Source organism: Culex quinquefasciatus, chromosome 2 (genome assembly GCF_015732765.1).
Source record: "Culex quinquefasciatus strain JHB chromosome 2, VPISU_Cqui_1.0_pri_paternal, whole genome shotgun sequence".
NCBI lineage: Eukaryota > Metazoa > Arthropoda > Insecta > Diptera > Culicidae > Culex > Culex quinquefasciatus.
In genome coordinates this window covers 78,172,280-78,294,175 of record NC_051862.1, presented here as the reverse complement: position 1 = coordinate 78,294,175, position 121,896 = coordinate 78,172,280, and the positions used below count along the sequence as shown (strand labels likewise).

At 40.3% G+C, this 121,896-nt stretch overlaps 12 protein-coding genes and 1 long non-coding RNA gene across 16 annotated transcripts in view; 5 read left to right on the top strand and 8 right to left on the bottom strand.

Annotated features, from left to right (window-relative positions):
• The first annotated feature begins 9,348 nt into the window (after positions 1 to 9,348).
• LOC6040081 (anoctamin-4) lies at positions 9,349 to 20,096 on the top strand. Of its 2 annotated transcripts, none has more exons than XM_038255907.1 (14): positions 9,349 to 10,709; positions 15,560 to 16,086; positions 16,210 to 16,519; positions 16,573 to 16,878; positions 16,932 to 17,500; positions 17,589 to 17,973; positions 18,026 to 18,190; positions 18,253 to 18,409; positions 18,473 to 18,629; positions 18,803 to 18,942; positions 19,002 to 19,207; positions 19,264 to 19,369; positions 19,448 to 19,816; positions 19,873 to 20,096. In XM_038255907.1, the coding sequence occupies exons 1-14, from the start codon at positions 10,302 to 10,304 to the stop codon at positions 19,989 to 19,991; spliced, it is 3,924 nt and encodes a 1,307-aa protein (XP_038111835.1). In that variant the 5' UTR covers positions 9,349 to 10,301; the 3' UTR covers positions 19,992 to 20,096. The 2 variants fall into 2 exon arrangements, with proteins under 2 accessions (XP_038111835.1, XP_038111834.1); XM_038255906.1 differs by having other exon boundaries at positions 16,195 to 16,519.
• LOC6040080 (tubulin polyglutamylase complex subunit 2) lies at positions 20,041 to 21,203 on the bottom strand. The gene is made up of 4 exons (XM_001849497.2): positions 21,077 to 21,203; positions 20,980 to 21,012; positions 20,769 to 20,913; positions 20,041 to 20,709 (listed from the first exon to the last, which is right to left on the bottom strand). Exons 1-4 carry the CDS (start codon positions 21,146 to 21,148, stop codon positions 20,114 to 20,116), a joined length of 846 nt encoding a protein of 281 aa, XP_001849549.1. The 5' UTR covers positions 21,149 to 21,203; the 3' UTR covers positions 20,041 to 20,113.
• A 3,519-nt stretch (positions 21,204 to 24,722) lies between these two features.
• Positions 24,723 to 30,873, top strand: LOC6040079 (alpha-endosulfine). Of its 2 annotated transcripts, none has more exons than XM_001849496.2 (3): positions 24,723 to 24,915; positions 29,557 to 29,670; positions 29,733 to 30,873. In XM_001849496.2, exons 2-3 carry the CDS (start codon positions 29,605 to 29,607, stop codon positions 30,042 to 30,044), a joined length of 378 nt encoding a protein of 125 aa, XP_001849548.2. In that variant the 5' UTR covers positions 24,723 to 24,915; positions 29,557 to 29,604; the 3' UTR covers positions 30,045 to 30,873. The 2 variants fall into 2 exon arrangements, with proteins under 2 accessions (XP_001849548.2, XP_038111751.1); XM_038255823.1 differs by lacking the exon at positions 24,723 to 24,915 and adding an exon at positions 25,221 to 25,371.
• Positions 30,874 to 35,032: 4,159 nt separating this feature from the next.
• On the bottom strand, positions 35,033 to 36,112 carry LOC6040078 (viral IAP-associated factor homolog). The gene is made up of 2 exons (XM_001849495.2): positions 35,903 to 36,112; positions 35,033 to 35,810 (listed from the first exon to the last, which is right to left on the bottom strand). The coding sequence occupies exons 1-2, from the start codon at positions 35,906 to 35,908 to the stop codon at positions 35,115 to 35,117; spliced, it is 702 nt and encodes a 233-aa protein (XP_001849547.2). The 5' UTR covers positions 35,909 to 36,112; the 3' UTR covers positions 35,033 to 35,114.
• Positions 36,113 to 37,415: 1,303 nt separating this feature from the next.
• Positions 37,416 to 38,950, top strand: LOC119767605 (zinc finger protein GLIS1-like). The gene is made up of 6 exons (XM_038256533.1): positions 37,416 to 37,425; positions 37,579 to 37,885; positions 37,962 to 38,137; positions 38,198 to 38,362; positions 38,429 to 38,653; positions 38,720 to 38,950. The coding sequence occupies exons 3-6, from the start codon at positions 38,102 to 38,104 to the stop codon at positions 38,924 to 38,926; spliced, it is 633 nt and encodes a 210-aa protein (XP_038112461.1). The 5' UTR covers positions 37,416 to 37,425; positions 37,579 to 37,885; positions 37,962 to 38,101; the 3' UTR covers positions 38,927 to 38,950.
• An 8,688-nt stretch (positions 38,951 to 47,638) lies between these two features.
• Positions 47,639 to 60,338, top strand: LOC6040077 (tuberin). 2 transcript variants are annotated; one of them, XM_038251702.1, is made up of 6 exons: positions 47,639 to 48,084; positions 48,145 to 49,046; positions 49,101 to 51,523; positions 55,900 to 58,063; positions 59,661 to 59,828; positions 59,900 to 60,338. In XM_038251702.1, the coding sequence occupies exons 1-6, from the start codon at positions 48,009 to 48,011 to the stop codon at positions 60,146 to 60,148; spliced, it is 5,982 nt and encodes a 1,993-aa protein (XP_038107630.1). In that variant the 5' UTR covers positions 47,639 to 48,008; the 3' UTR covers positions 60,149 to 60,338. The 2 variants fall into 2 exon arrangements, with proteins under 2 accessions (XP_038107630.1, XP_038107629.1); XM_038251701.1 differs by having other exon boundaries at positions 49,101 to 51,553.
• A 7-nt stretch (positions 60,339 to 60,345) lies between these two features.
• Positions 60,346 to 61,354, bottom strand: LOC119766641. Its single transcript, XR_005277028.1, has 2 exons — positions 61,066 to 61,354; positions 60,346 to 60,478 (listed from the first exon to the last, which is right to left on the bottom strand). It is a non-coding gene; the product is annotated as an uncharacterized LOC119766641 (long non-coding RNA).
• A 9,634-nt stretch (positions 61,355 to 70,988) lies between these two features.
• On the bottom strand, positions 70,989 to 76,924 carry LOC6040076 (probable chitinase 10). The gene is made up of 3 exons (XM_038250445.1): positions 75,535 to 76,924; positions 71,394 to 71,495; positions 70,989 to 71,330 (listed from the first exon to the last, which is right to left on the bottom strand). The coding sequence occupies exons 1-3, from the start codon at positions 76,843 to 76,845 to the stop codon at positions 71,076 to 71,078; spliced, it is 1,668 nt and encodes a 555-aa protein (XP_038106373.1). The 5' UTR covers positions 76,846 to 76,924; the 3' UTR covers positions 70,989 to 71,075.
• Positions 76,925 to 79,491: 2,567 nt separating this feature from the next.
• LOC119767865 (salivary glue protein Sgs-3-like) lies at positions 79,492 to 80,700 on the bottom strand. The gene is made up of 2 exons (XM_038257592.1): positions 80,015 to 80,700; positions 79,492 to 79,955 (listed from the first exon to the last, which is right to left on the bottom strand). Exons 1-2 carry the CDS (start codon positions 80,628 to 80,630, stop codon positions 79,552 to 79,554), a joined length of 1,020 nt encoding a protein of 339 aa, XP_038113520.1. The 5' UTR covers positions 80,631 to 80,700; the 3' UTR covers positions 79,492 to 79,551.
• A 9,963-nt stretch (positions 80,701 to 90,663) lies between these two features.
• On the top strand, positions 90,664 to 92,378 carry LOC6040073 (chondroitin proteoglycan 2). Its single transcript, XM_038257591.1, has one exon. The coding sequence runs from the start codon at positions 90,673 to 90,675 to the stop codon at positions 92,116 to 92,118; it is 1,446 nt and encodes a 481-aa protein (XP_038113519.1). The 5' UTR covers positions 90,664 to 90,672; the 3' UTR covers positions 92,119 to 92,378.
• Positions 92,379 to 96,866: 4,488 nt separating this feature from the next.
• Positions 96,867 to 99,097, bottom strand: LOC6040071 (serine/threonine-protein kinase pakG). Its single transcript, XM_038257590.1, has 2 exons — positions 97,930 to 99,097; positions 96,867 to 97,867 (listed from the first exon to the last, which is right to left on the bottom strand). The coding sequence occupies exons 1-2, from the start codon at positions 99,046 to 99,048 to the stop codon at positions 96,938 to 96,940; spliced, it is 2,049 nt and encodes a 682-aa protein (XP_038113518.1). The 5' UTR covers positions 99,049 to 99,097; the 3' UTR covers positions 96,867 to 96,937.
• A 1,057-nt stretch (positions 99,098 to 100,154) lies between these two features.
• On the bottom strand, positions 100,155 to 117,684 carry LOC6040067. The gene is made up of 7 exons (XM_038250444.1): positions 116,612 to 117,684; positions 110,009 to 111,109; positions 106,446 to 107,462; positions 104,106 to 104,382; positions 103,312 to 104,018; positions 101,118 to 102,095; positions 100,155 to 101,022 (listed from the first exon to the last, which is right to left on the bottom strand). Exons 1-7 carry the CDS (start codon positions 117,572 to 117,574, stop codon positions 100,231 to 100,233), a joined length of 5,835 nt encoding a protein of 1,944 aa, XP_038106372.1. The 5' UTR covers positions 117,575 to 117,684; the 3' UTR covers positions 100,155 to 100,230.
• Positions 117,685 to 119,272: 1,588 nt separating this feature from the next.
• Positions 119,273 to 121,896, bottom strand: part of LOC6040063 (mucin-2) — a 4,273-nt gene continuing 1,649 nt past the window's right edge. Inside the window, exons 2-3 of the mRNA XM_038257593.1 lie at positions 121,767 to 121,896; positions 119,273 to 120,045 (exon numbers count right to left, since the gene is read on the bottom strand). The exon at positions 121,767 to 121,896 is cut by the window's right edge and continues 363 nt beyond it. Coding sequence (XP_038113521.1) covers positions 119,336 to 120,045; positions 121,767 to 121,896 — 840 coding nt within the window. The 3' untranslated portion in view covers positions 119,273 to 119,335. The remainder of the gene's footprint in view (positions 120,046 to 121,766) is intronic.

Sequence of the window (121,896 nt, the reverse complement as noted above, 5' to 3'; positions counted from 1 at the left end):
TAAACTTTTTGCATGAGTTGAAAGCTTAAACATTCATCTATGTTTGGCTTATGAGGGTATTTCATCAGATTAACTCTTCGAATCATGCCAAGCGTTTTAAAAAAATATTTTAAACGGGCATTTTAAAAATGTTAGGGGTAACATGATCCCCCTTTCAACATTCTGAAGAAATCTTAAGCAAAATGTTTCTTATTCACCCAAACTTTTAATTCTCTATAAGTTACAGCAATTTCACATAAAACCTGTACGTTTGTGTTCAAAATATAAAAAGTTTAGTATGTTAAATATTTAAAAACTTAAAATATTATTTTTTTCGACCAAAATTAAGCATGTTAACAAAAGCTGGAAATTTTTGTTTAAAAATTTTTTGAAAAAAGGTACAAACTGCAGTAAGTTATGTACAACTATACTAAAGGAAACCATGTATGAAAACCCAGCCCAATTATTTAATCTTGAGGCAGATTCAAGTGACTGTAAAAATGCAGGGATCAAGTCTCCCTAAACTCACTTTTTCAAACAATTGATTGTAAAAATAGTATGACGATAAATTTAACATCAAATGCGTAAGGGTTTTGGAGTTGATAAGTTTATCAAACAATTCATGTATGAAAAATATTTTTTTGAATAATTTTTGAGTGTTTACTATACATATCAAAACAAAGAAAAAAAGATCTCTTGGAAGTTTTTTGCAGCTCGTTTCAGAAAAATGTGTGTAACTCAATCTAAACATTTTTTAATTTTTTTCTGTGTTTTCTACAATCAGTTATAGTTAATTTCGCACAACTTTCTAGAACAAAGCTAATTGTTTTACCCACATGCTGACGAGATACAGGCTTGGGATCAAGTGTCCCCGGGGATCAAGTCTCCCCACTCTCCCCTATAGATGACGGCCGTATGCTGAGTACTTTTCTAAATAACTTATCTATTTTACTTTACTTAACATTTCTAAGCTAAGTGATTGTAGATAGACCATAAAGATTTATGATGACATTTTTCAGTTTAAATCAAAAAAAATTAGTTAAATTTACTTTTTGAAAGAAATAATCATTTTCTGAAATGTGTTATTATTATTATAATTATTATTATAATACACTAATTTTCTTTTTTTATAATGCGGATTTTCCAGCAATAAGCTTAAAACAAAGAAGAAGAAATATTTTCAGTGGAAACGTATAAATTGGCTCACGTTTTCAATGTTCAAATATTTCAAGGTAATTTGAAAAAAATATGGACAGTTAGGATAACAACCCTCTTGCCAACCATCAGTGAAAGGCCAGCCCACACGATACGCTTATGTGCATTAGAATTTTGATAGCTTTAATTCCGTTGTTTATCTGGTGTAAGCAGACTCTCAAGCCTAATTATTGTGAACAAAAAAAATATTAGTCACACTAGCGGATGTCAAAACCTTTTTTATAAAAATAAATCGTATATAACTGTACTTGACAAAGCAATAACTATACATTAGAACGAGAATGGTAACCCTTCGCTCGAGGGATTTTAGCAGAACCAACCAGAAGCAGTAGATAATTCAAAAAGATTCCTTATTTTTTTGTAAAACGGAGAATGTGTAAACTCCATCGGAGGTACTTTCATGGGATTAAATTGTACGAAGAAAACGAAACAAAACTGTTAGCCTAAGAAATGTAACTATGAAATGCAAATACTGTACATAATTTGTTCTACTACGAGTAAGACGTGAAAGAAACAGAACGGCTCTAATTATTAGTATTTATAAACGAAAGGGAATTTAAACGAGAACACATTATATTAAAGAGAGGAAAATATATTGTTGTACGATCAACTTGCTACTTAACTTTTGCATTTGGAAGAGAAAAAAACGAAAAAAAAAATCTGCACCAAAACTGTGGGCAATGTGTTCTGAGCGATAATGTTTGAAATGAATCCATTAGGGACTAGACCAAGGTCCAAATCATTGTTGGAACCTTTTGAAACAAGACTTTTTGAAAGCCCACACATTCGTTAATTGTTTAAACTAAGGTAAAGTTACCCAGTACAGCCAAAGAAATTTTAACCTGCACTTGCTACAAATGCAGCAACACTAGCCCACACGATTTACATTTCGTACGGATGTTTTTGGAAGTTGTTTCACAAATTTTGAATAAATAGAAACATTTTTTGTTATTATTCAATCCAAGTCAGATTATTTATTTCTAAATTTGTTAATGTTTTATTAATTTTTGAAATAAATTTTTGTTCAAGATTTGATAAAAAACACTCAAAAGCACAGTTCATGTTCCATTTAAAGCTGCAATTGTACATACAAATCACTCGCAACGCCTCTATAATACTAATCCAACAGAGAAAAGAAAGTTAAAACTAAAACCGTAAGTCAGAGAAAAACTATTCAAAACGTAATGGACCTAAACTGTTTTACAGCGAATCAAACATAGAACACAATAAAGAAAAGAAAAAAAAACAAAATTGAAACGTTACAAAAAATACGATCGAAGCGCTTTGAGATATATTTACAAAAAACTAACAAAAGTAAAGCAAACAAAAGAAGAGAAACATTTTAAACGGCTGCATTTGAAAAATTGGTGAACCAAAATCAGATTCGAAAAGTTTTTACGCTAAATTTCTTCTTCCAGATAGATATCATATCGCTAATTAACGAAACATTAGTCGGCTAGCAACTAATATTTGAGTAATTACGAGTAACGAAGGAAAGACAAAAACGAATCAAAGGATTTTAAATGTAAAAAGCTCAACAAGCCTAACAAATAAAGAAATGTCAACAAAAAAGCTACAAACTTGAGGTAAACAACCAACAAAATTTGGAACTCATTGTCATTGGAAACTGGAAAAAATGAATAAAAACTTAAACATTTTGACTCATCACAAAAATCTGTTTTAATTTTATCGTGAAGATTCACTGAATCGTTTGCTTTCGATGACGGTATTTTACGAGTCTGTAATTATGAGCCTGCGTCACGCCGGGGAAAAGTGGATCAAATGTAATCATCAATCATACAAACTGTACCGGGCTAATAAATATTTCCACCTGTTCTCAATTACCGTTGAAGGAACCTCGAATCAGTCGACGATATTAAATTCTCTACTGGAACGACCCATATCGGACACAAACCTCTGCTTGTTCATCGGAAAAAATAAACTCTATAGTTCACGTGATTGTGGTTAGCAACAACATGGCACGAAACTGGGATAGACGGTGATAATTGCCCCATCTAGAACATCATACGTCATCAATTTTACGGCGATGTCTTTTATTGGACTAGAAAGTGTAACTGACATGTGATGATATCGAAGTTCCAGTTATTTTTACTCGAGAATTATTTTTAGATTTGGGAAGTTCATCTTTATTTTAGCTTTAACTACAAGCATTGTGAGGTTTGATTCACTTAACGGTGCGCATCAACCAGTGCTTTTTAGTCAAACTCATACACTCCAAAAACAGCTGTCCCTATTCAGCCTGTAGTCCCTATCCCGAAAATTCGAGTCTCCTACGTTTGGCGAAGACTCGAAAGGTGAAATCACAAAAGGCGAAAATTCATTAGGCGAAATATTTCAAAAGGCGAAAATCACATAAGGCAAAAATTATATAAATCATTTACTCAAATATTTGCGTTCTTTTTTTTAATGCAGTTATTTTAAACAAATCTTTCAATTCACTTTATCATGATTTTTTGTGTATCACACTTTTAATACAAATCACTTCTTGTTAAACACATTTCCGTAGTAACAGTTCAATAGGGCATATCTGCGATTGTAAACAAGCAGTCCATCTTTTTTGCTCAAGTGACAGTTCGCGTCAAGTAAGAGGGGGATAGACGGCTTGATTACAATCGCAGATACGCCCTATTGAACTGTTACTACGGATTTTATAGTAAAAATTTCCTTTAAAGAGCAAAGTGATCATTCGAAATCCTGATCGTAGGGGTTTTGGCTAGCAGCGTACACTCAAACCCCGATGGTTTGACATCAACTGTTGTCAAACGAACGGGGTCACGTTTTAGTTTGACACCCCTTTTACACGGAGTTCACACACACTACCAAACTTTTGTTTTGAAAGTGTGCGTGAGCGCCGTGTAAAAAGTGACAGTTCGTCACTTTTTAGTTTGACTTTGACCAACCAACGGGGTACAAACTAAAAAACTGTCAAACGAAAAAGTGACTAACCACCGGGGGTTGAGTGTACTGCACTTCCAATTCTGATGTCGTGTGTTCGAGACCCTTACATGTATGATAAAGATTCAGAATTAAAATGGCTAACGTCACATTTTATTCTAGATCAACTTAACCATTTAAAAGGGCCAAATATAATGAGTAAACAAACAATCCATCCTGTTAATATAACGTACAAGCAGGATGGATTGTATGTTTACACTTCATACTCCATTGTCTTAAAGAAGGGAAGTATCCTTATCAAATAATACTTTTTCGCCAATTCGACGGTAACATTTCAAAAGACATCATGTACATTTTGACACTTTCTGGGTTATTGAATATTCTGAAAGTACTCCTAATAAGCTACCTCTCCACCAAAAATGAGCAAAAGTTACTTCAGTAAAGTCTGTTTAATCATGATTTTGAATAAAGTAACATAAACAAAATCTCTGCCATCAGCAGTCTTTGTTTATATAGCCCTGTCAACCTGTCAAACAAAAGACTACATGAACCTCGTGACGGAAAAAAAGCAACATGAACAAAGCGCCATGTACATTCGGCGAAGAAAACCGAATCATAACAAAGCGTCCCCCTCAATGCCAGCAGGGTGATATAAACGTTGGTGATTTCAAAAGCAGTTATGTTTGTTTTTCTCAAATAAAATTACGGAAATAATGTTTTATTGAATTTGGATGATCAAGTATCAATAAAAGCAACGTTTTTCATCGTTTGTTATCATTAGAACATCTTATTTTGCTTTTATATTAAAATGGGAATTGAAAATGGATGCTCAACATTCAAATGCGTTTTTCTCAAAACGCATGGTTTGTACATGATGCTTTTTGAAATGTTGGCGTCGAATTGAGCTATTTCGCCTAAAGGCCTATCTACAATCACTTAGCTTAGAAAATTTCACTTAGCTTAGGAATGTGAATCAATGGAAATGAATCTGAGTTTCTACAATGGAAAAGTAATCAAATTAGAAACTGACGTTTGGTTTGGAAAATTTCAAAATCTACGGTAAGTTGACGTTTCCAAATCAAAGGTAAACAAACAACTGCATAGCAACGTATATCAGCCCAGCAAGTTTTCTAAGTTGATTGTGGATGACGAACGTAAGTTGCAGACTTTCCTAAGTAACTACTTTACTTAGATGTTCTAAGCTAAGTGATTGTAGATAGGCCATAACGTGGTGGTCTACTTTTTCGCCTTTTGAATTTTCGCCTTTCGAAATCTCGCCTATTGAGTTATCGCCTTTTGAGGCTATCCCAAAATTTCTGCCTTCTCAAAAAGCAGATAAATAAAAATTGTTATTCACAGATTCCAAATAAACGCTACAAAGGTACACTTCTGTTAAAGGGTTATATACATCGGCAAAAAAGGTCGATATGAGCACACACTTCAACTTTTTTTTTTTTGAATCTGTTTTGAAGAAATTAAAATATACATTTTCATCTATTACCAAAACAACTTTGAAGACATTTGGTTGTATCATTGCCGAGATATAACTATTTGAAATTAGCAGTTTCAAAAAACGGGTGCCACGATATCTCAACATTGCCTTGACCGTGACTCGTTAAACCAGTTCCGAGTGCATGACGTAGGCTGATTTTGAAAAGGTTTATTTCTAGATTTTTTTTTATAGGTCCAATAAACCAAATTTTCAGTTTTTGCTTTTTGGGTGTTTTTTTATACCCCTGACTCAAGGTGGTTTCAAAAACACCCAAAAAGCAAAAACTGGAAATTTGGTTTATTGGTCATTTTGAAAAAAAACTCCAGATTGGAAAAAAATAAAAATATTTTTGTGTTTTTCATATTAAAAACCTTCAGTGTTTGATTTATGTATTTTTCTAAAAAGCAAACTTTTAAAATCGGGCTTCGTCATGCATGCGGGATATGTCTTGAGAATCATTACCCCAAATTTCAGCCAATCTCGAGATATCGTGGCACCCGTAAATCAACTCGGTGTTTAGAGAAAAACGAGCAAAAAGTTTGACAGTTCGCTTTGCGCAAGGCAAAATTTTGAATTTAAATCGTTTCTAACTCAGTTTAATCATGAAATATAATCATGAAACTTTTAGGAGTGATTCAAAATCACCTTTTCAGTGGAATTAATAAATTTTCTGTATTATGAAATTTTGTGATTTTCTACATGTATGTAACCCCTTAATAGGTCAAACATATTTGCTTTAAATTTTTTGAGTAGTTTAAACCTAACGAGAGCAGCATGAGATTACTAAAAAGGAATTTAAAATTTCATTTCGCTTGAGACGCATGATGCCTTGATTCCGATTGATGTAGTGATAAACAAGCTTGTTTTTAATTCATATTCATCAAATCATGTGCTCTTTCGAAAAAGCTAAAAATATTCAGTATTTTATTCTGGAATACCGAAAATCATTTTTTTAAACATAACACGTAGCCTTACAATTTCTTGCGGCGGTGTTAAATAGTGGACGAATCTTTTCGCACTCTCCGCCAAATTTGTTCCCTGGAACACGGACTACGGACTCATGAGGCTTTTGAAAAATGCAAAAATTGTCAAGGGGCTCAAAACTGGCATAAACCAAAACGCACCGATTTTACGTGTAAAATCCCATTTAAAATTCAAAGTCAAAGCGCCAGGTTCTGTTGCAACCAATCAAGCTCATATTTCGGACTCAGTACATCTAGAGGATCATGCCCTGAAATGCCCGCAAAATTGACCCGTTTTGTAACATCCTATTACGTATCCAACGATAGGTCGCCTGAATAATCCGTACATCGTTTCTTCCATCGAAATATCTGAGATCCGGCTTCAAAAAAGTGTATAAACAACATTTAAGTGCTAATAACTTTTGATAGGGTGGTCGAATATTCGATGTTTTAGGCTCATTGGAAAGGTCTTCCAAATACCTTTCTAAAAATAAATAACAAGACGGGATTTCTTACAAAAACCACTCTTTTTACAATCTTCCGAGGTTCAGCCAAAATTGTTTTCGTAACTTTTGAAATACTTTTCTAAACTACATAATATTAACTAGGGTCTTGTGGGAACCCATTACCGATCGAATGAGACCAAAACGGTTCAAGTCGGTTCAGACAGTCCTTAGATAATCGTGTGCATTTTTTAGGTGCATGAACTTATAGACATACACACGCACAGACATTTGTTCAGAATTTGATGTCTGCGATTAGCAGAGCAGCGAGTCAGACGTGCGTCCCTCCATCACCAAATAAGTGCTAAAAATGCAAAAAAAATGTCTCACGGCAAGAAAAAGAGGCGGTCTTCACCAGCAGGATCGGCAGATTTGAAGAAGCTAAAGAATGCCGAAGCGCTAACTGCAAAGCCAGGCAGTTTGAGCAAGGACGCTCAAAATTCGTCTGGAAACCAGTTCGCTACCCTCCCTGTGGACGTGAGCGAGAAGGAAGAATTTGAACGACAGGAAAATTTGCCACCCATTTTTGTGAAAACATCGTCATCGGATTCGGTGCGAAAGTGGCTGACCGGATTTATCAAATCTGGTGCTTTACGAGCTTCCATTCGCTTGTGTGCTGATGGACTCAAAATTCTGCTACCTACCAGAAAAAAAAGAAGCGTGAGCACAAAACTCAAGCTTGCGAAACAATCAACGAGAACATCGAAGCCAAATGCTTCTATTGCGGTGGTGACCATTCGACCAAGAATCGAAGCTGCCCAAAACGTGCTGAGTTTGTGAAAATTCGGCAGCAAGTGACGACGAGGCACCAACCAAATCGTCGCAAAACACCACCAGCATTCACTGAAGTGGATTTTCCTGCTTTGTCGTCAACAGGAGCGGGATCTGTTCGAGTAGTTCCAAATCTGCAGCTATTGCTGTTGAATCAGCGACAAAAAGTTGCAGAGATTTCAACACCTCCAGGCTTCAGTCAGCAACCGAGGGAAAACCAACCAGCATCAACGGGTGAAGGCAGTAGTGACCTGTTTTCACCACAAGAACTTCTGAACATTTTTATCGAGATGACAACAACACTGCGTGGTTGCAAAACTCGCCAGGAACAAGTAAGAACGCTTGGAGGATTTATCTTAAAATACAGTTCTAATGATTTTGAATAATTCAAAGAATTTTTATTTTAGTTTTAAGTTAGGATTAGTTGTTAAAGTGATTTTTTCTTTTTTTTTTTTTGTTTTTATGTTCAAGCCCAATGTTGAAACAGAGGCCGGAGATACCGTCGCCTTGTCGCAGTCCCTTGCGCGATTCGATCGGGTCGGACATCGCTCCCGAAATCTTCACGCTGCACCGCGCCCCGGTCATCGTCGATTTCACCAGTCTGATCAGCTTCCCGGGAAAGCCGTTCTCGTACATGATCTTCCATAGCTTTTCGCGATCGACCGAGTCGTACGCGGCTTTGAAATCGATGAACAGGTGGTGCGTCGGGATCTGGTACTCGCGACATTTTTGGAGAATGTAAATGAAATGTAATTATTATAAGAGAGTTCAATAAAGACATATTTAGTTTCAAAAAAACCTTTAAAATGGTGTTATATCCACTGTTTATTTAGTAATTCTATGGAAATATAATGACACTTAGTTGTATTTAAAGTTTTCAACAGTCTCATGCGGCGTCGTCAGGTATAGAACGAAAAACTCCATGTCTGATGAGTCTGTAAATTCAAGTATTGGACTAGCATTCCTACCTTTGTCGAACCACAGGCTTCTTTAGATGGCGCCGGTTTTGACTTATATAAAAGGGATCATCAGTGGTTAAACATTAAACGGTTGATTGGCTACGACTGATCATTTTTAATTCATTGTTTAACTTCAGTTGATCTGTCAATAACGGAGTAGCAACTCACATACTTACGAGGCATACATTTAAAAAGATTAGCTGCTCAATCCGAATGTAACCCTCATTGACGGTTGCCAATATTTCATGAAAATCCAAAATATTCATAAAACAGTCAACTCATTCAGTTTAGTTTGGCATCCTTGACATTTAAGTACAGTTTATCAGACAATATTCTTAATTACAACTTCGCTTGTCGTCGTAATGGGTCAATCGAAAATACATACAGCACAAACTGAGCAACGATTCCTACATAGTTACAATACCTCCAAATACCCGTACTTCCATTACATTCACACACAGGAAGCAAGTCACCTCAGCGCTTGAGCATTCCCGATGGCAAGCCGAACTTTTGGACTAGGACTAGACCGAGGTCCACACGAGGTTCGTACTTGACGCCGAGCAGCACGCGCGAACGGACCGCACGTTGACAATCAAATTCGAGCGCTTGCAGTGCACCTGATTGCAAGGAAGAAACCCGTTACAGGATTACCAGTGCAGGAAAAATTAGGATTTTTGAAGCGTTTTTTTTATTACGGGTAGTGATTAACGATATTTTGTGAGTTAGTTAGAAATAATAAAGAAGCGTGACTTTGCTCAACGGAAAATTTCCAGCGTTTTTGAACCTCCGCAACTACGTAACGCCAGTACGTACGTGTAGCAGGAAATCACTCCATCACTTATTCATGATCGAATAAAATCGATAAAATGTCGTACGTAAATGCACGGTCAGTGCGGTGGCGGTACATGAAACTCGTCGAGGCTTGAACGAGTCGTGTCCATCCTCGCGTGTGACATTTAGCGTCATCAAGCAGGACATCACAGACAGAGGATATCACTAGGCCTCCGGTGTCAGTCAAGAAATACACGTGTGTATGTGCTACAGTTGGGAACAAAGGGTAGTGTTCAATGAAGTCCTTGGCCCATATATTGGTTCAGTTGGGAAAGTGATGTCGTATGAACGGTGTGAGTTGGGTTCAGGGCTCTGAGTACGCGGTCTACACAGATGGTATTCGACCGTTGCGAATTGTTGGCAAATGGTACCACGTGTTGGGTTACGCCAAGTGTAAAGTGGACAACTCGTAGCTGTACCGCGGCACCTTCACCGTGGGAATCGATCGATACGAATGAAATTTAGATGCGTTAGCTGTGCAATCGGAAGTGTGCAATCTCCAGCTGCTGGTCCTCTATCATTGTGCCATCCACTTCAACCACCCATGTATACCTACTTGCAAGGCGTTCAGCGGAAACCGGTGCCTCGAGTGATAATGAAGCAATTTGAATATTGAAGTGCAGAACGAGGCTTGCCCGCCCAGGTGTAACATCCAGTAGCAGTAGCTGGTAGGATGAGTGACGCCGACCAGGCCGGAAGCAACAGTAGTAGTGCTAGTAAATCCATGCCGAGCGATAGCGTAGTCGTAGTGAAAGTTAGCCCCGCCAAGGAACCCGGAGGCGGAGAAAGTGCACAAACCACCAGCACCACCGTATCGCCCGAAGGACCTCCCGGTGACCCGGATCCAACAACCAACCCGACCCAACCCCGCAACGGAAGTCTGCCGGAAGCGTTGCTGTACCAGAGTTCGCTGAACGTGATACTGCCAAACTTTATCGAGCAGGAGCAACGGTTCAGCGGGAGGCAGCAGTATCTGACGCCACCGAGGGCGATTCAGTCGAGTCCGCTGACCAAGATCCGACGGTATAGTCAGGATTCGTACGCGCTGCCGGGGCGTTTTCTGAATCGGAGCAATGAGGAGGTAAGAGTTGGTCGGGTGGTAAGATTTACTGAAGTGGACCAATTCACCACATCGTTGCCCATTTTTGAAATTTGGCATGTGATGTGTTATTGGTAACGATAGCGATAGCTTGTTAGTATAAACTGTGCACCAGGTCAAGGATTTAACGACGAAACGAAAATGTATGTATTCTCTGTATTCTTTGTTGAATTTAAACCCAAAACGAAAAGTCTTCAAATTATTGTATGCCTTCAGATGAAGTATTCTTAAACCTCTTCAATGAAAAATTTGGGCAGTTTAACTGAATTATTAAAACTTTATTAAAAGTTAAGGCCGTTGCAAATATTTTTCAAAGTTCATGTCGCCCCCCCTTCAAAATTGGTCCGAAAAATCAGAGGGCAAAAAAATATTTTTTCAAAAAAATATCAAAATTTCAATGGAAAGGTGTATGAGGGTAATTCTCCGCCAACTCACACAGCAGTTGCCCCGGGGGTAACTTTTGTCCCTGATCACGAATCCGAGGTCCGTTTTTTTATATCTCGTGACGGAGGGGCAGTACGACCCCTTCCATTTTTGAACATGCGATAAAAGAGGTGTTTTTCAATAATTTGCAGCCTGAAACGGTGATGAGATAGAAATTTGGTGTCAAAGGGACTTTTATGTAAAATTAGACGCCCGATTTGATGACGTACTCAGAATTCCGAAAAAACGTATTTTTCATCGAAAAAAACACTAAAAAAGTTTTAAAAATTCTCCCATTTTCCGTTACTCGACTGTAAAAAAAATTGGAACATGTCATTTTATGGGAAATTTAATGTACTTTCCGAATCTACATTGACCCAGAAGGGTCATTTTTTCATTTAGAACAAAAATTTTCATTTTAAAATTTCGTGTAAGGGGGTTGCTTACAAACATCACGAGTTATCGCGATTTTACGAAAAAAAAGTTTTGAAAAAGTTGGTCGTCATCGATCATGGCCGTTCATGGTCACCTGCGACAGACACGGACGACGAAACAAAGAGAAACGCAAAAAGTAACTTTTTCAAAACTTTTTTTCGTAAAATCGCGATAACTCATGATGTTTATAAGCAAACCCCTTATGTTTATATATCAATTTTTTGTAATTGTCTGCTCTACAACTTTGTAGAACATTCTTACACTCTAAAAAATAACCCTGCAAAGTTAGAAAAAACACAAAATTTTTAAAAAAAAATTTTTGTTCTAAATGAAAAAATGACCCTTCTGGGTTAATGTTCCATTTTTTTTTACAGTCGAGTAGCGGAAAATGGGAGAATTTTTAATACTTTTTTAGTGTTTTTTTTTCGATGAAAAATACGTTTTTTTCGGAATTATGAGTACGCCAACAAATCGGGTGTCTAATTTTACATAAAAGTCCTATTGACACCAAATTTCTATCTCATCACCGTTTCAGGCTGCAAATTATTGAAAACACCTCTATTCCGCATGTTCAAAAATGGAAGGGGTCGTACCGCCCCTCCGTCACGAGATATCAAAAAACGGACCTCGGATTCATGATCAGGGACAAAAGTTACCCCTAAGGACAAAGTTTCACGCAAATCGAAGAGGGGTCGGGGCAACTTTTCCCGAGTTCGTGTGAGTTGGTAGAGAATTACCCATGATGCATTTTAAAACACTTTTTTCGTTCAAATGTTGACACCGTGGCCTGCAATTTCAATTTTTAGCTTTTTTTTTATTGTCCGTAAGCCCTTGTACGGAAACATGAGCCGCTGTAAAAATACCCAAACTTTTAATAAAGTCTCAACTTTTATGTATAAATCGATCGCATCAAAGTTTCAAACATTTCACATTTAAAACAACTATTTGTTATAAAATTGTTATTTTATGTAAAAACATTTTTTTCACACTTTTCAACAAAAACTCTCTAAAAAATTTAGTTTAGGGAAATATTTCTTCAAAAAAAATCGTATAGGGTTTTCAACAAAAACCTTCTAAAAAATGATGTTTAGCTAGAAAAGTATTGATTTTCGTAGAATGTCTCATTGCTCCGTCCCGCCCGTGTGGATCAATTGGACCGCGCACTGAACTCACAATCCAGAGGTCGCCGGTTCGAATCCCGCGGCGGGCGCTCTTAAAATTTGTAAATATGGGTATCCGGCGCCGTTGCTCCGTGCCGTACTAAAACACTTAGGAGCCCAGGGCAGCGAAGTCCTTGTAGTTATAAGCAGACGTGCATCCACTCTATCTCCTCTTTTAGAAGAACTTGTTTGGCATTTGGCGTTTGGCGTTGATTCCCAGCATGTTGTGCCAGTGTTTAGAGTACACTTATTACGCTAATCTTTAAGGCTCCCGAAAATAAACCAAGTGAGATATAGGGTAAGAACTGTTAAGTGCACTCAAAGAGCTTTTAAGACGTACTTCTTAAGAGCTTATGAGACTGAAATGAAAATAATACCTGAAGTCGGTTTTTCCAAGGAACCAATGTTTTCTTAACATCATTCATGCTAAAAACAAGACGTTTTTAACTGGCAACAAACATAACATTACTTCAAACTTAAATGCCAACCAGAACAAGTTGAGTGCCGTTAAGAAGAGCTCTTAGTGCCGATGCATGTCTGGTTATAAGGAAGACACTAGTGGTTGGTACTAGCAATGGTGGCCGACAGCTATAAAGTCAACTTTGATTTTTTTCGTCTCATTGTTCCTGCCAAGTGCGTCTAGAGACAGTTGAACAGACATGCATTGGCACGCTCTGCACTGGCACTTCAGATTAGCACTTACCTCAAGTTCTACGCACACTGCGCATTGCACAGTGCTAGTGCTATTTTTTAGCACTTCTTTATAGCACGCCTAAGAAATTTCCAATTTTTGTTAAGGTAAGCACTAGTCTTGGTGGTCAATTTGATTCATTTCGTTAAACTTGGATACTGTTTGCGCACTTCTAAGGCTACAAAGTTCAACCAAAACTTTGGCAGGTTTATGATTGTGAATGGTATTATTGAATTTTAATGAATAAATTTGATATTTTCTTAAACAAACATTAACCAGAAACATAAATACAAATATGATTTAAAAATCAAAAATGTACTACATATTACTGTTGCAAGCTTCAAAAGTCGTATTTTCATGAGTATAAAATAAATATAAAATTTTATGTAATGTTTACTTTTAAAAATGCACTTAAAAATAGCAATAAAACTCGAGTCTTCCAATTCAGAATGCTGAAAACACCGTCACAAACTTTTTTTTTGTTCGAACAATATTATTTATCATTTCAACAAAAAAATTCAAACAGAAACTTCTTTTTCAAACTATTTGAACAAAAATCAGGAAATAAAACATTTTTTTAAAAGATGAGATTGAAGACGAGAGTCTTATAAATTTCTAAAATATTGCTAATTCCTTGATTATTTAATACAAAAAAAAACTAAAACAATCATTTTATACAAATGAAAAGTATTTCTCCTAGAGCTTGCAACAGTAGTTTGCAGTTCAATTTCGAGTATTAAACATTAACATGTTTTGTATCCATGCAACTGGTTAATGTTTGATTGAGGAAATATGATATTAATTCACAAAAATCTTGAAAAACCTCATCAATCTCAAACCTGAAAAAAATCGGTTGTATCAGCTAATTCCAAGCTGGATCAGAGAAGACCGGTGTTAATTGTACACAACAATTATGTAATAATCTAGTTGTTCTTGTAAAAATAACATTTTAATGCGGTTGTATGATTTTAATTTCTGAATAAATCCCACATATTCATAAAATCGGTAAAAACTTCATTTTCAAAATGTTAAGCGGTTTGCAACCTTCTACAAAGTTGTTTCTTGTCTTATTTTGCACATTTTTATGAGTAAATGACACATGAAACACATCATTTGACAAGTTTCCTGAACTGTTCTATGGAAATTTCCAATAAATGATTAAGGATTTTAAAACAAAAAACTTAAAATATAGATATCTCAGAAATTTCCCGATGAAATATTTCGCTCTTAAAAGCATTGGAAAGCTGAGAAAATTTCTTATAAGACACATTTAATAGTAGCGATGACTATTTTTTCTCCTTAAGGTTGCCCAGAAAACACGCCGTGGCAACGAAAAGCTCATTATAAAACTATGATGGAAAAAATACAAAAAATCTTTGAATGATGAAAACCACAAACCCAACAAACTCGACAAATTACATTTTCACCAATGTGTCTGGACCAAAGAACCTATGGCTGAGCATTACCTTTTTACTATAGTTAAACATTAGGTTTTTTTTTTTGTAAAAAGGTGTTTTTTTAACAAAAAATGTCGATCTTATTGGTTGAACAAAAAATATAGATCCTCCACCACTATCTTGATGCATTTTTTTTACATTTCTATGGAATTGGTTATTTAACCACTGGCTTTGACAAATGTGTTATTATTTTGCGATTCAGGTATGAATCGAACGTTTTGTTTCAATTATTTAACAATGCTGATTATTTTTATATCACGCGATGAAAAGTTTAAAAAGGGTAAAAATGGTATCAGTTTGCTTGTATTAAATCTTACGACTAATCCAGAGCGTTACTCCCCTGTAGTTATCTGGTATGTGATTCGTTCACATAATCCTCTCTGCGGTTAATGCAACGCTGTAGGTCTGGCCGCAAAAAAGAACATGAGCGAAACACATTCATTGATCAACGTACATAGTCACACTCAATCGTTACTTAAACAAATATTTTTGCTGTGTTACCCGCAGCTCCATGACCATGTCGGGGATCTAGATAATCGCTATTACGTTATCGATTCAACCATCAACTGGAATGAAAGACCATTCGTTCTGGCATATCCCAATCGCTCTAATATCCGGTAATCTGTTTTCGTGTGCTTTTTTTTATTCCCCTCCCTACAACTATAGATAAGTCAACATAACGAACCGAATCAATTATTAATGCGACACAGCACGGACAACCTGCGAGGTATTAATAGTATCCCCCTGAAGGGTGGTTCCACCGCCACCCCCGTGACCTCCCGAGTGACTGTTAGCATGAATGGTGGGCTGGGCAACCAGCTGAACTTTGCCGGTACCAACGCCAACGCCAACATCAACAAATTCAACGTCACCAGGACGAACAGCACCACCAACACAGGTGAGCTGGACACGTATGGGACGGTGTCTACGGCCCCGTCCACCCATCAGTTGCACGATAGCACGCAGCACGTGGCCGACGGCAACGGTTACCATGGTGGCAGTCCAACCGAGGACTCGGCAATCGACACCGGTTCATCGTCCCGCCATCCGGCGGTAGATTCGAGCGAGAAGACGCTGTCCACGTTGGACGATATTATGGAAAGTCCGCTGCTCAAAACCCCCGTCGAGAAGTGGCTTGAAGCGCAGGACCGCGCGCTGGACCAAATGAAGATCAACGAGGAGCAGAACCGAAGGTATATCCATCAAGTGTGTGTTGGATGTTCTAAATCATGTACCCTCTCTATCTCTGTGACAATTGGCCGTTGTAACGCTATGCAATAACGAACGATTCACGCGATTAGTCCCGATCTTTACAGCAAGATATTCGGCCCCAAGATCAGCAACACCGAGAACATCCCGGGAACGCCGATGGACACGTCGGACATTGCGTCCGAGATCAACAAAAGTTTCAACTCCAGTACGATGAGCATCATGAACGACCGGCGCCGCTCGTCGACGAAACTGCTCACCGGAAGTTCACCAGTGAGGACGATTCTGCGTGAGGAAAATCGGAACAGTTTAGGTGGCGTCGGGGGAGCCGTTACGGGAAGTTTGCGCAGTAAGAAGCGGAAGGGTTCCGAACAGTCTGGCGATGGGAACCGCAGACCGAGCAAGCAGGACAAGGAGGTAGGTGGCGTAACTAAATTGGGCGAACGGATAGGAATGATCTCTCTTTTAAGGGTCTCGATCCAGAATCGCTAATGTTCCGCGACGGCCGTCGCAAGATCGACATGATCCTCTGTTACGAGGAGTCTGATGACGGCGTTATGACGGAGGAGGAAGCGTTGAAGAGACACCAACGTAAGGTGTTTCAAGAGAACCTGGTGAAGGAGGGTTTGGAGATTGAGTTAGAGCACAAATCGCAGGCGTTCGATGAGAAGACGTACTTTGTTAAGGTACACATCCCGTGGCGAACGGAGTCACGCTACGCCGAGGTGATGAATCTCAAGCTGCCTGTGAAGCGATTCATCACAATCAGTGTGAAGGTAATGTTTTGCTGACTAAGCGTGACTTAAGATAACCTAATGGTTTACCGTAGGAAGAAGAATCAACTCTGCGGAAGCATCAGAACAAGTGGCTCAGCTACTGGAATAAGATGATGTCGATGATGGACTACAATTACAGTCGTATCGAGAAAGAACCCTCGTTCTACTCGGCGACCTGCAACGGAAATCCGGAGGAGCAGTTCATCGTGAAGGATCGCTGTACGACCTTCACAAGCGCTCAGCGAAGCCTGATCGTGATGCAGATTTTGATGCGGGCTCGCTTCGATGACACGGAGAAGATCAACTTTATCGGAATCCGAAGGCTGCTGAACGACGGGACGTATCTGGCGTGCTTTCCACTGCACGAAGGCCGATACGATCGAAACCACTCGACGGAAGCGGTGTTCGATCGGAGGTTACTGTACCTCGAGTGGGCTCGGCCCATCAAGTGGTACAAGAAGCAGCCGCTTTGTCTGGTGCGGAAGTACTTTGGCGATAAGATTGCGCTGTACTTTTGTTGGCTCGGCTTCTACACCAAGATGTTGTGCGCTCCGGCGGTGGTTGGATTGTTGTGTTTCCTGTACGGGCTGGCGTCCATGGACTCGAGCGATAACATTCCAACGTAAGTCGTTTTGTCATTCCAATATCATGGACAACTAAATATTCATAACAATTACGCAACCCACTAACCGAGTGATCCTCACTTACAGCAAAGAAATCTGCGACAAAAACGGGCCCGGCAACATAACCCTATGTCCGCTATGTGACAAAGCCTGCAGTTACCAACAGCTCTCCGAGTCGTGCCTTTTCGCCCAGCTTACGTACCTGTTCGACAACCCATCCACCGTATTCTTCGCCATCTTCATGTCCTTCTGGGCCACGACCTTCCTCGAGATGTGGAAGCGCAAGCAATCGGTCCTCGTGTGGGAGTGGGACCTGCAGAACATCGAAAACGAGGAGGACATGCGGCCGGAGTTTGAAACCTCGGTCAAAACGTTCCGCACGAATCCGGTGACCCGGGAGAAGGAACCCTACATGCCAACGTGGGATCGCGCGATTCGCTTTGCGGCGACCTCTAGCGCGGTGCTGTTCATGGTAAGTTGATTCTTCCCGTGAGAAACTCTCTGTAACCCAATGTTTCGTCTAGATCTCAGTCGTCCTCGGTGCCGTCCTGGGGACCATCATCTACCGGATATCGCTCGTATCTGTGATCTACAGTGGGGGTGGAAACTTTTTCCGCACACATGCCAAACTTTTTACCACAATGACTGCTGCCTTAATCAATCTTGTCATCATTATGATTCTAACACGTGTAAGTTATTGCACTGAATCAGACAATTTCAAGCTTCCTCTTACAAACCCTCCTCATTTCAGATCTACCACAAGCTAGCACTGTTTCTAACCAACTTAGAGAATCCCCGAACGCAAACCGAGTACGAGGACTCGTACACGATCAAGATCTTCGTCTTTGAGTTTATGAACTTTTACAGCTCGCTCATTTACATTGCGTTCTTCAAGGGGCGCTTCTACGGTGAGCTTGTTGATTTTCATCTCGATGTTAATCTAAATTGAAATGATCTTTGCTTTTTTGTAGACTACCCCGGCGATGACGTGGCGAGGAAGAGCGAGTTCTTCCGGCTGAAGGGTGACATCTGTGACCCGGCGGGTTGTCTCAGTGAGCTCTGTATCCAGCTGGCGATCATCATGGTGGGAAAGCAGTGCTGGAACAACTTTATGGAGTACTTCTTTCCGTGAGTGGTTATTAGTGTATTTTATCGTTAAAATAGTTATCCATATAGTGAATCCGGACTTTTTATTTATTAAAGTAAACTCTGAATTCTAGGGCAACTAGCATTCAATCTCATTCACATAAGTTTTAGATTAAGTTTCAATAAGTCGTAAACTGCTTTTCCCAAATTTGCAGTGCATTCTACAACTGGTGGCGCCAGCGTAAGCACAAACAGCTCACCAAGGACGAATCCCATCTGCACATGGCCTGGGAGCAGGACTACCACTTGCAGGACCCCGGCCGGTTGGCGCTGTTCGACGAGTACCTTGAAATGAGTATGGATTGGAGTCTCCAATTTCATCAGAATGGCTAGACATTGCTCGTTTCTTTTCAGTCGTCCAGTACGGCTTCGTAACGCTGTTCGTGGCGGCCTTTCCGCTGGCTCCGCTCTTCGCGCTGCTGAACAACATCGCCGAAATTCGGCTGGATGCGTACAAGATGGTTACCCAGTCGCGGCGACCGCTGGCCGAGCGGGTTGAAGACATTGGCGCCTGGTACGGGATCCTGAAGATCATCACCTATACCGCGGTGGTTTCAAATGTTAGTATGGGCTTGTGCGTAGATTGCTAGGAGGGCTAAAGTTTTGCTTGTTACAGGCCTTTGTAATCGCTTACACAAGCGACTTCATTCCTCGGATGGTGTACAAGTACGTCTACTCGCCACATTTCACGCTGCACGGATATATTGAACACTCGTTGTCAGGTAAAGTAGTGGAGATATCTAGTTTTCCAAACATGCATTAAAGTTGGACAGAGTAATCTAGCGTCAATTTCCCTACAGTTTTCAACACGTCCGACTACAAGGAGGAATGGGGAACGAAGGGCGAAAATGACCCGGACACCTGTCTGTACCGGGGCTACCGGAACGGGCCAACCGACAACGAGCAGTACGGGCTGAGTCCACACTACTGGCACGTGTTTGCCGCCCGGCTCGCGTTCGTGGTGATCTTCGAGCACATTGTGTTCGTGCTGACCGGCATCATGCAGTTCATCATCCCGGACATTCCGGTCGAGGTGAAGACGCAAATCCAGCGCGAACAGATGCTCGCCAAGGAGGCCAAGTACCAGCACGGGCTGAAAAAGTCCCGCGACACGGACTACGAGGAGATTCTGCACGTGCTGCGCGAGCAGAGCAACAACAGTCGGCAAGGTTAGAAGTCCTCATGGAGGTGTAAAGCTTTCATTTCTGATGGTTGATCTTTGCAGGAGTTCGCGGAAGCTGGGCCCGGCGCCTAAGCCGCATGAGTGACGGACTGGACGCGCACGTGGAGATATCGAACCGGCCTCGACAATCGCTCGAATCTACCGTTTGGGAAGTCACATAGCAGTAGGAGGCTGACTGACTGAAGTTAGATTTTAAAACTCATCCGTTTTTGTTCTGCATTTTCTTATATATTTGTAGTAGAAATAAACTAACAGTCGTTCTCAAATTCTGTGTGCGTTTCAATTATCCTTGGTTGTTCAGCCGATTCTTCTGGTTCTGGCGAGAACAACGGGGCTTGGTCCTAAATACCGCCGGATCCAGCACGTTGTACGGTGGGTTCTCGTTGACGCAAACGATGTTCTTCAGCCGTCGGTTCTCGTTCTTCTCCAACAGATGAGGTGCCAGCAGCAGAAACAGCTGCTCCGTCCACGACGGCAGTCCACAGCTCGAGAAGCACAACTCCCAGTACGGCAGCCCCAGGTGGGCGATGCTCATTCGCAGATATTCGGTGAACGTATCGGCCAAGAATTGCCACTTGAAGGTGCCCATCTCGAGCAGAAAGATCTTCGGGTTCGACGATTCTGGCGTCTCGTACACCAGACAGACCTTGGCCAGATCCGTAATGGTGCTCAGCTCGAAGATCTTGCTGCGCGAGTTCAGATTCAGATGGTTCAGATAGCCGGACGTCGAGTCGATATAGTTCGACTGGCGAATGATGGGCGGTATCGTGACGGCAGTGTTCGGGCTTGAGCTCAGAATCGTGTCGATGTTGTCGCGAACCAGTGTAATCTGGATCAAGTGTGGGAAATGGATGTGACCCACGCGGCGGATGTCGTTTGCTGAAAAGAATCAAATTTCAATTCCCAAACCCCTAAAGAATTAAACCCAAACGCATTACGCGAGTATTGGTAGCTCCAGTAAAAGTTGAACCCATCAGTGGACAGATAGAACTTTTTCATATCGTCCGGCAGGTAGATGTTGTGGCGGGACTCCCACGCGGTCACCTGAGCCTTCTCGCAGGGCAGCCGCTTCTCGCAGGTCACCTTAAAAATCGTAAAAATGATTCGAACAATTTTATAAGCTAAAAATTCTTAAGAAAAGAAACTTACTTGCACGATTCGCGGGATGCAATCTGCAAATTTCTGTGAACAAAAAAGAAAAGCGCTTGGTCAGCGTGTTCAGTTAATGTGGAACTTAAAGTAGAACCTTCGCCAGGCCGAGAGATAGATTCTCGTAGAACATGTCGTCCAGATCGACGACATTTTTAATGGTGCTCATCTAAGTTTGTACAAGTACTTTCGAAATGAACTTTTGCTAAATGAGGCAGTATTGATCAATCAAATTGGATTCGAGAGGGGGTTGCCATGGAGTACTTAATATCTTCAACCCATCTTTGAACCTAAAATGTTATTCAGTTTGAGTTAATTCGTTAGTTTCTTGTCAATTGTAGATTAATATCTCAACTTTATTCCTAATAGCACGCCTCTGCTCGCTGAAAGCCACGCGTGACACGCAAGATAAGCGCACGCATGACTCCAGGCGTAACGGAAATAAATTTGAAATTATGTCGACATTGCGCGCGCTTTGAGAGTCGGTAAATATTGGCTTGACAAAAAGTTGGTTGCGATTATTTCATATCTTCTGTTTGTTTTGGTTTTGATTGGGAGAGTGCCCCCCAGTCATGAGAATTTCTGGCTAAATTGGTTCTGCTAGAATCCTGCTAGAATGATTCTAGCAGGCCTGTTCGAATCCTGTTAGCATTTTGCCAGAATGTTCTAACAGAAAAAATCTGTCGAAAATGACGTCATTTCGCCAACCTCGTGGTCAATCACATTTTCCTCGGCCATCTTTCATTTTTTCGGTGCCTTTGCTAGAGTACAAAAGTTGTTTGTTTTTCACGAGCAACTTTATTTTTACACAAGTAAGTTGCTGAAAGTGGCGGTTAAAAAAATAAGCTATTAATGAATATTTTAAAAGATTTCTGCACAAAAAAACGACGGATAGTCCGTAGTCGGGAAACCTTCAAAGCTTTTGAGGTTATGTTCTCGGATTGTTTTCCTCCGGCGTAACTTGCTAACTTTCCGCAATCAAGCAAATTGTAATTACTCTGTTATCATTTTGTCATAGGTTCTCAACGGAAAATGGCCGGATTGAAGCCCTATAGACACTCACCACAAATGGCAGAAACAGGCATGTTGCAGTCATTCAAGGACACAAGATAGCAGGAGGTGAGAATTTCACCACTAGTAAGAGGAATGCTATGAAGCTGATGTGTTTTTGTGAAAAGAAATGAAGAAATAAATAAATGTAATCAAAGTTATATTCTGTAATTGTTTTTTTTTTTTAATGACAGCCATCAAGAAGAAAAGAAATCTGACAAACTTTCTCATAAAATTCTAGCAGGATTCGAGCAGAAAATTTCGCTAGCTCATTCTAGCAGGATTCTGACACAATTCTAGCAGGATGGCCTGTCAGAACAGTTCTAACAGCATTCTAGCAGGATTCTCACAGAACCGGTTGATTTCGCCGACCTCTGCTAGAACCGGTTAGCTAGAATTCTTTGAGAATTCTCGCAAAGTTCTAGCAGGATGATGGCAGCGTTCTAGTAAGAATACTTTCGCTCTGTGAGAATTCTGTAAGAATCCTGTGAGAACGCCGTGACTGCCCAGTCACGACGTTCTAGCAGGATTCTAACAGAGTTCTTACAGAGCTGGATATTCTTACAGCATTCTAGCAGAAATGTTCTACCGACCACCCGGTCACGAAAATTTCTAGCAGAGCTGGTTCTGCAAGAATCCTGCTAGAATTATTCTAGCAGGCCTGCCAGAACTCTGTTAGAATTTTGCTAGAAAATTCTGACAGACATAATTTGTCAAAAATGACGTCATTTTCGCCTAACCGTTTTGTGGCGAATGTGAATACCGCCATCTTGTCAATTTTCTCTTTTATTTCTGTTTCTTTTGGAGGAGGACGACGCATTTTCTGCACCGTCAACTTTGGTAAGTAAATAAAACAGATCTAGAAAAATCTAAAGTAAAAGCCTTTTTCTTTTCATAATAACAGGAACCAGATACAGGCAGTTCATCCGTTGAATGCTTGGCATGACAACATATTCCAGCTCGCTGGCCATGTTGCCCGGAAAATTTGGACGACAACACGGGTTGCATCTCAGAAAACGGAAAATTGCAAATGTTTTACGACGCCAAGTACAACGCAACCCCCCTCGATCGTTTCCAGAAAAAAAGTTCCTGAGTGAAAGTTAATTTAGAAAAGTGTGTGTTTTTTGTTTAGTTGTTGCGAATATCGTGTGTATTGAATAAATACATTTTTTTATTTTGTTTCAATTTGCTAGAAAAATCTAGCAAACCTTCTCAAGAAACCTTTAACAAAATTTCCCTTTTTAAAAAATTGTATCCGTTTAATTCTAGCAAAATTCTGACAGGATTCTAGCAGAAAATTTCAGCCATTTCTTTCTAGCAAAATTCTTACAGAATTCTAGCAGGCAGCCTGTCAGAATAGTTCTAGCAAAATTCTAGCAGGATTCTTACAGAACCGATTGATTTCGCCGGCTCCTGCTAGAACCGGTTATTGCATTTGAGCTAGAATTCTCTGAGAATTCTTGCAAAGTTCTAGCAGGAAGATGGCACAGTTCTAGTAAGAATATTTTCGCTCTGCTAGAATTCTCTAAGAATCCTGTGAGAACGCCGTGACTGGGCAGCTCTGCTAGAATATTTCGTGACTGGGCAGTCTCGACGTTCTCACAGGATTCTTACAGAAATCTAGCAGAGCAAAAATATTCTTACAAGAACGGTGCCATCATCCTTCCAGTACTTTGCTAGAATTCTCAAAGAATTCTAGCTCAAATGCAATAACCGGTTCTAGCAGGAGCTGGCGAAATTAACCGGTTCTGTCAGAATCCTGCTAGAATTTTGTTAGAACTGTTCTGACAGGCTTCCTGCTGGAATTCTGTAAGAATTTTGCTAGAATGAGTTGGAAAAAATCTGCTAGAATCCTGATAGAACTTTGCTAGAATTATTCCCAGTCACGAAATATTCTAGCAGAGCTGGTTCTGTCAGAATCCTGCTAGAACGGTAGAACATTTCTGCTAGAATTCTATAAGAATATCCAGCTCTGTAAGAACTCTGCTAGAATCCTGCTAGAACGTCGTGACTGGGTTGATCCGGGAAAAAAGTTTAAACATTGTTAATTACTTTTTATTTTATCAACACAATTTTTATTATCGCTTTACAAAATAAATACACAGTGAAAATCAGATGCGATGCGATGAGTTTTCCTTGGATAAATATTCATTGCTGGCTTCCGTCAGTTCCGAGCGTTCCGAAAGCGTGGCCATTCATTATACGGAGAATCGACCAACGTATACGCATTCAACGGAGAATTCACGGATTTCAGCCATCTTTGAAGATCTCTGCGAAAACAAAGAAAAGAACATAAGATTTAACGGAATCATACTTGAACCCTATGAAGATTTGTACGGCTCGGCGAAACAGAATCATGTCACTTTTTTATTATTATTTTTTTTAATTTTGTATGCACCGACTTACCAGATTCACGAAAAACCTTTCCTCTTGTCAAGTCTTATAAAAAAGTAAGATTGTCGGAAAACATGCGGTTTTGGCGAAAATCTTGTTCGCCGCCAACCGGATGGCTAAAAAATGTTCTGTCATCAGAACCTCGCTTTTTCCATACAAATCATTTACCACTCATTTACCCATAATTTGAAAAGTTCTTATAACCGTGCACTAGAAACCAAAAGCCTGGCAACACGGCATCCGCAAATGTCATTCGAACGGGACGAAAGAGAAAACGTCAAACAGAAGCAAAGTCGACACAGTCGACAAAGAAGGGGTTGACGGAAAAGAAGCAACAGCAGCAGCAGCACCAGAAGAGAGAGAGAGAGGACGCAGCTGAAAACACTTTGCAGCCGTCGCAAAGTTCTGGAAACCATTTGGAGCGAGTGAGCCTTTTTGTCCCACTTCCGGACGCCCCAACCTGGAGTACACCGTCGGACCAACATCCGTCAGGTAAGTGCGCTGCGGCGTTCACTGGTTTTGGGTGGAGATTCACGCTGAAAAGAGAAGGATTTCGATTGTCGTCGCGGCCTCTTGGGCGGAATCACGGGAACAAAAAAGTTGCTAGCTAATGCCTCGCGAGGAAACAAAACAAGCCCCACTGCTCTTGCTTCGGTGCTGGAGTGAGTAGTTTGGCGTAATTGTATTTTTTTTTTCTAGTGCGACCTCAAGGCCAAATTTGAAATTTGCCTTTAGAAACGCACCTTCGCGTCTCCCTTTTGCCCGTGTTGAAGCCATTGTGCATTATTCGGAACGCAGCAGGCTGTGAGTAATGTGTGTGCGGAGGCCCCCTCCCCCTTTTTTTGTCTATTGATTTTCCATCTTGTTTGACGTTTGTGGAGAGTGTTTCCTTCGGAGCTGCAAGCATGGAGATTGTTGTTTGATTGGAAGAGGCTTGTGGATTTTCTGGTAATTTTTAAAAACTTTCATTTGCCTCCTTGATTTTGGGTGCATTAAACCAGTTTGTTTGCGTGTTTGATCATGTTTGCGAAAGGTTTTCAAGTCTTATAGGAATGTAATTTATTCCTATTAGACTTGTAGATCGTTTTGCAAACATGATAACTGAAGCAACATTTAAAAAGGGCACATTAGCATTTTTACAGCTGGAATTGACATTTACAAAGCGATTTCAGTGAAATTTATTTCTTAACTTGAATTTAACATGTTAGGGTTGGTAATGTTGAAATTTTATAGGTTGGCTTCCCTAAAGGCCTATCTACAATCACTTAGCTGAGAAAAAATAAGTAATGTAAAATCGATAAGTTACTTAGCAAAGTACGCAACTTGCGGCCGTCATCTACAATCAACTTTGAAAACTTGCTGGACTGATTTACGTTGCTGTGCAGTTGTTTGTTTACCTTTAATATGGAAACGTCAACTTACCGTAGATTTTGAAATTTTCCAAACCATACGTCAAGTTTCTCATTTGATTAAGAGGCAGTATTTGTAGATTCTGCTCGGTTTGTTCTAGAGGTCGTATCGAGGTGCTCCGATTTGGATGAAACTTTCAGCATTTGTTTGTCTATGCATGAGATGAACTCATGTCAAATATGAGCCCTCTTCGACAAAGGGAAGTGGGGTAAAACGGGCATTGAATTTTGAGGTCCAAAACACATGAAAAATCTTAAAATTGCTCGCATTTCCGTAAAACTTCATCAATTCCAACTCTCTTAGATGCATTCGAATGGTCTTTCGAAGCCCTTCAAAATTTGCTATAGACATCCAGGATTGGTTTAACTTTTTCTCATAGCTTTTGCAAATTACTGTTAAAAATGGATTTTTTTTAAACCTTAATATCTTTTTGCAACAGCCTCCAACACCCATACTCCCATAGGTCAAAAGATAGGTAATTTCATGGACTATAAGCTTACGGTATTAACTTTTTGGCCAATCGCAGTTTTTCTCATAGTTTTACGATTTTTCTAGAACAAACATTTTGCAACGTTGGTTTTTGCTCTGTAGGCCAAGAAGACGGCATTTTTTGGTCTCAATTTTGTCAAATTCGGAATCCTTGGTCAATTTCACGTAAGTTAGAAGTATTGGAGTTGTAATTTTGATTTAAAAAATAATTAAATAAAACATTTTTGAAAAAAGAAATAGATCTGATTTACCCTACGATCAATACGTCAAATGCTGTATCAAGTAGGCGAAAACTTGTTAAGCCCCTAATCCGACAAAATTCTAAATAATATTTTAAATAATTCTAAATGGCATTTTTTCCAATCAAATTCAAAATTCCAACACCTCAATCTAATGTAAAATTTTCTGAGGATTCCGAATATGACAAAATTGAGACCAAAAAGTGCCGTCTTCTTGGCCTACAGGGCAAAAACTAACGTTGTAAAATGTTTGTTCTAGAAAAATCGTAACACTATGAGAAAAACTGCGATTGGCCAAAAAGTTAGTACCGTAGGCTTATAGTCCATGAAATTCCCTAACTTTTGACCTATGAGAGTATGGGTGTTGGAGGCTGTTGCAAAAAGATATTGTTTGCGCACGCATTAGGTTCAGATTGTAGATTTGTATCAGTTCAGTTAGATCTAGTACTACATAATAATTCTAAGCATCTCCAAATGAGTTCTTGGCATTGTTATAGAATTTCCCGCTAGAACTACCAGCTTTGGTCACAAGAATCTTTGCTAGAAGTGGCCATTGCTCCGCGAGACACAGTGCAGAACAGATCAGACAGAACAGAACCGTCCTGTTCTGAAATACAGCTCAAAATGTAGAAAGTTACAGTTTTCTCGTCTAATTACCGTCCATTACAGTTCAATAAACCGACAGAAACCAAGAGCAATAAAGTTTTGATTACAAATTACTGTGCACTAGTTAACCCGCGAGTTTCAGTTCTGTCCAGATCCGATTATGCCACGACCCAAGCAACAGACGCTCTTATGTGCGTTAACAGATATTAAGGTTTTAAAAAAATCAATTTTTAACAGTAATTTGCAAAAACTATGAGAAAAAATTAAACCAATCCTGGATGTCTATAGCACATTTTGAAGGGCTTCAAAAGACCATTCGTATGCACCTAAGAGAGTTGGAATTGATGAAGTTTTGCGGAAATGCGAGCAATTTTAAGATTTTTCATGTGTTTTGGACCTCAAAATTCAATGCCCGTTTTACCCCACTTCCCTTTGTCGTAGAGGGCTCATATTTAGCATGAGTTCATCTCATGTATAGACAAACAAACCCTGAAAGTTTCATCCAAATCGGAGCACCTCGATACGACCTGTTTCACATCGGTGAAAAACTCGCTCTTAAATACTTTTCTATTGTAGAAGGTCAGATTCGTTTCCATTTCTGGAGTTTTTTTTAAAGGTCCAATAAATACAATTTTCAGTTTTTTTCTTTTTGTGCGTTTTTTAATAACCCTGACTCAAGGCTGTTTCAAAAACACCCAAAAGGCAAAAACTGGAAATTTGGTTTATTTGATCTTTAAATAAAAAAAAACAGATTCAGATTAATTCAAATTCCTAAGTATCCGGGGTTTTAAGCGAAGATGGCGTTCGAATGGCGAACAGTCGAAATGTCTAAATCGCGCAATAGCACCAACATTAGAAAACAAATGTGGCTGTCGTGCCATGGCACACTTTTTTCGGAATATTGGTAACACTGCGTGATTTTGACATTTCGGATGTTCACCATTCAAACGCCATCTTCGCTTAAAAACCTGGATTAGTAGATAGAAGTAATCCGGTCATGGAGGATTTGGTTCTGGAAGTCGACGTCTGTAAGCTGAGCAAAAATAATATCATTCTACTGCGAACAGTCTACAAGATAAGACGTGTTTCTTTACTTTACTAAACTAAGCTAAGTTCAATTTTCTAAGTAAAGTGATTGTGTGATTGATTGGCCATAAGGTGTCTTTAGAAAAGGTCCAGCTTGTGACGATGCACTACCTTCCCTTTATTGAGCAATCGAATCCTGAAAGGAAAGGATCACCAGCTGTTTTGGTTCGAAGCGGAATTTATACCATGATCTATCGCTTATGAGGTGGAAGCGGTGTCCGCAGCAGTTTAATCTGGAACGACTCACGTTCTGTTTTGTCGCTACCCAGTACGCGCGGGATCATGTGGCTGAATCGATTCGTGAGAACAATGCTGAATCATCTCGTTAGGGATAAGAAGCACCGCTTGGAAGAGTTGGAGTGCCAGGACATAGAACAGCTGTATCGCTCCAATGAAACGCGTAAGTCCTACAAGAGACTCAGTTAATCCCAGATCAGCACTGTTACTCAAGCCGAAATGTGCCGGGATAAAGATAAGTCTTACGAGTCTTAACGGCGCGAGGTAATTGAAAGGTGAAGGCAGCACTTCGACAAGCACCTGAACAACACAGAGGCTGAGAACCAGGGTGACCGACATCAACAATGCAGCTGGCGAGGGAGACGAAACAACATCCACGGTTAAGGATGCCATCAAGAAGCTGAAGAACAACCAAGCAGTTGGGAAGAATTGTGTAGGAGCCGAGATCATCAAGATAGATGATGGACCCGGACAAGTTTGCGGGTTGTCTGTACCGGCTGATAGTCAAAATTTGAGACCCAGAACAGGAAGGGTGGAAAGAGGGAGTCATATGACCAATTTACAAGGACGAGGACAAGTTGGAATGTGAGAACTACCGCCACGCACGCGATCGATCGCGAAAAGCTATGGAGGATCATGTACAAAAACGGCTTGACCGGTAGGTTGATTAGAATGGTGAAATCAACGATGAAGATCGGTGAAGATCTCAGGTGCGATGTCCGACCCGATCGAATCGCGCAAGAAGATGGGACAAGGTGACGGTATATTCGGCCTATGCTTTATTATTGGGCTTGAAGGTGTCATTGGACGGGCGGACTTCAACCGACGGGCTCGATAATCAACCGATCCAGCCAGTTCATCTGCTATCCAGATGAACAAGAAGCGGGAAGCAGGATAAGGTTGTATTGACGGTGAATGGACGCATCTTCGTTCGGAAGTCGTGCAGTCTATGAACTCTACGAAATTATATTAGTCCGCTTTGTAGCACTTCAAACTTTTCTTGTATATTCTAGATTATTACATTTTCAGATATATGTAATAAGATCTTTCGCTTGTTATCTTTCAGATTTTCATAACTCGTCTAGAAAGTACAAGCGTGTAGTAAACCGCCATCATGAGCTCCGAGGAAAGCACAGACAAAACTACCGAGCAGACCACGACCGAGCAAACGGAGACCGAGGTTTGTCGGAAGAAATTTGAACTTTCCTTGGTAAAATAACTCTCAAAACTTAAACTTTTCAGGAGCAACAGCAAACGGTCAGCGAGCTCGAGCAGCAGGAGGAGGCCAAAATGAAGGCCAAGTACGGGGGCAACATCGGGCTCGGCGGCGGCCCGCGCGGTCTCGGCGGCCACTCGGCCTTCCTGCAGAAGCGCCTCCAGAAGGGCCAGAAGTACTTCGACTCGGGCGATTACCAGATGGCGAAGCAGAAGGGCGGTGGCGTGAAGCAGGTGTTTGCCAACAAGGTGCCGACCGGAGAGGCCATCCCGACGCCGGAATCCGTGCCAGTGCGGAAAACCTCCATCATCCAGCAGTGCAACAAGTTTCAAAGTTAAGTAAGCTGCAAGCTGAACTTTCTTTCTTTCTTATTCGTTGTTGTGAGATTTGTCGCGCGTAATCACCTTCATATCCGCGTTTAGTTTTGATCGTCCCCCTTCTCCCATACTGCGTACGATTATGGTTAGTCTCCTCTCTTTATTTGCTGTGTGGGTTTTTGTCGTTAAGTTTCTAGTTGTAAGTGAAAGGTGAGCCCCCTCTCCCCGCTCGCGCCCGTTTTCAGCTTAGCGCGTTGAAAATAAATAGGCGCTACGATTTGGCCATGCAAAACATTCGGTTCGGTCCCAATCGATGCTCGAAGGCAAGCTTAAAAATTAGGTTTAAAGTTTAGTTTTCTCCAATACACTTACTCTAAGTTATAATCCTTGTATCACTTAATCGTATTCGTTCATAAAGCAAATTTAAGCCTATTTAGTGCATACCATCTGAAAAAAAAAATACAAAATCATGTGTAGAAATCCTTACTTTTCGGAGAGATTGAGAGAAAAAATCACAAATCAAAACGGTTTAGGGAAAAACAAAGAATGGTTAGAAAATCCACTTATCTAGAGAGCAAAGAGAGGTGGAAACAAAAACTCACACAAAACACACACACACACACAAAACACACACACACACACAAAATTTGGCCACGGGAGAGGACACACAGAAACATCGAAACATCCGGTTCCTTCCTTCCCTTTCGGAATGAGGTTACGGCAAAGCGATCTGACCCGAGGAGGAGAAGAAGGTGGGCAGGCAGGCTACCTGCAGAAGAGTGTTTTCAGCCAGGTGTTGTACTGTATATGTGAATAATTATTCATCTGATTTTAATCTGCTAGGGAGAGAGAAGTGGCGTTTTCGTTGTCGAGCAGATATCACAGCCTTGTTATGCGTTGCTCGGTGTCTCAGACGGTTGGCGCTTAAGCAGCTTAAATCTCGATGCGTGGAAAGGGTTTTCTAGGTAACCTTAAGATGGATCGGAAAAAAATCGCTGTGTACTTTGGGTCGTCAAAAAATAACAGCAAAACTAATGACCGAGGGGTCAGCAGATGCAAAATAGAGGTTTATGCAACCAGCTACAAAAAGAAGATTTTTTTCAGCACGAGTCGTACATTTATCCAACGAGGTACTTTTTAAAACAGGGTGGCCACTCAAGTTGGGAAAAAGTCAGGAATTTGTTTTTTTTTTTGTCAGTAAGTCGGGAATTCCAATCATATCTGCTTGAAAAAAGTCTAATTCTTGAATACTTTTGTAATATTTTGACAGAGAACGAACATAGGCACCATGTTTTGCGAAATATCAAAGTTGCAGTGCTTTAGTTGTCACCAGAACCCATTATTTTGGGTGCTTATAATAAGCACCCCAGCTTGAAGGTGCTTATTTCTGCAACGTTTTTTTATTTAGGCTTTAGGATGATAAAATTTGTCTGTATATTTGGAGTTAATTGCTGTAGATGTTATTTTAAATGTAAATCTTCTTGCTTCTTGGCATTTTTTGGAAAACGGTAAGAAATGCCGCAGCGGATGACATTTTTAAAACGTTTCTCATAGAGATCGAGGGGCATAAGGGGATTGTGGCCTGCGTTCAAAGTGGCTTTTTACTAGGTCTAAACAGCTGCACCATGAACATCCTGTATTACTCATGGTTCATTTTCACACTCTTCTGCCTCATCTTTATGAAGGATTTGGTGCCTCCACGCCAATTGACCCTATTCCGGGTAAAAGTTCAAATAAAGTCGCTTGAAGACAGTGATTGTTTTACCAATTCTGAAGTCTGCTCAAAAATAGAACTCAAAGCCGTCTTCTCACGATATACACTCAAAATTTGGTCACAGATGTCTAATTTTGGCCACATTGTAACATGCCATTGCTCCTCAAGAAGTACAGAATCTGCTAGGAACTGACCAAAAACCAAGTTTTAATTGACAATGTTGACAACAGTTATTTTGTCTGTGGTAACAAAGAAAGACAAGTCATAGTTACCTTGTTTGAAAAATATGCACCAGCACCGCACCCAAATATTTTAAAGTTCGGTGCTTATCGTAGTTACCTTACTATAAGTGCAGGTAGGGGAACAGCATCTAATTCCAGCGTGCCTCTAATGTTGGCAGGTCAGAACTTTGACATTCAATTAAAGCAAATTAAAAGCGTTTTCAACTGAACTCGAGTGATAAATAGTTCAATAAAAAGTGAGCAAGCAAGTTTCTATCAAAAGTTTTGCAAAATTAGTTGTTCAAATAGTGAAAATCAGCAAATTGGATGGAGTTAGGAGCGAGTGCTTAACTTGCCAAACATACGAGAATTTCCCCTACTTATTTCCCTTCCCTGTATTTTGCACAATTTTCTAATTTAATTCACTCAATTTTTCTTTAGGAACTTACATTAAACTTAGAGTAATTTTCCTATTTGAGAATGAAAAAATCCTAATAAACACTGGATGTGTTTGACACAGATTTTTATAATATTTTTTTTGACACAGATTTTTATAATATTTTTTATGAATCAAAAGTTTTTTTTTTAATGTTTTTTCTTTGTTTGTCAAACATTACCTCTTCTTCTTACTCTAACTTGAAACAACAACAAAGTTGATGCAAAAATTGAACTAGCATAAACGATAAATTGTGTTTCATTTTATCTCATCGATTGAATAATTGAAAAAAATATTCCAACTTGAGTTTGGCAATGTTTTGTTTTAATTCTAAATATAACTACTTGAAGCTTGATTTTCAGTTATCGGAATACTTAAATAGTACGAATCCACGCGTTGTTCATTCTGAATGAAAGAATTGAAACACTTTTTTACGTTTTGATAACAAAAATAAAATTGAATTTGCCAAAAAAATCCAACAAATTTTGGTTTAAGTTACTGCAAATATGTTTAAAAAATTGTTTTTCAAACATTTTCCTCTACATTTTTTTTTTTCATTGATAAAAAAATAAGGCAGTTACATACTGACAAATAGATCAATCAACATTAATTTAAAAATTCAATAAAAAAATTAAAAGAAACTTAAAGTAAACATTTTTTTTACGAATTACTAGATATTTTCTAAATTCAATAAATTCAGTTATCTTAAATGTTTTGTCATTTCCAGTTGAAACGGAGTATCAAAAACAATAATTTTGCCATGATTAAAAATACACATTGAAATTATAAATGTTATTTAGCTTTCGGTTATTTTTCAAAGACAAATTGTTTATGTTCATAATTTGAATCAAAATAATGAGTGCTTCCATTTTCAAATGTTTTTTTTTTTTAAGAAATTAGTTGTTAAATTTCTGTTTTTACTCGTAGACCCACCTTCACGTATACTATCGACTCAGAATCAAATTCTGAGCAAATGTCTGTGTGTGTGGATGGACGTAGATTTTTTTTCTCACTCACTTTTCTCGAAACTGGCTTGACCGATTTTGTCCGGATCTGTGTTTTTAGATCCGTCTACAGGTGCCATAGGTCATATTTTCATACCATTATGTTTAGTAAAGTACTTCAAAAGTTATGCTAAAACACGATTTTGACTAAAGTTCGCAAGATTGTAAAAGTGTGGTTTTTGTAAGAAAGGCCGTAATGCTATACATTTTTAGAAAGGTATTTAAAAGACATTTCTAACGAGTCCAAAACATTAAAGATCTGACAACCCTATCAAAAGTTATAAGCACTTAAGTGTTATTTATGCACTCGCCGGATCTCAGATATTTTGATGAAAACGTTGTCCAAATATATCATGCGACCTATCTTTAGATAGGTAATTAAAATACCTTTCCAACGAGCACGAATTGGATTGGAGATTTGACTTCCCTATCAAAAGTTGTAAGCGCATAAGTGTCCTGCAATATGAAGATCTGACTACCCAATCTAGTGGTATGAATAATTAGTCAAATTGATAAAACACTTTTGTGTCTATTTTGGATAGCACCCTTTAAATTTGAGGAAGGCACCAACCACCTAAGGGTGGATTAAGCAACGTTTTTTTTTAACCGTTCTTTAGATAAGAAATGCCCGTTATTTGAGATTCTGGAAAAGACGATAATTTCAAAATGGGATTTGAGTGGTCTCTCTGACTTTTTGCAGCGAGGTCCGTACAAGTGGAATTATAAGTAAAATGTTCATGTATTTTGTCAATTAACAGTCGTAAATATTTTTATGTTTTCAAAGGTTTTTACTTTAAGAAACAAGTCCTAAAAAAGTTCAACCTTTCAGCATTCATTTCAATACTGAAAAGAAGATCACTATTCAGCATTTATTTTTAAATGTGATACTATTCGATTCTGTTATTTTTGGTACAGACGACGTTCAAGAATGAGTAATTTTATTAAATTGAATGCGAATGCGAAAGAGCGAGTTGTGGCGCTTTAACCACGGCAAATGGTGTCCTGAGCAATCTTGAATCCCAAACTTTTATAGCATGGTGCTCCCCACACTTCTTCCTCCCCTGTTGATTCAGAATTGTGTCGTTGTTTGAACAATCCGTGCTCAAACTCAATACAATTCAACTCTGAGGTAAACTTAACGCAGTAGGCCTGGCCGCTTTAATGTTTGTGATGTTTCAAAGCGTTATAATGCAATGGCGCACTTCAAATGTTAATAAATGACAATAATTAAACTTTCGGAAGCCGCTTGAACTTTTTCAATATGGAGACTTTATGTAAAATATTCTGGAGAATCGATTCCCGCGTTCGGGTTTCGTGTCTTTTTTTCTTTCGGTGTTGTTTTTTCAGAAAGCTCGTTAAATTTCCTATAAGTTTGTCTTTGACCACTTTTTGATACGATGCAACGGCTTTGAGATGCAGCAATATTTAAATTATAAATTACAAAATTATTTAAAACACTTACGCCCTTCTCAAATGTCATTATCGAGTGAAACTTGCTTCATATACAAAAACACGACTTATATACCTAAGCGTAGGATAACCAGGATAACATGTCTAAAAAGTTTCATTGAAATCGGAGAGGGGCCGGTACAACCGATTGACTATTTTACATGGAAATTTAAAAATCATTAAAATTTTAATGTAAAAAATATGTTTTATTGCAATCGAGTACAAATGTGTTTCGTTGAGCTAAATGAAAAACTTTGCCACCACTCTCTACCAATCATTATTGTCCGCCAGTTCCGCGAACATCTTGTCCTTGACCGCCCTCTCCTTCCGGGGATCCTCCGTGATGCCACTTTCGATCGCCTTCGTCTGGCCCAGCATGTACTCCAGCTCGTCGCAGGTCAGATTCGTGCCGCCCAGTTCGATCATCCCCACAAACTGCTTCCGCAGCTGGCCCTCGTAGTAGATGAAGATCGTCGGCAGGTTCCGCTCCGGGTAGTTCGGAATGCAGGTCGTGGCGATGGCCCGGACAAACTTGGTCGCCGGAAAACGGGGCGCCAGCTGGGACAGATGCTGATTGACCAGCGAACAGAACGGAACTCCTCGGCTGTACAGGTGCAGCACGACGTAGATTCCTTCACCGGCCTTGGTCACCTCGTTCACGTAGTCCTGGCCGGAAATCTCCAGCAACGAACCGAACTTGGCCTTCCGGGCCAGCTGCTGCAGCTCGGCTATCCGCTTGCGACGGTACTCCTCCAGCACAGCTTCGTCCTCGGAATCTTCCAGCTCGTCCAGTTCGTCCAGGCCCATCTTGGACATGTCTTTGCCGCCGTTCGCCTTCTGCTCGATCGTGTTCTCAATCATGCCGATAATGTCATCCTCGGTGATTTCCGCCTCTTTTGGCTTCGGCGGAAGGATTCCCTTGGCGCGGAGGACATCGTTCCACTCGGTGTCTTCGTTGGGGTCCTACGGAACGAGGGAACGGAACATCATCAGTACGATGGAATCAGCCTTGACCGGATATTTATTTGCCCATATATGGTAAACGAGTTGCTTACCTGCATTTTGAGTTAAGTTTTTGGGGATGTAACTAAACCAAACACAACTATTCTAATTAAGTACAACTGAAATACTTGATATTTCACTATTTAGCACTAATTTCAATTCACAGTTAACAGTAAATTCAATCTAACTAAATTGGATATTGAGAGGAGTGCCGAGCGCATGCAGTTTAGTCATGCGAAGAAAGAAAAGTCAGACTAAAACATTGCTACCGTAGGCGAAGCGAATACTGGCCATGAATACATGAGAATAGAGAAAATCGAGTTTTTAATGGTCCTATAAACTATTGTCTTTCAAAGAGAAAGAGCCGTTTGAGTTTTGTTGGAAAGGAAGTCTAGAGAGCGTTTTTCTACGTAGAGCTTGTTTTCTGAGAAGTGCCGGAGAGTAGTAGTGAGGCAACGAAGAGCGTAAAAAGGAACGAAGAGAGAAAAGCGCCCCCGGAATGGTGACTGCACGGTTACTGAAAATCGCACTTTTGGGAGTTCAGAAATCGCACTTTTGACAGTTCGCTTAAACGAACTGAAAAAAGTGTGATTTTGCGAACTCGAAAAATGGTAAAAATCGCCAAAAACCGAGTTCAGTTAAGCGAACTCTCGAAAGTGCGATTTTGGACTTAGCGAAATTTTTGAAATTCGTTGAAACGTTTCGTCTTTATTGTTAGTTTGTTTTTGCGCTCCGGAGCTTCGGGTTGATTTTCGGGTAAATATAACGGACGGATTTTTCATGGCGAAAAGGACGGATTAATGGACAAGAGTGCAAGAGGAATCCGTCCGCCGGTGGACGGATTGCCTTCCAATGTTTGCGAAAAGGTTCCGGCCACCGGTGGACGGATTACGGCACAAGGTTTTGCAAGAGAAATCCGTCCGCCGGTGGACGGATAACGCACAAGGTTTTGCAAGAGGAATCCGTCCGCCGGTGGACGGATTGCCTTCCAATGTTTGCGAAAAGGTTCCGGCCACCGGTGAACGAATTACGGCACAAGGTTTTGCAAGAGAAATCCGTCCGCCGGTGGACGGATAACGCACAAGGTTTTGCAAGAGGAATCCGTCCGACGGTGGACGGATTGCTTTCCAATGTTTGCGAAAAGGTTCCGGCCACCGGTGAACGGATTACGGCACAAGGTTTTGCAAGAGAAATCCGTCCGCCGGTGGACGGATCACTGGACAAGAACGCAAGAGGAATCCAACCGCCGGTGGACGGATTACTGGACAAGGACGCAAAAGGAATCCGTCCACCGTTAGACGGAGTGCCTTCCAATGTTGGCGAAAAGGTTCGGTCCACCGGTGGACGGATTACTAGACAAGAACGCAAGAGGAATCCGTCTACCAGTGGACGGATTACTGGACAAGGACGCAAGAGAAATCCGTCTACCGGTGGACGGATTACTGGACAAGAACGCAAAGGAATCCGTCCGCCGGTGGACGGAATTATTTAATGATTTTTTCAAAACAAGTTTAATAATTATTTTATTCTAGTTTCAGGCCGTCTCGTGATCGCTCGACCAAGATGTGCAAAAGAGGTGAACGTCGCCGGTTGAATCTTCCCGTATTTTCGTATCGATACCATCACCATCCGCAAGAACTCGAGGTCAACCGCTTTTGAACCGGTATGACCTAGGTTACGATCAGTTATGTGCTGTACTAATTATTATGCAACTAACTTTATTATTTAGGCCGGCTCTAGAGATTCCGAGTCACTCCGAAACAGAGGATATCAGCAAGCGCGGCAGCACAGGGCACGGATTGGCCTACCTCGAACCGGAATTCCACGCTCCATGATTCGGTACTCGCCAAACTCGTTGGTCTCGCTGGTGAAAGCTTCTCGTAGCAGCAGTACTAGCGGCTCGTACGGACATCTGTCGGATAGTGCGCTGGGACCGGCGCTTTTTGCCGGGTCTACCCGGACATCATCTGCCTACAGCCAGCATGTTCCCGCTTCACCATCCGCCTCAGCTGGGACATTTTTTGGCCAAGTCGCAGGTAAAAAGCTTCTTCAGCTTGTTCTTCAGTGGATTTCCCGATCAGCACGAACTAACATCGAACTTTCTATTTCCAGCAAATCAACGAACTCTCTAGCAATAAGCAGGAATAGACAACCTCCGTGTCCAACCAGTGACACGACAAGAGGCGGACAGCACAAGCAATGCTCTGCAGAAGACATCCCGCGTTATACGTGAACCAGCCCCGCACGTCCTAATGCACAAGACAAGTCCTTCGAACGGGTCGGCCATGGTCACCTTAAATCATCAGCTAAACCCAATGTCAGGTTCTAACCTCGCTTCCTTTTTGTAGTTTGAAGTTTGCTGCAAAGCATACTCCCAGCTTAAGAACCTCAAAACCCATCTGCGATCACACACCGGCGAAAAGCCGTATACCGGCGAGTACCCGGGTTGTAGCAAGGCGTTCAACAACGTGTCCGACCATGCAAAACACCAGAACCGCACCTACAGCATTGCGGTAAGACTAGTTTTAACAAGCTGTGCCTGTGCTGTGGCCTCACGCTAACCGTTGCATTACTTTCAGAATCACTACCCGGAGGACATGCAGAGTGGCAAGACAACGAGCATGAGCAGTCGGAGCATCAAGTTGGAGTCGGACGCACACTCGCCGGGTCAACCGCCGATCAGTAGTCCGATGTCGATCTCGGCGCTTACTGCTAGGCTGATGGACGATTGCGACGGTGGCAGCATGCAGCTGGGCAGTCTCGAAGTTGATCCGGCTTGGCCGTACGCGGACGAGGATTTGGAGGTGAGTTTGATAGTTGACCTAGTGACGTATTGAGCTTGTCTTACTTATGGTCTCTTTAATTCCAAGTCGCCGATCTGCCATTTGTCCTGCGGGAAATTGTTGACCTCGGTGGTCCGGCCACAGCGACAGCTGGTGCTCGCCTACCGGAAGTACTCGGAATCGGTTCAAGAACCAAGGCACGACTCCGTCATCGCCCCTCGCCAAGGACAACTGCCAGACGACGGATGGGAGTTTTACGACGTCTGCCGCTGTCGTGAAACACCAACACGATGATGTCGAACGCGTACCTGAACCCGGATCAGCTACGGCGCGATACTTCAACATGCGCTCGGTGGATATCAGCTGGCGGAGAAGCCAAGCATCGCTACGGAGCTCGATCTGGCCGATGCGCCCTTGCAGCTACTACAACTCGTCGTTTGACGATCCGATCCCACCGGGAAGTTCGCAGCGGTCCAGATCAATGTCTACGGCAATGGATGGAAGCCAGTCAGCAAGTTCCACCCCAACCAGTCGTGTTTGACGAGCTCGAAGAGGGTGAGATTGATTGAAATAAGTTGGACGTGACGATTTCCAGCAGCAGTCGCCTGACAAAACTGCTTCCTCGCCCCAGTTTCCTCCTCGAAGGAAGTAATCGGTACATCGGTGAACATCACCTTGGCGGCCGGGACAACCTCCAGCAGCAACGCTTGGTCCTTCTCCTGTTCATTCAGGTCACGGTAACAGAAAAGGTCGGATCTGCAGATGAATAATATATAAATATATTGTACTTCACGAAACATGCTTTTATGAATAAAAATAAAAAAATTCGCTGTTTATTTATTTTCAATTTCAATTTATTTCGGATTCCAAAAGAAAAAGCTAAAGCGCCCAAAGATAGGCAACCTACAAAGCCTCTAAAGCCAGTGAAATATTTCGCCATGCTCGAACTCGGCAGTTCATGAAAATCATGATTTCGCCAGTTCGACCCACTTTACCAAAAAAAGTGTTATCCGAGTTGAACTCCAAAAATCATGATAATTACCATTTTTTTGGTTCTTTTTGGTAAGCGTGTGTTCGAGGTGTGCTGCTGTATGAAGTGTCAAGTGGGTGAAAGTGTGTGTGGCAGTGATTGTCACAGACAAGTGGAAATAATATTTATCAACTTAAAAAAAATTACAATCACAATGAATCAAAGGAAATTCTTGGCGAAAGGGGGGAGTGAAATTCGAAAAGTGCTAAAACTTAAAATTGTCGCTCCTGAGAATGTGATCAGAATGCTGGCTGAAGAGTCTTCAAATTAATCGCTTTAGTGATCAAAGCCAACAACCATCGACGCCATAGGATCCTGTGAATTTGGTGAGCTCGTTTTATGTTGTGTGTGTATGTGCGTGTGTGCGTGTGTAAGTGCGTGCGTGTGTGTGTGTGCGCGCGTGTGTGTGTGTGTGTGTGTGTGTGTGTGTGTGTGTGTGTGTGTGTGTGTGTGTAATTGGGTGAATGCAGTAAACCACAAACTTGTTACTTCTTAGGCAATCATTTCAGGATTAGATAGACGAGAATCGTTTATCGAAAAATACGCTAACAATTAGGATAGGACAGATTGGTGTGCGTTGCAGTTGAAGAGTCGCGCGTGTTCGGTTGCTGGTCAAAATTCGCGATTTTTGCTCGAATTTCGAGGGTTTGGTTTGCAATGGTGGTGTCAGTCGATCGGTGCATATAGGTTCTTCGTGGAAGTGGTAGAGTTCGTTGGTTTTCCCGGTTAATTTGTGCTTTTCGCGATGTTTTTCCTGCGGTCGGTGGTGCATTTTTTCTCGCAAGCGTCGACGGAAGAGGGATCTGTTTAATAGTGTTGGTGTAATGGGAATCGAATTATTCAACTTGCATACAAGTTTTGCGTGTGTGGTTGTGTTAGTCAGACGATGACCGTTTGGGTTTGACAGATTGGGTGTGAGTGTATTAGTAGTGTGTAACATATTGCGCCTTGCAGCAATTTCTAGAGTTTTGTGTCGATCGTGCTAGGCCTAGATTTTTTCATCACACTGCTTTGCAGGACTGAGAACTGTCAACTTTGCGCACTTTGCACCTCAGTAGAGTGCTGCGGGAAAATTTTCATCACAGTTGGCAAACCGAATTTCCATCACACCATCAAGACAAAACAAGTGTACTACATCGACTTCTGACCACAATCTAGTCATCAAGCTGTGGTGGCCGAGGCAGATAAGTCATTGAGATGGTCTGTTAAAGGTTCCTGGATCGATTCTTGTGGTTGCCACTGTTGGGTTTTTTGGTGGATTATTTTTTCTAATGAGTTCGAGGGCATAATTCTATCGATCATCACGAGATTACGGTTCTGTTCAGCAACGGTGGGGATCTCTCATGCTCATGCTCATGCTCATAATTGTATCGACCACCTCGAGCTATGTTCAATGAGTCAGTAAACGGTACCATTATTCTTACGGCCCGAGGCCATGAATTGGCTGAAAAGCCTTTTTATTTTTCAGTGAAAACAGTACTAAATACTCTTAACTACCGTATTTATGGTAGAACCGGGAAGAACATTTTTTTCGAAAGACTTTATTACACAGGATTACATGTCCTAAATAGCATTGGTAAAAAGTTTGAACAAACTCCAGGGTAGCCAATGATAACAAATCGCCCTCTCCGAAGGCGAAACTCCGGACATCCGTCTATCTCGGATTGATCCGCATGGGTAGCTTGAATCCCGGGCAGTTGCTTCTTACCGCCGCCGTCTGTCACCTTCCCATCTCCTTCCCCAGGACCATAGCGCCGGTTCAGTCGGATGTTGTACCGATCCAAGCTGGTTGTCCACCATCCGCCCAGCAAAAAGACAAAGATTCACCATAAGCCAAGATGCCGGCGCAACACCGCTGCATCGCGGTACCGAAGACCACGATTCCACAGTCGAAACAAGACGTTGTCCCTCCACTTAGCCGGTCCAAACACTTTTTCTGAGCTGGACGAGCTTTCTGAACTTCCAAAAATAAACAAATAAATAAACAGCCTGCCATAGCAACGGATATCGTCGTCATCACTGTGAAGAAAAATCACTGTGATGAAAAAATACTGTGATGAAAATAATTGCGCAAGACTCTAGTAAAGTGCAAAATGCGCAATAAAATTCGTTCGTTTTTTTGTGCTGATGATCGTGGGGCAACAGAGTTTATGCTGAAAAAGCGGGCTTCTGAAGAGTAGAGAGCAGATCCACTGCTTGCTTTCCCCGCTTTCCCCGGGTTGAGAAGAGAGGGATAGTGAGTGCCTCTTACGGCGCGCGCCGTTCTGGTCGTATTGGTGTGCAGTGATTGGGGTGGCCGAAGTGGACTGCAGTTAGCAACTGCAACTGCGTTGCTAGCAGCACGAGAAGGATGCGACTGATCAGCGAGAGGGTGGGAGGTGCTGGACGGCGATTCTGTGCCACCCCGTCGCTCGGTGGGGTGGAGCGGCAGCGATCGAGAGACAACTACATGCTAGGCCGTGACCCGGGTGAGAGCGTTCTGTTTTATGTTGTGTTTGTGTTTGTGGCAGGAAGAGGGATGTTAGCCGTTTTGTATGTATGTATCTTATATTTTACATATTTTTCCCCACTTTCCCTTTTCTTTTTCTTCTTTCCTTCTTTCAAGTCGCGTAAAAAATAATATACCGATCGTTAAACGAGAATGTCTAACTCGAGTTCATGCGTCGTTTTTATGGATTCGTTCTCCTCTTACTCTGATCTTATTTTTCCGATAATTATAAATATAACGTAAAAGATATAACTACCTATAACGACTTCGGCTTAAAAATGCACCATTCGTGATAGTGTCACTTTATTAATAACTGCTCGAAACGAAAACTTTCAGTTACTATTTTTCGCAATTCTGTCGGTCTCGTAGATTACTATTTTCGGATCATTTCGTCATAAAATCCTGCAACACGATGAAATCATTGCAAACCTCACTATAAAGTTTTGATATAAATCATTTGGAAACCACAGAAAATACAATTTAATATATTTCTTAAATAGTAAAAGGAGGAGCCCTTCTCACAGCGTCGTTGCTCGGAAGGCACGCCGACGGGGGATTGAATGATAATTTGGCGCCGCGTTCGAATTAAAACTATTTCTAAATCAATGATTGTGTATCTTTCCGCAGCCGGCTGCCTAAGATTTTAAAATTTCAACAGATAAACAAATTGCTTATGGTCGCATCACCTACCACAGTGAATCCTGACCTCATACCCATCTTACTAACCCCTCAAAACTCATGTGATACTTTGTCGGAGACGCAGTCGATTTGGCGGTCCCATCACTCAAGTATCGGACTAACATTCCCATCCACTTCCCCGTGTCTTACCACTGGTCGTGGCCGGCGTCGGTATTGATCAGCATGATAGGGACCTTTGAAAATTGCGAAGGGGTGATGATTGGTTCCTACTTTTCATCTGTGGTCCACGGAGCAATTTTTGGGGGTCCTGGTCAATAACGAAGTAGCAGCTACGGGTAGACACCAATGCTATGCTATGCTATGCCTATAAACTATTGTCTTTCATATGGCTTATAGGACCTTTAAAAAAAACTGTAGAAATAACAAACTCTGCTTAGTTATAATCAAGTATCTACACATTTTTTCTTGGAAAAATTGCATTTTTAAAACTAATGCAATGAATAATTCATTAAATTATTTACCTTGTTAAATTTTTAGATTACTTTTTCAAAACAACCAATGCGCCATGGGTTTCCTATGTGTATATGACCTTTTGAAAAATTAAGCGAGATTTGAAATAACTTTTTTTTATTATCTTGGTACAGAGCGGATTGCATTGATGATACCTCTTCAGTTGACGCTCAGGCGAGGAACATCCTGGAAGGAGCGTCACTGACTACGTCCGTAGTCCTGTTAGATCATACTTGATCAAGACAGTATAGCTCTGGTTCCTTGCAAGTGTCCTATTTTCTTACCTCCACGTTGGCTTGGTTTTCATGATGACCTAGCTGGTGGCCTGTGGAAACGGATCGTAAACCTTTGACCACCGTGGGTCAAAGTCGAGACGGCTAAAAGAAAGGGGCGCGACAATGTGGGAAAGGGAAGTAATTTGTGATTGTAGACGGTATTGTTTTGATTCGCAGTATGTTGAGTCAACTGCTGTGGATGTACCTGAAACATCGCACAACGGGGTTTCTCTTCTTTCCATTTCATCTACCACCTATCTTCTGTTTATTTTGTTTCACTGATTTTCTAACGCGGCTCTGTTTACTATCCTCCATTTCGATTGTACTCATTTGATTCTCTTATTTCTCAACGCTTTTTCACTCTATTTTACCAATTGATGCTGCTGTAACATACTTTCTGCTTTCCCTGCTTTCCCCCTTCCCAACCAATCAATCAATCAATCAATCCTTAATTTGGCAGTAAATTTTGTTTATCATGTGCTTTTTCTTTATTTGTCTATTTGAATAATTCAATATTCATTTTGGGCCAATATTCAAATTTGGGCCTATAAATTGCCCTCAATACAATCTAAGCTTGTTTTTTTACCTCTATTTATTAATTATTGTTAATTTCTTTATCTACTTTATAAATTACTATCTTTCTTTTACTATTGATTCTTCAAATAGTATATTTCTTTCACTGTCCATTGTTTTCAATCTTTATCCTTTTCTTCAAACAAATGAGGTTCGAGCCCTTACTCATTTTTGGAGTGATCAAAGAATTAACACAAATATTACTATTGTACTTTTGAAAAACTTTTATAAAATGCTTAGGACCAAAATTGTAACAAAACACCGCGACAAAAGAAATAGCAACATAAAAACACGACTCAACACTAGGAAAGATTTCAGGAGAAAACAAAACACAGTAAATAACAACTAGTTTTTGAATTCAAACTAAAAATAAAACAGTTTTTGCTTTAATGAAAGTTGTTAGGCACACTATAAATGGTTAGGCGCTTATACTTACATCAAACCCTACGTAATGTACCACCCCCGGCCGAGTTAAAATGCGTAACCGGAAAAGAAGGTGTGCATGCCTGGCACGAACACTCAAAGCGTGTTCTAGCGTGCTGCTCGTACTGACTCAGAGCAAGGGTGAGATGTAGGTGTAAGGGCAGTGCGTGTTCGTTGGGAACCTAGTGCATAAGATCGGTCAAGGCCCGTTCTTACACTGAAAATTGCGAATTGCGAATCTTGGTACAGAGCGGATTCGTTATTTCCAAATTAGCTACTTCGAATGTCCGCTAATTCCTAGGCAATTCGAATATATTCAAACAAAAAACACTCAAACGTCAAAACCGGTTGTCAAACTTATATAGAGTAATCTACGTGCGTATGTATTGCGTGTACGTACACGAAAAAGATTGAGGTTAAATTTTGTCCGGCCAGCAAAATCAAATGGTGCGCTAGTGTGTGTATGCGAAACGTCATAAAGCTCTATTGACATTTCAACCACATTGTTCGATGCTTTCCAAGCACGTGTTTTCATGCTTTTGACAGCTGTCAGTCATTCCAATTAGAGGATTCCGATTCGCCTATGCGAATGCAGTTCTATTCGAATTAGCGAATTCACTCTGTATTTAAATACTGATTAAAGCTAAAAAGTGGCAAAAAGATTATTTTTTCAGCACGTTCTTTTATCCAACGAGGTTTACCGAGTTGTCACCTAATTAGCCTGGAACCAGGAACAAATTTGTCGATCATTTTTGACCGCACACTGTTTTTTTTTTTCTTTGTACTATTCTCTTCTTCGGCGATTGTCAAAATTCGAGTTTGACGTTTTGTCACATCAGCTGATTGCTTGCTGTGAAGAATCCTGGAACAACATGCGAAAATGGCGGAAAAGATTTGGAATAGAATTGTTACGAAAAGTCTAAAACAAGAACATCAATCCCATCCCCTACTAACCCCGAGTAGGCCGCCGGTAATCGGCTCCCCTCCCACTAACATTTAATTTTCACACAAAATCCTTAGTAATTACTTTTAGCTTTAAGAAAAATGTAATTACAAGGGCCAACTAGATCCTTACCAGGTCCCAGCACCGAAAGGACCTAATAAAAAAAATGCCATGAAATAAGTCTAAAACAAGCCTATTTTTAAAGTTTAACGCAATTTGTTGCCTCATTTTCCATTCAATAATGCAAGTTTTGCAAAATATTCACCGTTATGTTCAGATTTCGCAAAAGTTTTTAGGTTCCAATATGTTTCTCTCATTTTCATTTGTTGTTCCAGAAAGTTTCTCAGAAACTGCAACTGCGCATCTGTCTGTTTGACAATCGCTGAACGCTGAGGGTGAGTGAGAAGGAAGATAGGAAAGTGCAATTGAAACTTTTGCGAACTTTTCTGATCTTTTCACTAAAAATCATTTAACAAAATTTATATCCAGCTTAACTTTGAAAAGGTCTAAAAATAGATATCTTTCAAATATTTTTCCTTATTTCAGATTTCGAACCAAATTATGAAATTCTTAAAATATTTTTGTTGAAAAGATTAGAAAATTTCGCAAAAAGCTCCAATTTTTAACGTTGAAAATCTGACCAATAGTTTTGATATATCGATTCGAATTCTTTGTGAGAATGTATCTCGAAAACAAACAGGGGAAATATACCCTTTTTAATCAAACGCCTATCTTCGTCATATGGAGAGTTTGGTGCTCCAAAAAATACTATTTAGGCTATAAACATACCAGCAACAGCACCGCCTCGAGTAGGCACGCAAATATATTCCACCTACTGGCCAAATAGATCAAATTTGATGCACTTTTGATCATAATTTCTATTTTGCGAGTCCTTTTCTCATCATTTTTTTGGCACACACATCCACACGCAAGATGAGAGCTTAACTGCTTAACGAAAGTCGTCATCAATATCTTTTCACTTGCGCTAACGTTTTTAAAGCGCTGAAGATATAAAATTGCTTCCAACTACCGGCAACATGTTCTTTTGACCGTTACTTAGTCACTCACTTTAAAAATAATCCAGAAACATGTAAATAATTAGCAAGCGCCATCAAAAAACCAAACGCGCCAAGTCTTTCGACGTTTGACTTGTGCCGACCCATTCCAGTCGAAGGCTGAAGAAAACTGAGCGAGAAGCGAAGGCAAATAAAGAACAAAGGGTGGCCACCAACGCCACCAGCAGCGCCTGTTGGAGTGAGCCAGTGATGCCTGGAAACTTTCTCTATAAATGCTACTTTTCGGGAGTGTTCGCTTAAAATTTCATCACAATTGGCAGCACTAAGCAGACTTAAAAGAATGCTGGAAGAAGAAAGAACTAAGCTGAAAATGAAAAAAATGCGCGTGGCCAAATGCAATCTCGTCTGATTAGAATACATTGTGGGAATATTGTTTTTAAATGCTTGTAAAAGGAATAGAATAACTTTTAGTAAAAGTGAAAATAAACAGAAATGTTCACAAAAAGTTGCTCTACTCGTTGGTGTACTTGGTTTTAGTAAATTCCAAGAAACACAGAAACACTCCAGATTATCCAGCATCATTCAAACACGACCGCTTACTAGACTTAAAATGGGTAGATTTCACTTAGTCTAAATTTTAAAGTTCCAAAGATTTTTTTTTTTTGCTTTTTATAAATATTTTAGAGAATTATTTTTTAAACTCATAAAATTTCAAACATAACATGGAAACAGTACACTTTACCAAAAACGTTGTTAAGTACTATTCAATAGCAAATTTGATTTTGATTTGAGAAATGATTTTTAATAATTTTTATGTCCTGATTTTTGATATCTTCCAAAAACACTTTTTTCTTTTCAAAAAATCATGTCTCCCAAATCAGATTTTGCACCATCACGCACTATGGATCAAAAGACGAAGTTCTACTTTTCAGCACTTAAATGGGTGCTGAAATTTTGAACTTTTCAACACTAGTTTTACAGCACAGGTTTTACAATTCCGCTGCCCTACATTGACCTTCATCTCCTACAATCTCATCGTTGTACGTAATTTTCGGTCGGTTCCTCATTTGCGTAAACTGCGTCTGATCGTTTTGTTGTCAGATCGATTTTTCTCAGCTGTGCAGTCGTTCGGGTGCAGCAGGGGAAAAATATTGTGTCAGTCGCAGCAAGTTCGCAGGTCGAGCCAATTTTTTCGGTGCCAGTTTTCCACTATCGAACCATTTTTTCCAGCTGCAAAAGTGTGTAATTTCGGAACAACTGCGTCGGTAGTTTCGATTCGAAGTGTTGATTTAGGGAATTGGCCCGTTTTGAATGGTGTAGATTGCGGTTGAAGAGTTGTTTTGAGAATTTGCAGCTGCTCCCATATTTTGTTCCACCACCCACTCCCCCCTCCCAGCTGCGTTTTTTTCTGACAGGGTTGTTGTTGGCACCGGCACCCGACCACACAGTACCAGGGCAGGTGCCGCCGGCTGCTCCAGGATGAGCAGCAAGGACAAGGACAACAACACCTTCAACAAGCTGAAGCAGTTTTTTCGCATCACCAAGACCAGCGGAGGTGAGAATTTTGCAATGTTTTGATCCGATACTAGCTGAATTTGGTCTTCTGTTTTTTTAGCTACTCACCGTGACCGGAACTACTTTCCCATCAGTGCAGAGTTGGAGCGGGAACTGCAGCCGGAAACGCCCGTCGGTCAACGCTGCAAGGCCCTGAAGGACTTGAGCGAGGATGTCATCAAGTACCGGCTCGAAGTGGACTCGGTGCAGCTGCTGTGGCACCTGACGAAGGACCTGATTGTCGGGAACAAGTCCACCGAGCAGCGGCACGTTGCGCTCAACTTTTACTGCAAGCTCATCAAGGGTCAGTACGACAACCTGAAGTTGATGCGGGCCCAGTTCTTCCGGGTGATTGTGTCCCACGAGGAGCCCGAGGACATTGCCTACCGGCTGGAAATGCTCAAAAGCCTCACCGAAAACGGCAAGAACATCCAGTACTTCGAGAAAGAAATCGGCTCCTTTCTCGTCCAATGGATCTCCCAAATCGACCAGGCCGGCCTCATCGTTCCCCTGCTCGAACTCATCGTGAACCTGGTCAAGTACAACGCGGCCAGCCTAGAGAAAAACTTCCTCGTCGGAATCGTCAACTACATCTTCGATCTGACATGCCGCGTCGAAGACACCCAAACCATCCTGCTGTCCCTGACCGTACTCGACTGCCTCCCCGGGTACGCCATCATCCCGAACGAAATCCTCACCCTGTTCATCGTGATCCTGTGTCGCACCGTAAATCGCGAAGCGTACTGCCAAACCTCGTGGAAGATCATGAAGAACCTGTTTGGAACGGCGCTGGGGCACGCGACGCTGCTCACCATGTGCAACATCCTAAACGATCGTACCTTTTACCGGGACGAGGCGCTGCTCCGTGGGGCCATCTTTCACACCAACATGGGACTGTGGGGCGTGAGCGGATCGGCCATCCTCAACTGTCCGCCGTCGATCGTGCTGACGAGCTTTTGGAACGTAAGTAACGTGGCTCAAGTTTGTAAAATTAAGCTAAATCCACCTTCTTTGCAGGCCCTCAAAAGTGAGCACGTAGTGGTTACGTTCGAGGTGATTCTCAGCATTCACCGGCTGATCCAGAAGAATGGCCCCGAGCTGAACGAACCCACGTGGGACATCATTTGCGACATCATGACGGAGATCTCGTCCAACCTGGCCAAGTACCGGCTGCCAAACGATAACCATGTGGTGCGGAACTTTCACGAGACGCTCGATTTGATCGAGGATCTGCTGCAGCGGAACGACATCAGTGCCGATCCGGACAAGATCTACGGGTTGATTGAGAAGGTATCGAGCGAGCGGCCGGAGGCGTCCGTGAGGCGCTTGATCGAATACATGACGACGAAGATTTCGGCAACGCGGCCTGAGTGGCTGCTGGAGTTGTGCTCGTTTATGGACCGGTTCTACAAGATGAAGGGTACGATGATCCGGATTTACGCGGTGCAGGCGTTGGTGAAGATTATGAACATCAACCGGGCGGCTTACGAGGAGGAGATTCTGGACCGGATCGTGATGGTGCATTTGGCTGGGGTTGTGCACGAGATGGATCCGGAGGTGAGGACGGCCGTCGCGGGGGCGTTGATCAATTTTATCATGCATTGTGACACGAAGCGCTGCTTGGAGTTGTTGGAGATTGTGGGGAAGATGCTGCAGCGTCCGTACGATTGGTACGCGCAGGATCGACGCGTTGTTACCTCGGTGCGGGACGTGGCGGACATTATCGTGCTGGTGGATGGGTTGATTGAGATATTCGGCGTAAAGTTGTACCGGTTGCCGTCGGCGCACGCAATCCGGGTGTTTCACCTGCTGCTGCGTCAACTCGAGCTGCACTATGAAAGGCCGATCGTCTTCCAACGGGTGAACGTCGTTCGGTACAACATTTTCAAGTGGATGTTGAAGGCCCGAGCGAACGCGTCGTTCCACGTGGGCTACCCGGAGACGGACAAATCGACCAAGATTCGGTTCAGCCTTTATTTGGGCGTTGAAGGGCCGTTTCAGCATCAGAGCACTCAGCCGCCGCAATCGAGCAGCGTGGCCGGACAATCGGGTCAATCGTCGAGTCAGCTGAACCTGGCCCAACAGCAGGACGCCAAAGCGGCTGACGCAATGCCTTCGGCAGGGTTGACCACGATTTCGATCAAACGCGGTTGTCAAATCATTGTTGATTGCCTGCGCGAGGAAAAAGACTGGGAAGTTATTCAGCTGGTTCTGTCCGAGCTACCCAACATCATGGAGAACAAGGCCCTGATTCAGGGCAACGACGTGGACTCGCTGGCGAAAACGCTGTTCCGGATGTTCAACGATCGGATGCTCACAGACAAGTTGATCTTCTACACGAACAAACCTACCCAAACGGACATCCACGATCTGGTGCTGCCCGTGTTGGCCAGTCTCGCAACATACCACCAACACTTGGAGTTCCTCACCAAAAAGAACATCATCGACGTCCTCAAGAACGGCCTCATCTCTCGACGACCCCAAATTTGCATCCAAACCCTGACGGTCCTTCTGCTCGAGATGCCCGATCCTCTGGTGCCCAAACTACCCAATCTACTCTACGAACTCAGCAAAATGACCACCAGCATAACGGTGGCCGTTCCGGTCCTGGAGTTCCTCTCAACCCTAAGCCACCTACCGAACGATCGCATCGCCAACTTTGTCGTGGTCGATTACATGTACGTCATGGCAATGTCCTTCCCTTACACGAACCCGTACCGCTACGACCACTACACCGTATCGCTGGCCCACCACGTGATCGCCGGCTGGTTCCTCAAGTGTCGGCTGCCATTGCGCAAAAACTTGGTCTACTACATCGTGAAGGCCCTTGACTCGAACGTGCACACGCCCTTCCAGGACGGCTCGAGACCCCGCGCCGATTTCTCCCAGGTCAACGAAGATTCCTCCAACCGGAAGCGCAGCTCCAGCCTAACCGAGCAAGGCTCCAAACGTCGCGGAGCCGGCGATCGCGCCACAATCCAGCAAGCGCAACAAGCCCAACAAAAGACCAACCAACCCAACTTCAACAGCGACCTCTACAACTTCCACTCCGAGCTCGCCGAAACGTGCATCGACTTTATGGCCAACCACACGTACTCGCCCTGCTCCGGCCTAGCGAAGCGCAGTCCCGCCGCCGAGTTTCTCCTCCGCGGTGGGCAATCCAACACGTGGCTCCTCGGCCACAATCTTGTTACGATCACGACCAGCGGCTGCTCGGCCATTCCGCTGCGCAACGGACTCTGCGATCGGTGCTTCACCATGTGCAAGGACAGCAAGTCCTCGACGACGACGACGACGACGGTGGCGGCTTCGGCGGCTGCGGCGGCAGCTTCGTCTGAACCGAACACCGCCAGCACCGGATTGTCTGCGGATTCGAGCTCGAACAAAGATTCGGGCATGGGCACCGGGGTCCTCGAGTCGCAAGCCGCCGTCAACAAAAGGTATACCAAAGCAAGTTTGCAACATAGTAGGTAAGAGGATTGGTTTCTTTTTGTGAGTGTGTTCATTTTGCTGGGGTTTTTTTTTTTTTTGTTCTGTTTTGTTGCGATTTGCATGTTAGAGTTAGATAGTTTCTAATTGGAATGCAGCTTGCGCGCATAGACGATTGCGAGTTATTTCCCAGAATTAGGTTAGATAAAAGAATTACCGCGATGGTACGACATCTTTTGAAGAGTTTAGACTGTTACTGTGTTGGTTTTAATGGTTCTAAAGTACAGTCATTCGTAACATTCGAAACAGTTTACAGATGAAGCATTTTTTTAATAAATCATGGAAAATTAATAATTTAACATAGGTACTGTTACAGTACCTAAGTTAAACTGTTAATATTCTATTTATCTGGAGTTTTTTTTTCAAAAGGTTTTTGAAACCACCTTGAGTCAGGGGTATCAAAAAAACATCCAAAAAGTAAAAAATAAAAATTTAGTTTATTGGACCTTTAAAAAAAAAAAACTCCAGTTATTTTCTTTGTAACATAGGTGATACATTCAACCCCCGGTGGTTGGTCACTTTATCGTTTGACACTTTTTAAGTTTGTACCCCGTTGGTTGGTCAAAGTCAAACTAAAAAGTGACGAACTGTCACTTTTTACACGGCGCTCACGCACACTATCAAAACAAACGTTTGGTAGTGAGTGTGAACTCCGTGTAAAAAGGGTGTCAAACTAAAACGTGACCCCGTTCGTTTGACAACAGTTGGTGTCAAACCATCGGGGTTTGAGTGTATGAATGTTGACGATACGCATAAGTATGCCATGACTTGATGGATATGTGAGCAACTCTCTACGAAATCGGCCGATTTCGACCATTTTTTTTTGTTGTATTTTTTGATTTGACTTAAACTTTGTGGGGGCCTTCCCTATGATCAAATAAGCTAGCGTCATTGGTTCACCCATACAAGTCTCCATACAATTTTGGCTGCTGTCCATACAAAAATGGTATGTAAATATTCAAACAGCTGTTACTTTTGTGTGAATTTTCTGATCAATTTGGTGTCTTGGACAAAGTTGTAGGTATTGTTGAGGACTTTTGAGAAAAAAATAGGTACACGGAAAAAAATGCTGATTTTTTTATCAACTTTTTTTTTCACTAAAACTCAATTTCCCAAAATACGTATTTTTTTATTTTCGAGATTTTTTATATGTTTTAGGGGACAAAAATCCGCAACTTTTGAGCCATAGAGAAACATGGTCAAAAAATCTGCTGCCGAGTTATGAATTTTTGAAAACATAGTGTTTTTTGGAAAAAAATTAAGTTTCATGCAAAAATAAGTTTTACAATATTTTTTAATGCAAAATTGAATTTGCAATTGAAAAGTACTTTACAGATTTTTTGATAAAGGGCTCCGTTTTGAAGATATAGCCACCGGAAGTTTGAATTTAGCGAAATATTTGCAGTTTTTAAATTTTTGAAAATGGTGACCATAAGTGACCATTTCTTTTTTCTTTTTTTAGAAATGGTCACTCATGGTCACTATTTTTAAAAATTAAAAAAACTGCAAATAATTCGCTAAAATAAAACTTTCGGTGGCTATATCTTGTAAACGGAGCGCTTTATCAAAAAATCTGTAAAGTACTTTTCGATTGCAAATTCAATTTTGCATTAAAAAGTAATGTAAAACTTGTTTTTGCATGAAACTTCATTTTTTTCCAAAAAACACTACTTTTTCAAAAAATCATAACTCGGCGGCATATTTTTTGACCATGTTTCTCTATGGCTCAAAAGTTGCGGATTTTTGTCCCCTAAAACATATCAAAAAATGTCGAAAATCAAAAAAATACGTATTTTGGGAAGTTGAGTTTAAGTGAAAAAAAAGTTGATTAAAAAATCTGCAATTTTTTTTCCGTGTGCCTATTTTTCCTCAAAAGTCCTCAACAATACCTACAACTTTGCCGAAGACACCAAATTGGTCAGAAAATTCACTCAAAAGTTACAGCTGTTTGAATATTTATATACCATTTTTGTATGGACAGCAGCCAAAATTGTATGGAGACTTGTACGGCTGAACCAATCACACAAAATAGTTTATAGCGAATTGCTCTTGTTGAATAACTCATTCTTGTTCCCTTCGTTGCCCCTGCAAGACGTGCTCTGCCAATAATGAAAAAAAGTGCAAAATTCCTATATTCTACGTCAAAATCGTAATATGGCAACATTAGAGTCACGAAGGGCTTAGATGCTGTTCCCCTACTTAATAAGAAAAGGAGGCAAAACTCCTACAATAAAGGAATTTTGTACTTTTTTTTTTGTTTCAGTGTAAAAATTCGCTTTTACCTTTATACAGTAGTTGTTCGGAAACTGAGCTGAGAACGTAGCCCAGTCACCGAATGTTGCTCGTTAACTGGGCTGAACAAAAAATAACGAGGGGACCACCGATGCATAATATTTTCCAGATGAAATATAAAAATAAAAGTTACTCAAATTTATTCACAAAGCTTACATTTCATATTTCTTTAATTGTAATTTGAAATTAAACAAAAATTTGAAAAAAGTTTTTTTATTTATTGAATATGATTTTGCATCCATCAACCCCTCGGTCATTTTGGTTTGTTTTGGTTTTTTGACGTTTGTCTGCTTTTTAACTGGGCTACGGCCCAGTTATCGAGCGCCCAGTTAAAAAGCAGCCCAGTTAAACAACGCCCAGTTACCGAACAACTACTGTATTTAGCTTTTTGAGTGCAAATTTTAACTTTTTATATAAAGTTTTTCTAAGAAAAAATTGACTTTGTGCGTTCGTGAGAGATTTGTTGCCTGCCAAGATTAGGACCAGCGGGCATTCGAAGATAGAACTTATGGCTCGAAAATTGAGGAAAAATAAAATGTTAAAAGTGCTTTTTAAACCATTTTATTCGCATTTTGGTGAGATCAGCCCATATCGAACTTTGTGATAACTATTCTATCTTGCTCCTTATTAAATACACGCTGGTCTCAGTTTTTCCTGATGAAATCGGAAGTTTACAGATATGTCGAGGACCCGTCTGGTTCTTGCTCTATCTCTTTACTATATACAAAAAATCGAATCAAGCGCGGATTTTTTTTTTTAATTTAAAAAAAATTAAACAGAATTCAAAAATTGAAAAATAACAAATTTTATTAGATTCAAAAGTTTAAAAAAACTCCAATTTGAAATTTTTTTTTTTGAATTTAGGCCGTTGAAAATATTTTGCAAAAAAAATAATTCCAAAAAACTTCAAAAATTTCTATGAAAATAAAAATCTTATCAACTGAAAACAATCTAAAATGCATTTTTCTGCATTGCTACACATATTTAGCATGTTTGGGCTTGTTTTTTAACGCTATGATTTTTTTTAATGAAATTCCAATGTATAGCACCGTAAAAAAATATTTTTCGCATAAAAAAATCGTCAATACTTAGACGTTTTGGAAACTAACGATGATAAAACAATTGAGCAGGTGTATAATGCATTTTAAAACACTTTTTTCAGTAAAATGTTAAAACCATGGCTCGTAATTTCAATGTTTATACTTAAAATTGAAAAAATACTTAAAACTAAAAATAATAATTTATAAATTAAATTCTTTGAAATTTTCAAAAGGATTAAAAAGTTTTAAAAACTTTTAGCATTTCTAGGTATAATTATTGATTTTGAAAATAATCAAGAGCAAAAATTGAAAAAAAAAGTCAAAGTAGTTATGTCACAGACATAACCGGAATGGCATAGACTACTTAAAGTTTTTATATGTGGACATAGAGTTTTCCATAGCTTAATTTTGAAGAATTAGCTAGATACTTGAAATACATTACCGGAATAAGATCGTGAATCGTGAGAATTTTCGAATCGAATGCAGCAGAAATCGTGCCGATTCGATTTGAGGGAAGGAAGTTATAAGCGTTTGACGGATGACGCAGTAATCCAGGGCCTTCGGCCCGGGTTTTTTGGAATGGCACCCCAGTACCTTCGAGTAAGACGTAGTCTACGTCAAAACCCCTTATTTGACCCCCGCGATGGGCTTGTTTCGGTGGCAAATTTGCTATCCTATAAGTCCGAGCAGAAACTTGCAATAGAGATTATAAAAGACCCGGGGGTCGTGAAAGTGGATGGTTTGATTCACTTAAAATAATTTTTATTTGTTTAGGTAAAGGTTTTATCTATTTTTCCTGAGTAGGTGTAGAGTTTTTATGGCTTGTTTTTTTTTTAATTTTCACAAATCCGAGTAGTTGAATTCTGAGAAATAACACACGATCCGAGCTTTGTCAAACAAATTCAGCTGGGTAAATCGCATACATTTTACTCCCACGCTCCCACCTATATTCGATGCCCCTCAAACTAATCCCCCTTATCATCCCGCACAACCAGCGCAAACGAATCCGACAGCACCGATCTGGCGACGACCAGCTCTTCAACGTCCTCTTCAACACCAGCGGCGCTTTCAGCATCATCAGCTGGAAACGCCACCGGAAATCGCTTCTTCCGCCAGGGCTCCCAGGAGGGTGGCTACTCGTCGAGCTCGCTGGAGACGCTGTCCCGCCGGGGCAGCAACCCGGATCCGACGGCGGCGGACAGCGGTTCCACCGAGCAGCAGCAGACTCCGGCAGCGACGCTCACCAGCAAAAAGGCGGCGGGTGCGACTGCTGCTACGGGGGATGCCGCGGACAAGCCGATTCAACTGTGCGCGTGCTCTTGCACGGGTTGGGCGGAGATTTGCATTCGACGGCCGACAGGAATGCTGTCCTGGATGATGAGGGTGCAGAACCAGATTAACTATGACCAGTCGATGGGAGAGTTTCCGCTGCAGGACTTGACGACACTGTTTGTGCCCAGCCTGGACGGAGGCATCGTGGGTGCGGACTTTTTCGGGCAGGTTGTTCCGACTGCTGGTGGTGGGGAAGTTCCACCGGCGGTCATTCCCAGCAAAGAGTTGGACGTGGTTGCAGGTCCATCAGCGGTTCAGATTCCACCGGCCACGTTGAAGGCTACCAAAGTGTCCATCTCGGACGAGGTATTTGAGATCCGGAAGGACGAAGAGAGCAGTGACATGGGAGAGGACGAAGATGTGCTGGTTGAGCCGCATGAGGCTACTATTGGGACCACGACGGGCCCGATCGATATACCGCGGCACGGGGCGGTTGCAGAAGATGCCAACGAAGATGAGGACGATGTGGCATTTGACGATCCCGAGGGAAGGTCACGTAATCCGGTGCGTCGAGTAAACTCGAGTCCCGAAATGAGCTCCAACTGGAAGAACCAGTTCTTGAACAAGATCAACAGCAAGGAAGGCGAGGGTTTCGAGGGACCGATGGAAATGGAAGTTCAACAGAAGAAGAAAAACTACGGAAAAGGCGTCAGCTGTGAGGCGATCCCGGAAGAAATAGCTGGATCAACGCCCCCAAGTGGACCTAAAACTACCACTCCAGCTCCTCCAAGTGACAGCTTGACCGTCCGAGCGTCGGGAAATGTCAGGCAACAGCCAGATTTCACCACATCCGGAGCGACTCTCCACCCGTCGGCTTCTCTGCCGGAATCCTCCGAGGCAGAACCATCAACCACATCCGCCCCAAAGAAGCAACACTCTGCCGATGACGCCATCACCGGAGGTCGCCTCGAAGCGACCAGCTCGTCTACGGAGACCATCGCTTCCCCAGCGATGATGATGAATCCGATAGCCCAAACCCTTTCCTCGTCCTCTCTTAACCTTAAACTCCCGATGGAGAAAATTACCACCAAACCGCCTCAATCCCCTGCCCCGCTGTCCCCGCGCCTCCTCGCACGCAACGCCATTAACGGCAAACTGTCCAACTCGGGCACAGCCTCCCCGGCGTTCCCCGCCATCTCCGGCGCCGGGACCATGCACCCCACCTCGAACGAAAACGACTTCCCCCGCGGGCGCTCCAAAACCATTTCCGTAGCGCGCGAGCACTACAGTCGGGACAACCTCAAGTGGGGCGGCTACAGTAAAAGCTCTGCCCAGTCGCGCCTCCGTGGTGAACAGGCCGGCGGTGGTGGTGGCGGTGCCGCGACCCGCTCCGTCATCAGCCCGAGCTTCGTCTTTCTGCAGCTCTACCACAGCGGTCAACTCAACTCGGAGAAGCCCATCCTCATGGACAAGGACGCCAGCGATCGGGCCATCCACCTGCTCGACCTGATCGCGCCCTTCGAAAAGCACAAGATCGGCGTCCTGTACGTTGGACCCGGCCAAGCCGGCAACGAGGCGGAAATCCTCAAGAACCGCTTTGGAAGTCTGCGATATGCGAAATTCCTCCGCAAATTGGGCACCCTGGTCGCCATCAAGGAGGCGAAGGAGCAAAACTTCTTCATCGATCTGGAGTGTAACGGCAAGGACGGGAACTTCACGTACATCTGGCAGGACGACATCGTGCAGGTGACGTTCCACGTGGCGACGCTGATGCCGAACCACCGGCACGATCCCAACTGCAACGAGAAGAAGAAGCACATCGGGAACGACTTTGTGTCGATCGTGTACAACGAGAGCGGCGACCCGTACGACCTGAAGACGATCAAGGTAGGTGGCCTCAGATTAAGATAAGAATTTAAGAATTTAAGAATTTAAGAATTTAAGAATTTAAGAATTTAAGAATTTAAGAATTTAAGAATTTAAGAATTTAAGAATTTAAGAATTTAAGAATTTAAGAATTTAAGAATTTAAGAATTTAAGAATTTAAGAGGGAGCGGCCGTGGCTGACTGGTTACGGTGTTCGCTTTGTAAGCGAATGGTTCTGGGTTCGATTCCCATCTGCTCCCAACGAGAAAGTTAAGAACACATAAATCTGAATCTATGACATAAACGAAAAATCAAAGTCGCTCGAGTCGGGGTTCGATCCCCCGTCCTTTGGATTGGTAAGCAAAAATGCTAACCACTATGCCTTCGCGACTTGGTGAGCTATGACTGGAATTAGGAATACTGTTACTATCAACTATATACGCGCTGGGTCCTTGTCCATTTGACAAGGGTTCGGAAGTTCTAAATAACGTTTGAATCCGATTGGTCCAAACGTTCTTCAGGGGGGCTTGTCGATAAAGCTGAAGTACCTCGCACTCGGCTAGCCAGCGTAGAAATGGGTCACCGAAGCTCGGCAGAGCTAACACCTTCCAAATGCCTATGCGAGTTATTTGCATGTATAGAATGTAGATCTAAAAAAAAAATACATGGAAACAACTCAATTTGTAAGAAGCGACCGCGTGGTCCCGTTTGGTTGGTTGCACACACATACAATTAAGAATTTAAGAATTTAAGAATTTAAGAATTTAAGAATTTAAGAATTTAAGAATTTAAGAATTTAAGAATTTAAGAATTTAAGAATTTAAGAATTTAAGAATTTAAGAATTTAAGAATTTAAGAATTTAAGAATTTAAGAATTTAAGAATTTAAGAATTTAAGAATTTAAGAATTTAAGAATTTAAGAATTTAAGAATTTAAGAATTTAAGAATTTAAGAATTTAAGAATTTAAGAATTTAAGAATTTAAGAATTTAAGAATTTAAGAATTTAAGAATTTAAGAATTTAAGAATTTAAGAATTTAAGAATTTAAGAATTTAAGAATTTAAGAATTTAAGAATTTAAGAATTTAAGAATCTAAGAATTTAAGAATTTAAGAATTTAAGAATTTAAGAATTTAAGAATTTAAGAATTTAAGAATTTAAGAATTTGAGAATTTAAGAATTTAAGATTTCAAGAATTTAAGAATTTAAGAATTTTATAATTTAAGAATTTTATAATTTAAGAATTTATGAATTTTAGAACTTTAGAACTTTAGAACTTTAGAACCTTAGAACTTTAAAACTTTAGAACTTTAGAACTTTAGAACTTTAGAACATTAGAACTTTAGAACTTTAGAACTTTAGAACTTTAGAACTTTAGAATTTTAGAATTTCAGAATTTCAGAATTTTGGTAATTAGGAATTAAGGAATAACAGAATTTAGAAATCAAGAATTTGAGAATTTCGAAATTTTGGAATTTAAGAATTTAAATAGGATACAAGTGACAATTTATCAAATTCAAATAGATTGAACAAAAACATAATTAAACGAAAACCGCAATATTCACATTTTGTACAAGCTGTTTTTAAATCATCCAAATTCTCCCACACTAAATTCACAGGGTCAATTTAACTACGCCTGCGTGGTGATCGAACCGATGGAGCTGGACAGCAACCGCGTCTTCGTGCTGGCTCGGGACGAAATTGCGCAGCACGTGAGCGCCAAGCCCAAGATTGTGTCCGATTCGGGCGCACCGCTTCTGGCCCGCCAGATGGCACTGCATGCAAATGTGAGTGGCATCTTCATTTGCAGTTTATACACTTTCTCACCAACATTCCTTCTCCTCCATCTCATTTCCAGTTGGCTTCACTGGTGTCGCAATCGCTCAAGATCAAAAACCAGAACCCGTACGCATCCAACTGGCTGGAGCGGCTGCGGAAGATTAAGAACATACGCGCCAAGGCCGCCAGCAGTGTGGACACGCAGGAGCAGCAGACTACCGGCAGTGGTGGGCCGGTTCGTGGTCCCGGCGGAAGTGTCGGATCGGCGCAGGATCTGACCACGGCCTCGACGACGCGTGGCGACGATTTCACCGTTTATACTCAGTAGAAGGAAGGGGATTGTTGTGGGGGGTTACGAACTCCGCCGGAAGGAACGATTCATTGCACCCCGTTCTACTTTGCGTTACTTTTATTGCTTAATGTGATGTGCACTTTATTGGTTGCTGGCAAAACGCCTCTGAGCATGTTCATAGAACGGAAGCTTGGAATAATAAAGAGACCATCAAATACTGTTACAACAACTTGTTTTTTATTAGTTTTATTTGGTAAAAAAAAAGTGATTTATGTTATGACAAATCTGCTTAAAGATGAATGGCTTAATGGTTGCGGCTTCTGTCTCTCAAGCAGATGGTTCAGGGATAGTATCTCGGTAGGTTCCCTGAAATTTGGAATTATAGAATATGAAAAAAACAAGACTGGAATCAGGTGGGATTTGAACTTGCATCCACAAATTACGGTGATGAAATATTGAGAAAATGCATTAGGTTGTTTTTGTTTTTCGTATGCTGCCGTTCTACGCATAATTGTCCCATGTCATTTTTGGACGATTTTGACTTCTTAACTTTTTTAAGTTTAGTTTGTCGTATACTTTAGGAAAAACACATAAAATCGGGTACTTTGTTCGGAAACTCATTGAAAACAACATCAAGCCTGTTTGTCCCATCGTTTAACTTCTACGCATAATTGTCCCACCAAGTATTTTGTTATACGGAATCATTAGTTTTATGTAGCATTATGTCGTGTTTACTTGTTGTTTAGCAAGAGGATCACAAATAAGAGTGATACACTGCTAACTGGGGCAATTAGGGACACATAGGGCGAATAGGAACCCACGGGACAATTATGCGTAGAAACACAGAAATCGATCGAAAAATTTCAATCGCGTTTTTCTCAGTTGCACTTTTTCGAACATGGGACAATTATGCGTAGAACGGCAGTATGAAGGGAAGGATGGAACAACAATACTTGACGGAAGCCATGGTATGCGGAAGGGATATCCATGAGCATGACACTAGTGGAGCTGACAATCTCAGGTTGCAGAACTGGAAAAAGGCATGCACGCAGAACTTATTTACACTATTTTACAAAGGATCTGAGCTTTACAACCAGCTTCCAGAGGCTGCAAAAATTTCGAGCAAACTTTTTTATGCTAATCTGCTTTATTTTTTGTTGATAAAAACACGAAAAGAAATTAGCGTGTGTCAACTATGTGGGACATTCTCCGACACCTTCTGTGTCGGTTAATGGAAGACCCCTAAAAGCTAGTTCAACCAGGCATGCCAGATTTTGAAGATTTTCGGGCACATCACAAAAACGCAAATGAATTTAACTTGATGGCAAAATAATATTTAGCAAATCTGTTTTTGGCAAAAGAAGCAAAACATAGTTATCTTTTTCGTGAGTAATTATTTTAATAAAAATCATCGAATAACATGGCAAAACGATACGTTTGAGCATTGAGCCTGTGCTCGAAAATCTTCAAATGTGGCATCCCTGAGTTCAACCCAGGGGGCGACATCTATATCTCACTACAGGCAGCTCACCCGCAGCCAACACAAGCTGTCAACTTCGGCACCAGAACAAAAGGGAGCTGATAATTACGGCACCAGCACAAAAGAACAGCTGTTCGTTACGGAACCAAAACAAAGCTACTGCGCACTGTAAAAAAAAGTACAATAACTGCAGGCATAAAATGAACATAAAGTAATTATTGTTTTTATGTAAAATTGTACCGCAATGTACGTTTAAAAGTTAGTTTATGGTTTTGAGGTGATTTTTATCAATTTATTTGCAAAGTAATCTGCTAAAGTTTGGATTTTAAGCACACATCGGGCCGATGACCTCATTGGATCGAAGCAACCTGCGCGTGTGTTCGGACGACAAAATTTTCGCTGTCGTTTTTTTCTCTGTCCGAAGTGGAATTTTCTCAAGATTTGTTTTTTGGTTGAGTTCTGTTCCGTTGGATGTTGGATTGCTAAACCGGCCTGGATGGATGGATCGCACAGGTGGGGGTGCTAGAGCAGGACAGTTTAAAGACCCCGCAACCTACCTCATTCCGGGTAGGTTGCGGAACTGGAATCTGAAGGCCGTCGAAACTTCCCCGACGACGAAGGTTCGACCGGAAAATGGACAACTTCCGGAAGCCTGAGAACACTGGAACGCGCATTGGGAAGGTGGCGAGCGCAGTCCATCTCCGCGTGGTTGGACCTTGTCGAAGTCAAAATCCCAGGAACGAAACGGGAATCGGAGCCGTGGGACCGGTTAAGGTGGAGTACAGTTGCAGCGGGGAGATTACATTGCCACTGTTTCGACAAAAAGAGAAAAAGAAGAACGATGGAGCAGATTACGAGTGGAGCGTTTGCAATCGGAAGCAGCCCAACCGGGGACCCAAGGGTTTCCAGGAAAGCCTCAGACTGGCAAGTAATTAATAATTACTTTGATTTTTAGTTGGTAATTAAGTAATATTTTAATTACTTAGTAATTCATGGGTAATCAGAGTAATTTTAAGTAATTAATTGATAGTTAAAGTAATTTTTGAGTAATTAAAGTAATTGTTTTTTTTAATTGTACTTCTTCAACGAAACTATTTACTTTTTATATATAATCTATTATAACAGTATTTTATTAATTTCAAATAAGAATTAAACACAAAGATTAAAAAAGACTGGTTCTGTATGGCGAAGGCCTTATTCACCATAGTTCTCTCCTAAAACTCTACTAAAATGTATTTTTATCATGTTGTTTATCGAAGCTGACTAACAACAAAAGGCAACGCCATGACATATTACCCAGCGAAAAATGTTTTGTGAAACCGAAATCTATTCATTTTTATTAAGTAATTATAAAAATATGTTTTTTTTTTTGCAGGAGCTACATTAGAATTGATTAATTTTTTATGCATTTCCTTCTGATAGGCAGTCAACATTATTTGAAGTTTATGTGGATCAAATATTTAAAACCAAAATGTACCTAATTATCATTCATAAAAACAAAGATTTCAAGTGATAGCCATTTAAAAATCATAAAAATAAAATATGTATTTTATATTTTTTCATAATCTGCAGAAATTGACAGTCCTGTAATATCCTTCTATTAAGAGCTATGTTATTTTCCCGAAAAATTTCCAAATATTTCTGAGACAAATGTTTCAATGTTAAAAATCAAACTCAGCGAAATCAAAATAGACTAATATTCAGATGCAGAAATTAAATCCAATGTAAATGTCACATTTCACATTATTCGTATTTTCAGTAACGGATTTTGCAAAATATGCAAAGGAATGTCAAACCAATGTTTGAAAAACATTTTAAAACTTAACGTTATTTTGATGAATTTCACAATTTTCATGAAGAGCCGCTGCAAATATTTGTCATAGCATTTTTTTTTTTGGCTCGAAAAATCAAGGGGCCTTTTTTCCAACAACTTCAATATTTTAATGGCATTCGGCTTGCAATAAACTGAAAACAATTTTAAATTATTAATTAATTATATTAAAAATCATAAATTGAAGTAAAGCAGTACAGTATTTTTTCATCTTTTGGGGAAAGGTTGATTGAAACGTGAAACATAATTGAATTTCGAATTATGATTATGACCAGGTTAAATTGGCCATAAAGCCACAAATATTATTGTTCATATCAATTGAGCAACTTATTTTTTACCTGAAAATGGTATAATTAAATACTAATGTCAATTTTATAACAAAATAAAACAATTCCAAATTTCAAACCAATTAACTCGCTGTAGGATATTATGTAAACATCACCCAAAGTTTCAGCGCCCTCTAGTGCGGGGCATTTTTGACGTTTGATCGCCTATAGCTATTTTCAATAAAAATTATACGCGAAATTCACAATATCCAGATTGGTACAAAAAAAAAACAAACAGCATAATTTTTGAAAGAGCTATCGAATGACCTATTTATAAATAATTTAGTTTAGAACCGAGGAAATGAATACTTAAATTTAAATTAAATGTTTTTTTATTGTAGTGAAAAGTAATTAAGTAAAGTATGTAATTAATCATTTTGGACCAGTAATTTGAGTAATTAATTGGCAGACTGGCAAGTGATACCCGCTTCTGGAAACCCTTGCGGGGACCGGCCTTTCGATATTAGGTGTATCTTGCGAGACGCTTGAAGAGAAGCTGATTTTGAAGAAGATATCAACTGGTGAGCTCGTTCTTTTTATAAAACAAGTATTCTTTCATTTATTCTGACACACACACACATCACTTAAGACAACAAAGCAAAATTATTACTATATACGCGGTAGGGTGTTCCCTTGGTCGTTCGCTGTGAGTTGTGGATTGCCTGCTTCTCTAATGAAGGTTCGACTGGGGGGGCATGCTTATTAATTTCTCGTCGCTCCATACCCTCAGTGACGTGATGGGAGCAAGGGCGTCTATGCAAAGTGTCCCTACACCCGCTACAAATTTCCGGCGCTTGGGGCGGAAGAAATAATTTTATTCTACGCGCCGGTATTTGTAGCATTAAAATTCGTGCAAAAAAACTTATGCACGTGGGTGTACAGATTATGGAGTAAAAGATGATCGAATTGTTCACCTAGCGCTCACATGTGTTCCAGGACCAAGTTGCCTGCGGGTATGGGGATCATACATACATACATACATACATCGGGCCGATGACCTCATTTAAAGTTGTACTTTTATCAAATGCAACGTTTATCTTAACTACTGTGTCATTTGACTTATACTACAGTAATTCTTATAACAAAAATTGAATTATTATTTTAAAAAATATTTCAGTTTTCACTGTGCACAGTTTGCGCGTGTTATCAATCTCAATCACCCAAGATGGCGGCCTTAGCATACCCCTGTTGTTGTTCATTTATTTATTTATGGCAGCTTTAACCAACGTGGTCATTCGCTGCCCAGCATCCCCCTGGTTCAACCAAATATTACACTTAGAATGAACTCTAATCTTTGAAAAATAAATAAAATTATATCACCCCGATTTAAGGTACACTCAAAATAATCCACACGTTGATGCTACGTGAAAAAACACGTAACTCCGATTTTCCCCTCGCTAGGTCCGTTTTACGTGACACACGTAAAAATAATGTGAAAGTGAACTGGGAAAAAAATGTTTTCACGTTGAAGTTACGTGAAAAACCATATGGTATTTTTCCACTAGGTTTTTTCATGTAGCTTTCACGTGTTTTGAAATGCAACTTAAACGAGACTCGACTGCGCCATATCGGTCATATTTCTACGTGATTATTTTAGTAAAGAAAATTGAAGGCGATCGGTAGTAGGCCTGCTGGCTGCAACTGGACATCGCCAGCAATCCCGAGGTGGAAAATGTCGTGAACCCAGACAATCCGAGCCAGGTTTATACGCCGGGACTTTCTTAAGGCCTTGGCCATCAGCAGTCAGCTAGTTTTGAAGAGGTAAATTTCCTCACAGCAGACATGTAAACAAACTTTTGTAACATTTTTTTTTCATTTGTTCGACTTCAGATCGCTGGGCGCCGGCAACACGACCATTTCCAGGAACCCAAACTGGCCATCCTGGGCCATCTCTAACAATCCCCGGTTGGCACGAGTCATGAGCCCAGGCAGTTCAATTCGGTTTGCCGTGTGCATGCAGATGGCCAAGTGCGAATCCACCGAGTAGGAGTAGTAGTTAACGTGGTGCACAAGGCACTGGCCACCGGTGGCGATTCTGCGCGTGGCCAACGGTCTTAACTACTCGGATCCTTCTGGCGGAGATCGCGGTCAATTTGTTGATCACAGCCTCAGGACAGGAGGAAAAGTCTCATCCGATGACGTCTCATCGGTGTTTCCAGCAAATTACATTTTTACGAGATCTTTTCAATGTTTGTATAAATATATTGATAAATAAAACAAGTTTATGCAAATTTTACTGATTTCATCCTAGTTTCTATTCGAAAAAATAAAATTAAGTGAAGCAAACAGCAAAATCTACTAATACAAAGTTCTAATAACATTTGCTAAAACAAACATGTTGATATTATCGATTGACTCATTTAGCTTTTACGTGTGAAACACGTAGAATTAATGTGAAATGATCTGGCCAAGCATATTCTATTTCTACTAGAGTGAGCTCGTAGAAGTTACGTGAAAACTCTAGTGGAAAATTACCACATAGCTTTTCACGTAACTTCAACGTGAATATTTTTTTGAGTGTATTAAAAAAAATAGACTTGTTCAACGATATTATATAAGTTGATCCTTCAATAATATCGTTGAACAAGTCTATTTTTTTTGAATGCCTTAAAACTTTAAGAGTTTTGTAGAGAAATGGCAGTTCAACGAAAGGGAGGAATGTTAGTCCGATAGTTGAAGTTGCAGACTCATCAAGCACACAGTTTTTCGCTATATACTTGTTGATACCGCTTGAGACCGTTGAATCCACAGCATCTCCTTCAAGCATCACGTGATTAATATTTTTTTGGGTTAGTAGGATAAGGTAGGGTATTTTAACCATTAGTGGACCCCCTAGTAGAGCCGAAGCACATTTTTCACAAATTTTTAATATTTTAAGCACTTTTTCATAACCCTTTGTACAAAACAATGAAAACTGAAGTCTTTTGAACAATTTTGACTATTTGTTTCATCAGTTATTTGTTTTTGAGCAGAAAAATAGCCAATTGAAAAAAAGTTTTTTTTTGCCTGTTGTGGACCCCCTTTTCCTATAGTGGACCCGGGTCCATAATCCGATTGTGGACCCGGGTCCACTATAGGCAAACTGTTATTTTTATACCAAATTTAACCGATATTTGATTTTTTGATGTATGGTGTAGGTCTAATGATAGATATAATGAATAAAAGATGGATTTTGCTCACTTTTCATCATAAACAAATATTTTTTGTTAACAAATTTGGCTTTAAACAACAAAAAACCAAACAGACATTTAAACACAGCTATTTCCGAAAAAGATCAGAGAAAACGTCTCAAAAACCACTGTAAACATAAAAATAATTTTAAAAAAGTAATCTTGATGCAAATTTTTCCATATTAATTACATAAATGGTTGACCGAAACTAAACAATAGAATTGTTTACAGTTGCTGATAAAACCACGCATGTTTATTGGAAAAAAATGTTTTGTTATTGATTTATTATTATAAAATATCATTTCAAACTGCAATTATGGTGCTTCAGTTAAGTACAATTAACTATAGTTTTGATTAATTATAAATTCTTACGGCTTCACCATTATTGGTACTTTTAACATGAAAACAGCTATATTTATACTCATAATTGAAAAAATATGCGTTTAGGTTGATAACAACAAGCATTTATTGTATGTTTTAGAAAAACTTTTGCTTGAATACACAGTTTTCATCATTTTTGAAGGTTTAATTAACAGGGGTCCACTTTTGGAAAAGTTTGGATTTTCGTTGTCCTATATTGGACCCCCATAATTTTTGCTAGAAAATTGCATTTCTTCGCTTTATTTTAGTAAATATCCTTAAACTTACATTACTTCGACTTGATGAAGTTAAATAATCAGTCAAAAAATGATTGGATGGTTAATTCAATCATAAAATATAAATGCAGTTTTGTTGTGAAAATGCTAGTGGCCATGGCTGATTTCAGATGTCGAACTCTAAACACTTATTTTGGTGAAAAGGACAATTCAATGTCAGTCAACATTGTTCTAAATGATGCTGAACATGCCAAATAAAAGATTTGTAGACAACAACACGCTTGAAATTGTGATTTTATTGAATTTTCCATTAAAAACCCTTCAGAGGGTCCACTATAGGAAAGGGGTCCACTAATGGATAACGTACCCTATTGGCTTTTCGATGCCTCCCGAGCTACGGCGCTATGGGGAGGACTTTCATAACAGACCCGTCGGCGAGCCTTCCGAGCAACGCACTATGGGGTTTCAGGCGGCCATAAATGGAAAAACCGATATACTCTAATTTTTTTTTGGTATTTTTTTTTTCGAAAATAAACATTCTAACTAAGAAAAATCCGGAGTTTGAAAGTTGTAGGTTCAAAATTCACTGAATTGCAGACCTTCAAAGGCGAAAATGGTAAGAAAAAACATGTTTTTTGACAAAAAAATGATTATTTTTCATAGTTGTACTGTGTAGCTGTTATTGTATTTTTTCTGCATCATTATATATATTCAGAAAGGTAATTGATTCAACTTTTCAATAACATTTTACAAAACACACTTTTACAGGCTAAAAAAAATAATAAAAATAAAAAAAGATGGATTTTTATTCAAAATTTAGTTTTTTTCAACTTTGTTAATGGAGTACTTTTTTTGTGTGCATTTGTGCGATCTGAAAATTTTGCAGCTTAAAATTTGAACCATGTCCTAACTTGTCTCCAAATTTCAAAGTGCACTTATGTGCACTTTTTGAGTTATGCCATTTTGAACATTTTGATTCTTGCAAGAAAATTAATGATTTCGCGTATACGCTTGGTTAAAATCGCATTATTTACCTGCGGAGGCAGAAATGACGTACCTGCTATGTATGTTTTGAAAATGATTTGATATTCATGACTTTGTTGGTACTTAGGTACGTTTAATAAAATTAGAAATTTCTATTCAAAGTATTTTACAGTAACGATTCGTCGAATATTCATATCAGTTCGTTGTTGTGTTCTTTTGAAAGTATGGATAATAATACCGTAGTGTCCCTGTACGATATAACGAAGCACTATTCTGAAAACGTGAGAACTGCTTTCGAGTATATTTGTAAGAATTACAACATTGCAGAACCATCACATGATCAACTCAGGGAAAAACCACAGAGGAAAAACTACGCATGCTGTTCTGTAGGTTCTTTTTTAAAATCTAACGACAATCGGTTACATAGTGATTTTGATTTAGAAGAATTTATCGTGGAAAACGTGAATTTTGCAAGTGGATCAACCAAAAACGTGGACGAGAATCCATACAATGTTCCATAAAATAAACCGTCTAAAATTCTAAAATACCGCAAAAATCAAATTTTAATTGGAGGGAAGGGGGGTCTTCAAGAGAGGTGGATTTTAACTCAAGAAAAAGGGGAGGGAGATTGAACGTAAATCAGAAACTTTAACATAGCATAAACCGCCATTCCGTGCATCAAATAGACAGAGCAAGAATATTAAAATTCACCACTTTAATGCATGTGGCCTCAAATATATGAAAAAATCGAAAAATAATTTTTTTTTTTGGAAAAATATCAAAATTCATTTGTTTTCATTATACTAAATACAAACAACACAAAAAAGTCACAAAAAAGCAAAAAAATATTTTTGGCCGCTCGCTTATATGGAAATACCCCATAGTGCAACGGTGCTATGGGAAGGTCTTTCTGGCTAGCACACACAATCACTCACACACAGTTTGTTTGCTCCACTTTTAACTCGACGATCCAAATTGTCAGTGCGTCTTTCGATCATTATATAGAAATGGCTTTTTCACCGCAAATAATTAAAACCTCGAAAAATTTAAACACAATCCACCCGACGCCGTGCCTTCCGATCAACGATGATATAGGAAGGGCTTTGAAAATCACAAAAAAATAAATTAAGACACACACAATTTATGACCAAAAACACACAAAAGAATCACATTTCACTCCGAATATTTTTTACACCACCTTTACAAATTACGCACTCACCCCATACCAATAGCGAAACAAAAGCACACACAAAAAAATAACCTGAATAATCACGACTTCGCGTCCCCACTTCCAGCGCACCAATCACTTGGAAACGGAAATTTCGGATATATGTAAAAACACATTTTTTATCATTCCAACGCCCAAGGCTCCAAAAAAGTTGGAACAGTAACATCCACTCGCTGTTTCTCGGGCATAACTCACCCAATCAAGACAATTCTTTTTTTCCAGTGATTTGTTAGGATGTCTAGATAATCCTGGAACTTTGCAGAACTCAATTTGTTCAATTCTGTAATTTTTGCGCACACAAACATCGTTCCAACTTGTTTTATTCGCGTGTAAAAATAAATTCGCCAAAAAAGGTGGAACGATGTTTTCTGTCGCAGAAATCACAGATTTTTTCAAATCAAGTTCTGCGAAATTTTAGACATTCTTACAAAACCCTGGAAACAAGAATCGTCCCGATTGATTGAGTTATGCCCGAGAACCAGCGAGTTGAAGTTACCGTTCCAACTTTTTTGTGAGGATTGGGCGTCCGTGTAAGTAGGACATGCGTTAAGCGTTCCAGTGTTAATAATATTTTTTTATTCATCGGGACCATCCATAAACCATGTAAACACATTTTTTGAAACCTCGATCCCTATCCTTTTTGAACAAAAAAAAGGGTTATTTTAAGCATCTGTGCGAAATCGATTGAGATTAACACATTGATACCCGAGCATGAAGTTGGTGAAAAAAAAAGTTTTTCATACAAAAATAACTTTTTTAATTCGCTAATAACTTCTCAAGATCGAGTTTTATAGCTCTGGTATGTTCTACAAAGTTGTAGGGCATTAAATTTCCATTGAGAGTCTCACTTTTGAGAATATTTGGATTTTCATACAATTTTTCGATTTTTCCCATAGAATTTTTACCTCAGTCCCATATTCTGGGCACCCTAAGCACCATGCGTCTCCAGAGAAATGTACTGGGAACTCATTATGATGGAGAAGCATGGTACTTTTAGCCCACCTAATCACCTTTCCTTTGCAACGTGGCGAGCTAAAATTGGTTCAGCTTTTCCGGGCATATGATTTTTTTTTAAAATTGTCAACAAAAAAAGGGTATAATTAATTTGGCCTAAGTTCTTCTATGCCAAGTTGGAGCCATATCGTAACACTTTTGATCTGGATCCTGCTGGTTTGGCTTGAGATCGCTGTATGAACTTCGAGGTTTTGACAATTCCAAATATAACCGTTGAATACAAGCGATAAACAAGAAAAACTTGTACTTAGGTTAAGAGGCCACCTTCGGCATATTCGTTAGTTCAATTTATTGAAGTAACACACTTAGAAATTACAAGATATATTAGCAACATTTACCACCAGTTTTGCTGGGGGTACCACGGCTGCTGCTGCTGTGGGTAGTACTGCTGCTGTTGGTAGACGTTGTTGTAGTAGTTGGCGTAACACTGGGGCACATTCTCCGGCCACTCGCAGCGATCGACACGAGAGTCGTAGACGAGTCCGTCCTGGCAGGTTTCGACAAAGGACAAGCCAACCGGTTGGCAGATGGCAAACTGACGACAATCTCCAATAGCAAGCTTCTGGCCCTGGGGAACTGTGGAACATTCCTACGAAAGAAAACAGTGGTTTGAGAAGGAGGAAGAGAACATTTTTTTTCGGAGATGACTTACCGGGATATAAGCATAGGGAACGCTGGCGCCCGCGGCCAGGCTGACCATAACCGAAAGTATCAAGAACTTCATGGCAGCGATAGTTTGGAGAAGCAGTACTGTTTATCGTTGAGACGTTTGCAGGTCAACTGATACTTTCAAAACGGTTGAGTGAAGTATTTATAGGAGCTGAATAGGAAGCAGGTCAATATCTTGTTTACGAGTGGCGTGAATGATAAAAGTTATAGAATCAGAACTTTCAATAAGGTGATTGCATTTCGAATGCCAGATTGTTAATTTAATGGAAAACTGTTTTTATCACTTAAGAGATCTAATGACGTATGATTGCAGGAGAATTGATAAGATACCGAAGCAAAAGGCCATGCTAGGTTTAATATAGTAATTAAATTATCTCGCTTTTAGCTAAAAAAAAAGTTCCTAAACATTTGTGTACAGTCCACACTCGATTATTCGAAGTTTCAATCATCCGAAAGATTCTTAGCTGCGATGGAATAATCATCATCAAAAGAAAATCATTGGATGTTTATCAAGAGAAAAAATCAAAAGGGTGCATGCTCTCCTCTCTCGCGCACGAAAGATCGGTAAAAAGAATCTAAAAAAATCATCATCTTGATTATTCGGCGGATCATCTTTTTCACAACTAAACTTGCAAGTGTAACGTTACACGTCGGAAATTGACCTGTCACATTTTGTAGATGGGCAATGTGGGTAAACAAAGTGAAAAAAAAAAAATATTTAAGTGGTGCTGACAAGCAAATTCATAAAAAATCATCAGCAGATTTATTTTCTGAGAGAAATTCGGGAGCGATTTTCTTTTGCGTGATTTGCCTCCTCTCTCTTTCGCGGGTGAAAAGTTCGCAAGCGAAATTGATTGTTTTGCGATTATTCCATCCCTGATTCTTAGGAACTTTGGAGAATCGAAACATGGATTTTCAATGTTAACATGACCTATAAATGAAAAAAAAAAAAGATAATTGTTTAGTAACTTTTTCTATATAAATTAGTCAAATAGATAACCAAAACAAAACAGAGCAATTCCAGCTCAATACAGGAATTTTCTGGTACTTTTGTACCCGACTCTCTCCGATTTCAATAACACTTTTTAGACATTTTATCCTAGGCCTATATACGCCATTTTTGTGTATCCAGCTTTTTAAGCGAAAATGGCGTTCGAATGGTGAACGCCCGAAATGTCAAAATCACGCGGTGGTACCAACATTACGAAAAAAGTGTGCCATGGCATGACATCCGCATTTTTTTCTAATGTTGGTGCTACTGTGCGATTTTGACATTTCGGACGTTCAACATTCGAACGCCATCATCGCTTAAAAACCTGGATATGGAGGCAATTGTACTCGAAAATGACATTTGAGAAGGGCGTAGGTAATTTAAATATATTTGTTAATTTGTAATTTAAAAATAACTGTAACTCTAAGCCGTTGCATCGTACCAAAAAATGGTCAAAGACAAACTTGTAGGAAATTGGACGGGATTTCTGAACAAAATACACTAAGTAAAAATACACGCCACTTCCATGAGATTTTTCAATTTTCAAGTTTATAAGTTAAATTTGAAGACGATGACACGATTTTTTTCGTTCAATTTTTTGAGGAAATAACCAAAAATGTGACAAAAAGACTCACGAAAAATGCAGGATGGTATGCCTCTCCTAAAAAAATACAAAAATCATTTACTAAAACTGTTTTTTTTTTTTTGAAAAATGGCCTAAACGTCAAAATTTTCAAAAACCGATAGTGGGAATCGATTTCCCAGACAATTTTACATAAAAGTCTCCATATTGACCATTGTCCTATGTTCAATCCTTGTGAAGTTAAAGTGGTTTAAAAATAAAAATGTTGAAAAAACAGGGTTTTTGGTTTTTTTTTTGCAATGTCTAAATGACAGACTTGATTTTTCAGTCTCGAAAATATTTTTACCGAAAAGCTCGTCCAATTTCCTATATGTTTTCCTTGGCAGTTTTTGAATTTGACTCTTTTTAATATTTACGTAAGCTTTTTTACTATCCAGGTTTCTACCACACTGAAAAAATATACTATTCTCAGTTGTGAGCAATGTAATTAAGGTCATCTCTGTGAGCCCATACATCCAATTCAAATGCTGTTAAAGGCAAACTTATAGGAAATTGGACGAGCTTTTTGATTTTTGGTTTTCGGTTGACGTAAATGATTTTTGTATTTTTTTAGGAGAGACATACCATCCTGCATTTTTTAGGCTATTCCTCAAAAATTTTGAACGAAAAAAATCGTGACATCACCTTCAAATTTAACTTTTCAACATAAAAATTGAAAAATCTCATGGAAGTGGCATGTATTTATATTCCAGTTTAATTTCCTTCAAGTTTGTCAAAGACCCCTCGGAGAGGGTCGGTTACAAAAGTACCAGAAAAATTTCTGATTTTTGCTGGAATTGTTCAACAATAGGTTTATTTACAGTTGCTGATAAAACAACACATTTTATTTACAAAAAAATAGTTTTGTTATTGACTTGTTGCTATGAAATATCCAAGAAATATCATTTCAAACATCAATTATGGTGTTTCATTTAAGCTTAATAACCTATAGTTTTGATTCATTATTAATTCTTATGGTTTCATAATATGGACATTTTCAAAACTGATGAAAATTCACCAATTCCTGATGTAAAATTACACATTTTTTTTACGCAAAATCTGTCACCATTTACTGATGAATATTATCATCATTTTTCTTCTGTGAACTTTGGTACTTTAAACGTAAGAAAACAGTTATTTATATATTCATGATTGACAAAAAATTGCAATTAAGTTGATCAAAACAAGCAATTATTGGATGTTTAAGCAAAACTATTGCCCAATTACAAAATTTTCTTTATTTTTGTAAGTTAAGTGGATCTCTACTTTTGGAAATGTTAGGATTTTTGTTGTTCTACACAGAAAAAAAAGATGATAATATTCATCAGGAAATGGTGACAGATTTTGTGGCAAAAAAAAAATGATAACTTTGTCCAGATCACGAATCCGAGCTTAATTTTTCGATATCTCGTGACGGAGGGGCGGTGCGACCCAGCACATTTTTTTTGGCGATTGTCCACGCTCCATCCAAAAAGGTTTTTTTGTATGGATAAATGTCCACGAGGGGGCGTTTGAGATTTCAAAAAGTGTCCACGTGGTTTGTGAATGGTCCCTAGTGGATATTATTGTATATTTTCTGAAAAAGCATACCATTTTGAATCAAACTGTATCTATATCTCAAAAGTGATGAAAATGCATAAGGGACATTTATGCGATCAGGGGCAGTTAAGATCATTTTAAGACATTTATTAAATTATTTAACTTCACTTTTGCCGGGAACCGTGGTGTAGGGGTAAGCGTGGTTGCCTCTCACCCAGTCGGCCTGGGTTCGATCCCAGACGGTCCCGGTGGCATTTTTCGAGACGAAATTTGTCTGATCACGCCTTCCGTCGGACGGGAAGTAAATGTTGGCCCCGGACTAACCTAAAAAGGTTAGGTCGTTAGCTCAGTCCAGGTGTAGGAGTCGTCTCCCTGGGTCCTGCCTCGGTGGAGTCGCTGGTAGGCGGTTGGACTAACAATCCAAAGGTCGTCAGTTCGAATCCCAGGGTGGATGGAAGCTAAGGTGTAAAAAGAGGTTTGCAATTGCCTCAACAATCAAGCCTTCGAACACCTAGTTTCGAGTAGGAATCTCGCAATTGAGAACGCCAAGGCAATGCTTTAGAGCGAATAATTTGATTTTGAATTTTTTGAACAAAAACAACGAAGTTATGTGGAAACATGAGGTTGAAGGTGCCAGAATAATATTTTTTAACAACTCAAAATCAAGGAGATTCTTGGGATCTTAAACATCATGCGTCTGCTTAGCTCGTCTGGAAGCTTAATCTAGTTTTGCAAATTGCTGACAAGTTTAAACACGTTCAGTTGTTGAGCGTTCTTTGCACATATTTTGATAAATAGCTCAGGCAGACAATTTGTGCAGCATTTCTTTCGGGTTGGTGTACTGAATTTCACACAAGGCTTGAAACTGAATTGAAAACTAAATCGTTTGGATCACATCGGAATTCAACTTAACCGACCCGTTATTTTATTGTGCCAACTACATGTGTTCACTGTAGACGAGCTCAGGTCCTAAGGTCTGCAAAGGGCAGCGTCACAACAGGCTACGTTGGGCCAGTCACAGCGGTTCAGCTGCCGGCTCCAGTGCTGTCCTAGTGGACACGATATGAGACAAGCTTGTCCTGTTTGGCACTTGAAGAAGGAAGAGCAGGACGTTGGGTTAGGCAAATGAAGCGGATTGGCGGGATCGTCGTTCTGTGGGCAACCGATGTCCGGCTGACAGACCGCTGGGGCAACTGTGGTTGTTGCAGGGGCCACGGCGGATGGTCCCGATTGGCAAGGAACCCGCGGGTCACAGCAGGCAATGTTTGGCCAATCACAGCGACTGAGGGCCACGCTAAAGTGCTGTCCAGGTGGACACGTGACTGAACAACGCTGGCCCAGTGAGCATTTGTAGAACTGTCCACAGTCTGATTCATGCGGCAGATGGGTTGGATTGTTTGGGTTTTCGTTCACCGGACATCTGGCGTCGTTTACGCAAGCTGTGGGACCCGGTGGTGGTAGGGTCGTCACAGGTGGCAGGGTCGTGACTGGAGGAGCCGTGCATGGTACGTTTGGATCACAACAAGCTATCTGGGGCCAGTCGCAACGTCCGAGCTGAACGCCAAAGTGCTGACCCGGGGGACACTCCATCGGACAACGTTCACCGTTGGCGCACTTGTAGAAGTACTTGCAATCTCTTTCGTGCGGTATAAGAGTCGGGTTGTTTGGATTCTCGTTCACCGGACATCTGGTATCGGCAAGGCAGTTATTTGGAGCTGGTCCAATCGGAGGAATCGTGGGTATTGGAGTAGGTGCCAGCGTTGTTGTAATAGGAATTGTTGGAATTGGCGCTGCTGTAGTCGTGATTGGAGCTGGTGCCGGTGTAGTCGTTATGGGTATTGTTGGAATCGGCGCCGCTGTTGTCGTGATTGGTGCCGGTGTAGTCGTTATAGGAATTGTAGGAATTGGCGCCGCTGTCGTTGTTACTGGTGCCGGTGGAGTTGTAATGGGAATTGTCGGAATCGGTGCCGCTGTGGTTGTTGGGACAGGTGCCGGTCCCGGGGTGCAGGGAATACTTGGATCACAGCACGCAATATTAGGCCATTCACAACGAACTAGATTTACACTCCAGTGCAAACCGGCAGGACAGTTCATTTCGCACTTGATACCGTTACTGCATTTGTAAAATCTCGCACAGTCAGCATGGGGAAGGAACGTTTGAACAAGGTCCGTGGCTGGACAGCTAGGGTGTGGCCAACATACAACAACTCTGCACGTTAGACATCCTTGTACCACGGCCGCTGGAGCCACCACGAGCGCCAGCAGGAGCAAAAACTTGACCATTTCTATTGTTTGTATATCCAATCACGCTGCTTCTCTTAAACTTTATTTCACTCGCCAAAAATATGAATGTCTAAATCCTACTGTCTAAGAAACCATCAAAGTGGCCCAATTTATACAATTCAAACAGCTTTGGGACATCCATCAATCAAAATCAAGCTGTTGAAGTCCACAGCTATCAATCAAATCGGAAATATTTCAAAAGTGATATCATGCGATGCTCCTGGCTTTAGCGTCAGAATCCGATAAAATTTTTGGGAAGCTATAAAATAAATACGAGCAACGAACAAAAAACTGCAGCAGGATTGATCCGACTATTTTGTTTGAGAGGTCAATACCGGCGCCTCTGGTCAATACCGGTGAGGTTTCTCGAGATTTGAAGTTTCCCGTGAGAATTTGTCGAATATGAGTCCATGAGCAGTGCGTGGCCGAATGGTTACGCTGTCCGCTTGGTAAGCGGATGATTCTGGGTTCGATTCCCATCTGCTGCAACCTTCCATCGGATGAGGAAGTAAAATGTCGGTCCCGGCCTTGTTTGTTAGGCCGTTAAGTCATTCCAGATGTAGGAGTCGTCTCCATGCCATAAGTACAAACAACACACCAAACCAAGCCTACTCCGGTGGAATCGCTGGCGGCGGTTGGACTCGCAATCCAAAGGTTGTCAGTTGGAGGTTATTTTTTGCACATTTGCGTCATTTAAATATGAGAGAACGAAAATGAAACAGTTTAGTTAATTGGTTCTATTTTTGCCTTCCTCACCTTACTGAGGAAAGGCTATAAAATCACTCGAAAAATGAACTTATTAATTTGACCTCGTAGACCCACCTTCACGTATACATATCGACTCAGAATCATGTTCTGAGCAAATGTCTGTGTGGATGTGTGTAGGTGGGTGGACAAAGAAAATGTCACTCGATTATCACTGGACTGGATGAACGGATTTTGACCGTATTAGACTCATTCGATCCGTCTTGGGGTTCCATAGGTCTCTATTTAAAATCAACAAGTTTAGTTAATTACTTCAAAAGTTATGCTAAAAAATGATTTTGGCTCATGTCCGGAAGATTGTAAAAAGGGTGGTTTTTGCAGGAAAACCTATCATGTTATATATTTTCAGAAAGGTATTAAAAAGACCTTTCCAATGAGCCCAACACATTGAAGATCTGACAACCCTATCAAAAGTTATTAGCACTTAAGTGTTATTTATACACTTTTTGGAGGCCGGATCTCTGATGTTTCAATGAAAATGATGTCCGGGTCCATCATGCAATCTGTCGTTAGTTAGATAATCGAAAGACCTTCCAAATGAGCCTAGAACATCAAGGGTCTGACAACTCTAACAAAAGTTATTAGCACTTAAGTGTTATTAATACATTTTTTGGAGACCGGATTTCAGGTATTGTGATAGAAATATTGTCTGAATCCTCCATGCGAACTATCGTTGAATAGGTTTTTTATCAGACCTTGCGATGAGCCAGAAATATTGAAGGTCTGCGAACCCTATCAAAAGAAATGAGTAATAAAGTTGATTTGTTAAACATGTTAAGGGCGAATGTTGCTATTTTTACTGAATGTATTGACTGTATTAATGTGAGGAAGGCACCAACCACCTAAAGGTGGATTAAGTAACGTTTTTATAATAAAAACAAAACAAAAAATTTCCAACAATTTTGAAATTTTCATGCCTCAACCAACATATTAGGTTATACAATAACTTTGTAAACAAAAATTATTGGTCTGGTATGCTTTAGGTTGATGGATAAGGATTTTTTTTTGTGACTGTTCGTGTTGCTGAACAAAATGAATGAAAATGAAAAATGATCTTTAATCTGTATTTTCACATTTTTTTTCTGTAAAAATATTTTAGAAGAGGTTATTTATTGCAAGAGATTTTTCAACCATTTTTCCTCCGATTCCAATAATATTTTAATAAATATTGGTCAGCCTTAATTAGATATTACGTACTCAATTCGTAACTCATACGTGGAGCTACCCGAGCTAGAATGTTAAGTTACAAAGGAACGATACGAATCCTTTTATTTATATCTCTCAAAAAAATGTATTGTTTTCTTATAATTAACAGCTCAACACAGTTAAGGTAACTTGATATCAAAGGTTTGATATAAGAAGGATTTTTATTTGAAAAATTAATCAACATCCAGAGAAAAAAATCTTCAAAATCAAATCAAATTATTCGCTCTACAGCATTGCCTTGGCGTTCCCGATTACGGGATTCCTACTCGAAACTTGAAGTCCGAAGGCTTGATTGTTGAGGCAATTGCAAACCTCTTTTTACACCTAAGCTTCCATCCACCCCGGGATTCGAACTGACGACCTTTGGATTTGGATGAGTCCAACTGCCTACCCGCGACTCCACCGGGACTGGACCCAGGGAAACGACTCCTACACCTGGACTGAGCTATCGACCTAACCTCTAGGTTAGACCGGGGCCAAAATTTACTTCCCCATCCGACGGAAGGCGTGATCAGACAAATCTCGTCTCAAAAAATGCCACCGGGACCTTCTGGGATCGAACCCAGGCCGACTGGGTGAGAGGCAACCACGCTTACCCCTACACTACGGTCCCGGTCAGAAAAAAATCTTCTGTTCGCAAAAAAAGAAATGAAATTTGTCATGTTGTGAGTTATTTCGTTTTTATTAAAAAAAATATCAATAACCTATATGGTTACAATCATGCATGCTGATAACCTAACCAACCCTCGGCGGACAGGTCACCCCCGGTATGCACGACTTGACGCACGTTACCGCCGGATCACAGCACGCATTCCACGGCCAATCGCAGACTTCGGTCTTCTGGTTGAAGTGCAGCCCACCGGGGCAAATCATGCGGCAGGCACGGCCAGTTTCACACTTGAAGAACTCGGAACATTTGGCCGGATTCGGAAGCAGGAGTGGTTTTGCAATGTTCGTGGCCGGGCAGCGCGTGTCTAGTTCACAGTTCATCTGGCAAACCGGACAGTCTCCTGGCGTGGGATCGGGGGTTGGTACGGCTGTAGTGGTTGGCAATGGAGTTGTTGTCGTAGGCTCTGGCGTGGTTGGTTTTGGGGTTGTTGGGGTAGGGGTGGTCGGCATTGGGGTTGTCGTTGTGGTAGCTGAAATATATGAATAGATATTAAGTTCAAGTCTGTTAACATCTAGATCTCTTACTTACTATCCTGTGGTGGTGGGCAGGTTGGGCACGGATCACAGGGAACCGCTGGATCGCAGCACGCTCGCCATGGCCAATCACACGTCAATTCCCTAGCGTTGAAGTGCAGCCCAGAGGGACAATCGTACTCGCAAGCGTTTCCATTGTGACACTTGAAGAACTTGGAGCACTGAACATGGGGCAGCAGAACCGGTTGCAAAGGGTTCACCGCTGGACAGTTGGGATTGGCTTCGCAGGTTGTTGTGGGAGGATCGGCCGTAGCAGGAGGACCACACGGAACGGACGGATCGCAGCAAGAATTACCAGGCCAATCGCAGGCTTTCTCCCGTTCGTTGAAGTGTAGTCCCGGCGGGCAGTCTTGTTCACAGCCGTGTCCATTCTCGCACTTGATAAACTTTGAACAGTCAAACAAGTGAGGTAAGAGCGTAGCTTCTAGAAGATTTGTGGCTGGACACCGGTTGTCTTCCGGACAGTTGGACAAACAGCCTCCATTGCACGGTGCTTGTGCGTTAGTGTAAATCCCAAAAAGGGCAGTGACGAGAATGATGTATTTCATTACCTTTTCACACAAACTAAATTTGAGCAATAACTGAATTTTCCTAGAAATGTGTGCAGACATTTATATAAAATGATTGCTTTTTTATCACAAGTTGATAAAGGTGCAGAAATTGCGCTGTAAACATGTTTCATGTGACCGACCTTTACATGAGTTCTGAAATGAAAACACCACTCGCTATCAAATATATAACTTTGAAAATTGCGCTCAGTTGGGTGATAGGCAACGAAGGTAGGTATGGTGAAATCAATTTAAAAACTAACTTAATCCACCTATGTGGTTGGAGCCTTCCTCACTCATTACCAACAATGGCTGATTTGATGGGGTTGTACACAAATTTCATCTATTTTTTAGATTCGGATTAAGAAAGTACATAAATATCACTTAAATGGCCATATCTCGAGACAGGGTTGCCAGATCTTCAATGTTTTGGACTCGTTGGAAAGGTCTTTTGACAACCTATCCAACGATGGGTCGGATGGTGGATCCGGACATAGTTTACATACATTTAAGTGAGATCCGGCTTCCATAAAGTGCATAAATATCACTTAAGTGGACATATCTCGAGACAGGGTTGCCAGATCTTCAATGTTTTGGACTTGTTGGAAAGGTCTTTTGATAACCTATCCAACGATGGATCGGATGGTGGATCCGGACATAGTTTACATACATTTAAGTGAGATCCGGCTTCCAAAAAGTGCATAAATATCACTTAAGTGGACATATCTCGAGACAGGGTTGCCAGATCTTCAATGTTTTAGACTGGTTAGAAAGGTCTTTTGATAACCTAACCAACGATGGGTCGGATGGTGGATCCGAACATAGTTTACATACATTTAAATGAGACCCGGCTACAAAAAAGTACATAAACATCACTTAAGTGACCATATCTCGAGACAGGTTTGCCAGATCTTCAATGTTTTGGACTCGTTAGAAAGGTATTTTGATAACCTAACCAACGATGGGTCGGATGGTGGATCCGAACATAGTTTACATACATTTAAGTGAGATCCGGCTTCAAAAAAGTACATAAATATCACTTAAATGGCCATATCTCGAGGCAGGGTTGCCAGATCTTCAATGTTTTGGACTCGTTGGAAAGGTCTTTTGATAACCTATCCAACGATGGGTCGGATGGTGGATCCGGACATAGTTTACATACATTTAAGTGAGATCCGGCTTCCATAAAGTGCATAAATATCACTTAAGTGGACATATCTCGAAACAGGGATGCCAGATCTTCAATGTTTTAGACTCGTTGGAAAGGTCTTTTGATAACCTAACCAACGATGGGTCGGATGGTGGATCCGAACATAGTTTACATACATTTAAGTGAGATCCGGCTTCAAAAAAGTACATAAATATCACTTAAATGGCCATATCTCGAGGCAGGGTTGCCAGATCTTCAATGTTTTGGACTCGTTGGAAAGGTCTTTTGATAACCTATCCAACGATGGGTCGGATGGTGGATCCGGACATAGTTTACATACATTTAAATGAGACCCGGCTACAAAAAAGTACATAAACATCACTTAAGTGACCATATCTCGAGACAGGTTTGCCAGATCTTCAATGTTTTGGACTCGTTAGAAAGGTATTTTGATAACCTAACCAACGATGGGTCGGATGGTGGATCCGAACATAGTTTACATACATTTAAGTGAGATCCGGCTTCAAAAAAGTACATAAATATCACTTAAATGGCCATATCTCGAGGCAGGGTTGCCAGATCTTCAATGTTTTGGACTCGTTGGAAAGGTCTTTTGATAACCTATCCAACGATGGGTCGGATGGTGGATCCGGACATAGTTTACATACATTTAAGTGAGATCCGGCTTCCAAAAGTGCATAAATATCACTTAAGTGGACATATCTCGAGACAGGGTTGCCAGATCTTCAATGTTTTAGACTGGTTAGAAAGGTCTTTTGATAACCTAACCAACGATGGGTCGGATGGTGGATCCGAACATAGTTTACATACATTTAAATGAGACCCGGCTACAAAAAAGTACATAAACATCACTTAAGTGACCATATCTCGAGACAGGTTTGCCAGATCTTCAATGTTTTGGACTCGTTAGAAAGGTATTTTGATAACCTAACCAACGATGGGTCGGATGGTGGATCCGAACATAGTTTACATACATTTAAGTGAGATCCGGCTTCAAAAAAGTACATAAATATCACTTAAATGGCCATATCTCGAGGCAGGGTTGCCAGATCTTCAATGTTTTGGACTCGTTGGAAAGGTCTTTTGATAACCTATCCAACGATGGGTCGGATGGTGGATCCGGACATAGTTTACATACATTTAAGTGAGATCCGGCTTCCAAAAAGTGCATAAATATCACTTAAGTGGACATATCTCGAGACAGGGTTGCCAGATCTTCAATGTTTTAGACTGGTTAGAAAGGTCTTTTGATAACCTAACCAACGATGGGTCGGATGGTGGATCCGAACATAGTTTACATACATTTAAATGAGACCCGGCTACAAAAAAGTACATAAACATCACTTAAGTGACCATATCTCGAGACAGGTTTGCCAGATCTTCAATGTTTTGGACTCGTTAGAAAGGTATTTTGATAACCTAACCAACGATGGGTCGGATGGTGGATCCGAACATAGTTTACATACATTTAAGTGAGATCCGGCTTCAAAAAAGTACATAAATATCACTTAAATGGCCATATCTCGAGGCAGGGTTGCCAGATCTTCAATGTTTTGGACTCGTTGGAAAGGTCTTTTGATAACCTAACCAACGATGGGTCGGATGGTGGATCCGAACATAGTTTACATACATTTAAATGAGACCCGGCTACAAAAAGTACATAAATATCACTTAAGTGGACATATCTCGAGACAGGGTTGCCAGATCTTCAATGTTTTGGGCTCGTTGGAAAGATTTTTTGATAACCTATCCAACGATGGGTCGGACGGTGGATCCGGACATAGTTTACATACATTTAAGTGAGATCCAGATATATGTGAAAACACATTTTTATACATAACTTTTGAACTACTTATCGAAACTTCAATCTTTATAAAACTCGATCTATGGGACCCTTAACCAAGTCGAATGCAACAGGTTCGGGTCAAATCGGTTCAGCCAGTGCCGAGAAACATGAGCTAGTTTGTTGGTCACATACATACATACACACACACATACACACACACATACACACACACATACACACAGACATTTGTTCAGTTTTCGATTCTGAGTCGATATGTATACATGAAGGTGGGTCTACGACGTTTTTATACAAAGTTCATTTTTAGAGCAGGATTATAGCCTTACCTCAGTGAGGAAGGCAAAATAATGCATTACAAAGCAATATAATACATTTTAAGACTACGTTGTGAAGGCGACATTTGACATTTTCTAGATTAGGTTTTTGCAAAACTTGTAGTGGTCTAAAATAGGATCGTAACTCTACACGACAAAAAAAAATTGAGTCATGTTAACGCGGACTTTGGCAGAATTTGGTAAAAATTTTAACATTTAAAACTAACTTAATCTAAATATGTGGTTGATGCCTTACTCACTACTTCCTAATAAATGATCCGGAAATAATTTCAATCTGAATTATTAATTCTGCGGGATAATCGTTAGCTCGATTAGCTTTCCAACAAAAGGTCGGTTGATGTATCCGGAAATTGTTTACAAACAAATAAGTACATAAATATCACTAAAGTGGTCATAACATGAGACAGAGTTGCCAGATCTTCAATGTATTGGACTCGTTGGAAAGGTCTTTCGATTACCTATCCAACAATCTGTAACATGCTGGTATTTGAATCAATTTCTGGCCTTTTATCTAACATTTGGATACACTAGAAAACAAATTTTTATACATAACTTCTGGAGCAACATTTGAAAGGAGCGGTACGACATTGCTCATACGGCCTTTTGTCCCATTTATACGCGTGTAATGAAAGGCCGTAAGAGCTATGTCGTACCGCCCCTTTTCAAATGTTGCTCCAGACTTTTGAACTATTTATCGAAACTTCAATTTGTATAAAACTCGATCTATGGGACCCTATACCAAGTCAATTGAAACCTGTTTAGGTCAAATCGTTCCAGCCAGTGCCGAGAAACATGAGCTAGCAAATTAAAAACAAAACCATGCGTCTCCTTCAAATTATATGCACCGTCTACAAGAATATGGAAGCGCCTGGTTCATAGTCCTTCCCTTGAGCACAACGGAAGCAACCAATATAAATGCCTAAAAATGTTGTCTAGTTCGGGGTGTCCACAACCTGAATTGTTTGAAGGTTTGTTAACATAAATATATAATGTTTATTATTAACTTATTTTCTAAAAAAAGTTTGTTTTTAATTTAATTATTATTTGAATTCAATTATAATTAGCACCAAGAATTGACTTGTTATACACTGTTAAAAACCTTGCTTTTATTAAGATTCGGTATCCTTAAACCAAGATACCACCTAAGTTGGTGGAAATAATATCCAGATCTACAACCAGTTGACAGCCCTGGCACAAAACATAGGCATTTGGATTACATTAATATTCTTTTTGATGCTGATTCGCGGTAATTTTGAAGAGCATGATATCCAGGTCCATCCTACGACCCATCCTATCACCCATGATAACGTTTCTCCGAAGTTGAACATCAAGAAAAGTTTTGGCTTTGGGCTTCGTCTAAATTTCAGTATTTCTGAATCATCACAATACTTTTGGAATTTGTTTTAACAATTTGTTATTTGACTTAAGACGATTGAAATGTTGGAGAAATATTTTTTGAAGCTGCGCTATTTTCGGCAGATACAGAAAAATTATACTGTTTTCAATCTGATTTATAAATTTACAAACATGCAATAAAATAAAAAAAACCAAAGTTTTATTTCGATGAACACTTTTGAAATTAATATAAGTAATTCGAGAACAATCCTTTGGTTAAAGCAACCACTGTCATTTTTTGATTAATGCTTCAAAGTTCTAAAAATAATTTTTGCAATTCCGTCGTGAAACTACTTACTTTTCCTGTCATTTTGGAACGACGAAATAGCCTACTTTTCTGTACCAAAAATAACAGAATCGAATAGCAACACTTTTCAAAATAAACAAGGGTTTCCAGCAAGGCCTCAGACTGGCAAGTAATTATTAATTACTTTGATTTTTAGCTGGTAATTAGGTAATTCTTCAATTACTTAGTAATTCATGGTAATTAGAGTAATTTAAAGTAATTAATTGATAATTAAAGTAATTTTGAGTAATTAAAGTAATTGATTTTTTTAAATTGTACTTCTTCAACGAAACTATTTATTTTTCATATATAATCTTTTATAACAGTATTTTATTAATTTCAAATCAGAGTGCAACACAAAGATTAAAAGACTGGTTCTATACACAGTAAAAAATAATGTAAATTTGGAAGCTGTAATTTTGGAAGGTTGAATATTACCTATAATATGATGTAATTTTACCTAAATTGAGACTGAAAAAGTGACATTACACCAGAAAAGTGGTAAAATTACACATTTCCAGAGGTAAAATAACACCTTTTTTCTGACATAAAAGATGTACCCCTTCCCAGATGTAATATTACCATGTTTTTTTTCTTTGTACGTAGAAGGCCTTATTTACCACAGTTCTCTCTTAAAACAACCCTAATTTTTTATCATGTTGTTTATCGAAGCTGATTAACAACAAAAGGCAACGCCATGATATATTACCCAGTGAAAAATATTTTGTGAATACGAAATCTATTCATTTTATGAAGTAATTATAAAAATACGTTTTTTTGTAAGACCTACATTAGAATTGATTATTTTTTTCCTTCTAATAGGCAGTCAAAATTATTTGAAGTTTATGTGGATCAAATATTTAAAATAAAATGTACTTAATTATTATTGATAAAAACAAAGTTTTCAAGTGATAGCTATTTAAAAACCAATAAAAATAAAAATATGTTTTTTTTTATAGCCTGCAGAAATTGACAGTCCTGTAATATCTCTCTATTAAGAGCTAAGCTATTTTCCCTATAAATTTCCAAATATTTCTGAGACGAATGTTTCATTGTTAAAAACCAAACTCAGTGAAATTAAAATCGAATAATATTCAGATGCAGAAATTAAATCCTATGTGAATGTCACATTTCACATTATCCGTATTTTCAGCAATGGATTTTTTTAATTTGCTTGAAAAAAAAACATGCAAGGTTATGTCAAAACAATGTTTCAAACATTTTAAAACTTAACGTTATTTCGATGAATTTCACAATTTTCATGAAGAGCCGCTGAAAATATTTGTCAAAGTCTTTGTTTGGCTCGAAAAATCGGGGGCCGTTTTTCAAACAACTTCTATATTTTAATGGCATTCGACTTGCAATAAACTGAAAACAATTTTAAATTGTTAATTAATTATATTATTCAATTCAATTCAATTAGTGTTTATTAGTAAATAATCAATTTACAATTTAGTGTTTTTTATAACCTAATAGAGTTTTGGAGTTCCTTTCAACTATGGTTTACACTATAATTCATTTAGATGTAATTGGATATTCTAACAATGGATTTGGCAAGAGAAGGAAAAATAAAAAAAAACCTTCGAGATTTGCTAAGGAAAAGGATAGAAATAGGAAAAGCTTAAAACTAAATCACAGTTTGTATTGTCTGTTGACGTCGAAAAACTTCGCTGCACAAGGCAGCTTATCCGTTGTAGATGTACTTCATCATCAGCTCACTGAGAGCTTGGAATTGTTCTGCCTTGTTTCGGCAGGCACGAAAGCGCGTGAGCATCTCTCCAGCAAGGGCGAAAAACTCAGGAAGCGTGAAGAGATCATCACCAGTAACATCAGCTTGTCCCGGGGAGTACCGACGCCAGAAGCGGCTACTCTAGCGTATGAACCTCCCCAACCGGGAGGGAACGCTGGTTTGGTCGATGGAACCGCTCCGCCGCCAGCTGCTGCAGCGTTCGAGCTCAAAGTCTTCGGAGGTTGGCGGGACGCTGGCGCTTTCTTCTTCTTGTCCTGCTCCTCGAGGTACTTTTTCCGCGCGGCACAGCCACGGAAATTCGCCGTGTGGTTTCCACCACAGTTCGCGCACTTGACGCGCGCTTTGTGCTGCTGGGCGTTTTCCCCAGCTGGTCTTTCCGCGGAAGATTGCACCTTTCGGTGAAGTGGGTCTCACCGCACTTTACGCACCGGGGCGGAAGATTGCAGTTTCTTGAACCGTGTCCGAACTTTTGACAGCGGTGGCATTGGGCTGCGTCGGCGGGATTCTTCATGTAGAATCGCCACGTCACAAAGAATCCGTCCAGTGCTTTGATCCGCCGAAGGTCCTGGATTTTGACGGACCCACGATCGAAGTACAGGAGGTACAATGTGTACGTACCTGTCACCGTTATCGTCTTTGAGAGCACCTAAATCTCTCGAGGCTTAACCTTGATGCCCGATAGGTGTTCTTCCAGGTCGGAGATCGGGCGGTCCGGATATCCCTGAAGGACGATCTTCACTGGGACCTTCTCTGCAGGGTCAAATGTAAAAAACTTGAAGTTTCGCAACTTCAACTTCTTCACCACCATGTCGAAATTCAGTTTGTTATGTGTAATAACTTGCACTGACGTTTTACCTATTTTCAGACAATATTGGAGGCCCTCAAGCAACTCGTCAACATCGTCTGCCAGCGTATCCAAAATAAAAATTGGAGGTGGACGTCGTTCCTTCGGAGAGTTACATTTTTTCTTCTTTTCTTGCTTGCGCGCAAGTTCATCATCGTCATCGTCGTCACTAGCACTGCTGCTGTCACTGGCGGTGTTGTTTTCTTCTCCACTCAGCATCTCAAATTCGTTGCTGGTGGGAACGTTGGAAGTGGTTGTTGTCGTGGTGCTTGTGGACGGCTGCTGCTGCTGCTGCTGGCCGGAAGTGCTTCCGGATGCCCGAGTCGATTGTCTCGTCCGTACAGGGGACTCACGTGGACGGTATGACACGTGTAAAAACGATGGATCGGTGACGTCACTGGGCACGCTCCCGTGCGCGATGGTGGTCGATGCGGCGTTGGTGTGTTTACCTTTCTGCACTCTGCCGGTAGATGAGCTTCGCGGGTTTTTCGAGGCCGCACTCGAACTGCCACGGCCACGGCCGGCCCTTGGCATGCTGGAGCAGCAAACTCGCGGGTAATCACGGTAAATTACGGCGAAAAAATCGAAAAGTTTGAAGAGCTCCGAACACTTGACTGTTGCTGGCTGGTGTTGCCAGTCCCGATGTGATTAATTATATTAAAATTCATATATTCAAGTAAAACAGTACAGTATTTTTTTTGCTTTTATTGCAAACACGACTTCAAAAACCTTAGTCAACTTAAATAATCTTCTTTTGCAATTGATTGATAAGGGTTCGGTTGATTGAAACGTGAAACATAATGGAATTTCGAATCAGATGATGAACAGGTTAAATTGGATATAAATCAAATATTATTGTTCATATCATTTGAGCTACTTATTTTTTTACCTGAAAATGGTAAAATTAAATACATATGTCAATTTTATAATAAAATCAATAAATTCCAAATTTCAAACCAATTAACTCGCTGTAGGATATTATTTAAACATCACCCAAAGTTTTAGCCCCCTCTAGTGGGGGGCATTTTTGACGTTTGATCGCCTATAGCTTTTTTCAATATCCAGATTGGTACAAAAAAATAAACAGCATAATTTTTGAAAGAGCTGTCGAATGAGCTATTTATAAATAATTTAGTTTAGAACCGTAGAAATGAATACTTAAATTTAAATTAAATGTTTTTTTTTATCGCAGTGAAAAGTAATTAAGTAATTGATGTAATTAACCATTTTGGACCAGTAATTTGAGTAATTAATTGGCAGACTGGCAAGTAATAAACGCTTCTGGAAACCCTTGAAAATAAATGCTGAAAAGTTCTACTTTTCAGCACTGAAATGGGTGCTGAAAAGTTGAACTTTTCAGAACTTGTTTCGAAAAGTAACACTTTTCAACATTTTTTTGATTCAAACGATTGATTGATAAAATACATGAAAATTTGACATAAAATTTCACTCAATGTGTGTTTTTCGGAATTGCAAAAAATGTTGTATGGAACTCGTTGCAAAACTAGATTTTTTCAGCACTCTTTTTTTTTTTTTTTTTTTTTTTAATTTATATTTATTCAAATTTCTTTTCCGTGTACATTCATTCAGTTAAAATATTATTGAGTGTCCAATCACAAACGATGACTTTTCACCTCAATTTTAAATACTAGCAACTTTCATTTATTCATGAAATATTGTAGCTTTCGCTATTCAGTGATTTCAAATGTAGGAGGTCCTACATGTACAAAAGGGAAAAGGGATACCTTAAAACTAACTTATAAACTATATTTTTCAGCACTCTTCGTATTTATCCAACTCGGTGAACCTCGTTGGATAAATGTACGACTCGTGCTGAAAAAATCCTCTTTTTGCAACTTGTTGCATAAACTACTATTGAAATGCTCCAGAAATCATTAAAACTATCATGATTAGAACAGTGTTTCAAACTTTGTTCAAACAAACCAAAAAATACCGCGTTCATTATAGATAAGTTCCGTTCAAGGTTCATTCTATCAAACAACTTCAAAAGCTACGTTTTCTGTGATGAGCTAAATACTATTACGTACGTCTCCCAAAACATTGAATTCGTCATTCATGTGCAAGCCAAGTTCAATGCCTATCGACGGTGCGTGACGCCGTTCTACAAGTTTGAAAACCTTGTAATGATAACTTTTTTTGCGCTTTTTTCGATAAGAAATGATATCACTAAACTACATACCGAAACTTTTCGAGCAGAATGAAAACATGGATGCTCACTTAAGATAACATTCCTTGGTGACACGGCTTGTTTTTGGGAAGGTATTCGATGCTTTGGACATTAACGCATTTTACACAAACTTTTTAACACATTTTAGCCTAAACAAATAAACATGGCAAAGTACATTAAAGGTACCGCATGTAGGAGTGTATTTGTACTAATGGATTTTACATGATGTTTAGTACTAGTTTCCAACGGAGCACGGTTGAACCAAAATCATCCGAATTGAATAAAAGTGATGAATTTTACTTTGGTTAACTAGTATTGTTGAAGCTTTGACAATGACGAAAATAAAACGGTTCATTCGGTGGTGCATTCCAATTTGTATTGCAGTCCAAGCGTGCATTCCAAGCATCGCAGCTCAAAACGGTGGAAACTGTGCAATAGATCCACGTTGCCCGCGGTTCGATACAGGAGATTCGGCCGTTCTGGTGCCCCATCCGGACTGCGGTAAATTTTACAAGTGTGCTCTCGGGAAAGCCTGCGAGTACAACTGTCCGGCGAATTTGCACTTCAACCCGATTCTGCTGACCTGTGACTATCCCCACGTGGCATGCTGCAGCCGAGATGTGGCTTGTACGGGGCCGACGACGCAGGGATCGAATCAACCTTCGGGAGGTTCTGGAATGTACCCGCCTATTGGAGACATAACTTCCGGTGGGGATTGGATGCCTGGCGCTTTGCATAACTCCACATTTGTTGGTTTGGAGGGTCAAAAACCTGTAGTGAATCCGAGACCAACAGTGATACAAGAAACGGTTAATCCGAATATCAACAACTTGGGTCAAGGGACACAACAAGTCATACCTGAGTACAACGGATCACCATCAATTCCATCGAAACCCTCTGAAGATATATCTCTTGGTCAACCGTCCATGGGAGGCTTGGGAAATCCTCCGGACATTGATGAATTTAATGGTCAAGTATGGCTCTCAGCCCGGCCAGGGTGTGTAGTGGACAGCCGTTGTTCTTCCAGTGAAGTCCTGAATTCTGAGAAGCCTCTGTTCTTGAAGCATTCAAGCTGTGAAAAGTTTTACATGTGCAGTGGAGGAGAGGCGTGCGAGGTAGACTGTCCACCGGGTCTTCACTTCAACGCCCAACAATCCCGATGTGATTACCAGGATGCGGCATGCTGTGACACGTCGATACCATGTGCCCGTACCAACTTGGAAGTGCCAATGAGCAGCTGCATCCCAGATGTCAGATGTTCCCTGTATGAAAACCCGTTCGATCCAACTCATCTGCCCCATCCGACCAATTGTAACCGGTTCTACAAGTGCTCGTACGGCAAGGCCTGCGAACTGCCGTGCCCCCAAGGACAACACTTTAGCGTAGCTATGAATCGATGCGAGTTCCCAGAAGTTGCGTGCTGTGACAAATCCATAAGATGCTCGGGACCATACGCAGTGTCCGACCTTTATCCGGAAACCCGTGACGAACCAATAAAACCAGCTGAGCCGATAGAACCCCGTGAAGAGCCAACAAAGGCACCAAATGCCCCGACTCCGGAGAGCATCCGCATCAACACCTGCTTCGAGGCGCAGCAGTGCCCGGACGGCGACGGCAGGATGAACCAGCTAATGAGACACAACGATTGCACCAAGTTCTTCAGCTGCTTCCAGGGAACCATCTGCGAGTTTGTCTGCCCGATCGGGCTGCACTTTAACGAGCGGTCCAAGGTGTGCGACAAGCCGGAGATTGCTCAGTGCAGTCAGGGTTTTAACTGAAATGTTTTTTGTACTGTCGAATATTGCTCTGTAGCTCTTTAACATAACATTACTACATAAGGCAGAAGTTTCATGCGAGTTTGCCGACAGCTCTCACAAAAAAAAAAATTAAATCGAGCCATAGTCCTTGTTCCAGTATCAATGCGAATGTATATTTGATACCGATCCCAGATTCTCCAATGCTACAGAGTGAAACATTTCCGCTCTATAGATAAGATAAAAGCTATCAAGTTATTTACGAATAAAAAGCAACAACTTCAGCCGATTTTGTTTCAGTTTGAGTTGAGGCAGGGCCGGTGATGTATCCCAAGGTTTTAATAAAAAATATCATTTATGCTCATGTAGACGGCCACCACACAATTTATTATTCAAATCAATCTGTAATGCTTTTTTCAAATATTTTTAAATGGAGTTATCTTTCTTGTTATTTGTGATTAGAGGATACAGCTTGAATGCCAGTTTCTTGCTACACTTAGGCATCGCGATGCTCATTCAACCAAGCATGCTGATGGTTGCCAGAAGAACTTGAAGAAAAAGTTGAAGTTTTCAGCGGCGGTTGTTATAAATTCAGTAACATTCTTTAGTTGACGAAGCTTTTCGCACTCTTCAGCAAAGTTGTTTTCTGGAACACAAACTATCAGCCCGTGAGGTTTTTGAAAAATTCAAAACTCTTTAAGGGTCTCAAAACTGGTAATCAAACAACACGCAGCCATTTAACGGGATAATCCCATTTAAAGTTCAACGTTAAAGCGCCAGGTCCTGTCACCGTGGCCCAAGCCCAAAAATGTTCGAAAAATTTACCCGTTTTGTTACATCCTAAGATTTAGTCTCACCTCCTGTTGATGGTTTATAAAAAACTAACTTAATCCACCTATGTGGTTGGTGCCTTCCTCACTCTTTTCCAGCAATGGGTGATATGTGATATGATGGGTTTGGACACAAATTTCTTCTATTTGCGTTAAGTTCCGGAATACAAAAAACACACATATCACTCAAGGGCTCATAAGCGATCATAGCTTAAGACAGGGTTGCCAGATCTTCAATGTTTCGGTTTCGTTGGAATGGTCTTTCGATTACCTTACAAACGATGGTGTTTACATACATTTAAGTGAGATCCGGCTACAAAAAAGTACATAAATATCACTTAAGTGGTCAGAACTCGAGACAGGGTTGCCAGATTAACAATGTTTCGGATTCGTTGGAATGGTCTTTCGATTACCTTACCAACGATGGGTCGGATAACATTGTTCACATACATTTAAGTGATATCCGACTTAAAAAATGTACAAAAATATAACTTAAGTGGTCAGAACTCTAGACAGGTTTGCCAGATCTTCAATGTTTTCGACTCGTTGGAAAGGTATTTTGATTACCTTACCAACGATGGGTCGGATGATGGATCCGGACAATGTTTGCATACATTAAAGTGAGATCCGGCTACAACAAAGTACATGAATATCACTTAAGTGGTTATAACTCGAGACAGGGTTGCCAGATTATCAATGTTTTGAACTCGTTGGAAAGGTCTTTCAATTACCTAACTGACGATGTATAACATGATGATGTTTGGTTTAGTTTACTGCCATTTATTCATCTTCCGAAAATATGCGAAAACACATTTTTATACATAACTTTTGAACTACTTGTCGAAACTGCAAACAATTCAATAACACCGTATGGACCCTAAACCAAGTCGAATGCGCCTGGTTTGGTCAAAAGCGGTTTAGCCAGTGCTGAGAAAACTGAGTGACATTATTGGTCACATACAAACACACTTACAAAATTTTACATAACAAAGTTAGATTTTATTAAATACAATCAAATTATTTAAAGGATTTGATCCGCAAATGCATCGATTTTGGAATAAAAAACATTTTTTTTCTTTGTGGACAAAATCCTTCGATATTTCGTCACCATCGTGCTAACTTGTCGTACGTGCATTTTGGGCCAAATTGAGTTAAGAACGCCATTTTGTGCAGCTCACAATGCCTCATCTTTTGACCTTCACAGATCCCCAAAATTCGATTTCAATCCTGAGATATTCAATGAAAACCAAAATAGCTCCGAAAATGTTTGTCACTCTACATATAAAAGAAGTTTCAATCCTGTCGTGCTATCTTGTCACTCCCTGAAAATTGATGTAAGTGCGACAAAGGCCAAAGGGATTTCAGGTCAGGATGCGTTTGACGCACGTACAAGTTAGACTACCGTAAACATTTTTAATTATAACTCGGGACTCCAGCAACCAACTTCAACCAAACTTCGGGACAATGCACAGAATGGTCAGCCAAACAAAACGTGTTTGTTATTGTTTACATTGCGTGCTTTCGTTTTTGTTTATTCAAGGTCAAACATTAAAACGCTTTTTTCTCGGAACGTCAAAATGGCGGGTGCGACATGATAGCACGACGACGTCGATTTGAGTTATGTCGAAGTAGGTAAGACAATTAGAAACTTTTTTTGATTATGTCCAATATACAAACGTAAACATTGAGTGTATCCCACTTACTCCGATGGACATTCACATAAGGTGTGAAAGGGATACACTCAATGTTTACATCTGTTTATAGGACCTAATCAAGAAAATGTTGAGATATTGAACCAATTATTGAACCCTAGCAGAAAAAAAGCTGATAAAAATAAGAGCAGCCGTGGCTGACTGGTTACGGTGTTCGCTATGTAAGCGAATGGTCCTGGGTTCGATTCCCATCTGCTCCCAACGAGAAATTATAGGAAATATAAATCTTGAAACTCTGAACATGAACGAAAGATCAAAGTCGTTCGAATTGGGGTTTGATCCCCCGTCCTTTGGATTGGTAAGCAAAAATGCTAACCACTAGGCCATCGCGACTTGGTAGGCTATTTCTGGAATTAGGAATACTGTTACTATATACGCGTTGGGTCCTTGTCCATAGGGACGTGGCGTTACATCGTGCTGCCATCTGGTTTTTTGAAGTGCAAGAGTGGAAAAGTGCTGAGTCATCGTCTAAAAATAGACGGCGTCCTATCTCGCCCAGCAAAATAAAGTCGATAAAGTAGTCGGTTTCGATGAGAAAAAGTGGAAAACGTGGTCTAAAAATAGCGACGCCATCCCCCAATTTGACAAGGGTTCGGAAGTTCTAAATAACGTTTGAATCCGATCGATGCAAACGTTCTTCAGGGTCGGGCATAGTGTCGACTCAAGCTGAGGGACCTCGCGCTCGGCTAGCCAGCGTAGAAATGGGTCACCGAAGCTCGGCAGAGCTAATACCATCCAAATGCCTATGCGAGTTATTTGCATGTATAGAATGTAGATCTAAAAAAAAATACATGGAAACAACTCAATTTGTAAGAAGCGACCGCGTGGTCCCGTTTGGTTGGTTGCACACACACACACACACACTAGCAGAAAAAAAGCTGAAAAATTAGGGTTTTGTAATACGTACAAAGAGGCCAATCCAGTATTGCCTAGACTTTGAATAGCTTTAGGTGTCTAAATTTGGCCACTTGGAAATATTCCAAACCACTGGAACAAAAATTACGATGAAAATCCGACGATATTTCTGTTCCTTGTGGTACATCCTCAGAGCATTTACATAAAAAAGACCAGGATGGTCTTAAAACCAAACTGAGAATAAAAGTTTTAGCTGGATTTGAAATTACGGTCTATATTTATGTAAAAACAACTACAAGTTATAAAATTTCATCATTTCAAGATACAGTAATCGAGCTTAGAGCATCATGTGCTTCCAGCAAAAAGTACATAATTGGATACTATCTTTATGGAGACGCATGGTGATTAAAATTTTGATGATGAATTAACTTTTTCTTCAAGCTTAGTGGCTCGAACTTGCTGACTTTTTTATGTTGTAGAGGTAATTTCTTTCTTACAGTTAAAAACATAAATTTGAAAATAGATGTACATTAGGGATGTCCACAAGCGGAAATCGGTACTTTGGGTTATTTTAAGCATCTGTGCAAATTTTGAGCGAAATTGGTTGAGATTAACCCATTTGATACCCTAGCTTAAAACTGGTGAAAAAAAATCTTTTTATACAAAAATGGCTTTTTTTAATCGCTAATAACGGATCAATCAAGTTTTGGATCAAGTAATACAGCTTTGAATTGTTCAACAAAGTTGTAGAGCATTATTTTTTTGGTTAGTATCACACTTTTGGGAATATTTGGATGAAAGTAGCGCACCCTGCAGACCAAACCGAAAGAAAATATGGGTTTTCATATATTTTTTCGATTTTTCCCATTCAAACTTCTCCTTCGAGTATCAATGGGTAAATGCTGACCGATTTTTCTTTTCTAAAATAGCTGAAAACACAATAGATAGCTTGTGGAGCGCGGTTTTAAGAAAATGTCCCATATTCAGGGCACCCTAATGTATACCTACACATTTTGTTGTTCTGAATCCGATCTAACCGAAACCACTCCAAAATATCAAAATTTTAGCCTACAGCATTGCTAAAACAGTTGTCCCAATTCACCATATATTTGATGCAATGCGGTCTTATGGTGCGCTCTGTTATATCGATTTTGATACAAACATTTCAATAAATTATTAAAAATCTGTTGAATTATATTTTCAAGATATCACATTTTTTTTGTACATAAGAATAACAGTTCTAAGATGCATGTGGTTTTTATATGAAGGTAAAATTATAAAACATTGTTAGTTTTGAGTTTTTCATTTTGGTTTTGTTTAAGTTTGTATTTTTCTATTGTTTTTGGTAGAAATTAGTTATTGTAGCCAAATTTTTCAAATTTATGTTCAATGTTCTACATGTAACTGGTAATGAACAGGTTGTTAAGTTTAATCTTTCATTCGTTTTTACGCCAAACACTTTGCCCGATCAATAAAGTCACAGTAGTTGCGCTCCGTGCTCCAGTGTTGACCCACGGGACATTGCTTCTCGTAGGCCATGCTTCCGACGCAGACGACAAATTTGGTGCAATCGTGTACCGCCGGCAGCATTATCGATGAGTTCAGCGCAGAACGATCACTGCAGCGAGAGTCCTGGACGAGACGCGGGGCGCTGTAGGGCATGAAAATTGGCCCCGATATAGTGTCCTTGGGTGGATCCGTCGGTATGACGGGAAGTTCCGGCATCGGTAAGATCGGAGCTTGGGGAGGGATTACGGGCAGCTCAGGAGTTGGCAGGATTGGTGCTTGAGGAGGGAGCACTGGAAGTCCGGGCATCGGGAGGATTGGAGCTTGAGGAGGGATTACGGGATGGTCGGGCTTGGGGCGAGTAGGAACCTGAGGCAAAACTTCTGGAAGATTAGGCTTTGGATTGACTGGGACTTGAGGTTTAATGACTGGAAGCTCAGGCAACGGCAGGATTGGTGCTTGGGGTGGAAACGCTGGAGTTTCGGGCTTGGGGCGAATAGGAGCTTGAGGTATGACTACTGGGAGATCTGGCTTAGGGTAAATTGGGACTTGAGGTTGAATCACTGGAAGCTCAGGCATTGGTAGAATCGGGTTTAGTGGTGGAAGCATTGGGTGTCCAGGGGTTTGGTTGACTGGAACTTGAGGTTGGACGACCTCTGGCTTTTCCGGTCGTGTTAGGGTGGGTTTCGGTGGGGGCTTTGGTTTGGGCATCTCACACTTGATTGAATCAGAACACTTGGCACCTTTAGCGTCATACGCCAACCCATCAGGACAGGTAAAGATGGAAGCTTTTTGTTGTATACAAATCACATAGGAGAAGCAATCTTCAATCAATGGAAATTTGACTCCATTATTTTTATTTCTGCAGATCTGTAATACATTGAATAACAATTTAAAAGATCATGCAAGCAACGTTAAGTCATTTCTCTTACCGGTCCCAGTGCAGCTGCACGTTCTTTGTTGTTATTGTTATCTGGAACGTTGCTGATGATCGGCAATGTAGGTTTCAATAGACCAATGCTGTTCTGGGGTGCTGTACGATCTTGATTGTTGTTTGCAACTATCGGAACAACGTTGATGATCGGTAAAGTTGGTTTCACAACGTTGATCTCGACTCCAGATGCTACGTGATCTTTGTTGCTATTTTCAGCAACATTCACGTTATTGATGGTCGGCAGAGAAGGATGCACCATATTGTTTTGAACTGCTGTCTCCCTACGATCTTTGTTGTTATTCTCAGCAACTGGTGATCCGTTAATGACAGGCAACGTGGGTTTGATGTTTTCAACAACGTTTACATGGGTGATTATCGGTAGGTTAGGACGCAACACATTGTTCTGAACTCCTGATCCTACTCGATCATTGCTGTTATTCTCAGAAACTGGTGATCCATTAATGATCGGCAACGTAGGTTTGGTATTTTCTACAACATTTAGATTGGTTATTATCGGTAATATTGGCCGCAACACATTGTTCTGAGCTCCTGATCCCACAAGATCATTGTTGTTATTCTCAGCAAAAGGTGCTCCGTTGATGATCGGCAAAAAAGGTTTGTTATTTTCAACCACGTTTAAATCGGTGATTATCGGTAAAGTAGGTTTCTGTATGTTATTCTGGATTCCTGTTTCCACACTATCTTTGTTGCTATTCTCAGCAACAGGCACTCCGGTGATGATCGGCAAAGTTGGTTTGGTGTTGCTAACAACATTTACGTTGCTGTTAATCGGTAAGGTAGGCTTGAAAACATTGTTGCTCTCAGCAACAGGTACCTTGTTGATGATCGGTAACATAGGTTTCACCACGGGAGCACTTCCCCCTCCAGAGCACGCGGAATCGTCAAACGTGCAAATGCCACTATCAACACTGAAGAATGTATTTTTGGGACACTTCATCTCCAGCGCATTGCCCTGGATATCACACATGTAGAACTTGGTGCAGTCCGTATCATGGGGCAACGTGCGTGCCTGCGCACCACGTGTGTACCGGGCACATCGTGGATCTCTCTCAGCCGCAGTTGACGCTAGCAAAACTAGCAACAGGTACGGTAACATTGTGTGCCTATATTACCTAGGAAATACCGATGTGTTGTGCGTACTACTCTAACTTACTGACATTTTCGGCAAAGACTTGCTTTTATACCCAATTTTGTTATTTTGAGATAGTTTCTATCGACCTTATCAGCTTTTAAGAGTGACACAGTTATTCGGATTCATCTTAATGGAAATCGCTTGTGTGCCTTGAACACTGTCTGATGATTCAACGTTCTGATGGTGGTTTTGGTCATTAGTGTGCAATTTCTTCACCAGTTGCTAGATATTTGTCAATGAGATGGCTTATATTTATACCTAAAGTCAATCCTGTAATATGAGCTGTTGGCCTCTGGGATTATAGCTCAGGGCTAACAAAAACAGAAAAGCTTGAGTTTCACTTAGAAAACATTCAAATTTATGTCTGATTTTTTCCTGTGTTATATTCCGGGTGTAAATAGAAGAAAATAAACTAAAGAATAGTTTTTTGTTCGGTTGATTTACTTGATTCAATTGGTCCCTATGATTGTCAACTTTGAAATGAAAGAAAATTTGTAAGTTTTATGTAAATTTACAATTTAACGATGTTGTTCCTTACTTACATTTACTTCTCGATCAACTTTCGAGTCATGAGCTGTCTACAGATGGGTTGCCATCTAACTCGGATCTGGGCTGCTTCTCGCCAATACCGACTTGAAAACCCCATACACTTACCAGATCTTCCTGCGCTTGGTTCAACCACCTTGCACTTTCCGTAGAGTTGCACCAGCTCGTGGCTCATCATTCTCCTCCATACTTTATTCTCACGTACGCCACTATCGTCCTAGGCATTCGCCGTTCTGAAACTTTAAGCGCTTGCAGGTCCTTTCGTACATGGTACACTTTGTACGCCGGGAATGGTGACTAGACCATAGGGTATTGTGTTGTTCCAAAGATAGATAATACTTGGTAAAAAATGTAAAAACGTCGAGATAAAACAGCTGTCCAAATCGCCACATGTGCCCCGATTCATCCCAGATTGCGATGTTCAATTGAATGAAAGCAGGAGATCATCGCGACATGACTCACTGTTCCCTTAATTAACCACCCACAACACTCCAAGGTTATGTGATTGGTAAATTATAAACACATTTTTATGCTCATACATTGATAATTAATTACGTATTTCTTCCAAAATTGTCGTGCTTCCTAAATAAATTCCTAGTTCTATACATCCTCACAACGCTGTCGGCTTCGGTTGAACCGCGTTCCTCGAGGACAGTCCAGCAGACAGGCCTTGCCACCTAGACATTCATAGAACCGGGTGTAGTCCTGTTCGTACGGAAGACTGAGACTGCTCAACATGTTTCGCTTGCAGGCACTGTTATCGACACAGGGATGCCGATCTCCTCTCATCCGACAGGGCGTACAGGGACAAATCGGACACTCGGGATCTATCGGAATTTTCGGATCACATCCAGCAACATTCGGCCACTCGCATCGGTTATGGGCGATGCTCCAGTGAAGACCCTCGGGACAACTCCTCACGCATCCTCGCCTGTTCTCGCACTTGATGAACTTGGTACAGTCACCCGGATGAGGCAACAGGGTCGGATCCCAGGGGTTATCGAACGCAGGACACCGATAATCGAGTGGGCAATCGGCTGGCGGTGGACCCGTGGCACTAGGACCGGTGGAACAGTCACCCAGGAATGGCCAATCGCATCGGTTTGCTGCGCTGTTCCAGTGGAGTCCGCCCGGGCACCACATTTCACAGGCAAAACCATGGGTACACTTGAGGAACCGGTCGCAGTGTTCCGGATGTGGCAGCAGGATAGGATCGCACTCCAAACATGGGCCCACTGGACATCGGTCGTCGGGAGTGCATACTCCGGGCGGGCAAACGGGACAGTCTGTTGGTGTTGTTGGCGTAGGAGTTGTTATAGGTGCTGGTGTTGTTGTCATAGGCTTTGGGGTTGTTGTTGTTACAGGTTCTGGTGTTGTTGTTTCTTGTTCTTGCTACATTAAAAAAAAATTTAATGTTAATTTGCAATAACTAGTCACTACAAAGTTCTACTCATCATATTACGAAGAGTATTAACATCAATACTTACTTCTGTAGTTTCGATAGTTGGAGTTGTTACACATTCCCCAATTTCGCACTGTCCCGTAATTTGGTTGAAATTCATACCGACAGGGCAGTCGATTACACAGGCATAACCCTGGTGGCACTTCAAGAAGCCATCGCACCGATCAGGAAGAGGCAGTTGAACTGGATTGTCTGGGTCATCTTCCAACGGACATCGGTCATCCCTTACGCAGACAGGGCACGGTAGTGGAATGGGATTCTCACATTCAGACTCGTAACTGGGTACGCAACGTTGAAGTCGGTGACTCCAGAAGAAACCATTTTGACACTGTCTCAAGCAGGCACATCCATTTTCACATGCAAAATAAGAGCTGCACGCACCAGGATGGGGTAGAAAAATATTATCAAAGATGCAATTGTTGGGACAGCGTAAATCTGGAATACAGTATCCCTCACATTCATCTGGACTTGGACCTGGACCTGGCCCTGGTCCACTGCAGTCCTCTACATTCTGTGGCCAATCGCAGACATTTAATCTTGAATTGAACAACAAACTGGCAGGACACTGGAACAGCATGGGTCCCGATGGTGAACAGTGGAAGAACTGACTGCAATCATCCGGATTCACAAACTTTGCTCCCAATCGGAGCTCGTTGCATCTACCATTCATCACGAGCTGACCAGGCTTGGCTTCCATAAAATTCCGTGACCCAAAGTATTCAATGTTCGCATCGTTCTCCACCAAGCACTCGTGATACATGGCGAAATCACACACCAACGTAACAGGGTTGAAGAAGCTCCGTTCCGGGCATATGAATACTACGGTGGTTTCCTCGCCACACTCAACAAACTTCCGACAATCGGACCAATGTCGTCGAATAGCAGCCTTTCCACAGATTCCCGCCGACTCGGCCACGTTCTGCAAACCTACGGTGAAGGCGAATACGCCCAACACCCACTTGATGACCATAACTGCAACTATCCGTATCCAATAGATCAAAACCTAACTTCTCCACAGTGCTTTCGATTTTGGAAACTCTACCCTGGAAGGCTGTGGCTTTTTAAAGGTTCTTAAAACTCAGATTGATCTTGCAAACTGTGTTAAATAGAAAACCTTGTAACAATTATGGAAACAACTCGTTATCGGAACCGCTCTTGGGAACCTCAAACTAATGTTTTCTAAATTTAGCACAATCATGTTGCACGTTTGTTCCGTGTTCTTGTAATGTTAGAGCAATGTTGTTCTCAATCTTATCAAGTTAAGCAGCAGCAGCTTAACCATAAAGACCTTTGATATCAACGTTATCGTGCTATCTTGTCGCAAGTGCAAATCAATGTACCGACACCATTTTATGCAGCTTTCAATACCTAATCTTTTGACTTCCTCAGATCCTCAATACTCGATATCAATCCTGAGATGTTCCACAAAAATCGGAAGAACTCCGTGTAACGTCTTTATATGTTTCTGTGAATGGAGTGCCATTATTCACAGCCTCCATTTTCGGCAATTTGCCAAAGAGTCAGTCAGAGGCAGGTTTGCCAAATATTTAAAAGAGACAAATCGATCCCACTTTCTTGCAAGAATCACCGTTGATATCTAATGTGCCATGAGAGTTTTAAGGATAGAATTTTAACAGTCCCCGTATACTGTTTACATTTTGCCGTTATATACCATCTACTTAAAAAAGTTGCTTGATTGTTCTACGCATATAAGTTCCTTTGCAAGTTGTTTTTTGACTTTGATATAAAAACGTCAACTTGGCTTTTGTTTGGAAATATTCCAAAATTTACGTCGAGTTACTAATAAACATACCTTTAATTATAAAAGATAAGATTAATTTCCATGAATCGCTACGCTACGTACAATTTTCAAAGTTAAGTGATTTTAGGGATAGGCCATTAGGTTTTTGAATCCAATAAAAATTTATTTTAAGTATCTACAATACATCCTACACTGAAAAAAAGTACCAAATTCCTAAATTCTATGAATTTCGGCTCCTTTCCTTATTACATAATCCAAAAAACTAGATTACTAAACAAGGAGAAGAGGCAAAATTCATAGAATAAAGGAATTTGGTACATTTTTTTATTTCAGTGTATAGAGCTTGTGGAATGTTTTATTCAAGATCATTTATAAACACCATTCAAAACAATAAAGATAGATGATGACAGAAAAAAAAAACATTTAATAGACACACTCAATTACTTTTGTATTACACATCCTCGCAACGTTGCCGGCTTCGGTTGAACCGCGTTCCTCGAGGACAGTCCAGAAGACAGGCTTTGCCACCGAGACATTCATAGAATCGTGTGTAGTCCTGCTCGTACGGAAGACTGAGACTGCTCAACATGTTTCGCTTGCAGGAACTGTTATCGACACAGGGATGCCGATCTCCTCTCATCCGACAGGGCGTACAGGGACAAATCGGACACTCGGGCTCTATCGGAATTTTCGGATCACATCCAGCAACGTTCGGCCACTCACAACGATTGTGGGCAACACTCCAGTGAAGACCCTCGGGACAACTCCTCACGCATCCTCGCCTGTTCTCGCACTTGATGAACTTGGTACAGTCACCCGGATGTGGCAACAGGGTCGGATCCCAGGGGTTATCGAACGCAGGACACCGGTAATCGAGCGGGCAATCGGCTGGCGATGGACTAGGCGGTGGTGGAAGTCCGGTGGCACAGTCACCCAAGAATGGCCAATCGCAGCGATTTCCAGCGGTGCTCCAGTGAAGTCCAGCAGGGCACTTCATTTCACAGGCAAATCCGTTGGTACACTTGAGGAACATTTCACAATAGTCGGGGTGTGGCAACAGAACCGGGTTGCACTGCAGGCATGGACCTTTGGGACACCTGTCGTCGGGCTTGCAAACTCCGGGTGGGCAGGTGGGACACTCTGGCCCTGGTGTTGTAGTTGGAGCTATCAAAAAAAAAATATTATTGTTATTTTTTAGCCAAATTTACCCATCCATATAAATAAGACAATAAACATTTACGTATTACTTACTTGTTGTCGGTGTTGTTGTTGGTGTGGTTGTTGGTGTGGTTGTCGGAGTTGTTGTTGGTGTGGTTGTCGGAGTAGTTGTTGGTGTGGTTGTTGGAGTTGTTGTTGGTGTGGTTGTTGGAGTTGTTGTTGGTGTGGTTGTCGGAGTAGTTGTTGGTGTGGTTGTTGGTGTTGTTGTCGGAGTTGTTGTTGGTGTGGTTGTCGGAGTTGTTGTCGGTGTTGTTGTTGGAGTTGTTGTCGGAGTGGTCGTTGGTGTTGTTTCTGTTGTTGGATCCTCTGACTGCAATCAAAAATAAGAATCATAGTAAAATAGAATATGAAAATAACACCAAGTACAAATCATTATTCATATCAAGTTGCAAACTACGCGAAGATAAACCTTGTCTGATCAGGTTGACATTTTGTGTGGCCACCTATTTTTGCACCTCAAAATTGCTCAAACTCACAACTATTTGGGTTAAGCTTAATAAAATCATGTGAATTTACATTGGCAGATATGTACATAAAAGCAAAGCACAGTCTATGTATACAATAAGCATAAGAAAAGATGTAATTTTACACTGAATTTACATCTTCAGTTTTGGGAATATTTGTTCGCTCAAGTTGCTTAATTTTATTCGCAATTACTTTATCATTGTAGAGCAGTGATTCCCAAACTATGTTTGCTCCTGTCTCAATTTCTTTGCCTCACTAGTGCGGCCCACCATACCTGGAACTTGTCAAACCACACTTTTTGAAACAGGTTTCTAGAGTTAGGATGCAACAACCAATGCGTTCTTCGAAGCAATCAAAAATCCATAGTAAAACAGAGTTCAAAACCATGCACCCTTGTAGGAAATAAACATGCAAAACTACACAAATGACCTAGCCCGAGATCGCACGTTAGCTCTCACTGCTATTTGGATTGTTGAAAGATGGACAGAAGGTTAGGAAGGATTTTTTCTTTAGAACAATTGGTAGAATTCGTGCAAACTAACAAAACATAAATTAACTAAGCCTTTTTTTGCATTTTGTTAATGCTTCAATAATCATTTAAGCACTGTACACAAAACCGAAATTTTTACCAAATCGTCGCTTGTGTGCTATCTTGTGACACCCTCTATTTTTTAACAGCAGAAGTGTCACAAGACGTCACAAGCGACTTCCAATCTCGTACGCTACCAAAACAAAAGGCAATGATGTGTCAAACAAAAACAAAAATCCCCTAATGGTTTGACAACAAGCAGTGCCAAACTGACGATATCAAACCATCGGGCTTTAAGTGTTCCAACACCCAAAACTGGCAGCGCTAGTCCGAGAGAATGATGGTCTCGAGTCGAGAGAATAGTGGTACCATTCACGGATGCAGAGAACACAGCTCGAAATGGGCGATAGAACTATTCTCTCGAGGTTCATTTGCAAAAAAAGTTCATCCGTCAAACAAAAAACCAAAAGTGTCGACAACGGGAATCGAACCAGAGACCTTTGACAAACCAATCCAATGACTTAGCTGCCTCGGCCACCACAGCTTGGTGACCATGGAGAAGTCAGAAGTCGATGTATGACACTTGTTGGAGATTTATTGATTCAACTAACGAATGAACTCATTTGTTATGATGGTGTGAGTTGGTACCATTATTCTATCGATTTTGGCACTGAGCCCTCTATAAATTTTGAGAGAACGATTATCTCGATTCTGAATTTTGGGTGAATAATTATTTCTCATAATTTAAAACATGTATGTATTTAGTCAGAGAGATCTTATACTCGCAATCCATATTATGTTAGTTCGAATCTCGAGGTGGAAGAATCCTGGGTGCAAAATACTTCGACTGTTAAATTATTCTTAAAAAATCAGTTCTGCGATCTTTTAACAGTCTTCAACTTTAATCAAGTTAAAACTTTTTTCCTGACCCTCTTTGAGCAGCGAGTTAAAAAAAAAACAAAATATATATTTATAAATATTTTATTCACATTTTTTATAAGGTTACGTTTCGGCTTTCGGTCACTTGGTAACATCAAACCAAGTGACTGAAAGCCGAAACGTAACTTTAATAACTCGTCAAAAACTAAAAAAAATTATAATAAAAAAAAATCACTCAACAGATTGGTCAAATGGGTAACCAACCAGAGCAATTAAGATCCCATATCACAAGTTAAAGTAAACGAATTTGTTGAAATTTCAATATTTGCAAGCCATCGAGGACATCAAAAATAGAGAGGTTTTCTTTAAATATTAATAAAATGAATTCCTTCTCGATTGAATGCCATGCAGTCTTTTTCACGTGAAAATATTATTGAATGTTGTAAAAAGGGAAAATCTGGTGTACCTAATATCGTTGAAAATCAGTCAACTAAACTTACCGGAGTAGTAATAATCGGCGGCGTTGTGACACATGGGCCATCTTCACACTGTCCAGTTTCCTCGTTGAAATTCAAGCCATCTGAACATTCAATTACGCAGACATACCCTTCGTGACACTTCAAGTAGCCATCACATCGATCAGGAAGCGGTAGAAGGGTTGGGTAGTCTGGGTTATCGTCCAGCGGGCATCGCTCGTCAAGATCAACTATGCAATCAGGACATGGCAAGGGATCCGGGTCTTCGCACTCAGACTCAAAACGAGGTACGCATCGCTGAAGCCGGTTACTCCAGTACAAGCCATTTTCGCACTGTCTACTGCAGGCACATCCATTTTCACATGCGAGATATGAGCTGCATGAACCAGGATGAGGCAGGAAAATGAAGTCAAGGTGGCAGTCCTTCGGACAACGACCATCAGGAATACAATTGAGCGCACATTCACCTATTCCTTCACCTGGACTTGTATTTGGAGTTGGTCCCGGAGTAATACCACTACAATCCTCCACTTTCTGCGGCCAATTGCAGACATTTGCTCGTGAATCGAATAGCAAATTTCCAGGACACTGGAAAAGCATGGGTCCGGACGGTGAACAGTGATAGAACTGACTGCAATCTTCCGGATTCACAAACTTTGCGCCCAACTGAAGTTCGTTGCATCTACTGTTCATAACTAATCGTCCAGGTTTGGCTTCCAGAAGATCCCGCGCTGCCAGATAGCCGAGATCTACATTGTTCTCCACCAAGCACTCGTGGTACATCGCGTAATCGCACACCAACGTCACGGGATTGAAGAAGCTCCGCTCCGGACATTGGAATACCACGGTGGTTTCCTCGCCACACTCGACAAACTTTCGACAATCGGACCAGTGTCGTCGAATAGCGGCCTTTCCACAAATTCCCGCCGACTCGGCCACGTGCTGCAAACCGACGGTGAAGGCGAACACGCCCAACACCCACTTGAGGACCATCACTGCACTGACTATGAACTTAGGCCTATTTTTTGAGCGCAACACAATTCACGAGTAGCACGCAGCTTCACTTTGTGTTTGATTTTGAATGGCAGTTTCCCAGAAAGATCGCCTTTATACAAATTTAGAAGAACCTAATTTAATTTATCAAACATTGTTTACAAGGTAAAAATGCTGTCAATACCTTGTAAGCAATTATGGAAGCAAGTTGTTATCATAGGCACTCGCTTGAACGTACCGATAAATGTTTTTTTGTAGCCACTTAAAATAATCATTTTATCAAATTTGATTTTCCTCCACAGCATGATACAACGTCACAAGTATTCACAGCAAAAAATACAATGGTTTAATCGCAAGAAAAGAAAGTATATCGACTTTGCAAGAAAAGACATTTTTTTTTATTAGAAAAGACATTTACTAACATAAAAAAATACAGAAATAGTTTCGAAAACTCTGTCGTTTTGCGTTAAAATTGTTTGGAACATGTCATTTTATGGGACATATAATGTACTTTTCGAAAAGTATTTTTTTCCTTCAGAACATTTATTTTCTTTTAGATTTGTTTTTTTTCTAACTTTGCAGAGTTATCTGTCAGAGTATGACCATAGAGTACTCTGTGGGGCACCAACCAAATCGTCGCAAAACACCACCAACTTTCACGGACGTGGATTTTCCTGCTTTGGCGTCACCTGGAGCGGGTTCTGTTTGAATGGTTCCAAATTCCAAATCTGCAGCCATTGCCGTTGAATCAGCGGCAAAAAGTTGCAGAGAATACAACACCTCCTGGCTTCAGTCAGCAACCGAGGGAAAACCAACCAGTATCAACGAGTGAAGGCAGTAGTGACCAGTTTTCACAACAAGAACTTCTGAACATTTTCCTCGAGATGACATCAACACTGCGTGGTTGCAAAACTCGTGCGGATCAAGTAAAAACGCTTGGAGGATTTATCTTGAAATACAATTCGTAGTTTACTCGTTCTTATGATTTTGAATAATTCAATGAATTTACTTTTTTTTGTTTTAAGTTAAGATTAGTTGTTAAAGTGATTTTTTTTTTTTTTTTACCCAAATGTATTCGATTCAATGCAAAAATGTAAAACAATTTGAAGTTAATAAATTGTTGGACCCCTAGGAACAACCCTGGATGCGACCCTGGATGAGCGACACTTGTCGTCATCCTGTTGACATCCACGACCGGAAACCGGTTGTCATAATCCGCGAGCTCAAGAAGACACACGTACAGTTTTTAATAAATCTAACTATCTGCAATAAATGCTTAATTATTTGTCTCGACTCGCGTGTATCACTCGTTGTTTGCACATGGCAACATAAATAAATGTGAACCGTTATTAAAAAAACGAAAAATATAACAAAGATGAAGAGCATTTAGCCATACCACTTAAAATGTAAATGAAATGTAATTATTGTAAGAAAGTTCCTAAAGACATATTTAATTTAAAAAAAAAAATCAAATAGTGTATAAATATATAAAAAACATTTTTAATTTTAATATTATTTCCCCCTCATTTTTTGGAAAAATTTCAAAGGAGAGGGATACATACTTTTAATATACAATTTTGATAGGTCTTACCTGTTTTTCAAAATTGAGAGTATTGTGTTGTTTTATTTGGCAAGAATTATTGCTGACATGTAATTGTCTTGTAAAACATAGTAACAAATCAATTATGTTAAGATAGGTAAGGTATTGTCTAGTGACTAATGTAGTGATGGAACTTCTTACAGTCATCCCACATATTCGGAACACCCACAAATTCGGAACACTTTTGTGGTAATTTGTCAATAGGATGCAAAATGCAACTTTTCTGCCGACCCTGCTATTTTTAAGGCCTTAATTTGGACATTTTCTTGCTATTTCACTAGTAAAAGTAGTACTTTTTAAACAAAAACTGCATTTCCAGAATATTTTATCCAGAGCAGCAAAACACTGCCTCCAAATTGCCTGTTCCATGATTGTGGGATGTTACTGTGTCTCCCTGAATTTTACTGATATTTTCACAAAAAAAGTTATCAGGCTATTCATGAAACATTATTAAGCATGAGTTTTATTGGTTTCGGAGTGCGAAGTCATTTTTTTTTGTAGAAAATATGTACTCCTGGAGAGAAAAACAGTTTGTTTACATTCGTAAGAAAAAAGTGTTCCGAATTAGTGGATTTTATGGGTCAATGTTTTTCTTTGAAAACTTTATATGAAACGTAAAAATGTACAATCGGTCTATACATCAATCGAAAGATCGCAAGAAAAGCTTTCACATGGAGGAAAAAGCAAATCACTATGTTCAATTATCGATTTTCTATGATTTGTTGAACATTGGCCGATCTGTAAACTGTTCCGAATATGAGGGATGACTGTATTAGACTTTTATGTAGACCCATGGTAGTGTGTGAATCAACTTTTTTTTACAAAAGACTTTCTTTCGGGGATTGCACTTGATTGAATAAATTTATTATGAAAAACATATAATTCACGTGTAACTGTAACTCTCAACAAATCTAGTTTGATGTTTTTGTATAATATAAAATAAAAATTAAAAGTCAAGCTTGTTGTAGAACTGTTTTTAATAACTCATGTATTAAAAATCTTCACAACGTTGTCGCATTTGGTTGAATCGTGTTCCTCGTGGACAGTCCAGCAGACAGGCCTTGCCACCGAGACATTCATAGAATCGAGTGTAGTCCTGCACGTACGGAAGACTGAGACTGCTCAACGTGTTTCGCTTGCAGACACTATTATCGACACAGGGATGTCGATCTCCTCTCATCCGACAAGGCGTGCAGGGACAAATCGGACACTCGGGATCTGGGATGGGAATGTTCGGATCACATCCAGCAACGTTCGGCCACTCACAACGATTGTGGGCAACACTCCAGTGAAGACCGTCTGGACAGCTCCTCACGCATCCTCGCTTATTGTCACACTTGATAAACTTGGTACAGTCATCCGGATGTGGCAACATGGTCGGATCCCAGGGGTTATCGAACGCGGGACACCGGTAATCGAGCGGGCAGTCGGCTGGTGGTGGAATCGTGGGAACGTCGCCAGTGGCACAGTCACCCAGGAATGGCCAATCGCAGCGATTTGCAGCGGTGCTCCAGTGAAGTCCAGCAGGGCACTTCATTTCACAGGCATAGCCGTGGGTACACTTAAGGAACATTTCGCAGTAATCAGGGTGTGGCAACAGAACCGGGTCGCATTGAAGGCATGGATCCATTGGACACCTGTCGTCGGGCTTGCAAACTCCAGGTGGACAGACGGGACAATCCGTGGGTGGTGGTGGTGTTGTTATTGTTGTTGGTGTTGGTGGGGTTATTGTTGTTGTTGTTGGATCTGGTGTTGTTGTAGTTGGATATGGTGTTGTTGTTGGATCTGGGGCGGTTGTTGTTGGATCTGGTGTTGTTGTTGTTGGATCTGGTGTTGTTGTTGTTGCATCTGGTGTTGTTGTTTTTAACTCTGGTGTTGTTGTTGTTGGATCTGGAGTTGTTGTTGTTAACTCTTGTGTTGTTGTTGTTGGATCTGGTGTTGTTGTTGTTGGATCTGGTGTTGTTGTTGTTGCATCTGGTGTTGTTGTTATTAACTCTGGTGTTGTTGTTGTTGGATCTGGAGTTGTTGTTGTTAACTCTGGTGTTGTTGTTGTTAACTCTGGTGTTGTAGTTGTTGGATCTGGTGTTGGTTCTGACTGTAAAGAATACGATTTTGAAATATTAATTATTATTGTTATTTATGTATATAATTATCATCCAATTTTTTTTCATAAAAATAGTAACCCCGCATTGTAGAGTAGTGCGGTGCCTGTGGGGACGCGAAGTCCTGTTTTTTCGTGTTATTTTCCGTCTCTTTTGTGTCGCTGTTCGAGTGCATGGGGTGACATGTCGGCCCACAATACACGTCAACAAGATTATAATTTAACGGAATGATGCAAGCTCAACGCATCATCCAGAATCAACCGCCACAATCAAAGTTTAACCATTTTTCATCAAAACGACTAAACAGTAACACATAACGTACAAACATGGTCAACAAAGAACTGTTTAGGAGGTACACATCAAACGTACTCTCCCTAATCACATGGCAAAACTATGGAATTTGCCCAACAGGTCAATCGTCCCCAGCGCAGTCAAAGGAAGGATACGAACATCAACTGGATTGCAGAATCGTCTCTAAGGCCAGCCCAACGACCTAGCCATTCCAGGAGCGGAGCCTAAGTAAACCGATCGCACGTAACCGAAGCAAACATCGAGACGACATCGAGATGACATCGAGCCGACATCGAGACGACGACACTTCACATGGAAATTCTCTCTCTTTGACCACAACCAAAACAGAAAAAAAAGGTAGGAGGCAATTCAATTCATCTAAACCACTATTCGTTGCAACAGAAAAAAAAGGCAAGACAATTACTACATAAACACTTATTCCATTTTTATAAACACACCTTTTATATAACACATTATAAACACTAACACCGTCTCTTTTGTGTCGCTGTTCGAGTGCAGAGTGCATAATTGGCAAAGGGAACGCGTGGTCGTAAAAAATATTCGGATTGAAAAGTGATTTTTTTTGTGTGCCTTTTGTTTCGCATTTTTATCGTGTATTGTGTGCTGCGAGGAGAAGATTACCCTCTGAAAATGCAGCGTCATCAGTGCATAATTGGCAAAGGGAGCGCGTGGTCGTAAAAAATATGCGGAGTGAAAAGTGATTTCTTTTGTGATTTTCAAAGCCCTTCCTATATCATCGTTGATCGGAAGGCACGGCGTCGGGTGGATTGTGTTTAAATTTTTCGAATAAGTTTTAATTTTTTTTTGCGGTGAAAAAGCCAATTCTATATAATGAACGAAAGACGCACTGACAATTTGGATCGTTGAGTTAATAGTGGAGCAACATAACTGTGTGTGAGTGATTTTGTGTGTTAACCAGAAAGACCTTCCCATAGCATTGTTGCTTGGAAGGCTCGCCGACGGGTCTGTTATGAAAGTCCTCCCCATAGCGTCGTAGCTCGGGAGGCATCGAAAAGCCAATACCTTATCCCACTAACCCAAAAAAAAAATTAATCACGTGATGCTTGAAGGAGATGCTGTGGATTCAACGGTCTCAAGCGGTATCAACAAGTATATAGCGAAAAACTATGTGCACATTCCTCCCTTTCGTTGAACTGCAGGCTTCTTGGGAGGGCGCCGGTATTGACTAATAAAGTCGGGGTCTTCAGGGGTTAAACAGTGAACGGATGGTTGGCTCCCACTGATCATTTTTGATTCATTGTTTAACTTCAGCTGATCTGTCAATAACGGAGTAGCAGCTCATTGGCAGTCAACCATGCTCATGCTCATGCTCATGCTCAAAAATAGTAACCCCGCATTGTATGTAGGGAAGAGCGAAGGGACACTCGATCCCTAGGGCGTCATCCATAAAGTACGTCACGCTCCAGGGGAAGGTGGGGGGGGGGTTCAGAAGTGCGAAAAAGTGAGACAAGAAGAGGAAGGGGGGGGGGTCCGTTATACCGTTACCATCCAGGAGATCTTTTTTCTTTGCTCTTGTATGTACAGTATGTAAAAAAGTATTTACACCCCTTGGGCACTATGCACATTTTGTGATGAAACATGTAAACAATTAAAATTTTGACAGAAACCAAGTACTACGTTTTGTTCAGAAACATGCCGAACATTTTGCTATAAAAAGCTCATGAAAATATGACTTCTATGAAAAGTTATATAACAAATACTATTACAAAAATAAAAAAGGTGCAAAAAAAGTTTGTACACCTTTCGAAAAATTAACATTAATAATGTTAATTGTTGACAAATCACCATAAATTCAGCCTGCCAACTTGAAATAGGCATCCTTGACTAATTGAAAAAATAATTTGGATTGAATATAAAGTTTACTAATTACTTAGTATAAAAGTTTATATAACTCTGGAAATTCTATATAAAACTTATCTGCCCACCATTGAATAAACGGCTAATATCCACTTTTGACAAAAACGAGATATTAGCACCAGGTGATAGAGGATGTTCCAACGCATCTACTGGAACTTGAATTTTGCTGAAATAGTGTTTGGACTTGGCTGCCGATGCGAAAAACCAAACGGCTAATATGCCTCTCTTATGGGAAATTGCCTTGACGCAGATTTTGTGACAAACACTAAAACGCGTTTTTCTCGGAATACTTGATTTGGCATAATAGCCGAATTTTCAATTATGGGCAGTTATCTAAACTTAATTTTGCAAACTATCAATTTAATTAAATGTCAATATATTACCATAGAAATGACAAATAAACATTTTGGAGTGGGTATAACTCATACATCTAGGTTTTCTATAAAACGCACGTTCTAAAATACCTGGGCAAAAAGTAAGTTTCGTCCACGAGAACAAAAATTACGAAATTCCATACATTTTTGGCAGGTTGCTCAAACGAAACCATAACAACGTTTTTGCCTAGGTATTTAAAAACGTGGGTTTTATAGAAAACCTAGATGTATGGGTATCAAAAGATCTGAAATTGTATGCCCATTCCGATTCCACATATGTTGACTTGTGAATTGTGGACCGGTTCGGATGCCGGCGGATTTTCTGACGACGTAATTCCGGGTTGGTACGAAATTCCAACGAAAAATCTATGCTATCGATACAAAGACCCCCAAAACGGTGTTATACCCACTCCAAAATGTTTTATTTATCGTTTCTATGGTAATATATTGACATTTAGTTAAATTGAAAGTTTGCAAAATTAAGTTTAGATAAGTTTTATATAGAATTTCGAGAGTTATATAAACTTTTATACTAAGTAATTAGTAAACTTTATATTCAATCCAAATTATTTTTTCAATTAGTCAAGGATGCCTATTTCAAGTTGGGAGGCTGAAATTATGGTGATTTGTCAACAATTAACATTATTAATGTTAATTTTTCAAAAGTTGTACAAACTTTTTTTGCACCTTTTTCATTTTTGTAATAGTATTTGTTATATAACTTTTTATAGAAATCATCTTTTCATGAACTTTTTGTAGCAAAATGTTCGGCAAGAGTTTCTGAACAAAACGTAGTACTTGGTTTCTGTCAAAATTTTAATTGTTTACATGTTTCATCACAAAATGTGCATAGTGCCCAAGGGGTGTAAATACTTTTTTTACATACTGTATACAAGACATTTTAGGGACCATCCATAAACCACGTGGAACACTTTTTTAAGAATCTGTAACCCCCCCCCCCTTTGTGGACAATTGTCCCCCCTAAAGTGGTTTATGGATGGTCCCTTAGCAATTCTGTACGAAATCGGTCGATTTCAACCATTTTGATTTTTTGTATGATTTTATTTGGTTCAAACTTTGTTTGGTCCTTCCCTGTGACCAAAGTAGTAGTTTTGTATCATTGGTTCACCCAAACTAAAACGCACCGATTTTACGGGTTAAATCTCATTTAATATTCAAAGTCAAAGCGCCTGGTCAGAAGTGTAGCCAGAATTTTGGAGCAAGAGGGGGGGGAGGGGTTATGTCTTGCAAAAATTTCGGGGGGAGAGGCTACGGACCTGCGCCAGGTCCTAGGGAAAATGCCCGCAAAAATGACATCCTTTTCACCCATGCAAGGTTCCATACAATTTTGTCAGCCGTCCGTACAAAAATGGTACGTAAATCTGTAACTTTTTTATTTTCTGATCGATTTGGTGTCTTGTGCAAGGTTGCAGGTATTGATGAGGAGTATTCTGCAAATAAGTACACCGAAAAGAAATTTGTCAATCTACTATTATTTTTGTTCACAAAATAATCTATTTCTTAAAATCCGAGCGAGTTGTGGCGCTATAACCACGGCAAATAGTGTCCAGGGCATCTGTGGAAATACAATGTCCCATCCCAGAGGGTCCAAAAATACCAAAACATCTTAGCATTATGGCTCCCAACGGAAAATTGCTCTGCATAAACAGGAACGTGAGCGGGGGATCCCCACGTTCCTTCCTCCCTTGTAGATTCAGAACTGTATTGTTGTTTGAACATTCATGCTCAAACTCAATCCAATTCAACGAATCATCTTTGCGGTTAACTTTACGCAGTTGGCCTGGCTGCTTTAACGTTTGTGATGTTTCAATGCAATTTATTGCATTGGGGCACTGCAATTGATAATAATGACATGAGGATGCTAGGCGTTAATCAACCTAAGGCGTTTTCCAGGATGCCCTCGGAAGACTGGCTGCGCTAGGGTTAAATGAGATTAGATTTAATTAGAATAGAAAAAAAACATCTATTTCTTAAAATCCGTATTTTTTTATATTTGAGATTTTATGGTATCTTTGGATGAGAAAAACTTAATTTTTTTTGTCTTAAATTTTTCTTGTATCTTTTTTTTACTAACTGCAAACAGAGGTTCAATCAAAGTGCCTCTTAGGCAATTACGTCCTTTCTTTTTACAGCAAACGTGCCACAAGACGTCATGCAAACGTTTTGTGATATTCGGAAGGATTATTGATTGCCTTACAAGAAAACATAATCCCGAGAAATGAAAATGGGACAACGTCGTACAATAACAAATTTGTTTTTTTTTCAATTCAATTAGTTTATATCGTCGCTATCGTGCTAACTTGTCGTACGTGCATTTTGGGCCTAATTGAGTTAAGAACGCCATATTGTGCAGCTCACAATGCCTCACCTTTTGACCGTCACAGATCCCCAAAATTCGATTTCAATCCTGAGATATTCAACAAAAACCGAAAAAACTCCGTGCATTTTTGTCACTTTATATATGAAAGTAGTTTCAATCTTGTCGTGTTATCTTGTCACTCCATGAAAATTGATATAAATGCGACAAAATGCCAAAGGGATTTCAGGCCAGGAAAGTCAGGATGCGTTTGTCGCACGTACAAGCTAGACTACCGTAAACATTTGTAATTATAACTCGGGACTCCAGCAACCAACTTCAACCAAACTTTGGGACAATGCACAGAATGGTCAGCCAAACAAAACGTGTTTGTTATTGTTTACATTGCGTGCTCTCGTTTTTGTATATTCAAGGTCAAACATTAAAACGCGTTTTTCTCGGAACTTCAAAATGGCGGGTGCGACAAGATAGCACGACGACGTCGAAATGCTTATTTGGGTAAGTCAAACTCGTGTCTGTTTGGGTACGCCAAATTCACTTCGACCAGTCTCCCTATTTAGGATCTCTACTAAGAATCAGTCAACTAAACTTACCGGAGTAGTAATAATCGGCGGCGTTGTTACACATGGGCCATCTTCACACTGTCCAGTTTCCTGGTTGAAATTCAAGCCATATGGGCATTCTACCAAACAAGCATAACCTTCGCGACACTTCAGGTAGCCATCACATCGATCAGGAAGCGGTAGAATGGTTGGGAGGTCTGGGTCGTCTACATCCGGGCATGCAGGATTTTCTTCACATTCGGGACATGGCAGGGGAATTGGGTCTTCGCACTCGGACTCATAACGAGGTACGCATCGTTGAAGCCGGTCACTCCAGTACAAGCCTTTTTCACACTGTCTAATGCATGCACATCCATCTTCACAAGCAAGATATAAGCTGCATGAACCAGGATAAGGCAGGAATATAAAGTCAAGGAGGCAGCCATTCGGACAACGACCATCAGGAATACAGTTGGGCGCACATTCACCTATTCCTTCACCTGGAGTTGGATTTGGAGTTGGTCCCGGAGTAATACCACTGCAATCTTCCACTTTCTGCGGCCAATTGCAGACATTTGTTCGCGAATCGAACAGCAAATTTCCAGGACACTGGAACAGCACGGGTCCAGACGGCGAACAGTGATAGAACTGACTGCAGTCTTCCGGGTTCACAAACTTGGCCCCCAACGGAAGTTGATTGCAGGTATCGTCCGAAATTAGCAGGCCTGGCATGGCTTCCATGAAATTACGCGTTGCGTAGAATCCGATGTCGGCACTGTCCTCTTCGTGGCACTCGTGGTACATCGCGTAATCGCACACCAACGTCACGGGATTGAAGAAGCTCCGCTCCGGACATTGGAATACCACGTTGGTCTCCTCGCCACACTCGATGAACTTCCGGCAGTCGGACCAGTGTGGTCGGATAGCGGCCGTTCCACAGATTCCCGCTGACTCGACCCCATGCTGCAAACCAACGGTGAAGGCGAGCACGCCCAACACCCACTTAATGACCATAACTGCCTTCACTGTACGTTTAATCCTATGCTTTATCACAAACACTACGCGACGAACTGTACGCAGCTTCTTTGCCGCTGCTTTCGACTATAATTGAAAATTCTCGGAAAAGTTCCTCTTTATAGAGACATTTGTGAACATTTTTGACTAGAAAAATGTTGTAATTAGCTTGTAAGCTGTCATGGAAGCACCTTGTTATCAGAGGTGCTCGACTGAACGTACGGGTCTTGTTGAAACCAGTGACTTCATATCATATAAACCGCGCTTGCCGTGAAAAACTTGTGTTGAATGCAAGATGAAATTGGTTTTGCAAATTTAAAAATACTTGGGTAGTTGGGTTCATTTAAATGTAACGTAACATAATTTGGGTGGGGGCGATTTGACTAGTTGACTGCCCCAGATTGCTCAAAACTTCAATGTTATAAATATATCGATGCCTCTGTGCTCCCTTGTTCTTGGCTTGCTGGTTTTTCTATCAAGTTAGCATAAGAGAGCACAGAAGCATCGCTATATCAAAACTTGCGCAAGGATCTGGCCTACCCGCTAGTGATTTTTGAAAATAAATGCATATAAGGCAAACATTCCTCAAAAATTTACATTTTTGAAAAAAAAATCTTTTAACGAGTTAAATCTCAGCCAGCTCCTGTTAGCCCACCAGAACAAGCTCCTGAATGCTTGAAAAGAGTCATTACATCCTAATAGTCATGCATTGTTTCTAAAATAAATTTGTTCGTTGTGAATTCCTATTACTTTCTATTGGATAGGATTTCAATTTATTTTAAAATAATATTTTAGATTTAATTTCATTGCAACTTGAATACTGAAGCAGGCCACAAAATTTCCAGAAACCATTTTTCAATTATTTCAAAATCCGGATGCCTTGTAGTCACAGTGTTCCTTGCAAATTTTAGCTTAAAAGTTAACCAATTAAATTGATCACGTCAAATAGATTAGCTGACTTTTTATGATTCATTTGAAAAAAATCTTAAATTTTTTTTCGATTAGCTAGGTTCACATATTTTTGTTAAAAGAATAAAAAATTGAGGTTTAGTTGATACAAAGTTCCGAATTTGCTATTAATTATAAGAAATAGATTAAAAAATATGTCTGCCATTTTTACCACGAATCAACATTTTGAAACATGTCGATGCCTCTTTGCTCTTTTGTTCCTAGCTTGTTGAGGTTCCTATCTTGTAAGCATTTTTATAAATGATAATAAAATTAACGTATTCCGAAGCATTAGATTGTGCTATGCATCAATTTTTCGATTTAAACTTGTACCATTAAAAATAACGTAATTTTGTCAAAAATAAATAAAAACGATGATGCAATTTATCATATATCTATACCATTGATCTAGATCTAGTATCTAGAAAATCAGTTTAACGGTGCACATCAACCAGAGCTTTTGCACCCAGATTTTTGTTACAGATATTTTAGTATCTTTAAAACTACAGGTACTATCGGCATATGTTTTTATTCATCCCCAAAAGTACTGTCCACAAAGTAATTTACAACAAAGTTTGATTAACTTTACAATCCCGTTAATGCAGGATTGGGTCCGTAAGTTTGACAATTTTGGAATAAGAATAAAACAACTTCCTTCGTTACTGTGCAGCCTCAAATGAAAATCAAATGACTCACTTTGAACATTGTCTTACGTTACTCAATTAAATTTATACATAACTACAATTTGAAACGATTGAGTTCCTTTTGATTTGGGTAGCATTTAGATTTTATTACAAACAATCAAAAACTTCATTAAACATCTTCACAACGTTGTCGCATCCGGTTGAACCGTGATCCTTGAGGGCAGTCCAGTAGACATGCCTTACCGTTCAGACATTCGTAAAACCGGGTGTAGTCCTGCTCGTACGGAAGACTTAGACTGGTGAAAACGCTTCGCTTGCAGACACTATTATCGACACAGGGATGTTGATCTCCTCTCATCCGACAGGGCGTGCAGGGACAAATCGGACACTCGGGATCTGGGATGGGAATGTCCGGATCACATCCAGCAACGTTCGGCCACTCACAACGATTGTGGGCAACACTCCAGTGAAGACCCTCAGGACAGCTCCTCACGCATCCTCGCTTATTGTCACACTTGATAAACTTGGTACAGTCATCCGGATGTGGCAACATGGTCGGATCCCAGGGGTTATCGAAAGCGGGACACCGGTAATCGAGCGGGCAGTCGGCTGGTGGTGGAATTGTGGGAACGTCGCCAGTGGCACAGTCACCCAGGAATGGCCAATCGCAGCGATTTGCAGCGGTGCTCCAGTGAAGTCCAGCAGGGCACTTCATTTCACAGGCAAATCCGTGGGTACACTTGAGGAACATTTCACAATAGTCAGGGTGTGGCAACAGAACCGGGTCACATTGAAGGCATGGATCCATTGGACACCTGTCGTCGGGCTTGCAAACTCCGGGTGGACAGACAGGACAATCTGGTCCTGGCGTTGTTGGTGCTGCGGGAAAAAAATAATTTTGAAATAAAAATAACATTTGTCTGTTTTAATAAACACAAATCGTCGTAATTGCGCTTAGGCTTCATCGATAAAGTACGTCACGCTAAAATTGTGTGAATCAGAAGAGCAACCAAATGGAAGTTCCTAGATTATGAAGCACAGAGATAATATCGGAATAAGATTATTCATGTTATTTGGCAGGTTATAGATCGATTACAAAACTTGCCACTTCTTGGTATCATTTTGCGAACAGTAAATTGGTTCCCATTATACAGCTCTAAACTTAGGCCGCTTTTTGAACCACTATGCTGCACCCAGATAAAAAGGCCTATGCAAAATTGATTTCAGATTTTTCACCGATAGAATATTTTTTGTCTTACACATTATTAATCAGGAAGGTGGCACAAAGCTGTTTACGTAAAAATCTCCCATAAGTCATCTAAACTTATAATATTTTGTTTCCAGCAATCATTACACCTCAATCAAAACAAGCAAGAATCTGTGGACGTCAAATTAATCAGAAAACCCCATGCAAAGATACGGTTTTTCGAATACTTTCATAGTACTTTTGTATGGAGGGTCAGTTTAGGTGTAGGAGGCATCACCCTTGATAATGTATAAATAAACCTGCTTCGGTAGAGTCGCTGGTTGCCACTGGTCGGCCGTTGGACTCACGATCCAAAGGTCGTATGTTCGAACCCCATGGTGGATGGGAGCTTACCGTTTCATGCCTTTGGACAGAGTTGAAAGACAAGAGGGTTGATCATTCAATCAAAAACTTCTTGAGAATTGATCATCACCTTAAAAAACACAAACTCTTTCAATCAACACTAGTTTTGAGACGGACATTGACCCCAAATTACTAACGTCATGATTCGAATTCCCGGACGCTTCGGAACCCGGACACTTCAACTTGTTTTATAAATTATTTGGATATAAGTTCGCATTAGGAATGTCAAAACTGTGTTATTTGTTGAATTCTAACATAAACTTTCATTTAAAGTTTGTCTGAACGCTGTAGTTAGTGCCAAAACTATTGAATAAAATGAAATTATAAGTTTACTAAAAATGCGAAACATTTCAACGGAAATATTTCATAGGCGTCCAAAGCACCGGGAAGGCAAAGCAGAAATTAATGTTTTTGATTTCCCTAAATTCTAACAAATTTGTATATAAACTTTCGATTGTTTTGAAGTTAACAGCTGATTTGAGACTAAAAGAATGCCATTCACTAACATTTCAGTCCAAATTTGTGCGATTTATAAGCAAAATCGAGTGTCCGGAATTCGAAGCAAAAGTGTCCGGATTTCGTTTCAGCTTTTAACAGTGTCCGGGATTCAAAGCACAACAAGTCATTTTAATTTTTAAATTCTGATGAAAAATTGTTAGAAAAGACATATTTTGCATGCATTTTCTTATAACTGACCGTTTATACTAAATCCTGATGACATTTTTACATTTCCAACTTATTACATGATTTTTTGTGAGCTATAACAAAAATAATATGGTACTATGTGTCCGGATTTGGAATCATGACGTTACGCCAGTTTCAGATGATGCGTTATAAACAGTTTCGTTCTTAGGCAAAGGATAAACAATATCATACGTTTGAATTATTTGTCCCAGTCAGAGATTGCTTCTTATTTGAATGTCCTCTACAGACCTTCGAGTGATCCACAACTACGAACCACCATAAACACCTCGTACAATAAACTACTTACTTGTTGTTGGTGTGGTTGTCGGAGTCGTTGTTGGTGTGGTTGTTGGAGTAGTTGTTGGTGTGGTTGTCGGAGTTGTTGTTGGCGTGGTTGTTGGAGTTGTTGTTGGTGTGGTTGTTGGAGTAGTTGTTGG

Coding starts and splice junctions, on each gene's coding strand:
- LOC6040079 (XM_001849496.2), top strand. CDS start 29,605: ATGAGCTCCGAGGAAAGCACAGACAAAACTACCGAGCAGACCACGACC. Junction 29,671..29,732: donor CCGAGCAAACGGAGACCGAG/GTTTGTCGGAAG, acceptor TAAACTTTTCAG/GAGCAACAGCAAACGGTCAG.
- LOC6040071 (XM_038257590.1), bottom strand. CDS start 99,048: ATGTTACCGTACCTGTTGCTAGTTTTGCTAGCGTCAACTGCGGCTGAG. Junction 97,868..97,929: donor GTGCAGCTGCACTGGGACCG/GTAAGAGAAATG, acceptor AATGTATTACAG/ATCTGCAGAAATAAAAATAA.
- LOC6040077 (XM_038251701.1), top strand. CDS start 48,009: ATGAGCAGCAAGGACAAGGACAACAACACCTTCAACAAGCTGAAGCAG. Junction 49,047..49,100: donor TGCTGACGAGCTTTTGGAAC/GTAAGTAACGTG, acceptor CCTTCTTTGCAG/GCCCTCAAAAGTGAGCACGT. Junction 58,064..59,660: donor ACGACCTGAAGACGATCAAG/GTAGGTGGCCTC, acceptor CTAAATTCACAG/GGTCAATTTAACTACGCCTG.
- LOC6040076 (XM_038250445.1), bottom strand. CDS start 76,845: ATGGTCAAGTTTTTGCTCCTGCTGGCGCTCGTGGTGGCTCCAGCGGCC. Junction 71,496..75,534: donor ACGCTGCCCTTTGCAGACCT/TAGGACCTGAGC, acceptor TCTCAACGATAA/ACAGTACTGCTTCTCCAAAC. Junction 71,331..71,393: donor TTCCCTATGCTTATATCCCG/GTAAGTCATCTC, acceptor TTTCTTTCGTAG/GAATGTTCCACAGTTCCCCA.
- LOC6040073 (XM_038257591.1), top strand. CDS start 90,673: ATGACGAAAATAAAACGGTTCATTCGGTGGTGCATTCCAATTTGTATT.
- LOC6040067 (XM_038250444.1), bottom strand. CDS start 117,574: ATGGTCATTAAGTGGGTGTTGGGCGTGCTCGCCTTCACCGTTGGTTTG. Junction 107,463..110,008: donor GACAACGTTGTGAAGATTTT/TAATACATGAGT, acceptor TGCTACTCGTGA/ATTGTGTTGCGCTCAAAAAA. Junction 104,019..104,105: donor AACAACAACACCGACAACAA/GTAAGTAATACG, acceptor TTTTTTTGATAG/CTCCAACTACAACACCAGGG.
- LOC119767605 (XM_038256533.1), top strand. CDS start 38,102: ATGCACAAGACAAGTCCTTCGAACGGGTCGGCCATG. Junction 38,138..38,197: donor CTTCGAACGGGTCGGCCATG/GTCACCTTAAAT, acceptor TCCTTTTTGTAG/TTTGAAGTTTGCTGCAAAGC. Junction 38,654..38,719: donor ACGCGGACGAGGATTTGGAG/GTGAGTTTGATA, acceptor TTTAATTCCAAG/TCGCCGATCTGCCATTTGTC.
- LOC6040081 (XM_038255906.1), top strand. CDS start 10,302: ATGAGTGACGCCGACCAGGCCGGAAGCAACAGTAGTAGTGCTAGTAAA. Junction 17,501..17,588: donor TCGAGCGATAACATTCCAAC/GTAAGTCGTTTT, acceptor CCTCACTTACAG/CAAAGAAATCTGCGACAAAA. Junction 19,370..19,447: donor TATTGAACACTCGTTGTCAG/GTAAAGTAGTGG, acceptor ATTTCCCTACAG/TTTTCAACACGTCCGACTAC.
- LOC119767865 (XM_038257592.1), bottom strand. CDS start 80,630: ATGTCTGCACACATTTCTAGGAAAATTCAGTTATTGCTCAAATTTAGT. Junction 79,956..80,014: donor CTGCCCACCACCACAGGATA/GTAAGTAAGAGA, acceptor CATATATTTCAG/CTACCACAACGACAACCCCA.
- LOC6040080 (XM_001849497.2), bottom strand. CDS start 21,148: ATGAGCACCATTAAAAATGTCGTCGATCTGGACGACATGTTCTACGAG. Junction 20,914..20,979: donor GCATCCCGCGAATCGTGCAA/GTAAGTTTCTTT, acceptor ACGATTTTTAAG/GTGACCTGCGAGAAGCGGCT. Junction 20,710..20,768: donor CTGGAGCTACCAATACTCGC/GTAATGCGTTTG, acceptor GATTCTTTTCAG/CAAACGACATCCGCCGCGTG.